The 144,179-nt window shown below is 41.8% G+C and overlaps 2 protein-coding genes across 13 annotated transcripts; one reads left to right on the top strand and one right to left on the bottom strand.

Moving 5' to 3' along the window:
* Positions 1-32,573: 32,573 nt before the first annotated feature.
* On the top strand, positions 32,574-92,909 carry RHOBTB3 (Rho related BTB domain containing 3). Of its 11 annotated transcripts, none has more exons than XR_014838383.1 (12): positions 32,574-32,939; positions 33,122-33,347; positions 38,218-38,404; positions 49,532-49,686; positions 52,867-52,978; positions 55,990-56,355; positions 65,247-65,359; positions 70,374-70,494; positions 77,836-78,009; positions 81,044-84,269; positions 84,416-86,034; positions 89,995-90,391. XR_014838383.1 is itself a non-coding variant. In XM_003354222.6 (12 exons), coding segments are annotated over exons 1-12 (1,836 nt in total). In that variant the 5' UTR covers positions 32,574-32,937; the 3' UTR covers positions 90,111-92,909. The 11 variants fall into 11 exon arrangements, 2 of the variants coding, with proteins under 2 accessions (XP_003354270.1, XP_084870223.1); XR_014838382.1 differs by lacking the exon at positions 89,995-90,391 and adding an exon at positions 86,646-87,327 and having other exon boundaries at positions 81,044-81,210; positions 85,938-86,361; XM_003354222.6 differs by having other exon boundaries at positions 81,044-81,210; positions 85,938-86,034; positions 89,995-92,909.
* A 30,442-nt stretch (positions 92,910-123,351) lies between these two features.
* Positions 123,352-135,117, bottom strand: GLRX (glutaredoxin). Of its 2 annotated transcripts, none has more exons than XM_005654989.4 (3): positions 134,849-135,117; positions 126,380-126,499; positions 123,352-124,638 (listed from the first exon to the last, which is right to left on the bottom strand). In XM_005654989.4, the coding sequence occupies exons 1-2, from the start codon at positions 135,053-135,055 to the stop codon at positions 126,386-126,388; spliced, it is 321 nt and encodes a 106-aa protein (XP_005655046.1). In that variant the 5' UTR covers positions 135,056-135,117; the 3' UTR covers positions 123,352-124,638; positions 126,380-126,385.
* Between the last annotated feature and the right edge of the window lie 9,062 nt (positions 135,118-144,179).

Genomic DNA, 144,179 nt, shown 5'->3' on the forward strand with positions numbered 1-144,179 from the left:
GTTCTGCTGGTCATGTTTCAATGAATGGGTAAGATGTATTTATGTTTAGGAGAATGGTATTTTCAGAGTAATTGGAGCCAGGCTAACCAGAGTTCACATCCTAGCTCTGCTACTTAAAAAATGTGACACAGGAGTTTCCCCTGTGGTGCAACAGGATCAGCTGCATCTTGGGAGCCCTGCGATGCAGGTTCGATCCCTGGTCCAGCACAGTGGGTTAAGGATCCAGCATTGCTGAAGCTGTGGCTTGGGTTGAAACTGAGGCTCAGATCTGATCCCTGGCCGGGGAGCTCCATATACCTCAGGGCGGCCAAAAATGAGGGGGGAAAAAAGTGAACTCAGTTTCTTCATCTATAAAATGAAGATAAGTAATGCCTACCTCAAAGGGGTGTAGTAAAGAGTAAACGAGATAGTATAGATACTATAACACAGTGGCTGGTACACAGTGAGCACTCAATAAATGGTAGCAGTGATTATAATAACCATGATCTTGGTGTAGTAACCAAAAATATTAGTTTAAAAAAGTTTACTAAGCATTAGCATGCGAGATAAATGGAAAGTGAATCAAGTTTAGCAGTTTCTGTTGTGGCTCAGCGGGTTAAGAATCTGACATAGTGTCCCTGAGGATACGGGTTCCATCCCTTGCCTCGCTCAGTGGATCAAGGATCTGGCATTGCAGGGGCTGTGTTGTAGTCTGGCAGCTGCAGCTCCAGTTTGACCCCTAGCCTGGGAACCTCCATATGTTGTAGGTGCAGCCACCCCCGCCCTGACCCTGGGCAAAAAAAAAAAAGGAAGAAAGAAAAAAGAAGTACCTGCTTAGATATAACATGGTAAATAAAGGAGAAGGAAGAGCCAAAAGCAGCTTAATTTTTTAAAGATTGGTTAGCTGGAAGAATAACAGAAATGGAAGAAAGACAGACATCGGCAGAATGAACAGGTTGGGTGGGTAATAAGATTGGTGGGAAGAAAATCTTAGTTTTGTTTTGTTACATTCAAATTTAGGTGACAGTGGGACTTTCAATTACAAATATAGTTACTTGGAAAGTTATTTATTTATTCATCTATTATTTCTTTTTTTTTCTTTTTTTTTTTTGTCTTTTTGCTATTTCTTTGGGCCGCTCCAGCGGCATATGGAGGCTCCCAGGCTGGGGGTCTAATCGGAGCTGTAGCCACTGGCCTATGCCAGAGCCACAGCAACGCGGGATCCCAGCCATGTCTGCAACCTACACCACAGCTCATGGCAACGCCGGATCGTCAACCCACTGAGCAAGGGCAGGGATCAAACCCGCAACCTCATGGTTCCTAGTCGGATTTGTTAACCACTGCACCACGACGGGAACTCCCATCTATTATTTCTTGAGAGCAAATTTGGTATCAGACACCATGCTAAGCTCTAGTGAGAACAACCTGGCAAAGAGTTGGAGTTTAAATGGAACAACTGGGCAAGAAAGAAAGATTTGAGGACCTTCATCATAAAGCTATTTCCTGAAACGATGAATATTAATCACTTTCCTAATAATAGTGAGTGTCAAGAAGAGACAATTTCTGGGTATAGTCACAGTTAAGGAGACACAAGAAAATAATCAAGCTCACGTGTTGTAGTTATTTTTATATTCTAACCATCTACAGTTTTACAAATATGACAAAAAAGAGCACTTTCATAAGAGCTGTTTATATTTCTAAAACTTTTTATTTTGGAAAAATCATAGATTCACAGGAATTACAAAAATAGTAGAGAGGTTACATTTACTCTTCATCCAGTTTCCCCTAAAAACTACATTTTATATAATGGTACAATATGAAAACCAGGAAGTTGGAGTTGGTATAATCCACTGCCTTTATTCAGATCTCACCAGGTTTATAGGCACTCGATTGTGTGTATGTATGTGTAGAATTCTATGCAAAGTTATCGTGGATGGCATGTACAGATTCATGTAATCTTCCATCAATTGTTAATTTTTTTTTCCTTTTTCTTCATTTCAGTTACTTATGTAACTTAATCCATACCACAGGAATTTTTTTTTAAAGAACGAGTTAAGTTTGTAATTTAGTGATGCTCTGTCATGTTCAAACAGCCAAATATAGAAAAGACCATAAAGATTTTAAAAAATATTTAATTAACAAGGAATTAACACACTGTTGAATATATTGAGCCAGACTCTTCTGAAACATTTAGCTAGTCATTCACTGCTTCCCAAGCTCTTTATCAATGAGTTGTGATTTCTTTTTTTTAATTTTTAAAAATTTTTAAATTTTTTTATTTTTTTGCTTTTTAAGAGCTGTACCTGTGGTATATGGAAGTTCTCAGGCCAGGGGTCAAATCAGAGCTGCAGCTGCCAGCCTACACCACAGTCACAGCAACGCAGGATCTTTAACCCACTGAGTGAGGCCAGGGATGGAATCCACATCCTCATGGATAATGGTCAGGTTCATTTTCGCTGAGCCACAACAGAAACTTCCTGAGTTGTGATTTCTAAAGTCCCTTTTAACTCTGCAGTTCTACACATTTTAGAATTCTAATCCTAGGCAACTTGGTCTCTTGATAAAAGGTAGAAACTTATGGTTACTGCATTGATTCATTTGAGTCAGGGTCCGTTTCGTAGTTTATTAGACAGGTGACCGGTGGGGCAGTTAATCACTGTCTTCTTGTAAATAACACCCTGTGAGCTTGAAAGCTTTTTTTTTTTTTTTTTTTTTTAAAGTCAACACACAAAATTCATATTTCTGTAACTACCAAAAGATAGCTGGAAATACAATAGCACCAAAATATGAAAAACATGATTTTTTTTTTTCTAGCTTTTTTTTTTTAAGTTTGAAAGATTTTAACATAGCTTCCACATGTCGTTGCTTCCTCAGAAGGGCTTTCACACATTGGTTCATGGGAGAATAAACTAATCACGGTCCTAAAAAAAAACTTGTATTTTTGAATGAAAATATTGTTTACTCCATTATTTTTAATAATAATCTAACTAAAACATCATGAACCATTTCCATTCTGACAATGGCAACATAGAGCATATTACCTTCGAGTTTCATTCCTTAATTAAATCAAAATGTGTGATACTCTGACCTGGGCTGGACAAGGGGAAGCTTCCTCTATTTAGGAAGACAACAGTGTTAGGCTAATTCCCAAAAAGATCTATAATTAATTTCATGAAAGTAGTAAAAGACTTTATGCTTGGACAAAAGAGTTAGTAAAAGAGTCATGTAAGCAAGCTCAGTGTTAAAGTAAATATTTGCAGGTTGAGTAAACACCACTCTATAAAAATCACCATGAGACTTTGCACAGTGGTCACATTAGAAAGCTTGATAGACTTCCTATGTTTTACATATTGATGGTAACAACACAACAAGAGTAAAATTAGATTTCTAATTCAGTAATATTCTAGGAAAAAAAAACAGAGTGAACTAGAGCACTTCATGATGTTGCTTTTACTGAACTAAAGTTAATGGAGTAATTTAAATAGTTAAAGAATTGTTCAGTAGTTTATTCCATTTAAAACTGTACTAGTAGTTCCATTTCATGATACCAAGATTCTTTCAAGCGAAAACTAAAGAATACAGACTATTTGCTTTTAAAAAGTCAACAGAGTTGGTAGAGAAAAAAACTTCTCTCCAAGAAGTACAAAACATAACACAGTAAAACCCAGGTGTTTCAAAATAATTACGGCAAAAACAAAACACTATGCATATACATTATATATGTTGTATGTGTGTGTGTGTGTGTGTGTGTGTGTGTGTGTGTGTGTGTGTGATCTTACATTTTTTGACAGAGAACCTGAGCCCAATTTGGGGCTCTAGATCTAGTCTATTCCCATACTTAAGACTAAGTATCCATTTTGGAAACTCCCATCAAGGAATGGAATGCCACAAACTCAGGGAGGGAGGCTTGAATATTCTCAAATTACAGATGTTCAGAGGCACTAAGTGATTTTTTTTTCCCCATCACACAGCTGCTGAGGGACAGAAATGAGATAACAACCAAGTCAGTCTGATGTAAACATTCACTGCTTTTGGGCATATTCTATGATAATATCTATAAATCATTTCTATATAGCTTTACTTAAATAAACAGCAAAATCTCTACTAAGGAGTATTCAGCATTTTGCTCCTATATATAGAATTTATTTATTTATTTAAAGGTCTCAATGAAGCACCATTTGTATTAAATCAGATATCTCATTCAATTCAATTAAACTGAATGTTATTTTCTATTTTTGGAAAAATAAAATTAAGTATAAATAGAGGAAAACAGCATTTGTAACATACATACCAAAGAACTAAAATCTTCAATTCACATAGAATTCACAAATAAATATATAAACATACCAAAGGAAAAAATACTGCAAAGACAATCACAAAGGAATCCTCCACTTATTTAACAGATGTTTTCCAAATGCTATCAACTGAAAAAAAAATGCATAACTTAAAAGCTGAAAGTTATGTTTTATTTGGCAGACATTTTTTAGGACCACAAACGCAGGAGACAGCATCTCAGATAACACTGGGAAAATTGTTCCTAGGAGATGAGGGGGCAGCCGGGATATTCAGGAGTTTTTGCAACAAAGGGCAGGTGCTCAGAAAGTCAACAGATTATTATTATTAAAAGAAAACTAGGAGTTCCCGTCATGGCTCAGTGGTTAACGAATCCGACTAGGAACCATGAGGTTGCGGGTTCGATCCCTGCCCTTGCTCAGTGGGTTAAGGATCCGGCGTTGCCATGAGCTGTGGTGTAGGTCGCAGACACGGCTCAGATTCTGCATTGCTGTGGCTCTGGTGTAGGCCGGCGGCTACAGCTCCGATTCGACCCCTAGCCTGGGAACTTCCACATGCCGTGGGAGCGGCCCAAGAAAATGGCAAAAAGACCAAAAAAAAAAAAAAAAAAAGAAAGGAAAAAAAAGAAAAGAAAACTAGATATCTCAAGTTAAGGAATTTAGTGCTTTTCTATGTGTGAGAAGATGTAAAAGTCTGGGCTCACTGAAATCATTCCTTGGATATGCACCACAGCTATCAGGGGCCAGTACCCTGTGTTTTCTGAGTTTCCTCAAGCAGTGCCCCTGTGGGTGGCTTCGGTCTGATGGCTGCGAGATGGCAGGCATTCCTTGTTTCCATCCTGAGTTCCCTCAGGGCTCTTCCTTGCCGGTGGCTATGATTGATGGCTAGATCCTTTATTTACTGATATGGCAGGTGATATTTTATTTCTCAATGCCTTTCACATACCCTGACCTGTGCTATGTGTTAGGGATAGAATAAGCAAGAATTTGACTTCATGTCCTATTGCTAAAAAACGGTTTATTTAGGATAATTCCATATTGCAAAATTGTATATGTACGTATACATAAAAAAACGGGAAGGATATATAAAAAGTGGTTATTAATGAGTATTTGATTTATTTGAAATATAAAATAATGAACATGCATTTCTTTTGTAATACATGTTTATAAAAATGTATAAAACTTACAGACATAAAATTATTCAATTATTTCACCTAACGTCTGGGAGGAGGGTGCTGGGGGGGTAAAAATACACCTCTCTTTTCTTATCCAATGGAAGATGGATAAGAAATCTTCCATCCAAGAATGGATGCCTTTCTTTCTTTTATACCACTATAATCTGCTTCCTGGCTCCTGCCCCAAAACTCAACAGATATATAAACGTTGACAGACAGACTTGCACATAGAGACACAAATACAGAGATACAAAACAGACTCCTACACAATAGACACGTGCACACACACACACACACACACACACACCACATCACACCACTCAGGAACATACACACAGATACACAGTCACAAAAAAACTTATTTTGGTGTAAATGAGTCTGGCAGATTCTGATGGTTTTAATCTTGTAAATAACTTTCATTATTCTCTAAATTTCTGGGGGTTTTTTCTTTTTCATTTGCAACCCCTGGATGCAATATTTTTTAGGATTGCATATTATAAAATGCATAAATTATTTATAGTGACAAGATAGCTCTCTGACTGATCCATTTTTGGGCTTTTGTTTTTGTGTCTAAATCATCTGTTCCATCAATTTGTTTTGAGTATTACATTATCTTAGGACATATGACGGATATATGGTTGTATCAACTGCTACCTTAAGGAGATGGCAAAAAGCTTTGGAGAAATTAAAAGAGATTAATATGGAATAGTTGATAGAAGATAGTAATTTTTTTCACCTAAGGACTTAGTCACAATGAAAAGTTTTTTAATTCTCAACTTTTTTTAGTTTTACAACTATGTACAGAGCTAGAGATTAAAATTTTCTTTAAAAAGTCCAACAAATGTCACCTGGTAATAATGTTTATGAAGTACATTTTGCTAATACAATTTTTTTTCCATTTTATTTTTGCTTTTTAGGGTCATACTCACAGCACATGGAAGTTCCCAGGCTAGGGGTCGAACAAGGCTGGGCCTACACACAGCCACAGCAACACCAGACCCAAGCCATGTCTGCAACTGACACCACAGCTCACGGCAACGCCAGAGCCCCGACCCACTGAGGGAGACCAGGGATCAAGCCTGTATCCTCATGAATATTAGTCAGATTTGTCTCCGCTGCACCACAACGGGAACTCCCCCAATACAACTTTGTAAATAAAGAAAATTAACCGAGTGTTTGTGGAGAACATGCTTTAAACCCAACACCATACCTTTATTTGAATGACTATACAGACTAGATTGAATTTTACTATAATCTAAATTACTCATTGTTTTACCTCACGTAAGAAGCCTTTTCATTTTAAATAATTTTAATTACAGCTAATAACTTAGGAAGCACGAGGACATTAACTGAAGTCTCGAACAACACGAGTTATTTAGTCAAAACCTAGCGCAAGGGTATTATATTTCTAGTACATGTCCATGGTTTCTACTCAAACATAAATAGTCAAGGAAAACGGTTCTTAGATTTTCCTTTTTGATATTCCAGAAGGATTCATCCATTTCCTTACTTTTCTATTTCTGTATAGAAAATAAGGGAGGCACAGAGTGAAAAAAGGGTGAAAGACAAAACATTTCCTGTGATGTTTGAGGAGGTTACCAATCCTGAAACACAGCCACTTGACCTTGGTCCACCCCCAGTGAAAAAATTCATCGCCCAGACCTTCTTTTAGATGGATGAGTACATGTTCTTTGATGACCCATTTGATTCCTTAAGACTAGGTACCTTCCAAGAGCAAGAGAGGACTCAGTCACTTTCTGGAGGAACTGCTCAACAACTCAGTCTCAGGTAGACCTCAGGCAGATCCTCTGCTTGACATCAGAAAGGTGTAAGTTGTTTCCTCCCTGCTCACTCCTTTAATCACTTAAATAAACTCTTAAAATCTAACGTTTCTTCCAGTAACTAGAAAAGAAAGAAATTTCTCCCCTCCTCAATCTTATCTAAACAGAAACTCTGAGTACATCATTCGAACCTTAAAAAAGATTTATTTTGTTTGATATATATATTTTAAAATATGTATCATTGGGAGTTCCCGTCGTGGTGCAGTGGTTAACGAATCCGACTAGGAACCATGAGGTTGCGGGTTCGGTCCCTGCCCTTGCTTGTGGGTTAATGATCCGGCGTTGCCATGAGCTGTGGTGTAGGTTGCAGACACGGCTTGGATCCCGCGTTGCTGTGGCTCTAGTGTAGGCCAGTGGCTACAGCTCTGATTAGACCTCTAGCCTGGAAACCTCCCATATGCCATGGGAGCGGCCCAAGAAATGTCAAAAAAAAAAAAAAAAAAGTATCATAAAAAATGTGTATGTAAAGTATGTCCTTATTCTTTTTTCCTTAATATTTTTGCTTTATATTAAAGAGACAGGGGTTCCTGTCGTGGCGAAGTGGAAACAAATCTGACTAGGAACCATGAGGTTGCGGGTTCGATCCCTGGCCTCGCTCAGTGGGTTAAGGATCTGGCGTTGCCGTGAGCTGTGGTGTAGGTTGCAGATGCAGCTTGGATCTGGCGTTGCTGTGGCTGTGGTGTAGGCCGGCAGCTGTAGCTCCAATTCGACCCCTAGCCTGGGAACCTCCATATGCCGCGGGTGCGGCCCTAAAAAAAAAAGTAGACACAATAAGCTCCTTGCTAGCAAGAACAACTCTTATCAAGTTACCTGTATGATATAATGGAGCAATGAAGGGTTTGGTCTTGCCATGTTGATCCTACTGTTTGTGAACTGAGGAAGTTTTGATATAAAAAAGCATTTAAAAAAATATTTAGTAAAATAGTTAGTACCAGAAACAAGCATTAATGAATCAGAATTCTATAGTCAGCTAAACTATTCAAAAATAAAAGTGAAATAATTTTTTTCAGAAAAAAATCAGAAGAATTTACCAAAGAAAGGCCCTGTTTCCTTTTATTCTTTTTGTTTGTTTTGCTTTTTAGGGTCGAATCTGTGATATATGGAGGTTCCCAGCTCAAATTGGAGCTGCAGCTGCCAGCTGCACTGCTGCCACAGCAATGGAGGATCCTCAGCTAGGACCTACACCACACCTTGTGGCAACATCCGACCCTTAACCCACTGAGCGTAGCCAGGGATTGAAGCCACATGATCATGGACAATAGCCAGGTTTGTAACCCACTGAGCCACAATGGGAACTCCCCCTTTTATTCTTGAATGATAACTTACCTGAAGAATTTTAGAAGAAAACGCTGAAGGAAGGGTGGATGTGAGAAAGAATATTAATAAAAGAAATCTATTAATACATGAAGAAATCAGAAACATTAATGAACAATTATATGTAAGTCGGGGGTGGGGTAAGGATATTATACTTTAAATTTACACATTAACTGATAAAGACTTGACATTCTCATGATGTTAAGTTCTATCCAAGAACATGTGTGGTGTATGCTAGATTACATTTCCAAAGATGCTGCAACAACATCTCCCAGACCACATGCTCTTCTACAATGTGGCCTTAGCACTCCTCTCACCAAGAAGTGGAATCTATGTCCTCTCCCTTTTAATCTGAGCAGTTTGTCACTCATTTGTAAGGAGAAGAATGCAGCTGAAGTGACACTGTGCGGATTCTAAGACTTGGTTATGAAAGGTGAAGCAGTTTCCTCCTTGTCAGTGAGATGCTGACTTCTGTATTCCTCAGCCACCATGCAAGAAATCCAACTATCCTAAGGTCTCTAAATTGTGAAGAAGCCACAGGTGAGGACACATGTGGGCCATCCTGTTGTCCCCCAGCTGAAGTCCCAGTCCCTGTAAGCATCAACTGCCAGAGATATAAGTGAAGGTGCCTCCAAATGATTCTAGCCCCAAGTCGCTGGGTCACTCAAAACAGGTGCATCACTGTAAGCCAACAGAGTCTACCCACCCGAGGCCCCAGACATCATGGAGCAGAGACAAGCCATCCCTCCTGTGTCCTGTCTAAATCTCTGACCCAGAGAATTGATATCAGGTGGCTGTTTTAAGCCCCTATTTTCAGGATAATTTTGTTATCCTAGAAATAGTAATCAGAGAAACAGGGAATGCCTTTTCATTGGTTCAGTTCTTTTGGTTTTCCTACTAATGTTTAGTTTTCTTCATATGAGTCTCATACATTTCTGTTAACTGCATTCCAAAAGATTATATCCTATTTGTTGCTACTATAAATAGAATATGATCTTCTACTATCTATCTAGATAGATAGATAGATAGATAGATAGATATTTTTTGTCTTTTTGTCTTTTCTAGGGCCGCACGCGTGGCATTTGGAGGTTCCCAGGCTAGGGGGTCTAATTGGAGCTGTAGCCACTGGCCTATACCACAGCCACAGCAACGCTGGATCCTTAACCCACTGAGCGAGGCCAGGGATCGAACCCAAAACCTCCTGGTTTCTAGTAGGATTCCTTAACCACTGAGCCACGATGGGAACTCCCCTGATCTTCTACTATATTTTGTAACTGCATGTTGCTTTTACATATGTGGGTATATTACATATATTCATTTGTTCCCAATCAACTTACTTGATTCTCTTATTACTTTATAATTTTCCTATTGATTCTCTTGGAATTCCCAGGCATTTGTAAATGATCATTTTATCCCTTTTTCCGATTTTTTATGTTTCTATATTATTTTTATTTTCTATTTGTCTTGGATAAATCATGTTTTATATATTCTGAGTTTACATAAATTTATTTTTAAGTGGTTAAAGTTATCAAACTTTGGGAGTTCCCATTGTGGCAGAGCAGAAATGAATCCAACTAGTAACCATGAGGTTGCGAGTTCGATTCCTGGCCTCTCGCTCAGTGGCTTAAGGATCCGGGGTTGCCGTGAGCTGTGGTGTAGGTTGCAGACATGGCTCAGATCCCGTGTTGCTGTGGCTGTGGCATAGGCCAGTGGCTACAGCTTAGATTAGACCCCTAGCCTGGGAACCTCCCTATGCCACGGGTGTGGCCCTAAAAAGACAAAAAAAAAAAAAAAAAAAAAAAAAAGAAAAGAGAAAAAAGTTATCCAACTTTTATGAGTAATTTTCCTGAAGAACTATCAAGTGAAGAAGGTGCCTAGGCAACTAGATACACAGGTCTGATGCTCACGAGAGAAATATGGGGTCTGAGAGTTTGAAATTTGAGAATTATCAATGTATAAACAATTGTAGAATCCACGAGAACAGATATAAGGGCTCCAGGAGGAAAAGCGTATAGTATGAGAAGAGAAAAGGTCTAGGACAAAACCCTAAGAGATGCCATTATGGAAGAGACTGGCCAAACAAGATAACCCTGAGAGTGACTACAGAGAGAGAGGAGAAAACAAAAAACCAAAAACCCAAGGAGAGCGCTTTGTAACATAAGGGGAAAGATGGCATTTCATAAGTGGGGGAAAGGTCTGCAAGGTCTTGAGAAATCTGAGGAGAGTCTTTTGGATTGGGCAATATGAAGGCCACAGGTGACCTTGGAAACAGTAGTCTGACTGGAGTGATGAGGATGAAAACTAGATTGGAGTAAGTTGAGAAATGAGTAGCATGTGAGGAAGAGAGACTCATGTAAACAACCCTTTGAAGAAGTTTGGTTTAATTATTAGAATTAATAATAGGATCTAGCAAAGTTGCTGAAGGCAAAAGTCAGTATAAAAATCCACTGTATTTTTATATACCAACAACAAGCAGGTAAAAGAGGAAACGGGAAAATTTCGTGTTATAATAATGTATAAAATATCAAGGACCTAAGAATAAACCTAAAAAAAGTCATAATACCTCTATGGAGAAAAGTATAAAACTAATTAAAAACATTAAAAACGATCTACGTCAATGAAATATACTATGTTAATAACTGGGAGACTAACTCCTAAAATGACTCTAGACTTAATGCAATCCCAATTAAAACCTCAAGCAATTTTTTTTTTTCATGGGGCTTGACAATTTGAAGATGCAAAAGATCAAGAACAGCAAGTTCTTGAAAAAGTAGAATTGGATGGAAGAGCTAGCTTAACATTAAAATAGTTAAGGCAGTATTGGCAGAATAGCCAAAGAGACCAATGGAAAGCACAGATCCATGCATTTATAGACATTTAGCATATGAAATATGTAGAACCGCACAGCAGCAGGCAAAGGATAGTCTTTCATTAAATGATGTTTGAACAACTGGATATTTATATGAAGGAAAAGAAAATTGTACATATACTTTGCATCATGTACAAAAGCATTTTCAAGGTCAATTAAAGACTTAACTTATGAGGGAGTTCCCTCAGTGGTCAGCAGTTAGCAAACCTGACTAAGATCCATGAGGATGCGGGTTTGATCCCTGGCCTTGCTCAGTGGGTAAAGGATCTGGCGTTGCCATGAACTGTGGTGTCGGTCCAGACTTGGCTCAGATCCTGAGTTGCTGTGACTGTGGCTGTGGCCGGCCTCTGATTTGACCCCTAGTGTGGGAACTTCCATATGTTGCAGGTGCGGCCCTAAAAGAAAAAAAAAGAAAAGAAAAGAAAGACTTATCTATGAAAGGTAAAATATATGAATTTTGAAATAATACAGATAAGAAAATTATGATCTCAGGTTAGGGAGGAAATACTGAGAGTTCCCTGGTGACTCGGGGGGTTAGGGATCTGGCATTGTCACTGCTGTGGGCAGGTCTGATCCCTGATCTGGGCACTTCTGTATGCCATGGGTGTGGCCAAACAATAATAAGTAAGAAAAATAAAAATAAATTTTAAAAAAGGAAGTTTATATCCTGACTCAGCAGTAATGAACTTGACTGGTATCCATGAGGATGCAGGGTCGATCCCTGAACTCGCTCAGTGGGTTAAGGATCCAGCATTGCCCTGAGCTGTGGTGTAGGTCGCAGACATGGCTCGGATCTGATGTTGCTGCGGCTGTGATGTAGGCTGAAAGCTGCAGCTCAGATTTGACCACTAGCCTGGGAACTTCCACATGCTGCAGGTGCAGCCCTAAAAAGACAAATAATAATAATAATAATAAGTAAAAAGGAAATCCTGGGAGTTCCCATTGTGGCTCAGCAGGTTAAGAACCCAATTAGTATCCATGAGGATGCAGGTTCTATCCCTGGCCTCTCTCAGTGGGTTAAAGGATCCAGCATTGCCATGAGCTGCAGTTTAAGTTGCAGATGTGGCTTAGATCTGGTGTTGCTGTGGCATGGGCTGGCGGCTACTGCTTCTATACACCCCTAGCCGGGAACTTCCATATGCTACAGGTGAGGCCCTAAAAAAAAAAAAAGAAAGAAAGAAAGAAAAAGGAAAAGGAAGTACTAATGAAAATGACTTCATTAAATTAAAGAAATTCAAAAAAATGAAGCAAGTGAAAAGATAAAAGAATGAGAAGGCATATTTGTAACAGATGGAGCCAATAAAGGACTATATAACCTAGAACACAGAAATTCAAATCAAGGAGAAAAGACCACCCAAGGTAAAAATGGACAAGATGTCAACAGATATCTCAGAAAAGAAATCCAAATGGCCAATAAAATCAACCTTACTGTTTGTCAGGGAAATGCAAGTTAATATCACAGTGACTGACTTCCCAATGGAACTGGCAAAAATTCAAAGGTCTGAAAATAACAAGATGATTATTTCAGTGAATATGTGGTGTAACAGACTCACTTAGGTAGCATAGTGTAAACTGAAGCTACCACATTGGAAAGTCCATTATTCACAAAATTAAATGCATACATATTTTATAGTGCAGTGATCTAAGTCCTGCATATATACTGTAGAAAACACAGTGCACATAGGTACATGTATAAGAATGCTCACAGAGTACCCCAAACTGGAAACCATACATATATTCATCAATACTAGAATGGACATATCAATCATCATACATTCATGTACTAGAATTCATACAGCAATGGAGATGACTGACCTATTTTTACACATATCAATATGAATGAAACTTCTGTAAATGACACTGAACCAGGGAAGGATGATTCAACAGAATACATAAACCATGAACCCATTTACATTAAGTTCAAAAGCAGGCAACTATATGCTCTAAGATTGCATACTTGGATATACTCTAGTCATTGGTATACTCAAACCAAGCGATTGAGGATTGTTTAATAAAAGGTGTGAAAAGGGTTGAGGAAAAGCTATAAGGAACGTTGCAGTGTTCTAGGGCTCATAACAGGAGAAGCCATATGGTCCACAGGCATGAAGAGGTGGACAGAGGGAGCTCAGGAGAGAGTTGCAAGAAAAGGTAAATCTCACAGGACATGTGGCCTTTGGTTGGTATGATGGTTAATTTTATGTGCCATCTTGGCTTGGCCATGGTGCCCCAGATATTTAGCCAAACTTCTTCCGGATAAGGTGGGTTTTTTTTTCCCCCCTTGAATTATGAAATTAACATTTTCTTTTCTTTTCTTTTTTTCCTTTTATGGCTGTACCTGTGGCATATGGAAGTTCCCTGGGCTAGGGGTCAAATCGGAGCTACAGCTGAAGCCTATGCCATAGCCACAGCAATACCAGATCTGGGCCACATCTGTGACCTGCACTGCAGCTTGTGGCAATGCCGGATCCTTAACCCACTAAGTGAGGCCAGGGATTGAACCCACATCCTCACAGACACTATGTCATGTTCTTAACCTGATGAGCCACAACAGGAACTCTGAAACTAGCATTTTAAATCAGTGGGTTTTGAATAAAGTAGATTACCCTCCATAATATTGGTGGGCCTCATCCAATGAGTTGAAGGCCTTAATGAAATAAGGACTGACCTCCTTATGAGTAAAGACAAAAGTCTGGTAGTTCCTATTGCGGCTCAGCAGTAACAAACCTGATTAGTATCCATGAGGATGCAGGTTTGATCCCTGGCCTTGCTCAGTGGGTTAAGGATCCAGCATCGCCATGAGATGTGGTGTAGGTCACAGACTTGGCTTGCATCTGGCATTGCTGTGACAACGATATAGACCAGCAGCTGCAGGTCTGATTTTGACCTGTAGCCTGGAAACTTCCATATGCTGCTGGTGTGGTCCTAAAAAGCAAAGCAAAAAAAAAAAAAAGAAAAAAAGAAAGAATGAAAAACAAAAAACACACTGCTGGCAGACTATCTTTGGACTTGATCTACACTCCTCCCCAAGTATCCTGGCTGCTTTCCTAACCTGCAGATTTTGGATTTACCAAGCCTCCACAATGACATGATCCAATTCGATAAAATAAATCTCTCTCTCTTATTTATATGTATATATAACAGTGTTTTTTATATGTACACACACACACACACACACACACACAAATACTTGCATGCTGGTTGTTTCTCTGGCTAACCCCAATGAATACAGTTGGTGACCAAACCAGCCCAGTTAGCACTTGGAGAGATGCCACAGGAGAGGAGCCAGGGAGAGAAATATCCTGTCTCATTCTGCTCCCTCTGATCTCTCCATTGACTAAATGCAACTAAAAGCCAGAAAGGAAAAGGTGCCTGTTGATGTAGTTCACACGAGCTAGTTTCCCAGTATATAAGTCAGAGTGGAGAAGAGCAGGCCTTGATGGGCAAAGAAAAAGTTAAATTCATAAAGAAAGGGTTGGAAATTATTACCATAAAGTTCAGAAAGGTGGTCACCTCCAGAAGGGTGAGAAGGTAATGATCCAGAAGGGACATGTGGACTGGGGGCATTTCCTTGATCAGAAATGCTAAATGAGCATTTGTCTTATGTTCATTAAACTATACATTTACGTCTTCTGCTTTCTGTATAGTTCATAATTTAAAAGTTTAAAGAAGAAAACAACATTCAATAATAAGGACTTGTATAATATGTGAATTTTAAAAGTCACACTCATTTTCCAGGAGAGCAAGTTTGTAGTACTTAAAACAAGTCTGTTTAAAACACTAGAAAATTTATTGTGGACAAGCATAGAGGTCCTGACAAGTGAAAGAACCAAACAACTCAGAACTCAAAACTTTTTTTAAAGTTGCTTCCAGTCACAGGAGGAAGAAAGGATAGTAGCTGGAAGTGCAGACATGTTTAAATGCTAATAGTAAAAAGCCCAGTAGAGAGGTTAATATTGAAGACATGGACAAAAAAAGGGGAAACGGATGGCACACAATCCTTCCAACATCAAAAGGGGCAGCATACATCACACCACCAAAGGGACTAGCTTTGAATAAGGTGAAGGATATGTATTAAATTGTGGCTGAAGGAAAATAAAAGGATGCATGCAGCTGCACATAATTGTGTCAGCTTAGCAGTGGGAGGCTGAGGAGCATTCCCCATGTGATGCATCCTTTTCCCCTGTGACAGAGAGCATAAGGAGGACAGGGAGGGAGAAGATGTCACACTCAGACATGGCAGACAGTGAGAAGGCTCAGACCACTTTGGAAAACAACAGCGTGAGCTAGGGTTGCTAGTCAGCATTGAATGCCTGATTGAAGATGGAGAGACTGTGAATTTGTAGCACCCTTTATCTGCAGAATTTTGTGCTTTTCTTCAGTAAACTTTAGCAACACAGATATAGTTATAGAAAAAATCAGTCACCTGGATTGATTCAGGGTTGTTGGAGTTTGGGACTGAAGGACAATAGAACAAGGCAAGTGAAATTAGAAACAAGAGATGTACCATAAAATCTCAAACGACCAGGGAAAGAAATGAAGACAGAAGAGGGCTAGCAGAGAGGGAGAAAGTGGAAGGGTCAAGAGTGTGGAGGTTCTCTGAGAGCATGAGCATCTGAGTGACAGAGGGATTTTCTGAATGTCCATGTTATAGACGATTGGAATGCATGGCTCAGTGGTGAAGCAGTTACAGGTGGTGATCTGACCATGGGAAAGGTGGGTTGAAGTGAAGTAGATGTAAAGGTCACAGAAGGTGAAGGGACTAAGATGCTGAAAGAATAATATGTGTGGACATTGACATCATGGAGGACTGTGGACTTATTGGAGTGGAGAGAAAAATAGTGAACAGTGTATGTGGAAGAGGGTGAGGGAGGGGGGTTGACTGGAAGGTTGCTAAAAGACAGCAATCGGAGAGAGGGGGGTGGTATAGTTTCTCTTGGATTTCAGAGGAACAGAAGTTCTTCAGAAGGATGGAGGAGTAGTGGTCTGATTCCCCTCCTTTACTCTAACTGGAACTCCAGAAGGTAAACTAGAAAGGTTTGGCAGAAAGCAAAGCGTAGGCAAACCTAGGTGATCAAGATAAGGTGTAGCTGGGCCTGTAATAAGGATATCAGGGAATGGGGCATGTTAGGTTACAGTGGCTACAGGGAGTTCTCCTCGTGGCGTAGCGGAAACAAATTCAACTAGGAACCATGAGGTTGCAGGTTTGATCCCTGGCCTTGCTCAGTGGGTTAAGGATCTGGCATTGCTGTGGCTGTGGCGTAGGTCGGCGGCTGTGGCTCTGATTGTACCCCTAGCCTGGGAATCTCCATATGCCGTGGATGCGGCCCTAAAAAGCCAAAAACAAATAAATAAAGTGGCTAGAAATGTTCAAGAATTTGCTCTAGAAATGCCCTGATATTGAGTAGTGGGTGATATTGGTGGCCTAGATGCCAGGTTGGCTCTGGAAGACAAGTGTTTAGGTCACTCCTTGATAAGAGAATCTACTAGTAAAAAACACATGTGCATTATACACAGTCGTTTGCATACTGGTTCAGCAGGTTATCAGAGCCCTTTGAAGTCTCAGTTAAGAACCCTATTTAGAGGGTGGCTTTTTGAATGTGGCTATTGGATGATCTTTGTGGCTAATTCCATCATGCGAACAGCTATTAGTCTCTTCTAAAAAGGCTGAACCTGCCAGTCAGAAGAGGAAGCTTTAGAAATCTGATCAAGGCATAAACTGGCTTAATGGAGTTTACTCTGTAAAATAATATCTCCATTAATACTAAAATCCTGCTGTAATTGTAAGTAAAATGTTTATATACCCCAAACATCCTTAAGATCAAAATGGCCTGCACCTTAGGTGCTTAATAAATGTCTGTTGAACTGAAAAGGTAATAAAGGGATTCCCATGCAGACTTTCCTAAGGGGAAAAGAAGGTGTTGGCCACATAGCCTAGATTTCTAGGCCCTTTGATAGCTAACCTTCTCATTATGAATGAACAAATTGGTATCCTAGTTTACACACTGGCCTCTTGTGCATTGGGTTAGCACAAGCCTCATCCCTTGAGTATGATCACCTCCGGGCACCTTGACAAAATAGTTTTTGGACTTGCAAAACCAAGGAATGAGCCCTGGAAAATGTGATTTGGCTGAGGCAATGTCATTCTGAGGCAAGCCTGAGCAGCCCAGCTGGCTTCTCCCTATGACATTTCTAGCATGGTTGTTTAGAACAGGGACTCTATTTAAATCAATTTGACTTCCTGCAATAAAAAATCTATGAGACCATGAAGGAGTCGTTAGCGAAACACTGTAATCATCGTTAATGCAAGAGGACTGAGTAATTTATTTGAAATCATAGTGAGTTAATAAAATACACTGGCTGAAAATGCCTCCTAATTCTAGAGTCTAGCATGGGGAGTTACTAATTGTGTACAACTTATGACTGTTCATGGGTAGCAACAGAGTAACAGACTGTTCCATTTTAAGCACAGAGCTAGTCTGTACTGAACTGCTTGTGACAAAACAAAGCAAAGGAAACTGGGGTTTTTTTTGTCTCTTTTGTATTTTTTGTATTATGTTATACTTCATTGCCTCTTGGATTATACCAGGTTGAACATTTCTGAGTGTCTCATTCTTTTTGTTCCTAGAATCATAGACCTTTCCCACAATTCTAAAGAGTTACACACAATGACCTGTAAAAACAAAAGATTTTTTTCCAACATAGTGAACACTCTAATAACAATTATTGATTATTCTTCTGTTTCACCCACAAAAAGATAGTTTTCAACTAACCAGTTCAACAAAATGTCCTTTCTTTCCAGATTTCACTAGAAGGAAAGAGTTTTCTCCCTCCTCAGAATCTCATAAATCCTTTTTAACACTTGCCAGTTTCCGTGGTAATAAACCACTGTATGTGAAAGAAAAGCCGCATTATAAACAAGGCTCATCCTTTAATGTTACCTCGTGTTGGTAATTAATTTAATTCTTATTTTTATACTAAATCAGCAACGATATATTATGGCTTATGGGAAAACCTTGAGAAGACCTAAAAAAATAAAATCCTGGGCTTGTGGTGTGGGCAACTTATACTGCTGTCAGGGTGGGAGGTTAGGGATGGGCTGTTAAGGGTTTTGCTCAAGTACCTCTCATTCTGGGGATATTCACTGGAAAGCTTGAGAGGCTCTGTTTGGGACTGGGATTAGTCCAGAAGGGCCTCTGCTTTTTGTTTTCCCTATTTATCAGTTCACTGAGAAAGATCTGAATGCTTTTTTTTTGTCTTTTGTCTTTTTTAGGGCCGTACCTGCAGCGTATGGAGGTTCCTAGGCTAAGGGTCCAATCAGAGCTGGCCTACACCACAGCCAGAGCAATGTGGGATCTGAGCTGCATCTTCAACCTACACCACAGCTCACCACAACACCGGATCTTCAACCCACTGAGGGAGGCCAGGGATCAAACCCACAACCTCATGGTTCCTAGTTGGATTCGTTTCCACTGCATCAGGATGGGAACTCCCAGAATGCTTTTTAATGTAGACTGAATTGCCTGGTCTCACCCTGGTCCTAACTCAGGAACTTGCAACACTAGAACATCTTGAGGAAGCTCATGGAATAAGCCCGTTCATTATCAGAAACCATATTGACCCTTAGGGCAGTTATTGGTTAGAAAGGGGGTAGGATCTGGCTATGGTGCTGAGGAGGGGAGGGGGAAGAAACTGGTAGTACATCTGGAGAGATGCGAATAGTCACACAAGTCCAGATGTTTTAATTTGAAGGTGAGAGGAGACAATAACCATCAAAAATAATTCTCGGGAGTTCCCATCGTGGCGCAGTGGTTGAGGAATCCGACTAAGAACCATGGGGTTGCGGGTTCGATCCCTGCCCTTGCTCAGTGGGTTAACGATCCAGCATTGCCGTGAGCTGTGGTGTAGGTCGCAGACGAGGCTCGGATCCCGAGTTGCTGTGGCTCTGGTGTAGGCTGGCAGCTACAGCTCCGATTAGACCCCTAGCCTGGGAACCTCCCATATGCCGCGGGAGCGGCCCAAGAAATGGCAAAAGACAAAAAAAAAAAAAAAAAAAAAAAAAAAAATTCTCAGGTCCCAGATTTAGATTTTTAAAATTGAACAGGCTCTAAAAAGGAGCTTGGAGAGCAACGTCATTAAAAATGTGCCCCAGGATGTCTCTAGAGAAAGTGAAAAGCAGGAAAAAAGGGAAAAAAAAGGAAGAGAAAACAACATCCTTCAGATGTGCTAGGTGATTTGTTAGAATGCCAGAAAGACCCTTCTCCAAAGGTACACGCTGCCAACTTAATATTTAATGGTATCAGTAGGACCTTCTTCAGAAGAAAAGACCATTAAGAAAATTTTAATTGCTATTCACTGTAAAAAGAGTTTAACTGCAAACAGGATTATAGACTCAGGAGTGAAAAGTAAAAGGCAAGTCTAGAAAAATAAGGATCATCAGTATTGTGTGAGGACAGAAGTCACATTAAGCAGCTTGTGATAGCTATTGAATGAAAAAGGAGAACATCTGAAAGCATGATTGTGAAATGCCCCAGTTGGGGTACTGCCCGATGGATGGCCATGGCAGAGTTGCATGCACCTGAACATGGCTGGTAAAAGGAGTACAAGAGATGGGGAAGATTTAACAGGGATTTACCACTGGAAATGGCATAACTTTTATTACAGTTAAAACTAGAGCCAAGGAGTTCCCTCTGTGGCACACTGGGTTAAGAACCTGATTCAAGAAGTTCCTGTTGTGGCTCAGTGGTTAACAAATCCGACTGGGAACCATGAGGTTTCATGTTCTATCCCTGTCCTTGCTCAGTGGGTTAAGGATCCAGCGTTGCTGTGAGCTGTGGTGTAGGTTGCAAATACGGCTCGGATCCCGCGTTGCTGTAGCTCTGGTGTAGGCTGGCAGCTACAGCTCTGATTAGACACCTAGCCTGGGAACCTCCATATGCCATGGGAAGCAGCCCTAGAAAAGGCAAAAGGACCAAAAAACCAAACAACAACAACAACAAAAACCAAAAAAGAACCTGATTCAAGTAGCGGCTTGGGTTACTGTGGAAGTAAGTTCGATACCCAGCCCAGAACAGTGGGTTAAAGGATCTAGCATTCCAAAAGCTGCTGCTCAGATTCAATCTCTGGCCTGGGAACTTCCATATACGTTCAGTGCAGACATTACAAAAATAATAAAAGAAAGAAACAAACAAACAAAACTAGAGCCAAATGATAGGAATATTGAAAATAATCTATTTTTTAATGTATTCTGAGTTCTTCAAAAAAGAGATCTATCAGTAAAGCATTACACAATTTAAATCTAATATTCTATATTTCTGTATGGCACAAATGAAAGACTTTACACAATATTATGCATAAATAAATGACACAATCAATAGTGCTTGATTATGATAACTTGTACAAATATTTTCCCAAGGCTAAATAACAGAGCAGGCATTTTAAAGGCCAAACAACCAGGTTTCTTTGAAGTTCAAACCTTTGAAACATACTGGTAAGAAACAGGCAATTCTGATTCCAAGGAAAATATGTTCTAAGCATTTTATTTTATTTTAAATTACAAAAAACTTTTCTTTTCTTTTTTTCTTTTTTTTTTTTTTTTTTTTTTTGTCTTTTCAGGGCTACACTCATGACATAGGAAAATTTCCAGCTAGGGGCTGAATCAGAGCTGCAGCTGTTGGCCTATGCCACAGCCACAGCCACGTAGGGATCCAAGCTACATCTGCAACCTATCCCGCAGCTTGGGGCAATGCCAGACTCTTAACCCACTGAGCATAGCCAGGAATTGTACCCAAATCCTCATGGATACTAATCAGGTTTTTAACCTCCTGAGCCACAACAGGTACACCCAAATCTTTTAATTTAAAAAAAAAAAATGTAGGCGTTCCCATCGTGGTGCAGTGGTTAACGAATCCGACTAGGAACCATGAGGTGGTGGGTTCGATCCCTGGCCCCGCTCAGTGGGTTGAGGATCCAGTGTTGCCGTGAGCTATGGTGTAGGTCGCAGACACGGCTCAGATCTGGCGCTGCTGTGACGTAGACTGGCAGACAGCTCCGACTAGACCCCTAGCCTAGGAACCTCCATATGCCGAGGGTGAGGCCATAGAACAGACAAAAAAGACAAAAATAAATAAATAAATAAAATTTTTGCAGTTCCTGTCGTGGCTCAGCAGAAATGAATCTGACTAGTATCCAGGAGGACACAGGTTCAATCCCTGGCCTTGATCAGTGGGTTAAGGAGCTGTGGTATTGGTCACAGATGTGGCTCAGATCCCGTGTTGCTGTGGCTGTGGTGTAGATTGGCAGACAGCTTCGATTTGACCCCTAGCCTAGGAATTTCCATATGCCGAGGGTGCAGCCCTAAAAAAAAGACAAAAAAATTAAAAATAAAAATAAAAATTTTAGGTTGTGCCTATGGCATACAAAAATTCCAGGGCCAGGGACTGAACCCGAGCCACAAAAGCGACTGGTGCAACTGCAGTGACAACACCAAATGTTTAACCCTCTGCAACACCAGGGGAACTCCTGTCCTGGCATTTTAAAGTTACAGTTTAACTGAAAAACAACAACTGTTTGAAAAATATGATTGGGCACAATGGTGGATGTGGGTGGTTAATATAAGTTCAAACAAAAGAACATTTTAGACCTTTTCTTTTTTTTTTTTTTTTTTTGTCTTTTGTTGTTGCTATTTCTTGGGCCGCTCCCGCGGCATATGGAGGTTCCCAGGCTAGGGGTCTAATCGGAGCTGCAGCCACCGGCCTACGCCAGAGCCACAGCAACGCAGGATCCGAGCCGCATCTGCAACCTACACCACAGCTCACGGCAACGCCGGATCGTTAACCCACTGAGCAAGGGCAGGGACCAAACCCGCAACCTCATGGTTCCTAGTCGGATTCGTTAACCACTGCGCCACGACGGGAACTCCTAGACCTTTTCTGAAAGAGTTTAGGGAAGTTGGATTTTGCACATAAATAACATTCTGAATTCTCACTTTAGCTTCTCCAAACAGAATCGATAATACTGCAGCCTTATTGTTTAGAAGAAATCCACAACTTAGAAGAGAACTGTTGGCCATTTCTCTGGGAAGAAGTATCCAGGTAATCAAATGAGTTAAGTCAATGTTTCTTAGGTCTGTGTGGTTACTGACCCTGGTACATGACTTTGCTTAGGTTACTCTATGTGAAGTACTGCAAACTCTCATTAAAAACAAAAAACTTGAATTTTGTGATTTTCACATAAATTTGCAAAGTTTATCTCTCATTAGATTAGTTAACACAATAGAAATACATTTTTCACTGGGCTGATTTCAAGGCCAGTAGGTCTGCCGTTTATCTGTGTTACCTTCTCCTATCTCCCCTTCACTTCCTTTCTCACAAACTCCCTCACAGCAGCAGCCAGCCCAATGCCCTGTTCTGCCTCTGGGTAGCCCAAGACTCAACTATGGAATCCTGAGCTTGCTTTCTGAGGCACAACTTTCGACACCAGACTAGTATTCTCCACATTCTTTGACTGAGCACCCTACTGGAAAGAATTCTGAGCGAACCCCCAATATCTTTTTATAAATGACATGCATATATTACTGTTAAATATTATGAATATAGTAAAACATAGTGAAACAGAACATTTTCAATAGGTGAGATAAAGATGAAATAAATCATTTTAAATAATTTAAAAATTAATTACTACTAATAATACAAAGTATATTTTTCTCTGAAATGTTATTGTTAGCAAAACCTTTTAGGCAGAACAATAATTGAATATGCCTCATTATTTTAAAAATCTTGGTTCAACATTCTGTGATATAGCAATGCAGATGTCTGCTTTTATGTTCAGTTTCTTTAAAGGCTCTCTGAAAAGGGTTCGCAAAGATATGGGTGTTGAAATGGAAGAACTGCTTCATTAGCTGGGTTACTAAATCATACTTAATTTCCAGTCTCATCACTCATTATGCAAAAATTTTGGTGAATCTGATGGATACATTTCCATTTTGCCTGTTACTCAAGGGGGTTAAAAAATCCTATAAGACATCAGAGTTTTTATAGGTTACATGCATTGTTTTCAATCACAAAAACTATGTAAAAAGGAAATATTTTCTTTCTTTCTTTTTTTTTTTTGGTCTATTTAGGGCCACACTCATGGTATATAGAAGTTCCCAGGCTAGGGGTTGAATCAGAGCTGCAGCTGTCAGCCTATACCACAGTCACAGCAACACGGGGTCTGATCTGTGTCTGTGACCTACACCGCAGCTCATGGCAATGCTGAATCCTTAACCCACTGAGTGAAGCCAGGGATCAAACCTGTGTCCTCAGAGATGTTAGATTCATTTCCACTGAGCCATGAGGTGAACTCCCACAAATATTTTCAAACATCAACACACCACAGTGGATAAGGGCACAGATCCTGAAGCCAACTGTCTAAGTTAGAATCCCAGCTCCTGGATTCTCACTACTTGTATAGCTGTGGGCAAGTTAGCCTCTTTATGCCACACTTTTTTCTCCTGTAAATTAGGATAGTAATAGAACCTACTCAATAGGATTGTTATGAGAATTAAACAAGCCAATATTTGTAAAGCCTTTAAGATAATACCTGGCATATGGTAAGTGTATATAAAAATGTTAAGGAATAAAGGGAGGATTCTTGCATCCTGCTGTTGGGAGTATAACACTTAAAACCACTTTAAAATCACTTGGGCATATCTACCAAAGTTGGACACACACATACCCTCTGACCTAGTATAACCACTAAGAAACTACATTTTATTTTATTTTATTTTATTTTATTTTATTTTAATTTTATTTTATTTTTTATCTTTTTGCCATTTCTTGGGCCCCTCCCTTGGCACATGGAGGCTCCCAGGCCAGGGGTCAAATCGGATCTGTAGCCACTGGCCTACGCCAGAGCCACAGCAACTTGGGATCTGAGCCACATCTGCAACCTACTCCACAGCTCACGGCAACGCCGGATCCCTAGCCCACTGAGCAAGGCCAGGGATCGAACCTGAAACCTCGTGGTTCCTAGTCAGATTCGTTAACCACTGTGCCACGACGGGATCTCCTAAGACACTACATTTTAAAACAAGAGTGGTCCTAGCAGCTTTGGTTGTAATAATCACAAACTAGAAATAACCCACGTGGCCATCTACAATGGTATGCATAAGTAAATGTTTATTTATCTATCCATTGGATGTTCTTCAGAAATAAAAAGGAATGAAAGGAACAAAGCACAGCTAAATCAACAAAAATGAATCTTACAAATGATGATGAGCACAAGAACCAAGACACAAAAGAGGTATTCAGTATGACCCCACTTACATAAAGTTCAAAGAAAAGGAAAAACAAAATATTAGTTTAGGAATGCACATATAGGTAGTAAAAACTAGAAGGAAAATAATCATTATGAAAGTCAGGCTCATGATTATCCTGAAGAAAAAGAAGACAGTAACTGAGGAGGGGCATCAGGTTGTTGGGGGCGGGGGAGGGGGGGCTGTCACCCTTGCATGCATGCTCTATGTCCTCTATTTTCTGGCCTGGAAGACTGCTTAGGAATGTTTATTTTATAATTATTTATTAACAATGTGCATAGGTATTATGCCCTTTTCCATAGGTGTGTTATATTTCTTCACCTAGAAAAGTGAAGAAAAATTTTAAAAACGGTTATACAATCTTGTTTTCACAAAATTAATCTCCATTTCTGGCTCCAGCTTCTTTGCTGGAATAACTGCCTACAAGATATAACTCAAATGGGAGTTCCCATCGTGGTGCAGTGGTTAACGAATCCGACTAGGAACCATGAGGTTGCGGGTTCGGTCCCTGCCCTTGCTCAGTGGGTTAACGATCCGGTGTTGCCGTGAGCTGTGGTGTAGGTTGCAGACGCGGCTCGGATCCTGTGTTGCTGTGCCTCTGGCGTAGGCCGGTGGCTACAGCTCCGATTCAACCCCTAGCCTGGGAACCTCCATTATGCCGCGGGAGCGGCCCAAGAAATAGCAACAACAACAAAAGACAAAAAGACAAAAGACAAAAAAAAAAAAAAAAGATATAACTCAAATGAATTTCATGTGGTTGCTCTCACTGTAACCTTAGCTTGGAATCCTTCCTTTCTTTAAAAAAAATTGTTTTCCCATCAGTTGTTACACAAAAAACATTGATTTTTTTTTTTTTTTTGGGGGGTCTTTTTAGGGCCACACCCTCGGCACTTGGAAGTTCCCAGGCTAGGGGTCAAATTGGAGCTGTAGCTGCCGGTCTATGCCATAGCCAAAGCAACGAAGGATCCAAGATGTGTGTTTGACCTACACAATAGCTGACGGCACGTGGGATCCCTTACCCAATGAGTGGAGCCAGGGATCGAACCTGCATCCTCATGGATATTAGTTGGGTTCTTTACTGCTGAGCCATGATGGGACTCCAACATAGATTTTTTTAAGTCAATTTTTGTTGAAAATTTAAAAGATGTAGTAGAGAAAGAATTTGAAAGATGTAGAAGAGAAAGAATATATTTTCAACTCTAGCTTTCCTTTAGTAGCTAACAGAATTGTCATTTTAAAATGTACTTCATTGTTGAAACCCAATCTAGTAAATACCACCCTGAAACAGAATCTATCAAATACCACAACATGAGACATATTAAAAACATCTGTACTTTCAGTTTAACATTATAGTAAACTCCCCGCATTGTGTAACATGTTCCAATATTTGTGTCTTTGGGTCTTGAGCAGTGTTTTATATGCATATTCTCAAGGTATTTGCTGTCAAAGGAATGCAGTTTTTTTTTTTTTTTTATTTGTGTTCCATGTGTTATTTCAAACATTTTTATTTTCACAAAAAGAAAACTATTTTCCCAGTGGTGTGTTACTTTTTTGACTTTTCATTGTTAAGGAAACTCAGAAAAGGTTTCATAGCATTTACAATTGGTGAGTTTTCTTTAAGGTATTAGCTTGAATTGTGCATTCCTTAAATATGCTGGAAATATTGTTGAGCTTTATCTTCGAGATTGGATGTCAAGTTTTTAAGTGGCTAGCTAATTGCGATCGGTTCAGAATATCATTATCTACTAAACAATACATATTTGGGTGAAGTTGATGTTAGCAAAAGACAATATAAATTCAAACAGTTTTTTAAATAATTTAAACTATTATTGCCAACTTCCTGTCAGATCTGATTAGTCATTAGTTTTTTTACCTTGCAGTTTGGGCTCCCAAAGGGTGCCAGAAACATCAGCTCAGCCCATTGTGTTTGCCTGTTCTTGCATCATTAACATTGTCTCCATTGAGCCTGCTACAATAGTTTACTTAAATATCAGGGATAAATCCATTCAGTTATATCAGAAATGGCAACATGTGACAATATGTTGAAAGTGAACAAAGGAGAGGGCCCTCCCCTCCCCCACAGTGTGCTGCTGTGCTCCCAGCCTCTCCTCTGGACAGGCTAGGTGCCTGTGCACTTATGGATCAAGTAGGTTGCCACTACCAAGCCTCACATTAAAAATTAGCAGACACACTGGGAACTACGTCTAGTCACTTACGATGGAGCATGATAATGTGAGAAAAAAGAATGTATACATGTATGGGTAACTGGGTCACCATGCTGTACAGTAGGAAAAAAAAATGTATTGGGGAAATAACTATAAAAATTTTTTTAAAAAATTAGTAGACAAAAATAAATAAATAAATAAAAATGAAAATTAGTAAGACTTTATTTCCTTTCCTCTTTTTTTTTTTTTCTTTCTTTTTTTGGCCATGCATGTGACATGCTGAAGTTCCCCAGCCACAGAGTGACAACCCCAGATCCTTAACTACTAGGCCTCCAGGGGACTCCAACTTTTCTTCTTTTTTGGTAAAAAATATACATGTTTGTAAAAAAAAAGTTCAAATACCTTTTCTGGAATTTCGGGGGTCCACTACTGCCTCTCACTTTGAAGACCCTGGTTCGAGATAAGTAGTCTTAATTTTTTGTTTTTAACATTAGAAACTCCCTCTTTTGAAGTTCCCATCGTAGCTCAATGGTAATGAATCTGACTAGTATCCATGAGGATGAGGGTTCAATCCCTGGCCTCTCAGTGGGTTAAGGATCCAACGTTGCCATGAGCTGTGGTGTAGGTCGCAGACACGGCTTAGACCCTGCGTTGCTCTGGCTGTGGTGTAGGCCAGCAGCTGTAGCTCTGATTGGACCCCTAGCCTGGGAACTTTCATATGGCTCAGGTGAGGCTGTGAAAGAAAGAAAGAAAGAAACTCCCTCATTTAATAAAAATAAACATGAACTGCTAATATTTTTCTTTTTAAAAAAATGCCAACAAGACCACCCTAACTTTGAGATGAGAGGAGACACTCAGACCTCCCTAGGCATCTTTCCCCCACCTCCTGAGGTGGACTTGAAGATCCTCTGTGGAAACCTAGTTTCCTTTGAACAGCTGGAAAATCTTAGGCCAAGCCTAGCTCTTCAGACCTGCCCTTACCAACACTTGCTTCCTCTTCAGTCATTAAGGAACTGGCATATTTTTCAAAGGCTAATAGATTAATAGTCATGATCTGGGGACCAGTAATACCTCACTGAGTTACCTCACACATACCTTATGATCACATGTGGCTACATTTTATCTGGGGATAAGAACATCTATCAGAATGAATATGAAATGGTGGCATTCCAGCCACAAAAATAGAAAAACATACTGTTTGTGCTGGAAGACCTTCCTTGTTTGTTCTGTAGTGACCTTGAGGTTGGAGGACATATGATAATCCACTTTGTACATGTACACCCTGGAAAAGTGAAAAGAAAAAGAAACCTTAATCCTACTCATGAGGGAAACTATAAAAATATATACCAAATAAAAACTGTAAATAAAAGTGAAATAATTATTTTAAAAGTAGTCTTGACAGGGAGTTCCCGTCGTGACGCAGTGGTTAACGAATCCGACTAGGAACCATGAGGTTGCGGGTTCGATCCCTGCCCTTGCTCAGTGGGTTAAGGATCTGGCGTTGCCGTGAGCTGTGGTGTAGGTTGCAGACGCGGCTCGGATCCCACGTTGCTGTGGCTCTGGTGAAGACCAGCGGCTACAGCTCCAATTCAACCCCTAGCCTGGGAACCTCCATATGCTGGGGGAGCAACCCAAGAAATGGCAAAAAGACAAAAAAAAAAAAAAAAAAAAAGTAGTCTTGACATAATTATGAAAAGAATCTTTAAGATACCAGGAGATGGACCACCTCTGATATTGTATTAACCAAGATAGTTAATACTAGTTGCTGTAATAATTGACCCCCAAATGTCTGGCTTAACTCGGTAAAGATCTGTTTACTCACTTACATTCACAGTACAATATATGCTGTGAGGAGACTCTGCTCTAACTAGTCATGCAGAGACTCAGGCTTTTTCCACACTGCGGATCAACAAATTCAAACACATGGATTCAAGGGTGACCTGGCTTCACTCAAGTACTGGATGGATGGAGAGATTAAAAAAAAAAGAAAGAAAGAGAAAAAGGTATACCTCTTAACTGTTCAGCAGGAATCATATTCTACAACTGAGAACTAGTCACATGGCCCTATTTACATGCAAAAACTTTGGGAAATGTAGTTTAGCCATGGGTCCTGGAAGAGAAAATGGGTTCCGTGAACATCTAGCCAGGCTTTGTCATAGTTACAGTGGTTGGTCTAGGGATTCCTAATCTATAACTTGAGTATCACAGATCTGACTTTGGAAATCTCTTGGCAAGCCTCTACTATTCTCTTTCCTGCCTGCTGTAATAAAGGAGTCAGAATAGCAGCCCAAATTTTAGCTTTTGCTGTTCCCTGAACCAGCCACAATCTTACACACCTCTCACTTCTGCATATGGTTCAAATGTCTCTCCATTCCTTCCAATACTTCTAATCTCCCCTTCTTCCAAATCTAGCAAACTCCTCCCCATCTTTTAAGACCTAAGACAATGGTTACTTTCTCTATGAACTATCTGATTACACAGAAGAAACAGATCGCCTCTTAATGTTCACTGAACTTTACCCTTGTATTTTGTTCCTACCCCTATTACTGAGTATACATATGCCTGTATTATAATGTTTAAGGAACCAGTATTTTTTTAAAGGATTGGATGCATTAATATTCACAATATAGGGGAGTTCCCGTCATGGCGCAGTGGTTAACGAATCCGACTAGGAACCATGAGGTTGTGGGTTCGATCCCTGCCCTTGCTCAGTGGGTTAACGATCTGGCATTGCCGTGAGCTGTGGTGTAGGTCGCAGACGTGGCTTGGATCCCGGGTTGCTGTGGCTCTGGCGTAGGCTGGTGGCTCCAGCTCCGATTAGACCCCTAGCCTGGGAACCTCCCATATGCCTCGGGAGCGGCCCAAGAAATGGCAAAAAGACAAAAAAAATAAAATAAAATAAATAAAATAAATAAATATTCACAATATAGGGACCATTAATAATAGATTTAGCTTCTCAAGGGTAAGGCCTGAGTCTTTTTTTTTTTTTTTTTCTTTTGGCTGTAGCTGCAACATACAGAAATTCCTGAGCCAGTGATGGAATCCGAGCCACAGCTGCAACCTACACCACAGCTGTGGTAACGCCAAATCCTTAACCCACTGTTCCACAGCGAGAACTCCCAAAGACTGAATCCCCCGCCTACTCAGCACAGGCCTACTCAGCACAGGCCTACTCACATACTAATAACTGATGAAAAAAATGAATGCTGTCTTCCTTTCTGCCACTTCCTAGCAACTCCAACTCTCTTTCTTCGGTAAAACAAAACAAAACAAAACACACACACACAAACATAAAACACAACATTTGGGAATTCCCTTCATGGCTCAGTGGAAACGAATCTGACTAGCATCCATGAGGACACAAGGTCTATCCCCAGCCTCGCTCAGTGGGTTAAGGATCTAGCGTTGCTGTGAGCTGTGATGTAAGTTGGAGACGAGGGTCAGATCTGGCGTTGCTGTGGCTGTGGCAGCCATCAGCTACAGCTCTGATTAGATCCCCAGCCTGGGAACCTCAATATGCCACAAGTGTGGCTCTAAAACAAACAAACAAAACATAAAATTTACCATCTTCATTTTAAATTATACATTACAGTAGTTTCAACTATATGCACCTTGTTTGCAACAGATCTGTGAAATTTTTCATCTTAAAAAACACAAACTCTGTACTCATTGAACTCTCTCTTTTCTTCTCCCCTCAAAACCACCATTCCATTTTCTAAGACTTAACTCCCTCAGACACCTCATGTAAGTGGAAGGATGTACTCTTTGTCTTTTTATGACTACCTTATTGCTCTTAAGATTCCTTCATGTTATATCATAGGACAGGATTTTCCTCTTTTTAAAGGCTGAATAATATTTCATTGTAGGTATATACCACACTTTCTTTATCCATTCACCCATTCCAGTGTCTTTGTTTTTAACTTGTGGTTATAGGAGGGGATTGATGACCCAAGAGAAAGTGATGTGATACTCTTCAATATTTCAGGTGATTTAGGAGTTCCCGTCGTGGCGCAGTGGTTAACGAATCCGACTAGGAACCATGAGGTTGCGGGTTCGGTCCCTGCCCTTGCTCAGTGGGTTAACGATCCGGCGTTGCCGTGAGCTGTGGTGTAGGTTGCAGACGCGGCTCGGATCCCACGTTGCTGTGGCTCTGGCGTAGGCCGGTGGCTACAGCTCCGACTCAACCCCTAGCCTGGGAACCTCCATATGCCGCGGGAGCGGCCCAAGAAATAGCAACAATAACAACAACAACAACAAAAAAAAGACAAAAGACAAAAAAAAAAAAAAAATATTTCAGGTGATTTAGGTTCTAAAGACTAAAAGAGAAATTACACTGAGTGAAACGGAAATGAGATTTTTAAAAAACCAGTGACTACATAAAGAACACCTCCTATTATACCCTATCTAAGCATGAGAACTATGAAAGTCCTTTCAACTGAGCAACTAGGGCCCATAATAAAACGCTGTTCACATTCCAAGGGCCTCTTACCCTTGTCTTTTCACTGCCCTACTCAGGACCTCCTGTTTCATACCCTCAAAATAGCCCTGTTGAGAAAAGACGCAGCAACATTTTAAAGTAGGGCTAAATAAATAAATGGATAAACAAGACCTCTTTCAACACGGAGCACTTGTAAGAATTTTCATGTTTATGTAGAAGCAGAGCCCCAGAGTAAACTCTGGCCCTGCTTGGAATTAGTGGATTCCAGGGTTCATTTGCATTGAGGTAGTTTGAGGCCCTTTGGGGACATTCACAACCTTTAGTTCAGGGCGTTATCATGAAAGAATCTGAAGTATCCTTGCACTAGCATGATTATTATTTTTCAGTTGGTCTGAGGAGCTATTTATTATTAAACACGTAGCCATAATGTGTATGAAAAAATCTCCATGTGCACTAGCATTTAGCTTGTAAACACGTTAAACACCCACACATAACTACTTTCTAAAACTATTACAATAAAGAACCTCAACAGAAAACGCATAAACAAAAACCCTTGCAATTTTTGGTAAAAGATGCCAAATATAGCTTGGAGTCGTAAATAATTCACCCCCCCACCCCGAAACGATATTAGCGAATTAATTGGTGTGTGAACAAAGAGCCCTTTCTGTACTAGCGTGAATGTTGGCTTTTATTTATTTTTTTCTCACCAGTATGATTCTAGAAAGCAGCTGTAGTACATGTTGACAAAAGACAAAGCGGCAGACGTGGTAAAACACTTCTGGTCAAGGCCAAGAGGGGGAAAAATTGGGCTGCTTGAGCGGCCAGCGGGCTGGAATCCCTCGCTTCCCTCACCTCTTTTTTCCCAGTGTTAAGGGAGCAGGGGCCTCACCGCCCCACCCCCCTTTCCCTGGCTCTGGTTACAGCCTTTCGAGTTGAACAAACTTGCTGCAGGCGGATTGGCGATCGGGAGCTCTCGGACTGGGGCGTTGTATTTATTAATTTATACTCTGCCGCGCCCCGCGCAGACCGCTCCTTTGTATCCGGCCGCGGCGGCCCTGGGCTCCCGGGCCTCAGCGGGGAGCACGGCCCCCGCGTCCGCCCGACCCTCAAGGCCGGCACGTGCTGCTCCCGCCCGCCCGGCCCGCCCGGCCCGCCGAGGGGGCGGAGGCCCAGCTTTTCTCCTCACCCGCTCCGGGCCAGGAGGAGGAGGAGCAGCAGCAGAAAGAGGCGACAGCTGCCCGGCTGAGAGCGCGCGGCGGAGCGTGGCTGCGGCGTCCGGCGACTCTCGGCAGTGGCGGCGGCACGGCCGCCCGGGATGTTCCCGGGCACTTCCTGACTGGCTGGCAGCGCTCACACCGCCCCACTCGCACGCCCCCGGCCCCCAGTCTCGCTGGCTGGCTGGCTGGCTCTCGCGGGCCCGCTCTGCCTCGGCCGCGCCGCGGTGGAGGCGAGCTACCGGAACGCGGCCCGGGATGAGCTGACTGCGGGAAAATACGCCGCCGACGGGCCCGGAGAGGCAGTGAGGACCCGCTTTTCTCTGAATCGCCGCCCTGCCCTTGAATTTGAGATCATGTACGTACGCATCGCGGTCCTGCTATTGTGTCCCCCGCAGCGCGTGCGGGGCGCCCCTGAGCGAGGGGCTCGTGCCCATCCTCGCCTCGCGCTGTCCCCCACACTTCCTGTTCTGATGAAAGCGATCCTCGCGCTGACCACGCGCCTCTGCTTCCCCCCTCATTCCTGTCTCTGTCCTCCAGGTCCATTCACATCGTGGCGCTGGGGAACGAGGGGGACGCCTTTCATCAGGACAATCGGCCGTCGGGGCTCATCCGCACTTACCTGGGGAGAAGCCCGCTGGTCTCAGGGGACGAAAGCAGCTTATTGCTGAACGCGACCAATACGGTCGCACGTCCTGTGTTCACCGAGTATCAGGCCAGCGCGTTTGGGAATGTCAAGCTAGTGGTCCACGACTGTCCCGTTTGGGTAAGGGGCTGCAACTGCTTTGTTCAGATGCTGATGGAGCTTTTCTTCCCCCCCTCCCCCCTTTTCCCCTTTCATGAGTATGGACCGTCGGCGTCACCTGGATGGTTTTTAAACATTTCGTGGCACATCTTTGGTCCTCCGTTTCATTGGGCAGGGGCCAGCCTAGTCAGAGAACACTCTCAGAAGGTAAAAAGCCCCAGTGGCAATGTGAAGTGCCACACTTATCGGCTGTGGGGGTTGTCCCTTGGTAGACAGCTGACAGTTGAATGTCCCAACCCCAAGGGACAGGGTCACTAAGTTTCACCAGCAGAGAGCAATGTTTTTTCATGCTACCCAGTGGGTGATATAGTAATATTAGTGTTCTAAAAATAAAGCTCTCTGAAAGCTCAGCACAGCAAAAATACCTTTCACTGGGGCAGCTCAGAAATAGGACCCCTGGAAAGCAGGGGGAAAGAGGGACTGGGAATTAATTTTAAATGACACATTTATAGCACTGTCCACCTTTGAAAAAAATTAGTGTTTTCAGTGTTAATAATGCAGCTATTCTTGTTATATCTAGCCATTTGTTCTGGTAACTCATAAATCAGAAATGTTACTAATACTGCTTTGGGATTTTAAAAAGCTTTGAAATTTGTGATAATTAAAAGAAGTTCTAATGAAGTTGATAATTCCTAGTCTAATTCTTGAGTGATAAACAGGGAAAGCAGTCTACTCCCCGACATGTGTAAATGTTTTCAGTACACACTAGCATTATATTTTGAATGTTTCCATATAATCTTTATTGAAAGTTTCTGTTTCTGTACTGATATTGAAGTTATATTGCAACTAAAGACTGTTTTATAACAGAAGAAAGTTTAATACCTGAGAAAGAAAATGTAAATTATCATCATGTGAGATCACATTTAAATAGCAATTTAAAAAACTCAATTAGAGGCCATAGGGTACTACACCTTTTAAAACAAATATACATAGAAACATTTCTTGTGCAAATTACCATATTACAGGAAGAAAAAGATCACTTGCCCAAATAAATTTTCGGCTAAAGTAAGTTTATGTTAATAGGCTAAAATAACTTAAAAACAGACTTTGTCAATAACAGGGATGCTGTTAAACTCTTAATTATAACAGTGATGATACTGATCATAAGAAGCATTGATAGGGAACTTGACTGCAATCCATGCAAGAAAATGAAGTGCTTCTTTTACTTGGGTCCTTTAATTGTGGAAGATGTTACAGTCTAAAAACTTATTGGTTCTACCCTCAGTTGAACAAATGTTGAGTGAATAGAGTAAATGAATGTAGGGAAAATAAAATAAGCTGAATTAAGCTGTTAGGATAACCTTTTCTGTTTTTTCTTTGAGCAATTAACTTTTTCCTGTTTTTTTATGTTGTTTCTTTAGCAAAAAAGCCACACTTGGGATCTTATGAATTGCAGTAAATGAAATCTTCCAAATGCATTAAAATTTGACTCCATGATCTTGATTTTTTTTTTTTTTTTTTTTGGTCTTATGCTGTTATGTGTTATTATGCTAATCACCTTTGGTTAGACTCTGGCCCTGCTTAAGGCTTTGAGTTTGTAACTAAGCACAGTTTTCTGGGTTATTATGATCTTCAGACATAGTAGAGCTACTCTTTATAAGGTGCTTTTCTTCTTTGATGGTAAGTAAAAGTCCATCAGAGATGTGAAAAATGATTGTATTCATCAGCTGATATTTGATATATACTGAATTGGAATATTAAGTACAACAGGGCAGATAGAGCACAAGTTTTAACATCAAAAGAACCTGACTTCAGATCCTCACCTTGCTACCTAGTGGCTGTGTTCCTGGGTAAAGTCACATATTTTCCCTGTGTGTAAAATAAATATCATAATCCCGCCTCCTAGAGCTGTGCCAAAGAGTAAATGGGGTAGTATATATAAAGGTCTAAGCATTTAGAACTATGTAGTAGGTACTCAATAAGTGGTAGCTATAATAATAATGTGTTTATCACAACTTTGCTGTAGCTGTTGTATTATGTATTATGGCCCCTACTCCTTAAAACTTAGTGCTGCAATATTTAAAAAATAAATGTTCAAGTTATTGGGTGAATAGTGGTATAAGAAAAACATCTTTATGTGCCTTAATACAATTGCTAAATATGAGTAAGTGGCTGTCTTCTCACATTCTGGTTAACTATTAATTATTACTTAAACCAGCAAAAGGAACGTTTTCCCACCCATCATTCAAGATTTACGCACAAATAGGAGAGCCCTGGGGGCTCAGTGGGATTTGGATCCAGCGTTATTACTGCCGTGGCTCAGACCACTGCTGTGGTGTGAGTTCAGTTCCTGGTGGAGGAATTTTTTTATACCACAGGTGCCATCAAAAAACACCCAGACAGAAAAACAAACAACCAAAAAAAAAAAAAAATAGAGAAGATTTACACATAAAGTACATTGAGGCAGCCATGTTGATACCTAGTGAATGCTGTATTGCAGCTACACAATCAAGTAGAATAAAGTTGTTGTTTTGCTATAAAAATTCAAATTATTTTCAAAAGATGAGTTCCATTCCCTAAATGTGGCTCCAAGCCTCATGTTGCATAACCTCCTAGAGGAAATCCTGGAACTGATTTACAAGGGGTGGGAGAATTCGATTTCCTTCATATTTCTAGAAACCAGTGGAGTATTTTCTCTTTGACATAGTTTGAGAAGAAATGTGGTATTGTTTTCTTGGAGTTGGAATGAGATAGCTGTGCTTCTCTATCCTAGTTTTCTTCTGTAAATCTGTAGCCCCACTCTGGATCTTTGCCATATGTATTTGGCACTTTTTAAGTAAATGTGCTTCCAATTCATTATATTTAGCTCATTATTTAGTATGTCTCTCTTAAACCCACCCTTTTTTGTTATATTATTATTTCATTTCTAGATCTTTTCCTGTTTACCAAAGATATTCCATAAAAAGCAATGAGGTAATAATATATGCAAATGTGACTTGTGCAGGGTTTGAAGCTCTGATTTGTATTAAAATTATTTATAGTTTTTATATCCTCAATACCACAGAGTTAATGATGCCAAAACCCATTTCCTCATGATGTTTTCCCTTAAATGATTTTTTTCTTCTACTCTCCTCCAGTAACTCTGAAACTTTGAACCATTTAGCATGCAAAGAGTGGTTAACTTTTGATTTGTTCTGAGTTAAATGGCTGCTCAATTTAGGTTTAGTTTATTCATCCCATTCATCTGACTTTGCCCTCTTTCTTTGTTGTACGTGTCCACCCTCTTATACTTGTATACTTTGACTACTGTAACAGATACAATTGGAACTGAATGGGTCTTGTGGTTTGGGATTTGGAAATCAGCGCAGAGCTCTGCTGGGAAGCTTTCACATTTTCTTAATCTGAGTCCCATTTTGCTTATCTCCTTTTTTATATCCTCCACTGAGTTCCAGGCTTTGCCTTTGCTGTTGACATCCCCGTAGTTTGCCCTTTGTGGTTTGTTTTTAAATCTTCCTCTAAGAAGGCTCTACCCATCTCACTTTCAGTAAGGTATTCATGTCTAAAAATTCTGCAATTCTTGTTGCTCAGAGTAAACTTGGAAAGAATGGGCAGGCTATGAGGCTGGAGGGAAATGGGAGAGGCTTTGCTGGGACTTGGGGGCGTGCTGGTGAGAAGAAGCTCTCTTCGAAAGGGCGTTATTGTAACACTTCTCCAGAATTTCCCAACATAGGGTAAAAACTCTGTCATGATTGATTCAAACCCTGTTTTGATCTCATATTCAAACTGTCGTAGCAAACTGTCATAGCCCAACACTTTTTGGACTTGTTAGACACCTAACTGTCTATTTTGTTAATCTACCTTTTTTATATCCTAGGAGTACATACCAGAGGCCACAAGAAAAGACAATAATTAATAGCTAACCAGAATGTGAGAAGACAGCCACTTACTCATATTTAGCAATTGTATTAAGGCACATAAAGATGTTTTTCTTATACCACTATTCACCCAATAACTTGAACATTTATTTTTTAAATATTGCAGCACTAAGTTTTAAGGAGTAGGGGCCATAATACATTACTATGGCCTCAATTCTAAATATAAATAGTATTAACTGTAGTCTAAAAGAAAAGATTTCTAAACTGAAAAGGTTTATCCTGAATTTTTACTTGATATGAGCAAAATGCATGCATTGCAAATATATTTCTTGCCATGTTAACACATTATAGTACATGTTGTCTTTTTATAGAGGCACCCCCACACACACCCCCTATGTTCCTCTCACATGTATACTATATATATGTGTACATACACACACACACATACACACACACACACATATATGCAGTGCTGTCCAAAGAATGGATAAAGTTGAAAAGTACATATAAATTTTGAGAATATGGATAATATAAATGGAACTCCATGGAATTTATTGTATTCCAATTCAAAACTCTAAACAATCCTGCATTATCTAACTGGGTCACAGAAAAGCCTTTAAAGCTTTCTTACACTGATGCTTTTGCATCTAATGCATAGTGTTACATTTTTGAAACTATTAGGTGATAAAGCTAAGGCATAATTTTAAAACAGAGTGCTTATTTTTAAGTACAAGTGTTGAAAGCGGTTCCTTACTTCATCAGATTCTTAGGAATTCTCAGATTCTATTTTACCACTACACAGTAATCTAGGCTAAATGAATAAAGATAAACTTTTTTGAAAAGTTGATAGACTTCAAACATTTTAAATTTCATGAGATTACTTCTTCAAAAATAAGTGAATTTTTAAAAATGAATCCCCTAAATTAAAATATAGCAACAATTAAACTAACGTGTTACAGCTTATTTCATGATTGTTTTGAAGTAGACTAAAGGTTGCTCTTTTCATTTTGGTTTAGGACATCTTTGACAGTGATTGGTACACCTCTCGAAATCTAATTGGAGGTGCTGACATCATCGTGATCAAATACAATGTAAATGACAAGTTTTCATTCCACGAAGTGAAGGATAATTATATTCCAGTGATAAAAAGAGCATTAAATTCAGTTCCAGTAATCATTGCTGCTGTTGGTACCAGACAAAATGGTAAGTGTTTAGTTTTTCTTTTATATGAGAGTGCAGGTATTGTATTAATTTTAAATAGAAATAAGTTAATTAATGATTAATACAGGGATTTTTTTCGGGAGGGTGGAAAGCAAAATGACTGTGGCTTCAAATGCCAGCTGTTAGCTCTTCATCAGTGAATATGATAATGAGACATCAAAGGGAAGTATCACAAACTACTGGGTATAGGTGATTCTGCAGGGGATAAATTTGTCTTTTAAACTGCTCCTCTGCAGAAGTGAAAGAAGTCAGTAATTGTGTTCTTTTCCGTAGAGGAGGAGAATTAAACTGATTCTGAGCCCTGGAAAACTCTTTGAAAACCTAAGGGTGTATCCGCTTGAGAAGGGTAGGTTGTCCACACAAGGATGTGGGATTGGGAGCAGAGTTTTTAGGTAGGCAGCAGTAGTACAGCACCACCCAAGAGACAGGATTGTTGACTCCAGAGCTGATGGATTAGTTCGGTTCAGTCAGTTTCAGCAGTTGCTACTGTGCATACTCTTGTCAGATATCTCAGGTCCAGCTCAGAATTCACTTTGATTTGGTGGAATCTTAGTGGTTATTTCCTCAGTATAGCTGTCTTTAAATTTTTATTTTTATCCTGTTTTTACCCATTTTTCCTTGTGATTGAAGTGTAGCAAGATAAAGGACATAGGTTTCACTCATTCGAGAGTAGAGTTTACATATGTGTATATCTGTGCAACCATCACGCAGACCAAGATATAGAATATTTGACTCACTCCAGAAGCTTCTTATGCCTCTTCCCAGCTAATAGTACCCTTTCCCAGAGATAATTACTATTCTGACTTCTAACAACATAGATTCGTTTTAACTATTCTTGACCGTCATACAAATGGAATTACACAGTATGTAGTGTCTTGTGTCTGACTAATTTCATTTAGTGTAATACTTTGGAGACATATGCATGCCGACTCTCTGTAATTTGTTCTTATTATTGCTGTGTATTATTCCATTTGTGACTGTGCCATGATTTATTTCTCCATTCTCCTTTGGGAGATGCTTAGGTTGTTTCCTAGGAGTAGGATCGTTGGGTCATAGGGTGGGTATGTGTTTGGCATTAGCAGATGTGAATAAAGCAGGCTTGACCCTTCTTTGACCCCACATCCTGTCTACTTCCCTAACTTTCTTTTTATTGCTGGTCATGATTCTTGAACGAGTTATCCACACTTCCTGAGTCCGCTTCCTGACTTCCCATTCATATTTCAGTCCACTACAGTCTGACTTTGACTTTCACAATTACACAGGATCTGCTTTCACTCAGGGCTGCCAATTATACATACCTACTGCCAAATTTAATTTGCATTTTAATAACAATTATCCCTTTGAAGTTATTCAAGCACACCTCTTCCTCTGCTTAGTAAAGTTACTCTTTCTTTCCTGGTTGCTCTAATTCTCCGTCTTCTTTCCTTGCCTTCTCAGCCCCCTTTATGCATATACACCAAATCAATACATCCTGTAGGTGTTGCCCAGAGTCCCATCCTTTGGCTTCGGGAAGCCCTCTTGCTGTTTCCTCTGACCCTGAACCTGCTAATCCATTGCCCAGGCTTCTCCTGTATAGGCATTGGTTATTGCCCAGACTACTTCTCTGGCTTCAGTCTCTCTCCTGACCCACATCCCCACAGACATCTTCCTCTTTCTGCTGAGTTCCCTGTCTTGGTGAATGATGCCAAGCCCATTCATTCACCCAAATTAGAATCATCCAAACTAACTTTCTCTCCCTTTCCCCACATCTAGTTAATGAAGAAGCTCCTTTGATTTTATATTTTAAATAAGCCGCAAACTTGCTTTCTCATCATCTCTCCTGGATTTCAGATTCTATCTATCTGAATTTAATCTAAATATCTATCATAGTGACTTCCTTTTTGGTCTAAGGAGACAGTTCCAGATTTTTGTCAGATCTGAAACTTATACAATTTTGGAGGTCCTTTATGAGAAAAAAAGAAGCTACAAAATTACAGACAGACACATATATACAAATAAATATTTATTTTGAATGTGAAAAGAAAGCACAATAGATTACAACTCTGAAAAGCTGTCAAAACCCACAAACATTAAAAAAAATTTCTACTTTTTAAAAATCTGACACTTCTTTAACTTTTATGCTTTTTAGACAGCTTAGTCTTATCAGTTCTTCATATAATAAACACTTTTTGAGATTTTTCTGTAGAGAGAAGAGAGTGAGAGTATTTCTTCCAACATTTTTCTTCACTCTCCACATCTTCGGGGTGCCGGGCACTCCAGTTTGTGTTGTATTCACTTGATGCTCTGGCTCTTTGTGTCATGACGCCAATTAGTCTGCACAGTGGGTGGAAGAAGCATTCCTGAAGGCCATTCGAGTACCAAGACAGCTTGAAAACATTTATAAGGAAGTGACTACAAGCCACAAATAATATCTGACTAAACCTAAATTTAAATTCTTCTTAGCAGGATCCCAAAAATGTCCATAGCCCTTCCAAAGCTGCCTGATGGAAGGTGAAGTGAGTTGGAGTGGACAGAGACAGTGGTCTTAACCACACATAGTAAGAATATCTTATTTTGCAGATTTTACAAAAGCATATGTCATGTGAAAGGATCTGATGCCCAGGTTTCTCCCAAGGCTTTGAAAAGGACCTGCAAGGAGCGACCTTGAAACCTAGGCTTCCTGGTAAATTGGCCTCTGGTCTCCTGCTCCTGCTTGGCCTCTTTCTGTTTTTTGTTTTGTTTTGTTTTTTGTCTTTTTGTCTTTTTAGGGCCACACCTGAGGCATATGGAGGTTCCCAGGCTAGGGGTCGAATTGGAGCTGTAGCTGCCGGCCCACGCTAGAGTCACAGCAATGCCAGATCCGAGCCGCGTCTTCAACCCACACAACAGCTCACCGCAATGCCAGATCCTCAACCCACTGAGTGAGGCCAGGGACCGAACCTGCATCCCCATGGATGCCAATCAGGTCCGTTAACCGCTGAGCCACAATGGAACTCCCTGCTTGGCCTCTGTCTGAAATAAATCCTCCCAGAATAATCATCCTAGAATATGTCAGATCATGGATACTCAATTCTTTAAATTTTTTAGAAACTTTCTTCTTTTTTTTCTTACTTATTTTCGAAATTTCAAACTTAAGGAACTTGACAAGAATAGGACAGTGAGCCCCCGAAATCACACACACACACACACACACACACACTTTTTTGTGTGTGAACCATTTGGGAGTAAATTGTAAACATGGGATTTCTTTAGTCCTAATTAATTAAGTGCATCTGATCTAAGAACAGAGCTGTTCTCCTATTAACCAGTGATGCAGTCGTCACTCAAGAATTATAACATGCCATATAACATACCTATTATACTATTATACTTTTTTTTTTTTTTTTTTTTTTTTGGTCTCTTGTCTTTTAGGGCTGCACCTGCAGCATATGAAGGTTCCCAGGCTAGGGGTCCAATTAGAGCTGTAGTCGCTGGCCTACACCACAGCCACAGCAATTTGGGATCTGAGCTGCGTCTGCAATCTACACCACAGCTCATGTCAATGCCAGATCCTTAACCCACTGAGTGAGGCCAGGGATCCAACCTGCGTCCTCATGGGTGCTAATCGGGTTCGCTAACCACTGAGCCACAACAGGAACTCCCTATACTGTTATTTAAAATATAACCCATATTCCCATTTTTCCACTTGTTCCAAAGTTGATTTTTTTTTTAAATTCAGGATGAAATTAAGGACTATGCATTTAGTCATCATGTCTCCTTAGTTCCTTTTGATCCAGAACAGTTCCTGGTTCCCCAGCCTTTTGTGGGTGGGGTTTGGGGGTGTCTTTTATGACATCGACATTTTTAAAGAATTGAAGCCCATTATTTTGGCATGATTCCTTCAGTTGTGATAACTGTGGTTGCAAAATCGTGATTTTCCTGTCATTTCTTCTGCACTTAGTTGTTGGGATTCTTCTGTAAATACAGCAGTCCCTTTTTTCTGCTCCCACATTTATCTTTTAAAGTCATTATGATTCATAAGTTTGTTTTCTTATAGTCAGTATTTTATAATCTGTTCTTATTCATTCTGATGCTCCAGTTACCCCACATTTGCCTTTATGCTCTTTCCAATTAAGTTTTGAATCATTCCTTATTTATTTATTTATTTATTATTTTTTGGTCTTTTTTTGCTATTTCTTGGGCCGCTCCCGTGGCATATGGAGGTTCCCAGGCTAGGGGTCAAATCGGAGCTGTAGCCGCTGGCCTACGCCAGAGCCACAGCAATGCGGGATCCGAGCCGTGTCTTCAGCCTACACCCCAGCTCACGGCAACACTGGATCCTTTAACCCACTGAGCAAGGCCAGGGACCGAACCCACAACCTCATGGTTCCTAGTCGGATTTGTTAACCACTGCGCCACGACGGGAATGCCCCTTCCTTATTTTCTGGCACAGATGTTCCAGGCTCACCGTAGACTTGGCCTGCCCCAGGACCTGTGGGCCTCGCTGCTTCCAGAGGGGTCCTCCAGCTAACCTTCACTCTGGCGCCCTTGGTGTCCTCCTTGCCCTCCCCCTTTTGTTAAGCAGTGAGCACTGAGATGTTGCTGCAGTGCCTGGGGGGTCCCACCTGTCCCTGAGCCTCGGCATCCCTCTTTGGTCCTATGTGTGCTGCCTGCATCCTCTCAGGCACACCTAATTTCTGGGCTGATGAATCTCTCCTCTAATTTGTGAGCGTTGCCATTTGTGTCTCCCTTTCTCCTCTGTCTTCCTACCTCCCCCCAACCCTCTCTTCCTTCCCTCCTTTCCCCTTTCCACCTCTTTCCTCTTGCTCTCTTTTTTTTCTCATGATTTCCGTGATTTGGTAGAGGGAAGATGGCAGTGTGGGCTTAGCTTGCCCTCTTGCAAGTGGAAGCGATGGGGTCCCTTTATTCTCACATTCAGGTCTCAGCATCTGCTATACCATATACTCTGGCTGAAGGGCCCCTCTGCATAGCTCCTATCATATCTGCACAAGGCATTTATCCTTACCCTTTTAAATCATCACCTCTTCTGTGAAGCCTTCCATAATCCCCCAGGCAGAGTTAGTTTTTCTCCTCTGTTCCTATGGTGATTGGGTTTTGTATACCTTTATTTTTGTACTTATGTTAAAATTGTCCACAGTCGGAGTTCCCATCATGGCTCAATAGAAAGAAATCCGATAGGTTTTGCATTCGGTCCCTGGCCTCGCTCTGTTGGTTAAGAATCCTGCATTGCTGTGAGCTGTGGTATAGGTCGCAAACATGGTTCGGATCCAGTGTTGCTGTGACTGTGGCATAGGCCAGCAGCTGTAGCTCCGATTTGACCTGTAGTCTGTGAACCTCCATATGCTGCAGGTGCAACCCTAAAAAAAAAAAAAGCAAAATAAATAAATAAATAAAAACATAAATAAATAAATAAAATTTAAAAAATTGTCCACAGCCATGTCTGTCTTGGCTTAGTTGACTATGAGTTTCATTTGTCTTTGTGTCTTTATAACCCTGCTACTTAGAGTGTGGTAAGTACCCAAAAAACATTTGTCCAGTGAGTGGATGAATGGTTTTATGAATAATATACATAAAGTGAAAAATCATTTTCACTAACAGGATGAAATTAATTTATCATGTGAGATGTGATTACACTGTAATTACAAAGCTAAATCTGGCTGTTCAACTCATGGACAGTTTTCCTCCCTCCCCCAGTCCCTTGCAATCCATGCAGCTATTCTGGTGTTCTGGTAACTTCTCTCCAGCTCCTTTAACAAGTTCAGCAAACACAATTAGTCTCATCTTTTCCCTTTGTTATACATGTTTTGACAGGCTTTACCGTGTCTGTGTGTGTCTTCATCATACTTGTGTCTGAATACGTTTTTGGCTTTTACTAAATATTGAATCTATCTTTAAAGTAGAAAATTTTTTCCAAAATTGACATGGGTGTATTCATAGTCTTATGCTCCTGAAAGCAGGCATCCTGTCTTTTTCTTTGTGAAGCTCTGACAGAGCCTGGTAAATTGCTAGGCTGGAATTCCTGAAAGGATTTCTAAGACTCTTAAGTACTGGCAACATTGTAAACACCACCCTATAGGTTCTCAAAGCCATTGCTTTGAAAGGGATGCCATTCACCTGAATTCCAGAGTTACATTGTGTTTTCTTTTAAAAACACATAGATGTGTTGTGATAACACCAGAAAAGATAATGTATAAGAAGAAAAAAAGACTACAGTGTTATCTAGATGTGTAATGCTGATTCCCAGTGTTCCAGGGACCCTGAGGTAGGCTCACAGGAATGAGTCCTAAAGAAGGCACCACAATTTAACATTATTTGGGTCTTATTGTCCCTGATGAAATGCTCTATGTAGGTATATTTAACCCATAAATGTTTTGCTAATTCTCCTACCTAACATGTAATGACTAGGCATTTTTTCTTCTTGGGTGCAAGTGAACTAAAAGAAACGTCTTCTGTGATATAGGAGAGATATAATGATTGGATATAAGGAGGCACTTTCTAGGTTAATAAGTTGCTTGTGGCTGCATACAATGGAAAACCCCATTCAGCTGTGTTAAATCTGACACTAGCTGGATTGTCCCTCAAATCAAGATTATTTCATAGCAATTATTTTACATTATGCAAGCTTAGTTTTTCACTCAAAACACTACTATTTTTGTCCAGAAATGAAGTTTAATGAGATGACCTGCCTACCCACTTCATTCCATCAACATAAGGGAGAGCTTTGTAGTGATAAGAAGATCTCTGTCTTGAGAAAATCAAAGGCACTATTTATGAAGGCTTTACGAAGAATGCAAAATACCAATGTGTTATTTTTCAAGATAGGCTAAAATGTGTATGAAAACTTTAGTTGCTCCGAACCTAAAATGATCTTAGAAAAAGTAAATGCAAGAACTCAGATTAGAAGTTACGGCCTAATTTAGAGAAACCAAACTTCATTTTTTTTTATTTTCAATTTTTTTTAATTTAAATTTTATTTTTATTATTTTTTGCTTTTGGGGGCCGCAGGTGCAGCATATGGAGGTTCCCAGGCTAAGGGTTGAATGAGAACTGCAAATGCTGGCCTACACCACAGCCACAGCAACGTGGGATCTACTGCATCTGTAATCTGCATCGCAGCTCATGGCAACACCAGATCCTTAACCTACGGAGCAAGGCCAGGGGTTCAACCTGCATCCTCATGGATACTGGTCAGGTTCATAGCCTGTTGAGCCACAGTGGGAACTCCCCCAAGCTTCATTTTTAAATCACCATATCAATTTCTGTTGTATGGCATAGTGACCCAATCATATACACAGTCCCTGTGCTGTACAGTAGGGCCCCATTGCTCATCCATTCCAAATATAACTGTTTGCATCCAAAATCCCCAAACTGTCTGTGCATCCCATTCCCTACCCACTCCCCCCAGAAACCACAAGTCTTCTTAGCCGTGATCTGCTTCTGTTTTGTAGATAGGATCATCTCTGCCATAGTTTAGATTCCACAAGTAAGTGATATCACATGGTATATGTCTTTTCCTTTCTCACTTATTATGAGAATCTCTAGTTCCATTCATGTTGCTGCAAATGGCATTAGTTTATCTTTTTATGACTGAGTAGTATTCCATTGTATATATATATGTACCACATCTTTTTTTTTTCTTTTTTTTTTTTAGGGCTGTACCCACAGCATATGGAGGTTCCCAGGTAGGGGTCCAGTCCCGGAGTTGTAGCCGCTGGCCTATGCCAGAGCCACAGCTACAGCCACAGCGTCTGCTACCTACACCACAGCTCATGGCAATGCTGGATCCATAACGCACTGAACGAAGCCAGGGATTGAACCCACATCCTCATGGATGCTAGTTGGGTTCGCTAACTGCTGAGCCACAACAGGAACTCCATGTACCACATCTTTTTAATCCACTCATCTGTCATTGGACATTTAGGTTGTTTCCATGTCTTGGCTATTGTTTATAATGCTGCAATGAACATTTAGGGGTGCACGTATCTTTTTGAATGAAAGTTTTGTGTCTAGATATATGCCCAAGAGTGTGATTGCTGAGTTATATGGTAGTTCTGTATTTAGTTTTCTGAGGAACCTCTATAGTGGTTGTACCAGTTTACATTCCCACCAACAGTGAAGGAAGGTAGCCTTTTCTCCACACCCTCTCCAGCATTTGTCACTTGTTGACTTGTTAATGATAGCCATTCTGACCTGTGTGATGTGGTACCTCATTGCAGTTTTGATTTGCATTTCTCTAATAATTACTGATGTTGAGCATTTTTTCATGTGCCTATTGGCCATCCATATATCTTCTTTGGAGAATTGTCTATTTAGGCCTTCTGCCCTTTTTTCTTTCTTTTTTTTAGGTCTTTTTAGGCCCACACCTGAAGCATTTGGAAGATGGAAGTTTCCAGGCTAGAGGTCTAATCAGAGCTGCAGCTTCTGGCCTAAGCCACAACCATAGCAGTGCAGGATCCAAGCTGCGTCTGTGACCTACACCACAGATCATGGCAATGTCAGATCCTCAATCCACTGAGCAAGGCCAGGGATCGAACCCACATCTTCATGGATACTAGTTGGCTCATTACTGCTGAGCCATGACAGGAACTCCCCCATTTCTCAGTTGGGTTGTTTGGTTTTTTTTGGTTGGGTTGTGTGCATATTTTGGAGATGAGACCCTTGTCTATTGTGTCGTTTGCACGGATTTTCTCCTATTCTGTGGGTTGTCTTTTTTTTTTTAATGATTTCCTTTGCTGTACAAAAGCTTTTGAGTTTAATTAGGTCCCATTGGTTTATTTGCATCTTTATTGTCATTACTGTAGGAGGTGGCTCAAACAAGATCTTACTGTGAATTTTGTCAGAGAGCATTCTGCCTATGTTTTCCTCTAGGAGTTTTATAGTATCTGGCCTTATATTTAAGTCTTTAATCCATTTTGAGTTTATTTTTGTGTATGGTGTTAGATACTGTTCTACTTTTATTCTTTTACATGTTGCTTTCCAGTTTTCCCAGCACATTTATTGAAGAGACTGTCTTTCTTCCACTGTATGTTCTTGCCTCCTTTGTCATAGATTAATTGACCATAGGTGCTCAGGTTTATTTCTGGGCTTTCTGTCCTGTTCTATTGATCTATATTTCTGTTTTTGTGCCAGTACCATATTGTTTTGGTAAGTGTAGCTTTGTAGTATTGTATGATTCCTCCATTTTCATTTTTCTTTTTCAATATTGCTTTGGCTTTTTGGGATCTTTCATGTTTCCATACAAATTTCAAAATATTTTTTTCTAGTTCTGTGAAGACTGTCCTTGGTAATTTGACAAGGATTGCATTGAATGTGTAGATTGCCTTGGTTAGCATAGTCATTTTGACAATATTGATTCTTCCAATCCAAGAGCATGGTATATCATTCCATTTGTTTGTGTCATCTTCGATTTCTTTCATCAGCATCTTACAGTTTTCAGAACATAGTCTTTTGTCTCTTTAGGTATGTGTATCCCTAGGTATTTTATTCTTTTTGATGTGGTGGTAAATGGGATAGTTTGTCTGATTTCTCTTTCTGATCTTTACTTTTGTTTCTCTGTCTCACAAGAGTCTTAGACAAGGTACTTAACCTCTCTGAGTCTCAGTTTTTTCCTAATCACAATGAGAATGTGAAAACATGGTTTCTGAGCTAAGTATGCTTTCAGTGAAGCTAAATTATCTAGTTGTGTGTGCATGCACATATGCAAGTTACATGTGCAGTATGCACATGCACTGAATATCCTTAATATATACACTATGTGTACACACATGTGCTCCATCTTTATGCAGTTCATCTCTATGCAGTAAATTCATTGTGTGTTCTGTGGGTAGTATCCAAATGCCCTTTCAGGGCCACTGTACTCCCTCAGTTACCAAGTTTGTTGGTCGCTGATGGCTCACAACTTATTCCCTTTCCAGACATTACCCTGTGCTCCTAGAAGCTGCCTGCCCAAGGTTTTGCTCCCTCTACAGGGCAGCCCTCCTTTAATTACTGGCTGATTCAGGGATACAAAGGCCCAGCTTTGCATGGGCAACCATTCTAAAAGGTCATCTGAGCTCCAGAGCTCCCCCTGTGGGATGGCTGAGGTCTCTGTTGCACAAACATTATAGTTCAAATTCTTCTGTCCAGTTCTCCTTCCCTCATCCCTGAGACAAGTTATTCCCAGGCTTACCCCCCAGTAAGCCTCCTTCACACCAGTTTCCATCTCACAGACTGCTTCTCAGGAAGCAAACACAACAACATGCTTTTTTAGAAGTGGATTTACCCCTTTTTGACTTGGCTGCCTTTGGAACAATGTCATATCTGATGGTGTAGCATGAAATGAAACAACCCTGGCTGATGGACATGGAGTTGAACATACATTTCTAGGGAGTGTTTTACAGGTAGTTTGACCTACCACCTTCCTAGCTATAGGTCTGTACGTGGGACAGCTGTGACTCTTGGGACCATTCACATTTCAATTGATTACTTTTTATTCCTTCACTTTTTAATTTTTTAATCTTGCAGCAAAAGATTAAAAGTGATTGTATTTGGTCTCCGCAGTTGAATGCTTTAGAGTTCAGTAATTGAAATGTCTGGATGAATAAGAATATACTTCATAGGAAATTTACAAAGACTGGCAACTTTGCAGCCTTGGAGATTGAGGTCAAATTGAGGATTCTATTAAAATAAAAGTATAAGATCGATTCAAACTTAGTGAATACATTTAAAGTTTATTACAAAAAAAATGCCAACCCATGTTTTCCATGGTTTCTATGGGCAATCAAGTTGTTAACTTTGTATTGCTATTCAGGATGTCAAGGTTGTATAAAAGGAAGCAGGCCTGACATTACTGGCCGATGGGCTGGATTCCTGTAATAGCTTTGGTAATATTCATTCACCTATTTAAAAATTCTAATATGTTCTAAGATGCTATTCATTCTTCTCACATTTATAAAGGTTATTTATTTTAGCGACCTTGCTAATATCATTGACACTTTTTATTCAGAGTCTAGTGGATAGTGGGTTTACTAAATGGCCTTGAATTGTGTTTCTGGCATGAGCTCTTAATTCGTTGTTTAGTGTTCAGATTGTGAATGTACATTTTTCCTGTCCAATTTCAAAGCTCTTTGTTACTCACATTCGTTTTCTCAGAAGAATTACCTTGTACGTGCCCACTGTGTACCTCAGACAGAGGGAGCTGTGTCAGTACAACCGAAGGGATCCAGCTTGCTAAAGAACTAGGAGCAACTTATCTGGAACTGCATAGCCTTGATGACTTCTACATAGGAAAATATTTTGGAGGAGTGGTAAGTGGAAATTCCAGTCACATAAATTAAAGTCGCCTGTCCGGTTGGCTCTGTAGCTGTTTTCCAGAGCCTCAGCTAGAACTTTAGTTTTAAAAGCAGGATTAGTTTTAACTTGGAGAAATGAAATGAGAGCAAGCAGAAAAAAGGTTTTGTCAGAGTGAAATTCTAGTTTTACTTCTCTCTCCAAGTGAAACATTTTCTATCGTCTCATAGGGTATTTTGGAATTTTCCATTTGATGACACTTTATACAAACCTGTGATGTCAGTTTAGTAACTGACATTTTGTCACTTTTAGTAAAAAGATTTAGTATTTACACAGCTTGATGAGCCTGGTAGCCTGAACCAACAGAACCTGAAAGTTCTCTTTCATTTCTATCTGCTATTTGAGAAGAATGATTTTTCTTCTCCATGTGGGCTTCAGCAGGATTTCATGTACCTTCTGATTTTGGTATAGCTCAAAAAATATCCAAAGGCACTCCTCATGCAGATGGCTTCTTGCTGGACAAGTGGGGATCCAGGGTGTGCTGCTCTATCGCAGTGACATGCATTGGGTCCCACGGGCATTCTGAAGCCCATCTTACACCCACAGCACTTACCCTGCAACATACCCTCCTCCAGAATACTGTGGAGTTGTATCATTCAAGTACTAACTGACTTTGGAACTATCTTTCCAACCTGCTAAGGAGTGACTCCTTTCAGCAAACAAATCGAGTAAACATTGACAGGAGGCTTAGACCCGTGTAAACCCCACATTAAGCGGGAGTCCTTTGGACTTGTCCATCAGTCCCTGAGCACCTCATCAAGTACTCTAGCCAGTGTATCAGAGTATTCATTGTATAGATTCATGCCGAAATGTTGAGGTTGCCACAGACCACAGAAGTTTGTTTCACTTACTCTGGAGTAACTCAAGTCCAAATAAGAACCAAAGGTAAAATAAGAACCCAGTGTAAGAATTCTTATTCCTGGAGTTCCTGTCATGACACAGCGGAAATGAATCTGACTAGGAACCATGAGGTTGAAGATTCAATCCCTGGCCTCGCTCAGTAAGTGAAGGATCCGGCATTGCCATGAGCTGTGGTGTAGGTCACAGATGCAGCTTGCATCCTGTGTTGCTGTGGCTGTGGCTGTGGTAGGCCAGCAGCTGTAGCTCCAATTAGACCCCTAGCCTGGGAACCTCCATATGCCGTGGGTGCAGCCCCAAAAAGCAAAAAATAAAATAAAAAATAATTCTGACTTCTATCACATATAAATGCCTAGTATTCACTTAGTAATGTAAAGAAACAATCATACAGCACTAAGGAAGATAGACTCACAGTATTGATGCCATCAGCGACTGGGAGAATCTCTTATTTGTTGATGGTGGTAAACAGTGGGTAGAAAGGGAGGGAGAGGTGCAATCTATGAAAATAAGATCTGAATGATCTCTTTTTAGACTCTTCGAATAGGAAAGAACAACTGGGATCTTGAGTTTAAGAAACACTAGTATTTGTAAGAATATGAATGGAGTGATGTGTCAGAAAGAAGGGAGCACTTTGTGATCTTGTGTTGAAGATTTGGGGAAGAAGAGCTGTGCAGTGTCACCCTGAGCCTGGACCAGGGCAGCACGTGCCCTCAAGCTTTAGAAAGCCTCAGCTGGCCCTCCCCCAGCTGCACCCCTCCCCCTGGGGCATACATTGATGGGACTACCGGCATGTGCCCACTACAGCTAGCACCTCCCTTCCTGCATCATCTGTGTGGTGACTACTACCCACATGTGGCTGTTTATATTTAAGTTAATGAAAGAATAATTCAGTTCCTCAGGTGTACTATCCACATTTCAGGTACTCAGTAACGACACGTAGCTGGTGGCTACTGTTCAGATGATTAGCACAGATGTTAAAGGACATTTCCATCAACACAGAGCAGAGGGTTCTGTGGAATAGAGCTGTGGCCATGCTCCCAAAACCAGGACCACTGAATTCTCTAACCAGCTGGCTCTTAAGTCTGTTTCCTGGACCTGTGCGTGCCTCCTTCCTGGGTCCATCCTCCTGAAGGTGGACCGTGTGCCTGGTGTGTGCACACCTAGCCCTGACAAGTGGCAGAGGGGTGACTGCGTTTGAGGATTGGGGGAGAGGAAAGTGGCTGGAGCTTGGTTGTATAGTACAGGTGTGAATGTGCGCCTGTGTGCACAGGCCTCCTCCACTGGTGAGGAAGTGTGGGGTGGAGCAGGGGGTGACACGAGGAGGGGTGGTCTTGGGTCCCAGGAGGTAGGGGCCTATTAGGAGCTCTCCCTGTGCTGCATGAAACTGCAGGGAGTCTGAGAAGTGAAATCTGAAGGTGGCCTTCCAGGCTTTAATGATGACATACTTGCCAAAGCAGGAGGATAGACTATCACTTATGTAACAGTTTGTTTTCTTGATTTATAACATTTAAATATTTAGGTATGTGGGACGTAGATGTCCATTTGTACTTTTGCCCCAGGCCTCACACTCCTGTGTAAGTGCACGTGGTTAAGATTTTTAATTTATAGGGAGTTCCCGTCTTGGCTCAGCAGAAATGAATCCGACTAATATCCATGAGGATGCAGGTTTGATCCCTGACTTAACTCAGAGGGTTAAGGTTGCAGACAAGGCTCGGATCCTGCATTGCTGTGGCTGTGGTGTAGGCTGGTGGCTACAGCTCTGATTCGACCCCTAGCCTGGGAACCTCTATATGCCATGGATGCAACCCTAAAAAAGACAAAATAAAAAATTTAATCTATAAAGTAAAGGATGTATTTCAAAGTAACTTTTTCAGGAAAAAAAAATTAGAGCATGTGTGAACTTTCCAAGTTGATACGAGTGTTTGTGACATAGAGCCAGGTCTGTTCTTGCCTTGACTTTCTCTAGTATTGATTGCTGTGCTTGCCCACAAGACAGTGATTGACAGTCACACAGTTGTACTGCTTGGCTTTCTTGATTATCCAAGAGGAAATACGGTTCCTTCTTGAATGCTAGTTTATTTATGTTTAGACAAGGCACAATCTGTTCTACTTGATAGATTTTTAAAAAATAAAAAAAACATTTAAAAGCATCTGCTAAAGCATTCATGTAGATGGTACTCACATTAAAAACACTTGGCAGTTGTGGTTTGGGGTATAAATCATCATGTCAGTTACATAATTTTGTTGGAGCTTTAATTAAACTTTGATTCATGTTTTAGTTGGAGTATTTTATGATTCAAGCCTTAAATCAGAAGACAAGTGACAAAATGAAGAAAAGGAAAATGAGCAACTCGTTTCATGGAATTAGACCACCTCAGCTTGAACAACCAGGTGCATTTATTAGCCAATGTCTAGACATTCAGTTGATATTTATTGTAGATGATTTCACAAGTCTTAGAGCAATAGTTCTCAAATTTGAGTATGTTCAGGACTCACCTGGCATTCTGACTCAGTCAGTCTGGGATGGAGCCTGAATGTGATTTTTAAATAAGCTTCCCAGATGATTCTGAAGCAGGTAGTACTTGGATCCCATTTTGAGGACTATTGTCTTAAAAACTTGAGCCTGTAGATTTTTAAAAATTGTGTGTGTGTGTGTGTGTGTGTGTGTGTGTGTGTGTGGTAGAGAGCTGTTTTATATAGTGTAATGAGAAATGTAATGTATGAACCTTGATTGGATACTGGTTCAATAAAAACATCCAAAAGAGGTTCTTGGGACAGTTGGGTAAAATTTCAATATGGATTGGAAATTAGATGATATTAGGAGTTACTGTTAATTTTCTTTTTTTTACCTCAGTGAATTTTATTATATTTTTATAGTTGTACAATGATCATCACAGTGTTAATTTTCTTGTGTATGAAAATAGTGTTGTGGTTAATAGAAGAATATCCTTATTCTTAGGAGATGAGTATGAAAGTATTAAAGCTAAAGTGTCCTGATGATTATAACTTACTTTTAAATGGTTCAGCAGGAGTTCCCATTGTGGCTCAGCAGTAACAAATCCAACTAGTATCCATGAGGATGTGGGTTTGATCCCTGACCTCGCTCAGTGGGTTATGGATCCGGCGTTGCCATGAGCTATGGTGTAAGCTGGGAGCTGCAGCTGGGATTCGACCCCTAGCCTGGGAACTTCCATATGCCACAAGTATGGGCCTTGGATTCAGCAGTAAGAGAGAGAGAGACCCGGAGGGAGAGAGAAAATCTAGAGATAAGGCAAAAAAATGATAAAATGTTAATAATTATAGAATTTAAGGGCAAGATATATGTGTGCTTATTATATCGTTCATTCAGCTTTTTTGAATGTTTGAAAATGTTCATGATATAATGTTAGAAGAAAATTTAAAGTTAAAAATAAAAAAAATTACACCAACTGTTATAGTACATAATTTTGGTAGAATAGTACTCTCTTCAGATCAATTAATTATGAATATTGTTTTAAAAAGTAGGCACTTGGTAAGTATTTGAATGAATGAATGTAAATAAAAAACCAGGAGAATATAAATTAGTATGGGGAGTCAATTCCAGGTTTTAAGAACTGCAGATTTATAGACCATAAAATTGGCTTGTAACTTGGTGGTGTGCACAGTGAAAGGGGAGGCACGGTCTGTTGTGTAGCAGACATTGGAGCCTTAAGTACTTCCTGGGTGAGAGGATGAGAGGGGAATATTGACAGAGAGTATCTTTTCTTTTTAATCAAGAGAGAAAACTTACCAGTTCCTCAGAGAAAGCAAAGCATTTCTTGTCACTTAGCACCAAGAGGAATTTCTCCTTCGGGTCTTCATTTAGGGGCCCTAGGTGAGCTAGTGGGCAGGCCTTCGGGAGTGCCCTGTCAGCAGTATAGTCTCAGCTCTCACAAAGCTGTCTCTAGTACCCTTTTGCTGGTTGGGGGGGGGGGGGGGCTGTGGGATCACACGAATCACAATCCAGCGTCCACACTGAACATAACCCAGTCTGGGGACATGTTTGTCCTGGTGCTGACTTGTTCTAAGGGCAGCTCCTGGGCTCTGGGCCACAAGGCTTCAGACTATTCTCAGACTTTTTAAGCATCTGTAAAGGTTCTTCTGGCTGTGGAAAAGAGGATAGGTGGGAGTACAGTGCAGAAAGATCCAGGCCTCTAACTTACCTGGTTATTGTCTATTTATGGACTGGAGTTTGGCTTATTTTAGGAGGTCCTGTCATAGCTCAGCAGTAATGAACCCGACTAATATCCATGAGAATGTGGCTTTGAAGCCTGGCCTCACTCAGTGGGTAAAGGATCTGGCTTGCCGTGAGCTGTGGTGTAGGTTGCAGACACGGCTCGGATCCTGTGTTGCCGTGGCTGTGGTGTAGGCTAGAGGCTACAGCTCCAATTTGACCCCCAGCCTGGGAACTTCCATATGCCGAAGGTGCAACCCTAAAAAAAAGCAGAAAAAAAAAGGCAATTTTTTTTTTTTTTTAATTTCTGAAGCAGTTTGTATTGTACTGGTTTAGGTGATTACAAGCAACCCTTCACAGACAACACTTTGCTCAGCACAGCTTTAGATAAAAGTTAGCGGACAGTTCACAATTAGGGTCTGCCATGAGGGCCTAGAGTGCGGTTCTCTGTGTGAATCTTCTGAATTGATTGAGGCTAGTCTATTTTTGTTAGCGATCAAACTAGGAAACTGAAAGTTACATCCCCTTTTGGAAATCAGAGAGTCTCGCCAGCAACCTCCCTGAGGTGTGCTGAGGGAAAGAGGCTGGTTCTGGGGAAGCATGGTGTTTTTACTAGGAAGAAAAGAAAATTTTTAGCATCAAAATGAAATGGTCAAGATGGTTTCAAACAATAGAATCCAAGACTCTGAACCCTGGCTTTGAAAGGCTGCAGTTTTAACAATTTACCCCTCTCCCTCCACTTCCCATCCCAAGGAGAAGCTAACTTCAGATGTGAGGTTGGGTTTTTTCAGAACTCATTCAGTAATGAATTTTCTTTGAATTTTCTTAATCAGATAAAAGTAAAGAATGATGATGACCAAACTACTAAAATTCAGTATTTGGAGAAATATTTTATTTGAGGACACACCTAGTGAGAATTGATGCTCTTTATGGCATTAATACATATTTCATTTGCCGTATAAAAAGTAAATGCGGTATTTCTGTGTATTTGTGTTATTCTTGGACAGTTAGTTTATATGTGTTTATAATTAGATTAAGTTATACGAAAGTGCATTTTTGTAGGTCAAAAATGGCCAAATATTGGCAACTTCATCTGGTTCAATTTAATGATATTCAAAAATATTGTTTTGTGTTTAAAATAAACCTGAAATGATGGAGGCCTATAGACCCGAAGAGTAGTTTACTTTTTTTATTTTCTTTTTTGAAACAGAAAAAATGCCTGTCTTGAAAGCTGAAGCATCACACTATAACGCCGATTTAAATAACTTGCTCTTCTGCTGCCAGTGCGTGGATGTGGTATTTTACAGCCCAGATTTGAAGGACGTGGCCGAGGCCCACAAGATCGTTCTCTGCGCCGTCAGCCATGTCTTCATGCTGCTCTTCAATGTGAAGAGTCCTGCCGACATTCAGGATTCCAGTATCATCCGAACGACCCAGGATCTCTTTGCTATAAACAGAGATCCTGCGTTTCCAGGTGCTAGCCAGGAGTCTCCAGGCAACCCACCCTTACGAGTCATTGTTAAAGATGCCGTCTTCTGTTCTTGTTTATCGGACATTCTGCGCTTCATCTATTCAGGTATCTTGTCATGTGGTTCTGGTAGAGTCTCCTAAGGTTTTGAAATGAAGTATGCCAGTGGTCCTCAAATGTCCTGGCTGGTTTTGCATTTTTCTTCTTCCCACCACCTGAGGTGAAGGTTATACATGAAATAATATTTTCTTTATCAACAGGAATTGGTCCAAGCTTTCCATTTCCTCACAGGTTTACTTGCCTCTGTTTTAAATCTGCTTGTAAAAGCAATAATCTCTTTTCCTATTGAGTGGGGATGTTAGCATTTGATTTTTTTTTTTTTTCTTCTTAGGGCCACACCTATAGCATATGGGAGTTCCCAGCTAGGGGCCGAATTGGAGCTGTAGCTGCTGGCCTACACCACAGCAGCAGTAACTCAGGATCTGAGCCGCCGCCTCTGCAACCCACACCACATCTCACAGCAACACTGGATCCTTAACCCACTGAGAAGGCCAGGGATCGAACCCACATCCTTATGGATCCTAGTCGGGTTCGTTAACCACTGAGACATGAAGGAAACTCCCAGCATTTTATTTTTTAAAAATGCCCCATGTATAAAAATACAAGAATGTGTTGTTTGGAATTCCTGTTGTTGCTCAATGGATTAAAAACCCAACATAGTGTCCATGAAGATGTGTGTTCGATCCCTGGCCTCACCCAATGGGTTAAGGATTCGGAGTTGGTGTGTGCTGTGGTGTGGGTCACAGATGTGGCTTGGATCTGGCATTGCTGTGGCTGTGGTGTAGGGCAGTAGCTGCAGCTACGATTCCATCCCTAGCCTTGGAACTTCCATGTGCCGTACCTGCACCTGTTTAAAAAAAAAAGAGGATTTATTGTTCAGTTTAAGTAAAAAAAAATTTAATATATATGAAAATAATTGTCTTTGGCTACTTATTTTGTTGTTGTTGTTTGACCTAGATTTTTGGAGAGAATTGAGAGAAGGTATCATGGTCATTGCATTCAGTCTAGCAACTGAAGATCTGATCGACTGAGATCAGACTAAGATCAGACTGAGATCTGACCAACTTTGGCTGGGACTGTTTTAGACTTTACTTCTTTTACTTACTGTGTCCTTATCTTTGTAAGAATCACCTTATCGATTATTCCTCTTCTTGTCCCTTTAAAAACTCAGTAGCATGTGTATTCTAAAGAGCAAACTTTTTTTTTTTTTTTTTGTCTTTTTATCTTTTTGCATCTGTGGCTTATGAAGGTTCCCAGGCTAGGGATCTAATCAGAGATACAGCTGCTGGCCACATCACAGCCACAGCAACGCCAGATCCGTGCTGCGTCTGCGACCTACACCACAACTCACGGCAATGCCAGATCCTTTAACCCTCTGAGCAAGGCTAGGGATCGAAGCCACAACTTCATGGTTCCTAGTTGGATTCGTTTCTGCTGCACCATGTTGGGAACTCCTAAAGAGTAAACTTTTTAATTTGAGTTATTTTAGCAAAAGAGTGTTTCACAGCTGTGTTGTATGTAAGAATGGAAAATAATGGATGTAAAGTGATTTTTATAGTGAGAATCTAAATATACATTTTCTGAAGATTTCTCTCCTTAATTTTCTTTTTCCACTTTGAATCATGTGCTGATGAGTTATTAGGTATAGGTTGTACCTTCTCTGGAATGTGTGTGAGGAAACATTTATAATCTGTTTTTAGATAGCAGAATTGGAAACTGATGAAAAGTTTATAAAAGTTTGCAAAGAAAGAACAAAGTATCATTTAACAACAGAGATTTGGGTAGCCTTCAGGTGAAATGATTGATGTTAAAGATAAGATTTTATGGAGTTCCTATTGTGGCTCAGCAGGTTAAGAATCCGACTAGTGTTCATGAGGATAGAGATTCGATCTCTGGCCTTGCTTAGTGGCTCGGGGATCTGGTGTTGCCACGAGCTGTGGTGTACATCACAGGCATGGCTGGGATTCCCTGCTTGGCTGTGGCTGTGGCTGTGGATTTGTTTCCGCTGTGCCACGATGGGAACTCCCAGATTTTTATGTTTAAACTGAGAGTCTCACAGTTCAGAATTTGACTAATTTTGAAAGACCAAAATGTTTACATGTTAAAAGAAAAAACTGTCTTTAATGATATGTCAGAGAACCATGAAGGAAGTGTTTGGCTTTTCTTTTCAATGAGTTTGCTGTTGAAGTTATGAATTATTCAGCAAGTTTCCCACAGAATCCATTAAATACTTTCAAAGGCACATGAACACACTGAGGTCAGTTCTGTCCTCTAATATGGTAGTAGTAAAATAGCTTGATCTGTCTATCTCTAGTGACAGAATCTGCTTGTCTTTCTCCTGAGGGATAATTTTTTTTATTGTAAAATTAATACATGCAGATGGAAAAAAAGGGGGAAGGAAAAGAAAAAGTTTTCTTCATCCCCCAGTCTCCTTCCCCAGAATCAGTTACCTATTATTAGCTTTTCATGTGTTCATGTTAATTTTTTTTTTTGCTTTTTAGGGCCGCACCCATGGCATATGGAGGTTCCCGGGCTAGGGGTTGAATCAGAGCTACAGCTGCTGGCCCACGCCACAGCCATAGTGATGCTGGATCCTTAACCCACTGAGCAAGGCCAGGGATGGAACCCACAACCTCCTGGTTCCTAGTTGGGTTCGTTTCCACTGTGCCACGACGGAAACTCCCATTTTAATGTTTTTCGAAAGAAATTAATATGTTAGGAAACTTGCATTAATGAAAATATTATCTTTGCTGATGACTGTTTTCTAAGAACCACAGGTAGTTTCCATGGGGAGCATAGAGTGGGAGGTGATAGTTGGAGGGAAATGAGGAAGCTGTTCTAGAATTTTATGTGTGATCAGACTGGGCTTTAGAAAGATCACCTCTGATGATGATGGGAAGATGGAATAGAGCAGGCAAGACAGGAGTACAATCAGGAGGCCCCATTATTCTGAATATCAGCCTTAAGAAGGCCAGCATTCTGACAGCAGGTGGTCCGTCATCTGTACCAGTGCTTTTCAAACCTTCAAGTGCATACAAGTCACCTGGTGATCTTGTTAATGTGCAGATTCTGATTCACTGTGCCTGGGGTGGGGCATGAGGTTCTGTAATTCCTACTGTCTCCAGGAGATGCTGATGCTGTGGACAACAGGTAGGTACAACACCTGCTTTTGGAAGAGCTGTGACCAGCCACAGCCCAGGGTCTGAGGGCCTGGAATTCAGACCAGGGGCCCAGGAGAGGAACCCAGTCTCAGGGCACAGGGTCAAAATGGAGTCAGCTGCAAGGCTGGCTGATGGAGAGCTCTCTGGAGCTCAGGCTGTCAGTGCCCTGTTGCAGCTCCTGCCTGAAGCTTAGGGGTTGAGTAGAAACTAGTAAGTGAGCCTGGGAATAGTGGTTAGAGGACAGAGGGGTGCCATGGCAGGAAGAGCTTGCTCAGCAACAAGCCTTTGACCAGTTCAGAGCGCCGGCTTCTTGGTCAGACGCTGAGCTGTTACATTTCTGCTCTAAACTCTCCTTGCACATGACCCAGTCAGGAGCTGGTGTGGGGTATGGGCAGGGCCATAGGCCATTGACCTGAGCTGCAAGGGAGACCTGGATGTGAGTTGACAAAAAGGGAAAATAAATGCTTCAACAGGTACCTATTAATGATTAATTATTTACAGAGTATAAGCTCAGACTCAAGCAAAAGTGATATTGTTTGTTGTTTAAAAAGATAATAAAGCTGTATTTGCCCAGTAAAGACAATCTTGAAAAATGCAGAGGATTTGTTTAGAGAAGAAAAAAATCAATGGATTTCTACTCTCAAATGCCTAAATTTTGGGGGGGGGGGTTGCCTTTTTTTTCGGTCTTTTCTCTTTTTAGGGCCGCACCCATGGCATATGGAGATTCCTAGGCTAGGGGTCTCATCATTGCTGTAGCCGCCAGCCTACGCCACAGCCACAGCAACGCCAGATCTGAGCCGCCTCTGCAGCCTACACCATAGCTCATGGCAAGGCCAGATCCTTAACTCACTAAACAAGGCCAGGGACCAAACCCAAAACCTCATGGTTCCTAGTCAGATTTGTTTTTGCTGCACCACAACGGGAACTCCTCAAATGTCTACATGTTAATTGATGTTTTGTTTTACCCTTTAGTTTTTATTAGTGAACAGGTTACTTTAAAAAAAAAAAAATTTTTTTTTTAATCCAAGCAAACTAAAGTGTTAAACCAATTTTTTTCTTAGAGACTTCAGTAAAGAGATCAGGCTTGTGTGTTGTTTGTTTGCTTGTTTTTCTTGTTGTTGAACATTGAAAAACTTTTGAACAGAGCACATGTCTTAAGCCGCAGTTATGCACTGGTTTCCTCCCAGAAGCCCAGGCCTGCCCACAGGTTATGGAGGAACTTGCAGGACTGGAGTAGGTTGGACTCAGTTTGGGCTGGGAAGCAGAGGTAGAACCCCATGACAGGACGTGCTTGGGAATATTTGCCCTGAGCAAAATGGGCTGAAAAGCCCTATTAAACCCATCTCCTGCTTTTTTTTCTTAATGAACCCAGTTGCAAAGAATGGCTTAATTCTGTTTAAGAAAAAAAAATTTTTTAAAAGCTTTAGAAATTTGAAATTTTGTATGTATTGTGTCACCATGGACATTTGGGTCCTGTATTTAAGAAGGGACCATTTAAGACTCTGGTTAACTCTTTCAATTATATTTAAGGCTTCTGTTTATTTTCCTATTCACATTTCTGAGCAAACAGACACAGTGAAAGCATGTATGCTTTGAATTTGTTGTTTTCTTTTGTATATCAGCTAACACAGGTTACTATCTGAGTACTTAATGACTAACACTAGAGGAGGAGTAATCTGAAAAGTGAGGCCAGCAGTTTCCTGGTTTTGAGAAGTAATCCTTAAATGTTGTACAATTGTAACATTCTTGCAATGCTCTATACAGTCTTTATGCTGGCAAATTCCTGAGTCACAGGATCTCAGATGGCTAGGAATTGAAATCTTTGTAAGAGCCTCAAGAATTTAGCTTTTGAGCTCTTCCTGACGCAGATGGCCCTTAGAACTTCACATAGCTTATTGAAATGCCGCCAGAATAAATGAAAAGGTGGAAATCAGCATAGGATTCTCCATCTCCTGAAGCTGTTCTGTGGTATGCACTTTTCTGCCCTGCATAAAAACACACCTGAGGAGTTTCTGCGGCTCAGAGATAAACAAACCTAACTAGCATCCATGAGGACTCTGGTTCAATCCCTGGCCTAGCTCAGTGGGTTAAGGATCCGATGTGGCCCTGAGCTGTGGTGTAGGTCACAGACTCCGCTTGGAGCCGACGCTTCTGTGGCTGTGGCATAGGCTGGTAGCTGTAGGTACCTCCAGTTTGACCCCTACCCTGGGAACTTCCATATGCCACGGGTGTCGCCTTAAAAAGCCAAAAAAAGAAAGAAAATCCCAGTCTGATTACTGCTTTATTGGGACCTAAACGTGTCAGAGATAGATGATTTGATTAGCATTTCTAATTTCTAATTATGGAAACAGCTCAGTCATTAGAGTGCCCTTATGAGCTAGTCTGACTTTGATTTCCATCATTGGAACTTTCTGTGTCTATTCTCAAACAGATCATTGGTCTGTAGGGATTTACCTGCTACTAATCCCATATATTTAGATTTGATTATTTTTCAGATACTTTTCTGAATGGAAACAATGTGTTCTTTAATTAGCATACTTTTAAGAGACAATATCTTTGGAAATTCCTGTTGTGGCTCAGCCGGTTAAAAACCCTGTATCCATGAGGATTCGGGTTCCATCCCTGGCCTTGCTCAGTGGTTTAAGGATCAGGCGTTGGCCTCCAGCTGAGGCTTAAGTCACAGATTTATTTCTGATCTGCTGTTGCTGTGACTGTGGCATAGGCCGGTGGCTATGGCTCGGATTCGACCTCTAGCCTGGGAACCTCCATAGTCTGTGGGAGCGGCCCTAAAAAGAAAAAACAAAACAAAACAAAAATAATATCTGTACTCTTCTTTAACATATATGAGTGTAGACAGTAAAAAATACCTGCATCTACTGTTTGCTGCATGCCACTGACCCTGGGTTTTGATAGTAGAGGAAATGCTTAAAGGAAGAGCAGTGGTCGTCAACACTCAGTTCACATTAGAATCACCTGGGAGGCTTTTAAAATTGCTATCTGGGCCCCAGCCCCAGAAATCTAATTCATTTGGGCTGAGGATGAGACCTTCTCCAAGGGCATTTTTAAAAAAGATCTCCAGAGAAATCTCATGCACAGCTAGAAGTGAGAATTGCTGGCATAGAGTGAAATTTCTTGATCTGGGCTCCCTTGGCTTCTAAGGATTTCTTCTACTCCTGACAAGTTTTTTTTTTTTAATGACCAATTCTATTAACTTTTTTTGTTTGTTTTGGCTGCAGCATTCATGAATTCCTGGGCCTGGGCCAGGAATCGAACTCATGCCACAGCTGTAATGAGAACCACAGCAGTGACAATGCTGGATCCTTAACCCACTGAGCCACTAGGAAACTCCCCAGTCTGGACATTTTTATACATTTTAATATCTAGGTGTGCATGGGAAATTTTCTGGTGTAGTGATCTAAAGAATTTATCAGATTGTGAAAAGAGAACATGACTTTTTATTTTTTTATTTTTTTAATTTTTTTTTGCTTTTTAGGGCCATACCCACAGCACATAGAGGTTCCCAGGCTAGGGATCAAATTGGAGCTGCTGCCACCGGCCTACACTACAGCCACAGCTACACCAGATCCTAGCCTCATCTGGGACCTGCACTACAGCTCACGTCAATGCCGGATCCTTAACCCACTGAGCAGGGATTGAACCTCATCCTCAGGGATCCTAGTTGGGTTTGTTAACCACTGAGCTGTGAAAGGAACTCCAAGAGTACATGACTTTAGTTAAAAATCATTAATTAAAGAAGAGGAAACAAGAAGCATAGACTTGTTCTAGACTGCCGACCTTGGAGAATCCAGGGAGGAAGGAGAGCTAACAGTGAAGTCCAAAAGAGAATAATCACACTGGAAACTATGTCTGGTCACTTGTGATGGAGCATGATAATGTGAGAAAAAAGAATGTATACATGTATGTGTGACTGGGTCACCTTGCTGTGCAGTAGAAAATTGACAGAACACTTTAAACCAGCTATAATGGAAAAAATAAAAATCATTATAAAAAACAAACAGAAAAGCAAAAGAGAGTGATCAAAGGTGGAACGACACGGTGATGTGCTGGAGGCTGCTGGCACCAGCTTGTGAGAACTGATGGTATTTATCTCTTCCCAAGCCCGTGTTCTGCATTGTCGTTATCAGTTGAGTTTACCCCACAGAAGAGCACATACCTTAAATCAAGGCTCTCTTCCCCCCTCCCTCCCCAAGGATACACTTTAGTATTCTTGAAGGGCAGGTAAGGAGAAGTTTAAAGATATGCAAGAGTGCCAAGAGCTGCAGGGCTCAGCTGTAATGAGGCCTGAGAACAACTGGACTGTCAGTCTGACTCCAGAGGAGCTTTGGATCTCCTTGTACAGCCTGGCTGCAATTGCCTCATCTCACTGGATCAGTAAATGTTTATTATGTGCCCTCTCCACTCCCCAGTGCCCATGAAGCCATCTGGCAGAGTTCTGGATACAGGAAGGGAAAGATCAGAAGAGATAGATTGGGAGCAGATGGAAAAGGATCTCCAGTTACCCAGAGAAGTCACGTGGCTTGCCTAAATTCACACCAGTCATTAATGGCAGAGAGAGAACTAAAACCTGGATCTCCCAACTGTGCCTGCCCCCTCTACACCTTATATCTTATATTTTTAGGAGTTAGATCTTTCTATAAGCCATAGGATGGATCAGGGTGGTCTCTCTCGAAATACACTTTGGGAAACTAATCAGTGCTCATAATGACATGCACTTGATGGAGAAAAGGCCTAGGGAGCAGGGGGGCTGGATAGGAGACTGCTGAAGGGCAAGGGAGAGGTGTGTTTGGAGAAAGAGGGAACTTTTGCTGATCCTGGAATAGGAGTTTTGTAAGACACAGAGGAAAAGAGGCTGACACAGTGAAGTGAGCCTAGGAAAAGATAGCTCAAAAGTGGGTTGGGGAGTTCCCGTTGTGGCTCAGTGGTTAATGAATCCCACTAGGAACCATGAGGTTGTGGGCTTGATCCCTGGCCTTGCTCAGTGGGTTAAGGATCTGGTGTTACCGTGAGCTGTGGTGTAGGTCGCAGACGTGGCTTGGATCCTGTGTTGCTGTGGCTGTGGCGTAGGCTGGCAGCTCCGATTAGACCCCTAGCCTGGGAACCTCCATATACAGTGGGTGTGGCCCTAAAAAGACAAAAAAAAAAAAAAAAGACAAAAGTGGGTTGGGATGAAAACAAGGGAAGGGGGAACCGGTAGGATGATTTTTTTCCTAATGCCACGGTTGTGTAGCTCATCAGAAAATTATCTAGCTCCCTTCTCTAGGGAAGAGTTCTCCCTTCTGTAGAGTTGGCTATGGAACATCCTAAAGTGACCCTGACAATGCACAAGACCTTCTGAATGCTTTCTGTTCCTCTGCCCGATAGCCACTACTCTCCATGGTGGCTAATATTTAATCCAGCCTTAGAAAGGACCACATCTGCCTCTTATTCAGGGCAAGTAAGTAATCTGGATGTTGGACCACTTGTAGTGATAACTCATGTTCTAGCCACTGCTGTTATCACTAGCTGATCACCTCTTACAAAGAGGTGGCAGCTGTTCAGGAAGAAAATACCAGGTTTTGAGAAATAATTTACGTGAAGGTAAACTTTTTTTAATGTGAGTTTAATTTTAGTGTAATTACAAGGATATACATTTGGTAAATAAAAATTGAAAAAAATCCTAAAAAAAAAAAAAAGGGAACATTGACACCTAGTAAAAGATTTGTCTTTCTTACATTCTGGTTTAACAGAAAAATCCAATAGATATTAATTTGTTTACAGGTGCCTTCCAGTGGGAAGAATTAGAAGACGATATCAGAAAGAAGTTGAAAGATTCAGGGGATGTTACAAATGTAATTGAGAAGGTTAAATGCATTTTAAAAACACCAGGAAAGGTAAATTAGTTTATTGTAAGTTAGTTTACTTTGACTTTCTCTGAATTATAACTAATGTACTATGATGAATATGCTATTGAGTCATGAGTCAATAATGTTTTCCTTAAGAATATTTTTTGAAGAGTTCCCGTCGTGGCGCAGTGGTTAACGAATCTGACTAGGAACCATGAGGTTGCGGGTTCGGTCCCTGCCCTTGCTCAGTGGGTTAACGATCCGGCGTTGCCGTGAGCTGTGGTGTAGGTTGCAGATGCAGCTCGGATCCAGAGTTGCTGTGGCTCTGGCATAGGCCAGTGGCTGCAGCTCTGATTCAACCACTAGCCTGGGAACCTCCATATGCCGCGGGAGCGGCCGAAGAAATAGCAAAACAAAAAAAAAAAGACAAAAAAAAGAATATTTTTTGAAAGGATATAATGAACTTCTTTGCAGAACAGACACTGACTCACAGACTGAAAAACTTATGGTTTCCAAAGGAGACAGGTTGGGAGATGGGGAGATGCACTGGGGGTTTGGGATGGAAATACTATGAAATTGGGTTGTGATGATTGATGTACGACTATAAATGTAGTAAATTCATTGAGTAATATATTAAAAATATATGTTAAAAAAGTTGCTGTAAATAAACTACAAGCCAAGAAAAAAAAAAAAAAGAATATTTTTTGCCATTTGGAGTTCCCTTCGTGGCTGAGCAGTTAATGAATTAGGATCCATGAAGATACAGGTTTGATTCCTGGCTTCACTCAGGTTAAGGATCTGGAATTGTCATGAACTGTGGTGTAGGTTGCAGACAAGGCTCGGATTCTGAATTGCTGTGGCATAGGCTGTAGCTCCAATTCGACGCCTAGTCTGGGAACCGCTGTATGCCAAGAGTGCGGCCTGAAAAGCAAAAAAAAAAAAAAAGTTTCCGTTTACATATTTTAAGCATAAGCGTGATTTCTCACTAGCTCTGATTTTAATTCATGTAAAAATTTAAGTACGTCTGAGTCATGTCTTCAAAATCTTGATTTGTGAACTCGGTCCTCTGAGATATTCCCCTGGGGCTCTAAGAATATGCTAAGAATATGCAGTCTATGTCAAGAATGAAGAGCTGTTGGATTGTCCAGTTACAGTGAAGCCTGTTGGAGGAAATGCTTTCTCACTGCCCACAATTTCAGTGCAGACAATTTTCAGGAGCAAGGTGGTTTCTGTGGATGCCTTTTTCAGGAGCTCCAAGAAATCTGTTTGACCAGGTGGACAGTTAAGGATTTGTTTCTCGTCGAGTATAGGTTCAAAATTATACACTAGGTTCGAAGATTGTAAAAATACACACTTTGTATTGGTTGTAAACTTGTGTACCTTAAAACTCTGGTAACTTGGATTGTGCTGATTCTGTAAGGGCCTTAAAAGTAAATTTCTTAAATTTTAAGATGACTAAATTATACAATTTAGCCAGTGTGTTCTTATTTCGGATTCTGTGATAAATAAATTGGCTACAGTAAATAAAAAGGTAAGTCATGTGCAAAACCTACCAGAATAGAGGCTTATATCAAGTGTAAGAAAAATGACTATTTCTTAAATTTTTTTATACAGATGACTACAATTTCTACAACTTAAGTTCATTAACAGTTTAAGTTAATATTTTTATTTTATTTATTGATTGATTGATTTTGCTTTTTAGGGCTGTACCCTCAGCATATGTAGGTTCCCAGGCTAGGGGTCCAGTCGGAACTACAGCTGCTGGCCTATGCAATTCGGGATCTGAGACCTGCACCACAGGTCATGGCAGTACCAGATCCTTAACCCACTGAGCGAGGCCAGGAATTGAACCCACAACCTCGTGGTTCCTAGTCTGATTCATTTCTGCTGCACCACGATGGGAACTCCTAAGTTAATTTTTTTTTTTTTTTTTTTTTGTCTTCTTGTCTTTTAGGGCCGCACAGGTAGCATATGGAGGTTCCCAGGCTAGGGATGGGATAGGAGCTGTAGGCGCCGGCCTATGCCAGAGCCACAGCAACTTGGGATCTGAGCTGCATTTGGGAACTCCCAAAGTTAATATTTTTAAACTGTACTAACTTTTATAAGGATTCTGGACTTTTTAAATTTAGGAAATGATCTCTCTCTCTCTTTTTTTAACAAAGTAACATTGATTTAAGGGGCAAGACGTTTCTTCTCTTGTTTTAATAACACATTGAAAGAGTTCCCGTTGTGGCTCAGCAGAAACAAACATGACTAGTATCCATGAGGATATGGGTTAGATCCCTGGCCCTGCTCAGTGGATTAAGGGATCCGGTGTTGTTGTGAGCTGTGGTATAGGTTGTAGACGCAGCTCAGATCTGGTGTTGTGTGGCTGTGTGTAGGCTGGCAGCTGCAGCTCCAATTTGATCCCTAATCTAGGAACTTTCATATGCTGCAGGTGCAGCCCTAAAAAGCAAAAGAAAAAAAATAATAATACATTGAAGCAGATATACAGAAGCTGTCCAATTGTACAGGTGTATGACAGAGTGATAGCTCTTACAATCTAATTCAACTAAATAATGCTTTTTGTGTGACTGGGTCACCTTGCTATGCAGTAGAAAATTGACAGAACACTGTAAACCAACTGTAATGGAAAAAATAAAAATCATTTAAAATAAAAAAAATGCTTTTGTAGAAATATGGACATGAACTTGGCATTCTGTTTTTAAAAATCTGTCCAGATTGGAGTTCCCGACATGGCGCAGTGGTTGACGAATCCAACTAGGAACCATGAGGTTGCGGATTTGATCCCTGCCCTTGCTCAGTGGGTTAAGGATCCGGCGTTGCCGTGAGCTGTGGTGTAGGTTGCAGGCATGGCTCGGATCCTGCGTTGCTGTGGTTCTGGAGTAGGCCAGCAGCTACAGGTCTGATTAGACCCCTAGCCTGGGAACCTCCATATGCCGCGGGAGTGGCCCAAGAAATGGCAAAAAGACAAAAAAAAAAAAAAAGTTGTCCAGATTAACTTGCTCACAGACCAGAGAAAATACGCATCTGTATTCTCTCCAAACTTCTGCCCTTCCATTTTTTTTTCAAGTTCAAGGTACAGATGTCAAGGAAATCTGTTATACAGAGTAATAGTCTTTATGTAGTCATACCTAAAATGCATCTATATCATGTTCATGATAAACAAATTCATAACCTTTATATAAATGGTTAGCATAGAACTATTGCCTTTTGTTCTAAACCTGAGCCTTTCCTTGGGTCGGATTTTAAACATAGTCATTCCTTTGAGTACCAAGAATAAAACAAATTATTGGGGAAAGGAAAGCTGGGGGCTTTATGATTCCATGAAATTGAACTAAATTCCCTCCTTTGCACAGGAGGACAGAGGAATTCTTCTGTGCTTTCGTCCTGTGCTTTCCTGGGATAAAGGTTTCTCTCCTTCATAGAGTATTGAGAGTCAGGAAATGTACATTTAAATTATGAGTCTGCCACTTATTACCTCTGACTTTGAGCAAGTCTTCTCGGGGCTTTCTATAAAATGAAGGATGAACTGGCTAATTTCTAAAGCCCCTTCTAGCTCTCAGGTTCTGGTGATGTTTTATGACTGTTCCCCTCCTTTCTGTGTGGCAGTCACCTAATCCTCTCCACCAGTTCCTTCGATGTGTATTGAGATATACTGTCTATAGGATTTGAGGGAACAGGATTTGTATGATGCTCTTTGGCTTGTCTGTTCTGCTCGTGAGTATCATTCCAGATTGTATGTTCTTCTTCCTTGGGAAGAAGAATAGTTTTTTTTTTTTTTTTCTTCTCACCAAAGATCTTAACTCCAACCATAGTAGATTAACCCAGAGTGGGGATTAGGTGCCGTTTATTCTTATTGCCAAAATTGTACACTTGATTATTTCTTAGGGATAAAGCTTTCTGGATTCCCTGCCTAGCCAAGTGGAGGGTCAGAGTTCTGACCTGGACTGAGGTTCTGAGAGCAAAGGAAATGGGTGAGTGTGAGGGAAAGGAGGCTGGCCCTAGGTTTCTAGGGTTGGCACAAAAGAATGTCTGAAGTGTTACGAGAAAGATAAACAAAGTACCACATCCTGAGTGGGGAGCAGAAGAAGGCTGGAGACACCCAGGTTAGCAGAGGTGCTCTTCCTGGAGGATGCCAGCTAGCAGTTGGGAGAAGACAGCTAGAGGTGGTCCTGGGAGAGCTTCTCCAGATCGAAGATCAAAGCAGCATTTGGTAGGTTCCAGTAGTTCCACTTGTGGGCAGGAAAGATATTTAGGATTAGAAGGTTGAGGTTAAGCTGGAGATGAAGAAATGAAGTAATCTGTCCCTCTTAGGTGTTTTTTTTTATTTATTTTTTTTTTTAGGGCTGCATCCACGGCATATACAAGTTCCCAGGCTACAGGTTGAATCAGAGCTGTAGCCACCAGTATGTGCCATAGCCACAGCAACTCTGAGCTGCGTCGGCGACCTATACCACAGCTCTTGGCAATGCCCAATCTTTAACTCACTGAATGAGGCCAGGGATCAAGCCTGCATCCTCATAGATGCTAGTCTTGTTGGTTAACTGCTGAGCCATGAGGGAACTCCCCTCTCAGGTGTGCTACCATGATCTGGTAAGCGGTAGCACATGGTGTGATAGGTGAAAAATAGGTATGTTTTCTTAATTACAAATTAAATTTTTGTGTCTGTATTTTATTGGTGAATAAACAAGCAGGTTGTATATGCAAATGTATATTACTAGGCATTCATGTGAGGTTGGACTGCTGTTGTCTGTTTCCCAGGTAACAAAGGCCTGTATGGATTCAGGACCTCACAGCTTCTCAGCTGTACAGTTGAGTTTTTGCATAGCCGGTTCCTTCACTGCTGTGAGTGCTGCGTAGTGCAGTGTTGCTCACTGACAGGTAGCAGATATTCTTCAGGGTTGAGTTTCCATGAAAACTGTGAGCAGAGATGGTAATCATTACTTCTTTAGACATTTAGCACAGTTTTCCAAATTCTCTAGCCAAATTATCAAAGCATAGTATATAATGTTTCTCTTTGTTTTTTTTTTGTTTTGTTTTGTTTTGTTTTCTCTTATAGTTTAATTGCCTGAGGAACTGCAAAACCTATCAAGCCAGAAAACCTCTGTGGTTTTATAACACTTCCCTCAAGTTTTTCCTTAATAAACCGATGCTTGCTGATGTTGTCTTTGAAATACAAGGTATAGTTCAGTTTTTACAAAATTCGTTATTCATTCACTTTTTTTCTTGTTTTCTTACCTAATTTTCCATTTTATCTTTGAATATTTGTAGGAAAGAAATGACTGTTCTCTATTGTAGGATGTAGATTAACACTGCTTGCATATCTACAAAAATTTTCTTGGGAAATGAAATATTAAAATAAATTATATTTTCATGAAAACTTAAAATTATAGTTGACTTCTAATATGCTAGTTTCTGTTGTACAACAAAGCGACTGAGTCATATGTTCTTTTTTATATTACTTTCCATCCTGGTCTATCCCAGGAGACTGGATATAGTTCCCCATGCTGTACAATAGGACCTTATTGTTTATGCATCCTAAAAGTAGTAGTTTGCATCTACTGACTCCAGACTCCCAGTCCATCCCACTCCCTCCTTCACAACCGCAAGTCTCTTCTCTATGTCTCTGAATCTGTTTCTGTTTTGTAGATAGATTCGTTTGTGCCATATTTTAGATTTTTACATATAAGTGATATCATATGCTGTTTGACTTTCTCTTTCTGACTTACTTCACCTAGTATGATAATCTCTAGTGTCATCCGTGTTGGTATTATTTTATTCTTTTTTATGGCTGAGTAGTAATCCATTGTTACATGTGCTACATCTTCTTGCTTTTTTTTTTTTTTTTTTAGCTTTTTAGGGCCATACCCACAGGGTATGGAAGTTCCCAGGCTAGGGGTTGAATCAGAGCTGTAGCTGCCAGCCTACGCCACAGCAACACGGGATCCAAGCTGCATCTGGGACCCACACCACAGCTCACAGCAATTCCAGATCCTTAACCCACTGAGCGAGGCCAGGGATCGAACCTGCAACCTCATGAATACTAGTCATATTCATTTCCCCTAAGGCACGACGGGAACTCCCTGTGCTACATCTTCTTAATCTGTTCATCTGTTAATGGATATTTAGGTTGTTTTTTCATACCTTGGTTATTGTAAACAGTGCTGCAGTTAACATAGAGGTGCATGTATCTTTTTTGTCCAGATATTTAACCAGGAGTAGGAATGCTGGATCTTATGTTAGATCTATTTTCAGTTTTCTAAGGAACTTCCATACTGTTTTCCATAGTTGTTACACCAATTTACGTTCCTACCAACAGTATAGGAGGGTTCCCTTTTCTCTACACCTTCTCCAGCCTTTATTATTTGTAAATTTATTAATCATGGCCATTCTGATCTGTGTGATCATACAGATCACTGTAGTTTTGATTTGCATTTTTTGTGGTAATTAGTGATATTCAGCATCTTTTCATTTGCCTACTAGCCATTTATATATCTTCTTTGGAGAAATGTCTATTTAGATCTTCTGCCCATTTTTTGATTGGGTTGTTTGTTTTTTTTGTTAAATTGTGTGAGTTGTTTGTATATTTTGGAGATTAAGCCCTTGTCGGTTGAGTCCTTTGCAACTATTTTCTCCCATTCTATAGGTTGTCTTTTTGTTTTTTTCCTTTGCTATGCAAAACCTTGTGAATTTGATTAGGTCCCATTTGTTTTTGTTTTTATTTCCATTGCCTTGGGAGACTGACCTAGTAAAACACTTATGTGTTTTATGTCAGAGAATGTTTTGCCTATGTTCTCTTTTAGGAATAAGAAATTCATGTTTTCCGAAGTTTTTTTTTTTTCTTTACTCAATGCTTCATTAACTTTTAGGGACCAGCAAGGGATGAGGGTGATATTACATTGTATGTTTATGTGTAAAATATGTATATGTATATACATATATTCATATAATTATATATTTAGTATATTAATATATTTAACATATTTATGTTTAATGTATTTATGTTTAATATAGAAATATTAAATATACATTGTATATTTTTGTGTATTTCTCTAAGATCCTAGCTTTTGAGTCATGTGAACTAGTCCTCTTAACATTATATTACCCCTAGTTTATATTTTCAACTCACTTCCTTTTTAACTGAGCAAAAAGAACTACTCTGGTTGAGGGTCATGCCTGGCTTACATCCGTAGATACTGCTGTGTTTACTCTTCACAGGACTCTTATTACCAGAGCAGCTGAGAGGTGCTTTTTATCTCTGTAAGAAAGTAATGCTGCATAATTTTCATAATGATGAGCTGTTTTATTGCCCATTATTGAATAGTCACTAGCAGATTGAAAACATAATCTTAAGAATGAATTGTGAAATACTTTCAGTAATGCAAGAAGTCTAAAAGGAGCTATTGCCAATGAATTAAGTGCAACTTCAGGTGGGCTATTACTAACAGGAAGATTTAATTTCATGGAAGACATGTATGGCAGCTAACAGTCATTTACTTTTTGAAAATTTTCCCCAGAAAGATTCATTTCACTTTTAACTTTGGTCACTTGCCAAGACTAAGAGTGAATTGGAAACTTTCCAAAGTGCCTTTGGATAAACTCCTCTGAGCAGCTGCAGTGAGAGTGTAGGCCACTGAGAATGGGATAGTAAGTGACCTTGAAATTATATAAAATACGATTTGGAGGAAAAAGCTAACAGGAGACCAAATTTGCTTGTAATCTGCATAGTAGGCACTGACATCAAACATTATGTTAGTGTAACCTACTGAAAAGATTTTCAAAGGGAATATGCAGTGCTTGAAAGTATATGTTATATTAAGAGAAAAGAAATAAGCAGCGATGTGGAGATTCCTTTCTCATATTGTCCATGATTCCACCTACCACCCCTTTGCGGGCACCTACTCGCCCCCCACCCCCCACCTTTGCAGAGGCTGGATCTGCAAGGGCTCCTTGTAATGTCTGTGCTGATGCTGCATAGCAGCTGCTCTGGTGCCCTTTATAGCCTCCTCAGCTCAATAATCAAAGCTTCCAAGGGAAACAGCAGAGAGAAGCAGGAATGGGTGGAAGCAGGGTCTAGTAATTGCTTCTCTGCCATCAGCTAGAAGGGAGGCAGGCTGAGCTCTGAGGAGTGTGGGAGGGCAATTTTGAGTTCCTAGAAGCAGCTGTGTTGTCTGCTTTGGAGGAGGGTCTAGAGCCCTAGCTCTAGCTTCTGCTTTGCATTCCAGACTGTGTGTCCTTGAGCAAGTCCATAGTATGTCTGGCCTTGAGTCTTCCCATTTGCAAAGTGAAGAAAGTGAACCATTTAGATTCTAAAAGGTCCTTTTGAGTGTTAAGCTTGATGAGATGGTAGTGACAGTTCTGGTTGGGGTCTTGCTTGGGTACGTGTTTACTATATAATAGATTTGACTGTGTTTATTTACATTTCTGGTCTTTTGTCTCCTCATCTATAAATTGGGGAAGCTAATTTCTACCTGGGAGAATGGTGAGCAGTCATGGGGATGGAGATGGCGCACATAAAGGAATATGGTGAGACCTGATGAGTAGACCTTACTACTCTTCCACTACAGTGGCAGCCAACACTGGTGGATTGCTACACTTTTTCATCCTGGACCCAAGGTTGCAGCACATCTTTAAAAAAATGTTTCCAAGAGTTCCTGTCATGGCTCTGCAGAAACGAATTTGACTAGCATCCATGAGGATGCAGGTTTGATCCCTGGCCTCACTCTTTGGGTTAGGGATGAGGCATTGCCGTGAGCTGTGGTGTAGGCCGGCGGCTACAGCTCCAATTCCACCCCTAGCCTGGGAACCTCCATATGCCACAGGATGCATCCCTAAAAAGACCAAAAATGAAATGTTTCTGGCATCACCCGCAACTGACTGAAGTTGACATGGGATATAAAACCTATTTACCACCCATAAAATAGTCATCAAATATACAGATAACACAAGTTTATATGTATACGTACTATCCCCAGTTTATTTGCATTTTCATCTTTTTCCATTAAATAATTTCTTAAAAATAGCAGTTCTAAAAATATTCATGATAACCTTTTAGATCTGATGTAGAAAGATATGTTTCCTTTTGATATTTGTGAAAAATACTTTTACAGAGTTACATTTAGTCTTGTTTACTTAGTACATATTCTAAATCTCTCTTGAGCTAGGCAAGTTTCCTGTTTTCAGAATAAAACAAAAAATGATTTAAACATTTCATTTTTGAAACTTGGCAAATAGTATGAAGAAAGTATGACAAATGTAGTGTTTTATTTTAGTGTATAATAAAAACCAAAAATCTTTGATAATCTATGCAGATACTAGAAAACATGGGCTTTTAAATTTTGTTTCACTCTTAAAACTCTTTCCTTAAAAAATTTAACAGCAAATTTAAAATAAAATTTAAAATTTCCTTTTAAAAATATAACAGCAATTAAATACTGCAGAGGAGAGTTACTTTTGGCCTTGATATTTTCAAAGGACATGTTTATCTTTTAACTAGAAAATTGATGTCCTTTCCCCCAGAATTTTCTTCAACTCTATCCTATTGCTGTTGAGTAAATAATCACTGTATTATTTTTATCCACCATTTATTTATTTTTGCCTTTTTAGGGCCACACCTGCAGCATATGGAGGTTCCCAGCCTAGGGGTCGAATCGGAGGTGCAGCTGTTGGCCTACACCACAGACACAGCAACATAGGATGCAAGCCGCATCTGCAACCTACACCACAGCTCATGGCAATGCTGGATCCTTAACCCACTGAACAAGGCCAGGGACTGAACCCACGTCTTCGTGGATACTAGTTGGGTTTATTAACTGCTGAGCCGTGATGGGAACTCCTATTCACCATGTTTTATACAACCCTTATACATTTATCAGTTTATATACAATGTTTTGCTGAGGTATTGTATTACCGTTTCACAATGGACCAGTTTATTGGTACCAAAACAGGAAACTCCAGAAATGGATGTTTTCTTGATTGGAAATACAGTAATTTTTCAAACTAAATCCAAGCTTTCCAATTTTCAGGCTAAATGGGTAAGGTACTGAGTGTTTTGGTGCTGGTTTTGTAACTCTGTTGTAACCATATTGTCAATGGACAATTTCTGTTACTATTTCAAGTTTACCTATCAGATTTCTTTTTCATCTGCTACTATCTTCTAAGTATTTGTGGCGAAAAATTCCTGTGCTCAGGAGTTCCAATCATGGCTCAATAGTTAACGAACCAGACTAGTAACCATGAGGTTGCGGGTCGATCCCTGGCCTTGCTCAGTAGGTTAAGGATCCAGCGTTGTCATGAGCTGTGGTGTAGGTCACAGACGCGGCTTGGATCCCGTGTTGCTGTGGCTGTGGTGTAGGCTGGCGGCTACAGCTCTGATTTGACCCCTAGCCTAGAAACCTCCATATGTCTTCGGTGCGGCCCTCAAAAGACAAAAAAAAAAAAAAAGAAAGAAAAAGAAATTCCTGTGCTTAACTCAAATGATGGGTTATCTAGTTTAAGCCATACTTCTTTCTTTTCTTTTTTTCATGGTTCCCTATTTCAGATTTTAGAACTTTAAAGTTACAAGTCAAATTGCATTATTTCTTTTAATTCTGTTTTCTGCCATATATATATAAATATATCCATTGTGCTCTAGGTATTGAAACTGGTCATCCCCCAGGCATGGACACTGTAATATTAAGGGCAAGTGACCTTAAGGCAAAGAGGGAGAGAGGGGATGAGGGGAGCGCCCCAGGGGGGGTTGCCTGCCAGTAGATGCGAGGACCTGGGAGGAGAGAGGAGGACTCCTGGGGCTTCTCCCTAAGCCTGTGGGAGGTGTGCCTGTGCAGACAACAGTGCCAAGCTATGAGTTTGCAGCTGGCACTGTCAGGCAATGCCTGTGGATCCTGAGGGATTATTGGCTTTGGAGAAAGTCACTGGGCTTATGTGGAACTTTTTTCTTCTTTGGTGAGCTAGAAGATGTTTTGTTTGGCATTAAAGAAGATGAAGAACCCCATAATTGTAAATATTTTAGAAAAGAATATATAGAAATATGAGATTTGTGGGGAGGTGGGGAGCTGCATGGGTGGGCAGAGCTGAGTGATCTGGCTCCTAGAGTTACTTTCTGGAGGGGGACAGTTTTTTGTTTTTGTTTTTGTCTTTTCGTCTTTTTAGGGCTGCATGCACAGCGTATGGAGATTCACAGACTAGGGGTCGAATCAGAGCTATAGCTGCTGACCTATGCCACAGCCACATCAGTGCTGGATCCGAGCCGCCTCTGCAACCTACACCACAGCTCAAGGCAAAGCTGCATCCTTAACCCCCCTGAGCGAGACCAGGGATCGAACTTGCATCTTCATGGATGCTGGTGAGATTCATTTCCACTGAGCCATGTGACAGGAACTCCTTGAATGGGACATTTTTGTCACTTAAATTGGCTGTCATGCCCTCCAGCAGACTAAAAGTTTAGCTAATGCAAACCAAGGTAGCCCAGTCTTTCTTTCTCTTCTTTGTACCTCCGATACCAGATGTGGTGACTGGCATGTGATGGGTGCTTGATGATGATCTATTGACCTGATCTAGACTAAACCGAAGGCTGGCTGTGGGTTTGTGGTTTCCTGAATTAGTGGGAGTGGTGAGAACTGCTTCTCTACCCATGAACCCCAGGCCACGTGTGTCCCCAGTGCTGTGAGTTTAATGAGCTTCAGTGAGGGGTAGAGGCTGAATGGCCTTTAAAATTTTCCACAAGCAGATATTGTTCATATAGGAGAGAGAGGGTCAGGGTTGGAGTTCCCATTGCAGCAGAGACAAATCCGACTAATATCCAAGATGATGTGGGTTAGATCTCTGGCCTCAATCAGTGGGTCGGGGATCTGGTGTTGCTGTGGCTGTGGTGTAGGCTGGCAGCTGTAGCTCCAATTCAAGTTGACATCTAGCTTGGGAACTTCCATATGTTGCTGGTGAGGCCCTAAAAAGAAAAAAGCAGGGGACAAGACCATCCCCTTCCTTCTAGGTGTTCCCCTTGTGACAAGAGATTTCCTTGCTGTTTCTGCTGGGATCTGTGGGCTGCTTAGGCTGAGGATGGTTTGTTTTCCTGTTTCTGTTAAGGGGAAGCTTGACTAGGACTGTACTGTGAGTTTGGCTAAGAAGAGCAATGGCTGTATTTCCTTGGGAGGCACTTGGACAGGGCTGGGGGTGGTATTTCAAGCCAATCGGAAAGAATCAATGTTTTGTTATAAAACCATAAAGCAAAATACTTCATTCCAGTGTTTCTATCTTCAGGAAATAAAAACTGAGTAACGTATAATGGGCTGATCTGCGAATTATTGGTTTCAAAGTCAGCTTTTGAACTCTCTTAATTTTTCAATTTATTTGAACACTACAGAGTCTCTGAATTAATGCTGGTTGTCATGCCCACATTTGGTTTCTGAATATCAGCTTAGCTGTGCTTAATGCCATACCATTCTAATTAGAGGGAAAATTGGTAGGAAAATAACTGTGCCAGTTTGTCTCACTTGGCTTTGTTTCCCTTTTGAACCTTACAGGTACGACAGTACCAGCCCACCGGGCCATCCTGGTGGCCCGTTGTGAAGTGATGGCTGCCATGTTTAATGGGAACTACATGGAAGCAAAGAGTGTTCTGATTCCAGTCTATGGTGTTTCCAAAGAGACTTTCTTGTCATTCTTAGAATACCTGTACACAGACTCCTGTTGCCCAGGTCAGCCGTTAGAAACATTATATAGTATCTCACAATTCTTTCTTTTCTGATACCCCATTTTGAGAAATTGCTTTCTATGAAATCTGTTTTCGTTTAAGATTTTTGAGAATTGGGATTGTGCTAATAACGAGGTGATGTTGGGACAACAATGAGTTTTCAGTCAGTTCAAGTGAAGGAGCAGTGATTGGGTAACTCTTATGGCTCTCAGACCCTGGGATAAGTTCACATGTTCCAGCCAGTACCAATAGCATGGTGATCACTGTAGGCGCCCTGGAATGGAGGTGTCCCCGTGGTACCCAGCGGCTGCTCCAATTCTACAGACTGGAGCAGAGAGCTCCTTGGGACACTGTTCCTTTCACGAGGAAAGAGGTGGGCATCTGCTTTTATGGCTCTGACTTTTCTGAATGAGGCACTTTTAAGGACGTTCCATTTTTTATTTTTTATTTATTTATTTATTTTTTTGCTTTTTAAGGCTGCACCTGTGGCATATGGACTTTCCCAGGCTAGGGGTCGAATTGGAGCTGCAGCTGCTAGATTGTGCCGCAGCCACAGCCACAGCAACATGGGATCTGAGTCACATCTACTACCTACACCATAGCTTATGGCAACACCGGATCCTTAACCCACTGAGCAAGGCCGGGGGTCAAACCTGCACCCTTATGGATACTAGTCAGGTTTGTAACCTGCTGAGACACAAGGGGAAATCCCAAGTAATTTCAATATTCTGAGATTCCTTTAATCATCTCTGGCCCAAAGGATGTGGGGTTTTTTAAGACCTTTTTCTGATTTCTGCCAGAGTCAGACTCTCCTAAAGCTGACTTATTCAAAAACTTTTCCTAAGTGGTTTAGAATACCCAGTGAACTATAGGATTTATTCCCGTGTTCACGACTATTGACTAGAAACTGTGTATGGCAGCTACAGGTGGGAACAGGTCTTGCAGGTTTCCTGCAGCTGAAGGCACATGGGAGAAATTACAGAATCCTTTCATCAGACCTGGCTGGAGTCTTGGATGCAGGAATGCAGCTCCTTTAATCAGTCTTTATCCTTTGGCCACCAGATGGCTCCCACCGCAAACATAACTGGAATAAGCCCTTAGTCCAGGAGCCTGAGACCTTGATTGTACAACCTGGCCAGGCAGCCTGGCAAATACAAAAAGCAAGCACACATTTCAGACCATACCTCTGTTCAGGTTTACTGCTTTAATTTTAGATTTTTAAAGACTTCCAGTGTTTGTTCTTAAAATCTCCTAAGTTTTAAACAAGTCCTGAGCCCTCTAGTGAAAAGCTTCAGATGTTCTAAATCAGAAAATTCTTCTTTTAATTGGACTAATTCTGGTCTTGCGACTAGCTGTAGAGTATTTTGAAGCCAGTTACAGTTGTTCCTTTCAGTGTTAAGCCTGGCTTATCATTTCTACTTAATGAAAGCTTTGATTGTCATCAGAATAGGTGTTATTATGTATTTGATTATTTCAGTATTGGCAAATTTGTATATTAAATTTAAAAATTTGATCAGATTTGAAATCATAAGGAAATTTGGTTTCTCAATAATCCTCTCACTAGAGTAATTGGAGCTTTAAGTTTTATCTTGCTAATGAGAAAAACATACTCAGAAAAGCAATAATAACTATAAGACAAAACACTTTAAAAATTAGTAAATGGTGGAGTTCCCGTCGTGGCGCAGTGGTTAACCAATCCGACTAGGAACCGTGAGGTTGCGGTTCGGTCCCTGCCCTTACTCAGTGGGTTAAGGATCCGGCCTTGCCGTGAGCTGTGGTGTAGGTTGCAGACGTGGCTCGGATCCCGCGTTGCTGTGGCTCTGGCGTAGGCTGGTGGCTACAGCTCCAATTCGACCCCTAGCCTGGGAACCTCCATATACCGCGGGAGCGGCCCAAGAAATAGCAACAACAACAAAAGACAAAAAAAAAAAAATTAGTAAATGGTGAACGTATAGGGGGACATGAGTCAAAATGAGTAATCAAAAAGTTAAGCTGGATACTAGAATATTTGCATTGGGAAAATTGGAAAAAGGAAAGTAATCTATTCATTATGATATCATTCATGCCATTCTTGGTTCCTAACTACAAAAAGATGTAAGGAATCTAAGGAGGGACCAGAAAAAAATTACATGAAAATATCAGACTTAGGGAAAAGTGTTAAACTAACAATCAGAGAAACCTGGGTGACCGGCAGGGTTGAGAGAAGAGGGAAATGGGGAGTTATTGCATAAAGGGTGCAGAGTTTCATTGGGGAAGAAGACAGTTTTGGAGAAGGTAGTGGTGATGGTTACACAACAATGTGAATGTACGTAATGCCACTGGATTTTACCCTTTAAAATGACCAGTGATAAATTGTGTTCATTTTACCATAATAAAAACAAACATGCCTGGGGACTAAAGCCAGAAGAGGAAAAATGGCAAGAATTTAGTATAGCTAGGAGTTTCCATTGTGGCTCAGCGGTTAATGAACCCAGATCGCATCCATGAGGACGTGGATTCCATCCCTGGCTTCGCTTAGTGGGTTAAGTATCTGACATTGCCATGAGCTGTGGTGTAGGTCATAGATGTGGCTTGGATCCCACAGTGCTGTGGCTGTGGTGTAGGCTGGCAGCTATAGCTCCCATTGGATCCCTGGCTGGGAACCTCCATATGCCACAGGTATGGCCCTGAAAAAAAGCAAAAAAAAAAAAAAAAAAAAAAAAAAAGAATTTAGTATAGCTAGCAGAAGGAAGTACCCATAGCCCTGGAGTGGATTATTAAGGGCAGTTGTGTAATCTCTTTCTTTGAAGAATTAAAAACAACAGCAGTGATGACAGACTGACTTCTGAGCGCGAAGGCTTGAATGAATTTGTTTTAAAATGGAGTAATAGTGTAGACTGCTGACTTACTCCTTCAAGGCTTTTTCTAGGTGTTCTATTCTACATTGGATCATGGAGTCAGCAATTTGGTTGGTTTTGGTTTTTGCTGTTGTTTTGTTTTTAGATGGTAAAAGAAATGGTTTTATTGTCCATTTTCTTTTATTTCTTTTCTTGCATCAGCTGGCATTTTCCAGGCAATGTGTCTCCTGATCTGTGCAGAGATGTACCAAGTATCCAGACTGCAGCACATCTGTGAGCTGTTCATCATTACACAGCTGCAAAGCATGCCAAGCAGGGAACTGGCATCGATGAACCTCGATATAGTTGATCTGCTCAAAAAAGCCAAGGTAATTGGCCCTATATCTGGTTGTTGGATTAAAAAAAAAAATTACAAAAATGATGTTACTGTAAAATTTTTTCTGTTTATTAAGAGATGTATTAGTGCTTGTCTTAGTTTAGAAATTTGACTAAATGAGGTAAATGTGCCCTCACAGCAATTTCTGCTGTTAGGTAATTTCGAAGCATGGGGTTTTGGGGCCATCCCTTTCTAAGGAGGTAGGATTTACCAATATGGAATTTTCTCAACTGAATGGTAGCTCTCATTAGAGTCAGTGCTGTATTGTTTCATATAGGCATTATAGGAAATAGAATTTACATTGAAATTCCCTCAGTTGTTTACCTCTTAAGGTTCCTGAAAGGAGAATAATGAGATTAGTCCATACATACTGATAGAGATGGTTAGGCTGAACTCATTTATCTGTTCATCCATACACTTATTTAGCCAACATGTTTTGAAGTTCTTCTGCTTGGTTGTAGGAGATATTGGTGTATTTCATCAGTTTTTTCAAACACCTTTTGTTGAAATGTCGCCTTGTATGAGGAGTTAGTCTATATTCCATTCCCTGCCCTAAGACAGTTTTAGGGCTTTGCAGTGGTCATAGCATTAAAGCTGAACCTTCTAAGTCTTTTTCACAGGAATATGTTTGATCCACCATTACAAACCATTAGGATTTTGTAAATTATTATCTGGCATACAACGTATTGGCTGTTCCTATAAGCTCTTGCATCCAGAAGAGGAAGATATGACAAATTTGCCTTTATCCACATTGCTAAAACAGAGCCATATAATGGGGCAGAGGACAGACTCTGACAGCTAAAAGCTTGCCTCCAGGCTGAGATGAATTCATTAATCAGTATATCTACTTCTGAGCATGGAAGGGAATTCATTTAAAGCATCCAGGTCTTCTTTTATGGTCTCCTAGCTTTTTTGGAGTTTATTTCTCTCATAATCAAGTCTACAGATCCTGTGTATTTAATATTAGGGGAAAAGCAAATTTAAAAAATTTGAGTAACTGATCTCTCTTTGTAATAAATTTACATTAAGCTTGGGATTAGTAGCTTTCCTCTAGATTTAGTTTAAAAATTTTTTAATTTTTTCCTAGCATTTTCACAACCTCAGTTCATTTTTGATGTATCATTTTCATACTTTCTTTTTTCTTTTTTTTTTGTGTGTGTGTCTTTTTGCCATTTCTTGGGCTGCTCCCGTGGCATATGGAGGTTCCCTGGCTAGGGGTCTAATCGGAGCTGTAGCTACCGGCCTACGCCAGAGCCACAGCAACGCAGGATCCGAGCCTCGTCTGCAACCTACACCACAGCTCACGGCAACACCGGATCCTTAACCCACTGAGCAAGGGCAGGGATCGAACCCGCAACCTCATGGTTCCTAGTTGGATTCATTAACTACTGCGCCATGACAGGAACTCCTCATTTTCATACTTTCTAACAAGTCTGTCATACTTTTAAAAAATGAGCACAAGTTTCTCTTTCTTTAGCTTATAGTATCCTTTTAAATATTTCATGCATAAGAGAACTCCCTGCATGGTTGCAATAATCTCTTGAACTGCCCCCCCCCAACACATACAGACACACCCAGCACCCCCACACCATTCCCCATCAGCATCATTTATAATTGTATTGTCAGAAATTCTTCCTGACTTGTTTTCCCTGAATCTGAAATGTGTGAGTATCCTTATTTTTTCCTTTAAATTTTAGAAGTCTAAGATACTACCTGTTCTTGAATTTTACTATTGGTTTCTGAAAACTTTTCTATTTGCTAAGATTCAGCCTACATTTATCAGTTTTCCTTTAGTCTATTCCTGATGGTCCCTACTTTGCAAATTATGAATCACAGAAACAGGATAATTTTCTTCCTATTTCTCTTCGAAGCTCTCAGGTTGAGGTTCCACTTCACCAGCCAGTTCATCTGTTTGTCGGACTTTAGTCAACCTTTCCTTCATTGCTTCTCTGACTTCTAGGAGGTGAAATTGCCTTTTGGCAGAATTAGACTTACAGTAGCCCTCTGAATAACTGAAATTTCCAATCACTCTATCATCTCTGCCAGCTTTGTATTGAGTATCAGGAAAGCATCATTGATACCTTTGATATAACTAAGTAGTTGAGGTATTCTCTCATTTCTGCTGGAACTTGCCCTAACTTCTCTCAATTCTTTATTGTGAGTCTACCTTCAGGTTTGTATATTTCCATCAAGTTGGAATCTTAGCATAAACAGAGGCCTTTTCCCCTTAAACAGATCAGTTCCTTACTCCCCTTTAAACCTTATCTTGGCAAACTTTGGTGATTCCTATGAAGTCCTGTTTACTCTAAATCATATTAAAATTTTAAGTTCAACTTCTTACTTAGAATCTGTGCATTAATATTTGGCTGCTTCAGGCCCCAAATTTGCTTCTGACCTTTTCCTTGTGAGTTTCTGGGTACTGTCTCCACGATTATTATTCTTCACAGAGCTGTTAGATGCTGCAGTATTTGGTTTAAAGCTTTTTTTAAATGTCTTTTTAAATTCTTTTGTTTATTTCAGCTTAAACCACTTTCTCAAGACAGTGAAAATTCTTCCAAAAATGTAATTTTTCCAGTGAAAGGCATTCCATCTCTTGCCAAGAGCCCACAGTTATGAAATCTTAAGTCTTGTTCAAAATAAAATTCTACATTTGATCTACTTTTTCGTAGCCAGCTATTCATTTCTGTGATCTCCTTCCTCTTTCAAAGTCACAGCCCTCAGGCAGTGTTGTGAACATCTTTTGGTAGGTTTTCTCCTCTGAGTTAGCCATCTAGTTCCTCTGGTGGCTTCTGTTAAAAATAGCTACATATTCCTGCTCTTGAGATCACTCAAACATTTGTCTGCTAAAACATAAAGTGAAAAAAGATTGTTAAAATGTGATATGCTGTTAGATGAACTCTTACAATTAAAATTATGATTTTGTATAATGAAAATCAGAGAGACCTATAAAATTTACATGTTAAAATATTCCCACAGTATAACTTTTTAAAAGAATAATCCTTGAGTTTTACAAATTTTTCTTCAAATTATCTGTATTTATTTGCTTCTATAGTATTTTTTTTTTTTTTGGTCTTTTGTCTTTTTTTTTTTGTTGTTGTTGTTGTTGCTATTTCTTGGGCCGCTCCCGCGGCATATGGAGGTTCCCAGGCTAGGGGTGGAATCAGAGCTGTAGCCACCAGCCTACGCCGCTTCTATAGTATTTTTAAGTGTCCTTAAAAGAGCTATATTTAGGAATTCCCATTGTGGCTCTGCGGGCTAAGAACCTGACTAGTATCCATGAGGGTGTGGATTCAATCCATTCCTGGCCCTTTTCAGTGGGTTAAGGATCCAGGGTTGCTCCAAGTTGGCATAGGTTGTGGATGCAGCTCAAATCTGGCGTTGCTATGGCTGTGGTATATACGCTAGCAGCTGCAGCTCCAGTTTGACCCCTAACCCGGGAATTTCCATGAGCTGCCAATGTGGCCCTTAAAAAGACACACACACACACAGGGGAAAAAAAGAGCTATATTTAGCCTGAAGGTGCAAACACCTAAATGCACATCAACAGATGAATGAATAAACCAAATGTGGTGTATAAGTACAATGCAATATTACTCAGCCTTAAAAAGAAATGAAATTTTAATGCATGCTGCAACATGGATGAACCTTGAGGGCGTTATGCTGAATCAAATAAACAAGTCAGAAAAAAAACAAATATAGTATAATTTAACTTATATAAGGTACCTGGAATAGTCAAGTTCATTGAGAGAACATAGAATAGTGGTTACCAGAGACTGAGGTTAGGAAGAAAGGGGGGTTTTGTTTAATGGGTATAGAGTTTTGGGTTGGGATGATAGAAAAGTTCTGGAAATAGGTAGTGGTTGATGGTCGCACAATGATGTGAATGCACTTAATGCCCCTGAACTATCCGCTTACAGATGGTTAAAATGCTAAATTTTATGTTATGTATCTTTTACTACAGCAGTAATAAAGAGAACTATACTCATGTTCCAAAGTTGCCTGCCAGCAAGTTACCGTAATCTGAATTAAGTGGTTAGGTGGATTAGTGAGTGTCCCTGGGCTGGCACCAAGGTCATGATGTCGTGGCCAAGTTTCTGAGTTTCCTTTCCATTAGCTGTCGGAACTCAGGGCAATAAATGTGCTAGAAACCTCACTCAGTGTAATAGTACATCCCAGTTAAAAGCAGCTGTTTAGGCATAACCTTCTCATGGAGATATTTACACATTGAAACCCACACCCTTTGGTTGATGATGTTTCCTTCTCAAACTATTCTTTGGTTTTCTCTATAGGTGAACGTGTTGAGATATGGCCAAGTGTATACCTTTGCTAACCATAATCTTTCTTTCACACAGATATAAGTGCACTTAGTGAAGGCCGTGACCGTAGATTAAAAGCTTAAACGAAATCCTCAAGAACCTCCAAGAGTCTGTTACCCACAGACACAGCCGTGCACCTGCTTAAAGACGTTCAGCCACTCTGGCAGCCATAGCTTGTTCTTCATTTGATTTGGTTTCTTCATTGATGTGATCTTATGATTATTTATTAATAATGCACCCTTTTCCTTTTTGTTCTCAGAGCAGGCTGAAGGCTATAATATATACAGATATATTAAACAAGGACTTGGGCCCTCTGTGAGTTTCTCTAGACCATTCTCTCCATCTAATCATCATATCAATGGTGGTTGTGTGCAATATTGTTCACCTTCCTTTTTTCTTGCAGTTTCACCATTCTGATTGCCTCTCCACCTGGCTGCTTCATTTCATCGCCACTAACTACCTCATCTTCAGTCAAAAGCCTGAATTTCAGGATCTTTCAGGTAGATTGCTAATAACTGTTTTGAAAACAAAACTTTATATTCTTTGCTCTTGGATTTGAGAAATGACTTGTAAGAATAGTAGTTTTAAAAAGTAAAAAGTCAATGTAATACATTCCTTTAAGTATGCAGTATGGTAATTGAGGATACTTTAACTTATATAATAACCTATGTTATGCAAGAAATTTTCTAATGATTGTTTTACAGTTCCCATCCATTTTAAAGTACATTTAAAAATTTTTCTAAAGTAGGAGTTCCTGTTGTGGCACAGTGGTTAATGACTCCGACTAGGAACCATGAGGTTGCGGGTTTGCTCCCTGGCCTTGCTCAGTGGGTTAAGGATCCAGTGTTGCCATGAGCTGTGGTGTAGGTTGCAGACAAGGCTTGGATCCCATGTTACTATGGCTCTGGCGTAGGCTGGCGGCTACAGCTCCCATTGGACCCCTAGCCTGGGAACCTCCATATGCCACGAGAGCGGCCCAAGAAATGGAAAAAGACCAAAAAAAAATTTTTTTTTCTGAAGTAGAGAGATAGGAGTTCCCGTTGTGGCTCAGTGGTTAACGAATCCGACTAGGAACCATGAGGTTGCGGGTTCGATCCCTGCCCTTGCTCAGTGGGTTAAGGATCCATCATTGCCATGAGCTGTGGTGTAGGTCGCAGACAAGGCTCGGAACTCGAGTTGCTGTGGCTCTGGTGTAGGCTGGTGGCTACAGCTCCGATTAGACCCCTAGCAGGGAACCTCCATATGCCACAGGAGTGGCCCTAGAAAAGGCAAAAAGATAAAAAAATAAAAATAAAAAATGAAAAATAAAAAAATAAAGTAGATAAAGTGGCCTCAGATGGTGGCATTGGTTGTGATAAATGGAATTTGGTTTTAACCACCTAAGTCAGAAACAACATTTAAATAGTACAGCTTTCTAAATTTTTTTCTTGTAAGGAAAAAAATATCCCTTATAGGTCTGTTTTGCTGATATCTCCTGTTTGTATAGGAGTCTATTACATTGCTTGGCAATAATGATTCTTTATTGATCAAAGATTGTTGCAAAGTTTACTGAGCAGAGAGTATACTTAATGTGATTTTTAAAAGATAAATTAGAAAGATTAAAAGCAATCAAAGGGTGAGTTTCTGTGTGCTGTATAAGATGAAAGAAAATGAAAATAGAATAGTCATCAGAGTAGGCTGTTTAGATATGAGGGTTTGCTTGTGTTATTGCGTAGAATAGACTCAAGGAATAATCGTGTTAAAAGGAGAAGGAAATTAACCATCTCCTAGTCAAGTAGTTTCAAACTCTAAAAGGTGAAAGGAATTTCTGTTGTAGCACAGTGGAAACGAATCCAACTAGAAGCCATGAGGTTCAATCCCTGGCCTTGCTCAGTGGGTTAGTGTTGCTGTGGCTGTGGCGTAGGCCAGCAGTTGTAGCTCCAATTAGACTCCTAGCCTGGGAACTTCCATATGCCATGCATGCAGCCCAAAAAAGACAAAAGACAAAAATAATAATAATAATAAAAGGTGAAACCTCCTTGGAGATGCCAGAAGGTCTTGTGGGGTGGGGGCAGAGAGTGAAGCGGGTGCAGGAAGGAGAGGCTGATGTGTGCAGTTCCTGAACTCCTCCCCCCAACCTTCATCCAGAATAGTTCCACTTGTATCTGCTTAAATCTTAGAATTCTACTTAAAATTTTGCTTGTAAAAGAGAATCTGCTGCTAAAAGATGTGTACATCTCTGGTTTCATTCAGCTACTTGTTGTGCAGTTAAGGAAACCAAGAAACCCATAGTCAGTTCTTGGCAGACGTATTGGGAGAGTATTTAGCCAGTCAACAAACATCATATGCCTATTGGGAGCCTCTCTACATAGAATTTAACTATTGGTGCAGAGGAGTACCATAGTAAATCAAAGCAGAGTAATAGATATTTAATAGCCATTTACTTTGTGCAAGAAACGAAGTCCATTCCTAAGCCTAATGTATATTTACACTGGGTGTTAACAGGGGCATTGTTACATAGTTATTCTTTAAGGAGTCAATTAAATATGAAATAAATGAACATTTTGGGAGTTCCAGTCCTGACTCAGTGGTAACAAACCAGACTGGTATTCACGAGGACTTGGGTTCAATCCCGGTCTCACTCAGTAGATTAAGGATCTGGTATTGCTGTGAGCTGTGGTGTAGGTCGCAGACATGGCTCAGATCCCTAGTTGCTCTGTCTGTGGTATAGGCCAGCAGCTTTAGCTCTGATTCGACCCCTAGTCTGGGAACTTCCATATGCTATGGGTGCAGCCCTTAAAAAAAAAAAAAAAAAAAAAGAATAGAAATGAACATTTTGATTTTAGGGCCACTTGCGTTATGCCACCTGAAGTCACCTTCAGTTGTAAAAGAAGAGTAAGATGATTTTCCACTCACTATTTTGTGTAGATGTATGATACACATAGAGTACTATTACAGCCTTGGGAGAAAGATGCTCTGGGAATCCTTTGAGTTATTCATTTTCATTTTATCATACTATTTATGGAATTGCCTATAAGTATGTTATGACCACCTGACATAGTGAGAGGCAGGACTCCAAGGTGTAATTTGAGAAGGCAGGATAAGAAAATGAGGCAGTGTTAGTGATTCCCTTTGATGAGAATTAGAACAGTATCATGAGTGCTCTGAGTCTGCGGTGCCTGTTCATGTCCAGGACCTGCTGTGCTTGGGCAGAGGAAAAAAGTCCCTGTTGGTAAGGGAGAATGCAATAGTCTATGTCAGCAGCTACAAACCCACAGTCTGGGGGTTGAATATAACTTGTCAAGGGGTTTTATTTGGACCACATGGATTATAATTTAAAAAAAATTTTTTTTTAAAATTTTTTGGGAGTTGCCATTGTGGCTCCATAGTTAATGAATCCGACTAGTATCCATGAGAATATGGGTTTGATCCCTGGCCTCACTCCATGGGTTAAGGATCTGGTGTTGCCATGAGCTGTGGTGTAGGTCGAAGAGGTGGCTCGGATCCTGAGTTGCTGTGGCTGTGGCTGTGGCTGGCAACTTTAGCTCTGATTCTACCCCTAGCCTGGGAACTTTCATATGCCGTGGGTGCAGTCCTAAAAAGACAAAAAAAAAAAAAGAAAAAAGAAATATTGGGGCAGAGGATGCTCATTAAGGGAGGTATTATAAAGGAAGCCTCCAGCCTTCCACCCATATCGACGTTCTAGAATTCTGACCGCCACCCTGACTACCACTTTGACTACATAAAATTGAACCATCCTTCCCTGACCTGAGAGAAAAAACTCTATAGGTGCAGTCACTTCGACATTCTGAGGGAAATTTTCAACCTAGGATTCGATATTCAGCCAAATCACTTATCGTGTGTAAGGATACATTAAAGATGTTTCATCACAAGCAAGGTCTCAAAAATACTTCTATGCACGCCCCTGGCCTTGCCAGGAAGCTAATGAAAGTTGTGCTTCACCAAAACTAGAGAAAACAGAGTGAAGGATCTGGAGGCCAGAGGTGGAGGGAATCCCCCAGGACAGCTGGCAGCAGAGTTAGAAGGAAGCGGGTACAGGCTCAGAAGAGAGGGGTTTCCAGCGTGGCAGCAGCAAGGACAGGAAGGGCTTGGTCCTCTGATTGCTGTGGCCCCATGGAAAATAGAATGGAGAGGACTTTAAAGAGTTCGGAAGGTTGAATTAGCTACTGAGAAAACTAAATGAAAAAAGACAAAAACATGTCCCCTGTCTCCAGGGAAAACAAATCTCATTTGGGAGCAAAAAAAAAAAAAATGTAATCAAATACTACTTGATGAAGCAGTGACAAGAAGTATATAATTGTAAATCACAGACTAACTTAAATCTGGATGACTGAGAGCAGGAGAGGGAGTATGCAGCAGAGTTTGGATCTCATCTGTTAAACAGGAAACCAAGAGTTAATATTGAAACTTGATTCCAAATTAAATATATGCAATTAATATTCTTTCTCTAAAAATTTTAGTGGAAGAACGCAGTTTTGTTGAAAAGCACAGATGGCCATCGAATATGTACTTGAAGCAGCTTGCCGAATACAGGAAGTATATACACTCCCGGAAATGTCGTTGCTTAGTAATGTAACCTGGAAATCTCGTATGCATACACTTTTTCCTTTTACTATGAAGAATCGGATACTTCTGGGTTCCAGTAAAAGTCTTGTGGCAGAAACCAATGTGGGAGTTAAAAAAAAAATATCACATAGAGCTTCATGTGTTCATTAATTCTCTTTGAAAAAGCTACTGTTATGATCTTAAAAGGGAACAGAGTATATACTGTAGGCTAAAATTAAGCCCTTGAAGATGCCCTGTTGCTTTAGTGATATTAATACCCCTCCCAGTTAAGAAATATTTAATTTAAAGAAATCAAGTGGAATTAATACAGAAATTTCATCATGTTTGATTAACTGCTCGGTTAAAATAAGGGCCAATTGAAGACCCAGTGTGACTATTTCTATCATAAGAAATCTAGGAGAAGACTGATCAAGCTGAGATTTTAGAAATATAAGTCTGCCTGGGATTTTGAAAGTGAAATGGCCACTTCGTTCTAATCAGTGACAGTGTTTGAACCATCATGAAAAAAAAAAATCTAGCTTTTATATGGGCAACCGGACTGAGCCACCGTGTCGATCCTCTGGAATTCTGATTAGGCAAGAAATCTATATAGGGCTGGATTTATGGCCATGTAACCTGTGTGGTCACACAGGCCCCTTGCTCAGAAGGGCCCCATGCTTGGTTCAGTGCTTTGCGAGCTTAAAATTCTTAATAATATTTGAAGAGGGGCCCTGCATTTTCACTTTGTACTGGGCACTCCTGCCAGTTAAGTATATCTTCTAGCAGGGTATGTTTTCTTGTGCAAGCAAATGTTATTCTGTGTGAAAGCAGAAAGGAGGTGCTGACAGTAAGCAAAGAGAAGAAGGCTTGCTGAAGGAAGAGATACAGACTTTCCCATCCTTGGTGAAGTCTGTGCTTCCCAGGGCCTCCCTCCTCTGCCACCCTGACTGGCAAGTGACAAGTGCGTCCTGTTGGCTTAGCTGTAAAACGCTCATAGTTCTGGCTTTATCACAGGTGAATAGTTTCTTGATCATTCTCTAAGACTAGGATATTGGCAAAAGTGACTCACCAGTGTGACTTTGATATTCATTTACATAATCGCTCCTAGGAAAAGAGGCTTCCTGGAGAATTTGCATTCAGAGGCCTAAGAGTTTTGTTTTTGTTTTTTTTTCTTTTAATGTGTTTAGTAAGATTAAGATGCTAGTGGCTTGAATTGTGTGAATTCTTTCTGAGGACCGAAAGGTTGTTTGATGAGGAATAGCATGAGTCTTGTCCTTCAAGATAATGTAGTAAGTTAAAAGAAAGGATATAAATCCAGACTTCGTACATGTAGAAAAAATGTAGGCACTAGGATAGAAGACAGATCGTTTCTCCTGTATCATATGCCAACAGAAGTAATTATATCAGAAGCTCACAAGCTGAGAGATGAAAAACTAGATTACCATGTATTGTTAGTATCATTTTCACCTGTAATTAATAATACATTGGGATATGTTTTTCTTTTAATTTCCAATGACTTTAGAATACACATAATTTTTCTAGGTGTTCAACAGTTTGATTAAGCAGTTTTATACTATAGTATAAACATAATACTCTACACTTAGTCCTTGAATGTAACCAGCACCATCAGAGTAAAACAGTAAAAATCCTCTACAAATATCATCCAAGAAACCTGATTTCAATTGGATTGTACTAATGGAGATTACTGGAATGCCTTTTATGATTTTTGTATTTTACTCAGTTGAGTTAATCAACTATTGGCAGATCCCATTCGACAAGGATTAGCATTGGAAAAAATAAATACTGCAGTAGATTTCAAGAAATTCATTTATGTTTTAGACCTTTTAAAATACGGTGATAGTCTTGTGCTTTTCACAAGGATATTCTTACACCCACATTATTTACAGCACTTAATATTCTAAGTCAGTTACTTGTAACCTAGAAAATTGAAAAATAAAAGTTCTAAAGCAAAATATTTTCTTGAAAATAGTATTTAACATTTCAGTAGATCATAAATAGTCTTTGGGTTCTTGGTCCCAAGTGGAAGTTGGGTTTGGGAGCTGGTGCTCTGTGGTATGGAGCATGTAGTTTTTATTATGAAGGCGAGTGCCTCAAACACACGGGTATCACAGCTCTCCTGGGCTAGTCAATGCAGTAATCAAATTAGTTTTTAAACCTAGATTCTTCAATACCGTTGAATTAACTTAGTTTAAAGTTAACAAGGACATTTTTTTAAAACCTTAAACACTATCTTGGAGAAATGAGTGTTCTTTTTGAGTTTTTCTAATTGAAAAATTATTTCTAGATGAATGTATGCTTTGTGCTGATCTCTGCTTCAGTATATTTACCACTCATTTTAATTAGAGTAATTACTGTATGGTAGAACTAAGGCCCTTTCTTTCTGGGCCAGGTTTTCACCTTATATAACCCTTTGTAGACTTCTGACTACTCTGTGTTTATACTGTAGGAGAGTAGGCTTATAATCTAGACGGTTCAGTAACATAGCTGAAATTCACCCTGTCTAAGCCAACATAGTGGCTTCATATTGGGCAGAAGAAGAAAAACTGAATTAGGTAAATTTGACTTCCCAGACAGCTGAACTTTTCAACTGTAATTCAAAAACTACACTACACTGATATAGTTATTTAGACACAAAAATGTCCTCAAGAGTATTTTATTTAATTTAAAGCATCTGTTGAATTCAATCTTTAATAATTTTGCAAAGATGGGTCTGTGTGTATTTTAATATAGCCTGACCTGAATTTATATGTTTTTAGTTTAGTATTTAACATTTTTGTAACAAATAAACTTTTTTTTTAAACAAGTTTAATACAGTGTCATGTAATTATTTTACCTTGGATGTTGAATTGCTGAAGTAAATTTCGGAAAACTGCCTTGTATTTCTAAAGCATGATTGTGTTTCATGGCAAATTTCTGTTATGTGTAAAATACTTAGGATGTTGCTGATATGATAAATGTGTGAGATGTGATAAAAAAATTGATAACTACCTTTAACTGCTGGTAGCAAAATTTCTCGTAACAAAACAACTGCAATTATTTAGAAAAATGCTTTGATAATTATGTAACACAGAAGTGAACCCCTATAGGCTGGAGTATTGGCTGGGGTCAAGACTTTTGAGAAGGAAAAGCAACTCTACATGATAGAGGGTTAAGAATTTGAACCTGGGGAGTTCCTATTGCGGCTTAGTGGTAACAAATCTAACTAGTGTCAGTGAAGATGGGGGTTTGATTTCTGGCCTCGCTCACTGAGTTAAGTGTCTGGCATTGCCATGAGCTGTGGTGTAGGTCACAGATGCCGCTCAGATCCCAAGTTGCTGTGGCTGTTCCAGTTGGACCCCTAGACTGGGAACTTCCATGTGCCACATGTGCAGCCCTAAAAAGCAAAAACAAACAAACAAAAAAAGAATTTGGATCTTTCCAATAAAATGAAAAGCAATCTACCAAATGGGAGAAAGTATTTGCAAGTCATATGTCTGAAAAGGGGTTACTATCCAAAATACATGAAGAATGCAATAGCAAACAACAACAACAACAACAACAAACCACCAACCCCACCCCCAAACAATCCAATTAAAAAATATCCAGAGGATCTGAATGGGCCTTTTTCCAAGGAAGACATGCAGATGGCCAACAGGTACCTGAAAAGATGCTCAAGATGACAAATTATCAGGGAAACGCAAATCAGAACCATGATGAGTTATCACCTTACACCTGTCAGAATGATTTCTCGTCTAAAAAACAAGAAATAATAAGTGTTGATGAGGATGTGGAGAAAAGGGAACATTTGTATACTGTTGGGTGGGAATGTAAATTAGTGCAGCCATTGTCAAAAACAGTATAGAGCTTTCTCAAAAATGTAAAAATAGAGCAACCATATGATCCAGCAATTTCACTTTTGGGTGTTTATCTGAAGAAAATGAAAACACTAACTCAAAAAGATAACCACTCCTACATTCACTGCAGCATTATTTACAATAGCCAAGAAAAGGAAACAAAATATCCATCAGTGGATGAATGGATAAGAAAAATATGCTTTATGTACCATGGAATATTATTTGGCCCTAGAGTAGAAAATCTTGCTGTTTGTGACAACATGGATGGATCCTGAGGGCGTTACACTGAGTGAAATAAGTCAGACAAATACCATATCATCTCACACCTTTGTGGAATCAAACCCCCCCCCCCCCAAAAAAAACCCAAGCTCATAGATTTAGAGCACATATTAGTGGTTGCCAGAGGCAGAGGATGGGGTATGTGTGAAATGGGTGAAGGGGGTCAAAAGGTATAAACTTGGCAGTTATAAAATAAGTCATGAGGATATAACATACAGCATGGTGACTACAGTTAATACTATTATTGTGTATTTTAAAGTTGCTAAGAGAATAGATCTTAAAATTTCTCCTCACAAGAAAATTTGTAACTGTGTGGTGATGGATGTTGACTAGACTTAATTGTGATCCTTTTGCAGTTTAGGCAAATATCAAATATGTTGTATATGTGAAACCAATATAATGTTATATGTCAGTTTCATCTTAATTTTTAAAACTTGGCACTTTGCAGGGCTACGGAGCCCAAATAGGAAGAGGAGAGAGACTAGGCAGTAATGTGCATTGTAATAATATGTAATATATAATAGTACTCCCTAGAAGATTCCCAGATAGCATTGTTTCCTAAACCCATAAAGACCTCCGCAGTTTCATTGGAATTATGTTCCTAACACAAATCTGACCTGGGAACACACTCTTCAAGAAGATGTCTATTGCCTATTAAAGAACCCCCACAGTCCTCGCTGCCTATAATAAGGCCTTTTATAACCTAGCCCCATCTTTTCTGCCTTGACAGGGAGAACGCTCCATCCAGATTGTCTATGTATTTGTACACCTCAAACTCTTCCCATGGCTTGGATTGGGTTCCCATTTCCTCATTACTTTGCAAACGCCAGCTTATCCTGTTAAGTCCCAATTAAATATCATACCTCTTTTACTTTCCATGACTCTGCCAGGAAGACTTAATTGCTTCTGCATGTATATTTCCTTATCTCTTTATCCCTACCTTTCTAATGGCACTTACTACATTTTAGGTGTTTATTGGTGGTCTCTGGCTATAACTTCAAGGCAGGACCCATGTCTTGATTTATCTTTGTGTCTTGGGTGGCTGGCTGGTGGGGGAGTTGATGAACCAATAGAATGGAAGAGTGATAAGTGGTAGATCCATGGAGAGGATACAGAACATGAGCAAAATGATCTTCGAGGACACCTCTCCCTGGGAGTCTCCATTGGAGGTTAGCATTGAGATGAGCTGTGGGGAACAGAAGAATTTCTGTGGTGCATAATGAAGGGGAAACAGCTCCAGTGTTACACAGAATGTTTGTATGCAAATGCTCCTTTAGCTGCATGCAAATAATTCCCTGGCATGTGCTGGCTATGTTCTCAAAATCTTAGCAGTCCTGGAGTTCCTATGGTGGCTCAGCAGAAACGAATCTGACTAGTATCCATGAGGACGCAGGTTTGATCCCTGGCCTTGCTCAGTGAGTTAAGGATCTGGCGTTGCCATGAGCTGTGTTACAGATGCAGCTCTGATCTGGCATCGCTGTGGCTGTGCCGTAGGCCAGTGGTACAGCTCAGATTAAACCCCTAGCCTGGGAACCTCCATATGCTGTGGGTGTGGCCTTAAAAAAAAAAAAATCTTAGCAGTCCTGCTCTGTTCTCATAGCTTAAAGTTCAGTAATGATCAGCGTTAGTGGGAGAGTGTCTTAGATTCTGTTATACGTTCAGAACAAAGAGCTCTCTTATTTACTCCTATTTAAGAAATTAGCGTGCAATTTAGTGGGTACAATATAGTACTTATTTTTTAAAATTAAGCAAAAAGAAGGTAGGATCTCAGCTCCTTTTCCTCTTTTGGAAACTTGGACTGGAAAGATCGGCAGGAGAATTCTAACTCTAACTAACCAAAACTAAAACAGAAACTTTTCCTTAAAGGCTGAGCTTTGTGCTTCATCCATGACTTAGTGCCTGTCTTTTTTTTCTTGCACACAAGCCAGCTGGGCCAACTTTTTATCTCATTTCTTCTTCCGCTAGTAACTAACTATATCACCGCTGAAATATTTTTCTTTTAATACTTGCTTTTTTTTTTTTTTTTTTTTTTTAAGGTTTGCACCCACAGCACATGGAAGTTCCAGGCTAGAGGTTGAATTGGAGCTGTAGCTGCCAGCCTACACCACAGCCACAGCAATGCCAGTTCCGAGCGGCATCTGTGACCTACACCACAGCTCACAGCAACACCAGATCCTTAATCCACTGAGCAAGCTCAGGGATCCACTGAGCAAGCCCTACATCCTCATGGATACTAGTCGAGTTCATTACCACTGAGCCATGGTGGAAACTCCTCTCTTAAGACTTGTAACTCGGAATTCCCGTCGTGGCGCAGTGGTTAACGAATCCGACTAGGAACCATGAGGTGGCGGGTTCGGTCCCTGCCCTTACTCAGTGGGTTAACGATCCGGCATTGCCGTGAGCTGTGGTGTAGGTTGCAGACGCGGCTCGGATCCCGCGTTGCTGTGGCTCTGGTGTAGGCCGGTGGCTACAGCTCCGATTGGACCCCTAGCCTGGGAACCTCCATATGCCGCGGGAGTGGCCCAAGAAATAGCAACAACAACAACAACAAAAAAGACTTGTAACTCTTATTATGTCTCCAGAGTTTCCAGTAATTTAGTCTCTGACATGTCATGTTCAATCAGAACAGCCAAACATTATTCAAAAGGTTTCTCATCTTTTGATTCTTTAGTTTTGACATTTTGAAATTGGCTGAAAGCTCAAAATACTATAAATGGTATACTTTGGGAAGAGAGTTCTTGCTCCCATTTCTCTCTCAACCCGATTTCCCACATTCCCCATAGGTAACCACCTTCATTTTTTTATGCATCATTGCGGTGTTTATTTATGTGAGGACAAGCAAATGAAAATGCATATTCCTATCTTCCTCCCTGGGGTAGACAGAATAGTGCCTTTCCCTCAACATCCACATCCTAATCCCCAGAACCTGTGAAGGTTACCTTTCATGGCAAAAGGGATTTTGCAGGTGTCATTAAAGTCAAGATCTGGTTAAGGGAAGATTATTCTGAGTTGGTCCATTGTAATCCCAAGGGCCCCTATAAAAGGGAGGCAGTAGAGTAAGAGTTAAGAGAGGAGGCAGCGTGGGGATGGGAGATTTTAAAGATGCTACTCTTTGAAGACAGAGGAAGAGGTCATGAGTCAAGGGAGAGGGGCAGCCTCTGAAGCTGGAAAAGGCAAGGAACCAGATTCTCCCCTCAGAGCCTGCAGAAGGAGCCAGCCCTGCTGACATCTTGACTTCAGCCCAGTCGGACTTCTGACCTCCAAAACTGTCAAACAATAAATGTGTATTGTTTTAAAGCCATGAGGTTTATGTTCATTTGTTACAGCAGCAAAAGAAAACAGATACACCCTCTTTCTTACACAAAGGTGACATGAATTATATCCTTTGTTCTCAATACCATTTAAGGGGGAGTGGGTGAAGTCTCAATACCTTGGACAGAATAATTCAATAAACCAGTTATTCTCACACTGTAGCAGTCATCAAATCACCTGAAGGACTTTTGAAAACAGAAAGCTACACCCCCAGCCCCAGAGTTCAGATTTTTGTTGATCTTGGTTGGGGCTTGAGAAATTGCATTTGAAACAAGTTCCCAAGTAATGCTTCTGCTGCTGGTCCAAAGAATAGGCTTTGAGAACCCCCACTAAACAATTCCTTGTTGCTTGGTCTGAAGCATCCATCTACTGCAGAGCTCCCCCTCCCCTCCTCCACCAGTTTAACTTTTGCCTTCTACACCCATGTCCCTCCCCTGTCTCCTTGACAGTTCTTCTAGCTCTTTTGCCCTCCTTTCATTTTGCTAAGACTGCTTCACAAGAGTTTGACCAAAAGACCAGGGTTTCTCCTGATGCCTGAGCCTGCAGAGCAGAACAGCAGAGCAGAGCTTCCCAGGATGATTTCTCTTGGCTGAGGAAGTGTTGACTGGGGGGTCAGGATATAGTAACAGTTGTACATGTTCTGTGTGTCTTTCCTTAGCTCTTTATTCATATCTTACTGCATTTTAGGTATTCACATATTGGTGGTTTCTATCTGGCTATAACTGGAGGACAGGGAACAGTGTCTTGATTTATCTTTGTGTCTTGGGTAGCTGGTTGTCTAGAGGAATTGATGAACAGATAGACTGGAAGAGTGATAAGTGGTAGATCATGAAGGGGATACAGGTCACACAGTAAGCCTCCCCTCACACTGCCATTGACCTCCCAGTCTCCTGTAGAGCTTGGGGTTTCTTTAGGCTTATATGGAGGGCTGGGCCTTTTACCCTGTTGCCCAGCAGATGATAAAGCACTGTGTATTCTCAATCAATCAATGTAAAATTAAATTCTGAAGCAAATTAGATACCGTCCTATATCCACTTTATTCATTTATTTTGCCTTTTTAGGGCCGCACCCGAGGCATATGGAGATTCCCAGGCTAGGGGTCAAATTGGAGCTGCAGCAGCTGGCCTATACCACAGCCACAGCAATGCAGGATCCAAGCTGCATCTGCAACCTACACCACAGCTCAGAGCAACACTGGATCCTTAACCCACTGAGTAAGGCCAGGGATGGAACCTACGTCCTCATGGATGCCAGTCAAATTCGTTAACCACTGAGCCATGACAGGAACTCCTCCTATATCTACTTTAAGCAGGAAATCTGAGTCCTTGAATCTTTTCTGTTTTTAATGACAGAATATACTTTTTTTTCCTGAAAATTATCTACCTTTAACTCCTAATTTAAAAAAAGATGTGTATTTTCAGCTTCTCTCTAGTAATCGGCAGCAGTATTGGAGCACAATCATGAATAAATAATCTTTTTTAAAACCTGAGGGCCTTTTAGGACAAAGTTTGGTTAAACCAGTTTTGTGAGCCCTGAGAGTTCTTTTTATGGGTCGCAGGTAACCACTGTGCCCTTCACACAGACTTGCTTCCAACTTCTGAGTGCTTTTTCCTTCCTCCTGATTGGAAGTATCCTGCTTTTGCCTGTACTTTAATAAAGTTTAAGGCTATACAACATTAACTACAACTGCCTCAGTTCCAGTTTTCATACAATTAAAATTTATGTAGACTTTATTTTCCCAGAAATCTCTTATCTCATTCTCTCTACCAGGGTTACCTGAGTAACAAGAGACATCATTGTTCTTGGGTCTTAAGTCCCTTTGGTAGGAAGAGAAGTAGGAATGGTTTTATGCATTTATAGGGACTTCCTCTGAGGAATGAATTGCCTCAGAGTAAATTAGGACATTTTGGTCTAGAATAACTATGTACTGAAATCCTTGGGAGGCTATGGATAAAACTCCTGGTCCTGGGTAGAAAGGCAGATTGCAATGCTGCATTGCCCTGGTGAGGTTCAAATGCTTTTCTTGACTAGATGGAAAGAAAAAATTAAGATAATCTTGGCAAGAGATCAAACTTAAAGATGATTGCTTTCAAAAATAAGTACTGTCAAGCATTGCTTGGGCATTTTTCTAAGCTGCACACCCACCACCACCACCAACAGCGATACTTTCTCTCTTATATTCCTCACTATTATTAATGGATATGATGAGAAAGGCTTATCATGTGTGGGACCTTATTATTAGTTGGCGTCTGTATCTTACTTCATGTATTCATGTCATTTAGCACCATTTCCAAAACATGTTAGTTGCTTCAGAAGTGTCTGTTGGGAGATCCCATCATGGCTCAGTGGTAACGAGCCCAGCTAATATCCATGAGGACTGTGGGTTCAATCTCTGGACTCGCTCAGTGGATTAAGGATCCAGTGTTGCCTTGAGCTGTGGTGTAGGTTGCAAACGCTGCTTAGATCCCGACTCGTGGCTGTGGTATAGGCTGCCCGCTACATCTCTGATTCGACCCCTAGCCTGGGAACTCCCATATGCCGCAGGTATGGTCCTTAAAAGACCAAAAAAAAAAAAAAAAAAAAAAAAAGGAAAAAAAAGAAATGTCTGTTGAATATAATGGAACACAGTTGATGGAGAACCCTGCAGAGTTACTGGCCTCCAAGGTGACAGTATTGACTCCTGTGGCCCAGGTGTCCCATTTCTGCTTAGGGACCAGGGAACTTGGCCAGAGATTTGGCCCCAGAGAGGGCCACAGGGGACACTCAAAACAGAAGCAGGGTGAGACACTACCCTTAAGAGACTTCAAGGTCAGGGTCTTTAGGTGTTGTGGAAACTTAGCCTCTGTCCACCAGTGCTGAGTAGAAACGTGGAGACAGAGTTTGGGGGGAAGAAGAAAAAAATAGCTTTACCTCTTTGCCAGCCAGAGGAGGCCACAGCAGGCTAATGCCCTAAAGGCTGTGCCCTCCCTTGGGAGAGATTAGGAGTTGGTTTTAGAGTTTTGGATTGGAAAATAGGGCCATAGATAAGGATCATGGTAGATGCAAGCTTTCATTCTTCTTCAAAGGTGGTGTTTAGTGACCCCAGGATGGTTCTGGTGGTCCTCCCTTAGGGTTTTCATTTGTTTGGGGTTTGGTTCTGCAGAAGAACCCAAAGACATTGTTATGTATATTCCTCAAAAAGGAACCAGGACCCTGCCCCAAGGCTGCACTATTGTTTCTTTACTGCTCCTCCCTGGTCTTTGCATCCCATCCTCCCCTGATTAGCAACCTGCCCTTTGGAACTCAGGAAAGGTCATGGAGGCTGAAGCTTATTCCTTAAAAACAAGAAATGGGGGGTGCAGAAAGGCTTGTGCCCAGGAGTGTCACAGGTTCCTGCTCAGTTTCACAGAGAGGGACCATTGTGGAAGGAGAGAAGACACCGGGGAACTTTGGGGCTTGAGTACTGCAGGCAGAGGTGTAATCAAGTGAGATTTTTGTTATTACTGTTTGTATGAACTCCATAGGCCATGAGACCTGGGGAAATTGAAGTATTAGTTATTATTTTAACATTACTGTTTATTGCCCTTTTACAAAATGTCAGGCATGTTGCATATGTTATTTCCTTTTAGTAGAGACAGTCTATAGCACCAAAATTAACCTGGTGAGGTGATTAAACACCGTGACAAAGCCAGGTTGCCCGGGTTGACTCAGATCCCAGCCCCACGTCTTACTCTGTGGGTGAAATGGCCTCTCTCTGGACTTTGCACATTTGTGAAATGGATGTAATGCAATCTCGTAGTTTCATTGGGAGGAATCAATGAGGGCATACACATAAAATGCTGAAACCAGTGTCTTGCACAGAGTTAGCACTCTGTAATTATTAGTATTATCAGATTGTCTCAGCAACCCAGTGAGCCAGAGGCTGTCAGTATCTCCGTTTTAGAATAAGCACAGTGAGTAATAGCCTAAGGCCACATAGTTAATAAGTGGCAGAGTTGGGCAGAACTCACACCTGACTGCAAAGCCCACATGCTCTACCAGCTAGCCAACAGCCTCCATAAGCAGTCCAAGAAAAATGTAAAATAGTCCAGCTAAGGCTAGAATTGCTGCTCCCTTTGAAGCAGTGTGGGAAAACAGATGGAGACTGGGCATGTTCCTGGCTCCAAGGTCAAGGAGTTGTCAAGATCATCACTCCTCCCTCACTTTCATCTCTGCCCTCCTTCCAGGAAGCTATTCCAAGGTCTCATTTCATCATGATTTTTCAAATGTTTTGACAGGTTAACACACCAGCCTTGTGGTTAATATTTGAAGTTAGTAACCCGAGATTGATGACTCAAAAACAAACAACGGGAGTTGCCGTCGTGGCTCAGTGGTTAACGAACCCAACTAGTATCCATGAGGACTCGGGTTTGCTCCCTGACCTTGCTCAGTGGCTTAAGGATCCAGCGTTGCCGTGAGCTGTGGTGTAGACTGACAGCTGCAGCTCTGATTCAACCCCTAGCCTGAGAACCTCCATATGTTGCAAGTGCGGCCCTGAAAAGACAAAAGACAAAATAAACCCCCCCAAACCCAGCATGTCCTGGTGTGAAGTGTCAGAGAAAGAGGTAACTGGTTGCGGGGCCCATTTAGCCCAGGGAGTGAGGCTTCTCTGTTAATCCTTTTACTTTTAATCAGTTTAAATTAATTAGATAATTTAGTTCATTTTAATTCCCATAGTAAGAACTGGAGCTGGAAAGTTTGCCTACACAGACTCATGGCTAGAGAATGGCCTAATCAGGATTTAGGCCTAACTAATCAGTCCATGTGGCTTCTACATCAAGAAAATTTATCCCTGGAGCAGCAAGTTTAGTTCTTGGGCCAGTTCCCATAGGAGCTGTGCAGCCTACATGAACGTTCACTTGTTGAATAGTACAGTCAAAATGGGTGAATTACGTAAGCTATAGGATATGCCTAAGTAAAAGTAGTTTAAAAAAGAAAGGAGGGAGGAGTTCCTGTCCTGGTGCAGCAGAAATGAATCCAACTAGGAACCATGAGGTTGCGGCTTTGATCCCTGCCCTTGCTCAGTGGGTTGAGGATCTGGCATTGCCATGAGTGAGCTGTGGTGCAGGTCACAGATGAGGCTCGGATCTGATGTTGCTGTGGCGTAGGCTGGCAACTCTAGCTCTGATTGGACGCCTAGCCTGGGAACCACCATATGCTTTGGGTGTGACCCTAAAAAAGCAAAACAAAAACAAAAACAAAGAGGGAGTTCCCATTGTGGTGCCACGGAAAGGAATCTGATTAATAACCATGAGGTTGCGGATTCAATCTCTGGCCTTGCTCAGTGGGTTAAGGATCCAGTATTGCCATGAGCTGTGGTGTAGGTCACACACACAGATTTGTGCTCAGATTTGGCATTGTTGTGGCTGTGGTGTAGTCCGGTGGCTACAGCTCCAATTCGACCCCTAGCCTAGGAAACTCCATATGCTGTGGGTGCGGTCTTAAAAAGCAAAAAATAAAAATAAAAGAAATACAGAGAGAAAGGAACAAAGGAATACAAGAAGGTGTGGGAGAGAGGGACAGATGGAAGAAGGAAAAACTTGAGTAACTGGAAAAATGTTTTCTAACTGGTTCAGTAAGTGCAGCAAACCAGTGACATGGGTTCAGTGAAGGCCAGCGGAATCCGATAAAAACTGAAAAACTTTGTTTCTGGATAAATGCTTTGTATACCCCCTTGTGAACGTCCTGTAAATCTATCCCCCTCCCCCATTGCTGCCACGTGTCACACCCACATGTGTGACATGTATGACATGTAAGGTCATAGTACAGCCTTGTGGACAGGAGAACTCTACATTCTGTGAAGAGCAAGTAAAACACCCTTTCATGCGTATATTGTTTTTGGCAATGGCGTGCTTGCTACAGTCAACAGAGTCCTAGGATCTGCAACCGTCTGGAAGAGTTCTGTCTTGAGGATGTTCTTTATACAGTTGTTGATGCTTAGGGCTGTTGTCTCCTAACATATCACAGGTGCTGGTCTAGTACATTGAGAGGGTTTAGAGTGAGACTGGGCTTAGGGCCTGGTTAGGCTCATGGGTTTGTGACTCTGTATGACCCATTCCTACATCATCCTTCAAGCTGGAGGTGCCCCTCAGGGAAGCCATCCATCCTTTGTTGTCCCTGCCATCCATCCTTTGTTGTCCTCATCCTGTATCTCAACAAAGGAAAGAGATGAAAGTTGGTATGTGCGGTGGTGGGGGGGGGGGTGAATTTAAGAGCATAGTTGTTATTGTTGGTATTAGTAGACTTTTTTTTTTTAGAGCAGTTTTAGCTTCACAGCAAAATTGAGTGGAAAATGTATAGATATTTCCCATATATCTCCTGCTTCCTTACATACCTGCCCTCCCCCATTATCGATATCCCCCTAGAGTAGTCCATTGGTTACAGTTGATGAACCTACACTGATGCATCCTAATCATCCAAAGTCCGTAGTTTACATTAGGATTCACTCTTGGTGTTGTACATTCTGTGGGTTTGGATAAATGTATAATGACATGTATCATACAGAATAATTTCACTGCCCCAAAAATCCTCTGTGCTCTGCCTGTTCATCCCTCCTACCCCTAACCTCTGGCAACCACTGATGTTTTGACTGTTTCCATAGTTTTGCTTTTTCTAGAATGCTATATCCTTGGAATCATGCAGTGTGTAGCCTTTTCAGGATTGGCTTCTCTTACTAAGTAATATGCTTTTAAAGTTCCTGTGTAACTTTTCATGACATAATAGCTCATTTCTTCCTTGTACTGAATAATATTCCATTGTCTAGATGTACCACAATTTATTTTTTACTACCTTCTACTGAAGGAAATCTTGGTTGCATCCAAGTTCTGGCAATTATGAATAAAATTGCAGGGTTTTGTGTGGACATCAGTTTTCAACTCCTTGTAAATACCAAGGAGTGCAATTGCTAAGTCATATGGTAAGACCATGTTTATTTTTATAAGAACCCACCAAACTGTCTTCCCAAAGTGGATGTACCATTTTGCATTCCCACCAGCAATGAATGAGTTCCTCTAGCTCCATATCCTCACCAGCATTTGATGTTGTCAGTGTTCTGGATTTTGGCCATTCTAATAGGTATGTAGTGATACCTCATTGCTATTTTAATTTTCATTTCAATCTTTTATCAGATATATCTTTTACAAACATTTTCTCCCGTCTGTGGCTTGTTTTTTTTTTTTTTTTCTCTTTACAGTGTTTTTGTGTGTGGCTGAGTCACACTGACTCTCCTGCGTCAGCTCCATCTTAAGCCCACAGTCCTACTGCCCTCCTGGCTGTAGGTCTGAGCTTTAGTTGGCTCACAAGGAATGCACCCAAGCCAGATAAGTTCCTTATCCATTTTTACCCTTGCCTTCATCTGATACGACACTTGGAAGAATGGCTTTTGCTGAACCAGATGGTCATGAGACCCCTGCGGGGAGGAAAAAACCCCTGGTTCCTGTCAGTGCGGATGTGATTTTCCCTGGTAGTCAGATTCTGTTTTAGCTTTGACGCCTGTGAATTCCCTGTGCCCCTTTAGGCAATGTGGAGTGCAGCTGCAAATGCCTCTGGATCATTATCCACCTGATCCTGTCTGTGTCAGTTACTCAACATAAACTGCATAATTGTCCCTTTAAGGAGTTGCTGCTTTGTTTTTTGGTCTCAAAATTCCTTCTCAGTTCAGAGTATATTAGTCAATATCTCTGACTTTCCATACTTTCACAGAACAAAACAATTTTTAAATTTTACTGAAGTGTAGCTTACCAGTTCTTCCTTTCATAGATCATGGCTTTGGTGTTATATCTTAAGACATCACCAGATATAAACCCAAGGTCTAGATTTTCTACTATGTTATTTTCTAGGATTTTAATAGTTTTGCTTTTTTTTTTTTTTTTTGTCTTTTGTCTTTTTTTTTTTGTTGTTGTTGTTGTTGCTATTTCTTGGGCCGCTCCCACGGCATTTGGAGGTTCCCAGGCTAGGGGTTGAATCGGAGCTATAGCCACCGGCCTACGCCAGAGCCACAGCAACTCGGGATCCGAGCCTCCTCTGCAACCTACACCACAGCTCACGGCAACGCCGGATCGTTAACCCACTGAGCAAGGGCAGGGATCGAACCCGCAACCTCATGGTTCCTAGTCGGGTTCGTTAACCACTGCGCCACGACGGGAACTCCTCTTATGTAAACTTTAGAATCAGTTTGTAAAATCCAAAAATAACTCAGTGGGATTTTGATTAGGATTGCATTGAATCTGTAGGTTAAGTTGAGAAGAATAACATCTTGACAATATTGAGTCTTCCTATCCATGAACAAGGAATATCACTTCAGTTATTTAGTTTTTTGACTTTTTTTTTTTAAATCAGAATTTTATAGTTTTCCTCATATATACTTTATACATATTAGGTTTATACCAAAGTATTTAGAGGGGTTCTTATATAAATTATATGGTGTTTTTAATTTCAAATTCCTCTTGTTCTTTTCTGGTATATTGGAAAGCGATTGACTTTCATATATTAACCTTGTATCTTGCAACTTTGCTATAATTGCCTAGTACTTCCAGGAGTTATTTTGTTGTGATTCTTTGGGGTTTTCTTCTTTCTTTTTTGTCTTTTTTTTTTTTTTTTTTTGCCTTTTCTAGGGCCACACTCACAGCATATGGAGGTTCCCAGGCTAGGGGTCCAATCAGAGCTGTAGCCACCAGCCTACACCACAGCCACAGCAACATGGGATCCGAGCTGCATCTGCGACCTACACCCCAGCTCACGGCAATACTGGATCCTTAACTCACTTAGCAAGGCCAGGAACTGAACCTGCAACCTCATGGTTTCTAGTCGGAGTCGTTAACCACTGAGCCACAATGGGAACTCCTCTTTGGGGTTTTCAACATAGAGAATCATGTCATCTATGAGTAAAGAAAGTTTTATTTCCTCCCTTCACAATCTGTATAACTTTTATTCCCTTTTCTATCTTATTGAATCAGCCAGAATTTCTACTATGATGTTGAAAAGAAGGGAATATTTTTGCCTTTTATCTGATCTTAGTGGAAAGCTTCAAATTTCTTGCCATTATATATGATGTCAGCCATGGATTTCCTATAGATCCTTGTTCAAGTTGATGATGTTCACCTCTATTGTTAGTGTAATGAGAGTCTTTATCATGAATGGGGGCTGTTTTTCTACATTTTTTGATATGATCATGAGTTTCTATTGTTTAGCCTGTTAATGTGATTGATTAATTGATTTTCAAGTGTTGAACCAGTCTTGCATACCTGGGGTAAATTTGCTTGATTGAAGTCTATAACTCTTTTTATGCTTTGCTGCATTAGATTTGCAAATATTTTATTGAAGAATTTTGTATCCATGTTCATGAAACATAAAGATCTTTCGTTTTCTTGTGTCCTTGTCTGGTTCTGGTATGCTGGCCTTATGTAATGATTTGGGAAATACTCTTTTTGTTTCTATTCTCTGAAAGAGATTGTAGAGAATTGGTATAATTTCTTCCTTAAATGTTTGATAGAATTTACCAGTGCACCCATCTGGACCTTGTGCTTTCTGCTTTGGAAGATTATTAATTATTGATTGCATTTTTTAATAGATAAAGTCTTATCTAAATTTTCTATTTCTTCTTTTGTGAGTTTTAACAAATTGTGTCTTTCAAGGAATTGGTCTATTTGATCTAGGTTAACATATTTGTGGGCATAGAGTTTGTAGTATTCCTTTATCATCCTTTTATTTCTTGATTTATTTTTCTTTTTAGGGCCATACCTGTGGCATATGGAAGTTCTCAGCCTAGGGGTCAAATCAGAGCTACAGCTGCCAGCGAGCACCACAGCCATAGCAATGCCAGTTCCAGGCTGCATCTGTGACCTACAGTGCAGCTCTCAGCAACTTGAGATCCTTAACCCACTGAGCGAATCCAGGGAACCTGCATCCTCACAGACACCATGTCAGGTTCTTAACCCACTGAGCCACAACAGGAACTCCCCTTTATTATCCTTTTAGTGTCCAAGGGATCTGTAGTGACGTAGACACATACCCTCATTCATTTCTTTCTTCTTCTTTTTTTTTTTTTTTTGCTTTTTAGGGCCCCACCTGAGGCATATGGAAGTTCCCTGGCTAGGGGTCAAATCAGAACTGCAGTTACTGTCCTGCGCCACAGCCACAGCAACGTGGGGATCTAAGCCTCATCTGCCACCTATACCACAGCTCACAGCAACACCAGATCCTTAACCCACGGAGAGAGACCAGGGTTCGAACCCATTCTCCTCATGGGTACTAGGCAGATTTGTTTCCACTGCGCCACAATGGGAACTACCCCTCTTTCATTTCTGCGATATTTGTAATTTGTCTTCTCTCTGTCTCCCTCTCTTTTTTAGATAACCCGACTAAAACCTTACCGATTTTACTGATCTTTTCAAAGAATCAGTTTTTGATTTTGTTGATTTTCTCTTTTGATTTCCTGATTTCAATTTCATTGATTTCTTCTCTCATTCTTATTTTTTTTCTTCTACTTAATTGGGGTTTGATTTTCTGTCATTGCTTTTTGTTTGTTTGTTTTAGTTTCCTAAAGTAGAAGCTGAGATAATTGATTTTAGATCTTTCTTCTTTTATTAATATATGAATTAAATGCTGCAAATTTCCCTCTAAGGACTGCTTTTGTTGCATCACACAAATTTTGATAAGTTGTTCTTTCATTTTCATTTAGGTCAAAAATATTTTAAATTTATCTTGAAATTTATTCTTAGACCATAGCTTATTTAGAAGTGTTTGCTTAATCCCCATGTATTTTAGGATTTTCCAGGTATCTGTATATGTTGATTTCTAGTTTAATTCCATTGTTGTCAAGAGCAGACATTATGCAATTTCTGTTCTTTAAAATTGGTTAAGGTGTGTTTTATGGCTAAGAGGGTGGTCTATCTTGGTGAATGTTCTATGAGAACTTAAGAATATAAGAGTTCCCATTGTGGCTCAGTGGAAATGAACCCAAGACTAGTATCCATGAAAATGTAGGTTCAATCCCAGGCCCTGATCAGTGGGTTAAGGATCCGGCTTTGCTGAGAGTTGTGGTCTATATCGTAGATGTGACTTGGATCTGGTGTTGCTGTAGCTATTGCGTAGGCTGGCAGCTGCAGCTCTGATTCGACCCCTAACCTGGAACCCCTAGCAGCTTAGGGCCACTGTGCAGCCCTAAAAAAGCAAAGAAAGAAAGAAAGCAAGAAGGATGTGTATTCTGCTATTGTTGGATGAGGTCTATAGCTGTTGGCTACATGAAGTTGATTGATGGTGTTGTTGAGTTTGACTATGTCTTTACTGATTTTCTGCCTGCTGGAACTGTTTATTTCTTACAGAGAAGTGAAGTCTTCAACTTTGATAGGTAATTCATCCATTGTTCCTTGCAATTCTATCAGTTTTTTTCCATGTATTTTGATGCGCTATTGTTAGACATATAGATGTTAAGAAGTATTATTTTTTCTGAGAGGTTTTCCCTTTATCTTTATGTAATGTCTTGCTTTGTCTTTGCTAGCTTCTCTTGCTTTGACGTCTGCTCTGCTTTCTTTCGATTAGTGTTAATATGGTATTTCTTTCTCTATTCATTTACGTTTTGTTTTATTTTGTTTTTTAGGGCTGCATTGAGCCAAAATGGGAACTCCTCTGTTCATTTAATTTTAACCTCTGTGTGTCTTTATTTTAAAGTGAGGTTCTTGTAGGCAACATCTTGTTGGGTCTTTTTTTTTAATTAAATTTAAAAAATTAAAGCATAGTTGATTGACAATGTTGTGTTGATTTCTATTGTATAATATTTTGATCCACTCTGACAACCTGTCTTTTAATTAGTGCATTTAAATCATTGACTTTGAAAGTGATAACTGATATACTTAGATTAATATCTACCATATTTGTTACAGCTTTCTATTTGTTGCCCATGTTCTTCGTTCCTTTATCTTTTTGGCCTCAACTGTGGCATGTGGACGTTCCAGAGCCAGGAAGTGAACCCACACCACAGTTGTGGCCTCTGCCACAGCTGCAGCAATTCCAGATCCTTAACCAGATGTGCCACACTGGAAATTCCCTTCATTCCTATTTTTGTCATCCATTGTTTTTCTGCCTTTTGTGGCTTTAATTGAGCATTTGTATGATTCCTTTTTTTTTCTCTTTCATAGCATATCAGTTATATGATATATACACATATCTAATATATGGAAGCGTGCATAATCAAATACATTATTGCTATTATTATTTTGAACAAACTGTTATCTGTTAGATCAACTATTAATAAGAAAAATAAACGTATTTTACTTTCACTTGGTCCTTCTTCAGTGTTATTCCTTTCTTTATGTACTCCCAAGTTTCTGACCTGTATCACTTTTCTTCTCTCTGAAGAACTCTTAACATTTCTTGCAAGGCAGGTATGCTGACAACAAATTCCTTCAACTGTTGTTTGCCCAATATCTCCTTCACTTTTGAAAGGTAATTTCCCAGAATACAGAATTATAGTTTGGTGGGGTTTTTTTCCCAACACTTTAAATATTTTACTGCACTCTCTTCTTGTTTGTATGGTTTCTGAGGAGAAGTCAGATGGAATATTTAATTTTGTCATTCTATATGTAAGGTTTTTTTTCCCCTGGCTTCTTTTAGGATTTTTTCCTTATCTTTTGTTTTCTGTAGTTTGAAAATGATGTGTCTAGTGCTATGGGGTTTGTGGCATTTTTTTCTGCTTGGTGTTCTATGAGCTTCCTGGATCTGCAATTTGGTGTCTGAGGTAATTTTCAGTCATTTAATTATTTCTTCTGTTCCTTTCTGTCTTTCTTCTCTTTCTGATATTCCTGTTATGCATATCTTACACCTTTTGTAGTTATACCATAGTTCTTAGATATCCTGTTCTGGGTTTTTCCGTCTCTTTCTTCTTTGCTTTTAAGTTTTGGAAGTTTCTTTTGAGATTTTCTCAAGCTTAGAGATTCTTTCCTCAGACTTAGTCTGTTTGGGGTGCTATGACAAAATACTACAGACTGGGTAGCTTATATGTAACAGAAATTTATTTCTCACAGTTCTGGAGTCTGGAAAATGCAAGATCAAAGTGTTGGCATGTTTGGATGGGGGTCCTCTTCCTGGTTCTTAGCCAGTGGCTCCTCACTGTGTCCTTACATGGTGGGAGGGAGTTCTGTAGGATCCCTCTCTCTTTTTTTTTTTTTGTCTTTTTGCCATTTCTTGGGCTGCTCCCACGGCATATGGAAGTTCCCAGGCTAGGGGTCGAATCGGAGCTGTAGCCGCTGGCCTACACCAGAGCCACAGCAACTCGGGATCCGAGCCGCATCTGCAACCTACACCACAGCTCATGGTAATGCCGGATCCTTAACCTGCTGAGCAAGGCCAGGGATTGAACCCGCAACCTCATGGTTCCTAGTCAGATTCGTTAACCACTGAGCCACGATGGGAACTCCCGTGGGATCTCTTTTATAAGAGCACTAATCCCACTCATGAGGGTTTCACTCTTATGACCTCAGGTCCTCCCAAAGGCCCCATTTTCTAACACCACACTGGGTGTGATGAATTGGTAGGGGGGACACAAACTTTCAGACCATAGCACATGTCAAATGAACTAATGAGCCCATCAAAGGCATTCTTTTTTTTTTTTTTTTTTTTTTTTTTGGTTTTTAGGGCTGTACCTGCAGCATATGGAGGTTCCCAGGGGCTAGGGGTCCAATCAGAGCTATAGCTGCTGGCCTAAGCCAGAGCCACAGCACCACAAGATCTGAGCCACATCTGTGACCTACACCACAGCTCATGGCAACCTGACATCCTTAACCCACTGAGTGAGGCCTGAGATCAAACCTGCTACCTCATGATTCCCAGTTAGATTCATTTCCTCTGTGCCACAAGGGGCACTCCAATGGCATTCCTCATTTCTGTTACAGTGGTTTTGGTTTCTAGCATTTCTTTTTGGTTCTTAGAATTTCTGTCTCTTTGTTTACACTGCCTCTTTGTCCTTTCATGCTGTTTACTTTATCCTTTAGAGCCTTTAGCACGTGCATCATAGCTGTTGTAGATTCTCAATCTGATCGCTTCACCATCCCTGTCTAATGCTAATCTGTCTCTTCCAACTGTGTCTTTTGCCTTTTAATATACCTTGTAATGTTTTCTTGATAGCTAGACACCATGAGCAGGGCAACTGCTGTAAATAGGCATTTGTTTATTTATTTTTTGCTTTCTAGGGCCGCACTTGCAGCATATGGAGGTTCCTAGGCTGGGGGGTCTAATCGGAGCTCTTGCTGCCAGCCTATGCCACAGCCACAGCAACACAGGATCCGAGCCACTTCTGCGACCTACGCCACAGCTCATGGCAACGCTGGATCCTTAACCCACTGAGCAAGGCCAGGGATCAAACCTGCAACGTCATGGTTCCTAGTCAGATTCGTTTTCACTGTGCCATGATGGGAACTCCATAAATAGGCATTTAGAATATGGTGGTAAGATGTGTGGAGGGAGGGAGCCTGTTATAGTCCTTTGATAAGTCGTGTCTTTTTCGTGAGCCTGTGCTCTGGACTGTGAGCTTCACATGTGCTTTTATTATGTACTTCCGGGGGTGGGATGCCCTAAGTAGAGTAGTGTGGCTGCAGTGGGCTTGGGTAGTTCCTGTTTCCCTTGTGGAAGGTCAGAGGAGGGTGGAGTTCGATTTTCCCTTCCCTTGGGCTCTGATAAAACCCCAGCACATTAGGCTCTAGTTAGTTATTCTTGAGAACAGACCTTGGTAGGGAAAACAGAATGCTGTGGTATATTTCTTTCCCCCGGCTTAAAGCATGAGGGCTTTTTTTCTCCAAAATTTGCTGAGAGAGGAGTTCCCGTCGTGGCTCAGTGGTTAATGAATCCGACTAGGAACCATGAGGTTGCAGGTTCAGTCCCTGCCCTTGCTCAGTGGGTTAAGGATCCGGCGTTGCCATAGGCTGTGGTGTAGGTTGCAGACGCAGCTCGGATCCCATGTTGCTGTGACTGTAGCGTAGGCCAGAGGCTACAGCTCTGATTAGACCCCTAGCCTGGGAATCTCCATATGCCTCAGGTGCGGCCCAAGAAATGGCAAAAAGACCAAAAAAAAAAAAAAAAAATTCCCTATGAGAACCTCGTTAGAACTCCAGGTGGTAAAACTCACAAAAGTGTGGGTCCCCTGACTACTGGTTCTCCTTGGAGTTCTTAGCTTGAAGTCTCCAACTGTTCATTGATTACAGCTCAGGTTTCCCTCCCCCAGTACTAATTCGCGTGTTAGTTGAGGTTTGCTGTATTTGCCTGCCAGTCTCTCCAGTTTGAGGGGCACTGGTTTGCCCTATAACCTCACTTTTCTTGATCTGAGACAAGTTATTGACTTTGCAGTTATTTAGCTTTTTATTTCTTCTTGGGACAGAAGTACTGTTCTTCTTGTACCATTATTAACGTGCCAGGGAACCAGTGTTGTGAAGAACCTACTCTGAGAACACTGAGCTAAAGGACAGTGCATACTGGAGATCAGATCATATCAGATCATTTCTGATTTTGTGGCTCAGTGCCCAGAGGTCTAGGGCGGCCCTTCTTCAGTCATTCTATTAAACCAGGAAACACTGTCCTCTTTTCAATGAAAGGCCTGGCAGAGTGGTGCTGAGTCTGTGCTCCTGGAAGCCTGCTGGGCTCACATCCTGGCTCTTCTGAGACCCTGGGCACCTTAACTTCTCTGTGCCTTAGCATTCCCATCTGTAGAATGGAAATGATGATGGTGGTAGTTGGCTTGTAGGGCTGCTGTGAAGATCACATGAGTAAAAACATATTCAAGACTTAGAAAGTGCTTGGCACGCAGTGAGTGCAGCTGGGTCTTTCTAAGCTTCCTTCACTGTACCATGCAGACTGTTTCAACCAATGGGGGTGCTATATAGCCTCTTTATAATGCCTAGGAAACAGGATAAGACTAATACCTTGACTTTGGTCTGTTACCCATTGTTTGATACTAACTTTACACTGCAACTATTGTCTAGGTTTTGATCTGTATAACTAGGAAGACGAGAACCACCAGCGTTAGCCCTCTCTTTGGTACATTTCCAAGCTCATAGGCCTCCTCCCCGTTTTTGTTTTGTTTTGTTTTGTTTTGTTTTTTTGCCATCCTGTGGCATATGGGGTTCCTGGGCCAGGGATCAGATCTGAACCACCATTGCAACCTATGTCACAGCTGCAGCAACACCAGATCATTAACCTTTTGTGCTAGGTCAGAGATGGAATCCGCATCCCAGGGCTGCAGAGATGCCGCCAATCCCGATGTGCCACAGTGGGAAGGAACTACTCCGCCTTCTTTTTTTTCTTTTCAGTATTAAAAGGTGGAGCAGGAGTTCCCTTTGTGGCTCAGCAGAAACGAATCTGACTAGCATCCATGAGGACGCAGGTTCCATCCTTGGCCTCGTCAGTGGGTTAAGGATCCGGCATTGCCATGAGCTGTGGTGTATATCGCCGATGCGGCTTAAATCTGGTGTTGATGTGGCTGTGGCGTAGGCTGGCTGCTACAGCTCTGATTTGACCCCTGGCCCGGAAAACTTTGTATGCCACGTGAGTGCCACCCTAAAAAGACAAAAAAAAAAAAAAAAAAAGGAGAAAAATGGAGCAGACCACAGCCTCTCCACATGTAGTCACTGTGCTTTAGCCATCGACTGAGACAACAATAATAATCAAAAGCTATTGCGAATGTTGGGATGCTTTTTAAAAAAGTAAATATTTTGACTAGATAATATGTACATGCAGTGATCCTCTAAATGAATTTATGTTTTATTCCCTGCCGCTGCTATGTAAGAAAATAACTGAGAAAACCTTTTAAGTAGGTAAATCAATTGTTCACCTTTATTCAAATATTAGAAAATATAGATGCAGTGAAAGATACATATGATGACACCTTTTTTTTTTTTTTTTTTGCTTTTTAGGACTGTACCCTCAGCATATAGAGGTTCCGAGGCTAGAGGAGGTCTCATCGGAGCTACAGCTGCAGGCCTTCACCACAGCCACAGCAACACCAGAACCGAGCCGCATCTGTGACCTACTCAACAGCTCATGGCAATGCTGAATTCTCAACCCACTGAGCGAGGCCAGGGATCGCACCCACAACCTCATAGTTCCTAGTTGGAGTTGTTTCCACTGCGCCACAATGGGAACTCCTGATGCTACCTCTTAGCATAGAACTGTGAAAATCAGAATATTTGCGTATCATATCTGACCATCTCAGTAACCCTAATACACTACCCCCACCACCTCAGGTTTTGCAGATTACAGGGCCCACTCTCTGTAGTCAAGAATAGTCAGTGGAAGACCAAAAAAAAAAAAAAAAAAAGAGTTCCTGTTGTGGCTCAGTGGTTAACGAATCCGACTAGGAATCTTGAGGTGGCGGGTTCAATCCCTGGCTTTGTTCAGTGGGTTAAGGATCCAGCATTGCCGTGAGCTGTGGTGTAGGTTGCAGACACGGCTCGGATCCTGCATTGTTGTGTCTTTGGCGTAGGCCCGCAGCTACAGCTCCAGTTTGACCCCTTAGCCTGGGAACCTCCATATGCTGAGGGTGCGGCATAGAAAAGGCAAAAAGACAAAAAAAATTAATAATCTGTGGAGAAAAGTCTTCAGAAGTGGGAAACACTTGGCCTTCACTCTTCAAATTCTTATAAAGGGGGCAGGTTGCTTCTCCTGCCAGCTCAGGGGTGGGTAAGGGAGCACTTTGTACCCATGGATCCAGCCCTCATTTGGACAAGCAGAGTTTCTTAAAGACAGTCTATCCTTATTGGTCATTGGGCTGCACCTAAATGCTAGGGCTATGGGATGGATTGGCCTCAAACGTGGCCTAAAGCCTCACTGTATCCCCAGTAGTGCTGCCTGCCACAGGCTTCCCAGATGGGGAGAACCAGGGTTCCTCACTGATTAACCTGTGGCTTATCTGGGGCCACGAGGCAGCCTGAACCCCATTCTGTCCTTCCCTCACACTCCAGCACTCTCCAATCATCAGGCAGTTGTGTTTGTGACTGGGGTCTTCTGAGTAGCAGGCCAAGGGCACTTCAAGTCCACTTTACACACCTGCTCTTTCCAGGCAAGGGGAGGTTGCATTCTAAGTGTTGGGGGCCAGCCCGGGGGGACCACAGGTCCCAGCCAAGTTCTCTAATTTGGCCTTCCTGGGAGTTGTCAGTCCTCCATGTCTAGAGTGGGTCCTCTGGTCCCTGTCACTGAACCAGAATCAGAACCCAGGACAGATTAGATTAAGGATCATCCGTCCTCAATCCTCAGGATGACTTGGAAGGATAATAAGGAAAGGCAGTGCAAAACTCCACCTCTCAACTTTGAGAACAACTTGTAATTTGATGTCCAAATGATCCCAAGTTTCACAAGGCACAGGAAACGAATCCGACTAGGAACCATGAGGTTGCAGGTTCGATCCCTGGCCCTGCTCAGTGGATGGAGGATCTGGCGTTGCCGTGAGCTGTGGTGTAGGTTGCAGATGCAGCTTGGATCTGGCGTTGCTGTAGCTGTGGCTGAAGGCCCGCAGCTGTAGCTCCGATTGGACCCCTAGCTTGGGAACCTCCATATGCCATGGGTATGGCCCTAAAAGGCAAAACAAAACAAAACAAAACAAAACAAAAACAACAAGGCACAGGAGAGAAAAGGAAGAAGGCAGTTGCTCTGCTCTCCTGAGAATGCTCAGCTGTAGGTGTGCAGAGGCTCCAGCCCTTCAAAGTGAGAGGAAGAATCCCAGTGAGCAGGAGGAGCCTCTAGGAATAAAAACCCAGCTGCTCTAGGTCCAACCCTGGAGAAGTCACACCAAGTTCTGCACTTTCACTGGCTCTCCTCCCCTCTTCAGTGCTGCACAGCTTGCCAGAAAAGTCACCTGGGAACAGGAAATATAAATCAAGGGTAAATATAGACCTGTGTTTTAAATATCACTTATGCTTAAAGGGACCAGGACAGAATTTTCTTGCACTAATTAGTAAGATTAAATTCTGCCCCTTCAAGCATCCAGTGTATTTACTGAAAAAAGATCACTATTAATAGGACAAAGGGATTTTAATTGAAATATCTCAGGAGCCCACTTCCTTCAGATATCTCCCAGGACCCATTAAAAATTGTTTGATCTAGTGAATTAGGGAGCATGGTGTTCTTTTAGAACCAGATGTCAAGATAATGGCCTAATTTGAGTTCCCATCATGGCTCAGCGGAAACAAATCTGACTAGCATCCATGAGGATGAAGGTTCAATCCCAGGCCTCTCTCAGTGGGTTAAGGATCCGGCATTGCCCTGAGCTGTGGTGTAGTTCAAAGACTCAGCTCAGATCTGGCATTGCTGTGGCTGTGGTTTAGGCCAGCAGCTACAGCTCTGATTTGACCCCTAGCATAGGAACATCCATATGATGTAGGTACGGCCCTAAAAGACAAAAAAAAAAAAAAAAAAAAAAAAAAAAAGATAATGGCCTAATTATACTCACTGGGGAAATAAATAGCATGGTGTGGGCTACACTGTTCACCCCTGATTATTGTTTCCCCCGAAGGGCCATCTGTGGACCATCTTGAATTGGAGAGTGACTATCAGGCATCTCACTCCAGGGCCCAGGCTGGAAGGGGCAGCCTGCAGGCAGTTAGTAAAATGAGGCACATGCAGGAGATTGAATCACTTGTTTTGTAAAATAAGCAGAAGGAATAGAGCTTTGGCTATGAGTTTGTTGCTGGGTTATTGTAGTTTCCCTCTGCCAAGCCCTTGTGCCAACATCTTGATGCTCTTTTAGTCCTTCCTATCCCTACGTATCATACAGAGTTCCTCATCAAGGAGCTGACAGAAAATAGGAGATTACACGACAGTCAGCAAAGTGACCAGGGCTGCCAGATCCCTTTCCCCTGCTTGGCAGCCAGAACCTGGCAGCAAGGCCCAACATCTAACTGTAAAACTGGCGAAAGTGAACAGTTCAAAAGAACGTCCAGGAGGTAACAGTTGGGTGCTCTACATCTAATCATTCACTCATTCATTTATTCAAACACCTAACAGACATTTATCAAGGGCCAACTATGTGCAAACAATATTCTTGATGCTGCAGATAGAGCAGTAAAAATGTAGATACAAATTCCTGCTCTAAGAGACATACATTTTAGTGGTGGAGACAGACAGTATATGAAATAAATAAGTTCCCATTGTGGCTTGGCGGTAACAAACCCTACCAGTCACCAGAGGACGTGGGTTTGATTCTTGGGCTCAATCAGTGGGTTAAGGATCAGATGTTGCTGTGAACTGTGGCGTAGGTCGCAGATGCAGCTCGGATCCCACGTAGATGTGCTGTGGTGTAGGCTGGCAGCTGGAGCTCCGCTTGACCCCTAGCCTGGGAATTTTCATATGCCGCAAGTGCAGTCCTAAAAAAGCAAAATAAATAAGTCAATAAATAAGCTAATTATACAACATATTAGGTAATAAATGCTATAGGGAAAAATAAAGCAAGGAAGAGGGGTAGAGAATGCCAAGTGAAATTTTAAGTAGGGCGAAGTGGGAGTACTTGCTGAGAGGGTGACATTTGAACAAAGACTGTGTGGTATAGCCCACTGGATGACAAGCCCAAATCACATACACAAATCTCCAACCAGTTTTTGGTGCCTCATTCTTAAATATTTACAGACAGGAGTCCCTATTGTGGCTCAGCAGGTTACGAACCTGACTGGTATCCATGAGGATGTGGGTTCAATCCCTGGCCTTGCTCAGTGGGTTAAGGGTCTGCGAAGCATTGCCGTGAGCTGTGGTGTAGGTCAAAGATGCTGCTCGGATCTGGCATTGCCGTGCCTGTGGCATACACTGGCAGCTGCAGCTCCAATTTGACCCCTGGCCTGGAAACTTCCATATGCCACAGGTTTGGCCCTAAAAAGAAAAAAAAATTAAATATATACAGCTAGCCAGACTGCAAATGTTCAGTGCAGAACATTGACAGTTTTCAAATGGTAAGCAGAAACAGAACATATGAAGTCAGAGATAATGGAGTCAGAAGACCACTTTTTAAAATGCCCTAACTATAATTAATATCCTTTTTGAAAGAGTGAAAAGAGTACCTCCATAAAACAAGAACAAGAAAAAAATTCAAAAAGGAACAATTGAGAACAAGGGGAAAAAAAGGAAACAAATTGAGAACAAGAAAAAAAATCATAGTTGAAAAAAATTCAGTAAAAAAGTTTTTAAAAAACTCAGTAGTCTCAGCGAAATAAGGTCCTGCCTACATGAAACAAAAACAATTCTAGAAAAGAAGGAATTTTCAAATACTATTGAAGAGCTATTGAACATTAAAAACATCAGAAATCAAAAACTTGGTGGAAAAATAAGAAAGTAAAGATAAGTAAATCCCTGGAAAAAAAAAAAAAAAGAGGAATAGAAAATAGGAGAGAAGATACAGCAAAAATTACAGGACAACTTCAGGAAAGCCAGTATCTGATTAGTAGGAGTTCCAGAAAAAGAATACAAAGAAAATGGAGGAGAGGAAAGTATCCATAAAATAATCCAAAAAAATTTCCAATAGGCCCTCCAAACCTTCTTGTGGCCCCCAAAATGTATGAAAACAGACCCTCCCATAGGGCACATCACTGTGATATTTCAGAGCACAGGCCTCAAAGGGAAGATATGGTAAATTCCCAGAGTATAAAACAAACAAGAAAACAAAACAGGTCACCCCCAAAGGAGCAAGAATCAGAATTGCTTTGGGGAGGGGGAGGGAGTAGGATGGACTGGGAATTTGGGGTTAATAGATGCAAACTATTGCCTTTGGAGTGGGTAAGCAATGAGATGCTGCTATACAGCACTGGGACTATATCTAGTCACGTATGATGGAGCATGATAGTGTGAGAAAAAAGAATGCATACATGTATGTGTAACTGGATCACCATGCTGTACAGTAGAAAATTGACAGAACCCTGTAAACCAGCTGTAATGGAAAAAAAAAATCATTATAAAAAAATTAATAAAATAAAATTAAAAAAAAAATTAGAATTGTTAACTGCTGAGCCACAAGAGCTCCGGGAAAATATTTAGCTCTATCCAGATGGACTATCAAGTATGAGGGTAAAATAAAAATATTTTTCCAGAGCTCCCGTTGTGGCTCAGCAGTTAACCAACCCAACTAGCATCCATGAGGATGCAGGTTCCATCCCTGGCCTCACTCAGTGGGTTAAGGATCCAGCTTTGCCCTGAGCTGTGGTGTAGGTTGCAGATGGCTCAGATCCTGCATTGCTGTGGCTCTGGTATAGGCTCCAGCTCTGATTTGACCCCTAGCTTGGGAACCACCATATGCTGTGGGTGCAACCCTAGAAAGACCAAAAAAAAAAAAAATTTCCCAATCGAGGCTTCAAAAAGTTTACTTGCCATTCTTTCTTAAAACCCAAGAAGTATATGTGGTCCTCCAAATTGAAAAGACTGAAAAAAAGAGACAATCTGCTCATTTTCTTTTGATATCTATTCCCCCTTCTTTCCTTTTTTTTTAAACTTATTTATTTAAATCAAATAACTTTTTATTGAAGCGTAGTTGATTTATAATATTTACAGTATTACAATACAATATTAATTTCAGGTATATAGTAGAGTGACTCAGTTATATATATATATATTCTTCATAAATATTCTTTATAAATATATCCTTCATATCTATTCAGATGTATATATATAATCCTTTTTCAGATACTTTTCCATTCCAGGTTATTGTAAGTCACTGAATATAGTTCCTTGTGCTGTACAGTAGGTCCTTGTTGTTTATGTATTTTGTATTATGTATGTATTATGTACGTATTTGTTAATCCCAAACTCCGAATTTTTTTTCAGTGTAGACCTCCCTGAGTTTTAGCTCAGTGAGGGGCTTCCCAGCAGGGACGTGATTGCCTATAGCATTACCTGCAGCTAAGTGGGGCCAAAGACTAAATTCTGGCGGATGGTAATAAGCGGCAGTGATGTATACAACCCCTGGGTTGAATGTGACTTCAGAGTGCAAAACCACCTGCCTGCCTCTAACCTCTTATGAGAAAAATAAACTTCTGTCATTATTATGTCTTTGTTACAGCAGTTTAGCTGTATATATGACAAATACATGTGGAGTGTGGGAAACAGGAGATCCAACGCAGGACAGAGGGAAATGGATTCCCCAGGATGACAGTGAAGGGAGAGCCCAGGAAGAGAGCTGTGCTTAGACATGGCAGCCAGTCCATGTTGGAGCAGGGAAATTCCCCTGTTGTGACCTCTCCTGTTGTGTCTTTTTTTTTTTTTTTTTTAAGCAGAATGCTTAAATGAGAAGCAGATCCTTATCTGTCCTTAGTTTGCCTTGTGCTGATGACTTTTGTTTTCCATGCCACACCCGTGGCTCGCTGAGGGGGTGTGGGCTTGCCACACTCCTGCAGAAAGATGGAGTGTGTGAGTGTGCTTTGACCTACTCCTGAAAGCTGGAGGTGGGCCAGAGAAGCCCACTTCCATGACTGTATTTCTGGGGGATGCCCAGTGTTTCCAAGGACTCATCAGGGACCACCCCTCTGGCAAACTCCCAGGGAAAGGGAAGCCAGTCTGTGTCTCAGAGCTTCTGCTGAGCTTATCTTCTCCTGAGGCCCTTCATCTGATGGTGAGATATTGCCCTTTCCTTACATGGGTAGGTTGGTGTTTGCTGTTGCTTTCCAAAACTAAATGTATTGGCTCAGCTGTGGTGTAGGTCACAGATGTGGCTCGGATCCCTTGTTGCCATGGCTTATGGCATAGGCCAGCTCCAATTTGACCCCTAGCCTGAGAACCTCCATATGCTGCAGATTTGGCCCTAAAAAGGCAAGACAAAACAAAACAAAACAAAAAACTATGCATTTTATGTCTTCTTATATGTGTTTAGTACATCTTACAGTATTTTTTTTTTTTTTTTTTTTTTTTGCTTTTTAGGGCCACACCCACAGCACATGGAGGTTCCCAGGCTAGGGGTCTAATTGGAGCTACAGCTGCTGGCCTACACCACAGCCACAGCAATGCCAGATCTGAGCCATGTCTTCGACCTACACCATAGCTCATGGCCACACCAGATCCCCAACCCACTGAGCGAGGTCAGGGATCGAACCTACAACCTCATAGTTCCTAGTTGGATTCGTTTCTGCTGCGCCACCACGGGAACTCCTGAAGTATTTTTTAAAAAGCTTAAATACCTATGAGACTGATAAATATGTGGCTGGGTATGGGGTTTGGGAGGGACAGAGTAGGAAAGACTTTTGGTGTTGCTTGACATCTTTAACCACACACGTGTGTTGCTTTGATAAAACAGAACCTCTGTGGTAGAGACTTGGCATATGGCAATTTTTAAATCAAGGCTCTTGCCTTTGAGTATTTCTGAACCTGGCAAGAGGTTCCAGGCTAGGGGTCAGATCGGGGTTGTAGCTGCCAGCCTATATCACAGCCACAGCAACTCAGGATCCGAGCAGATAACTAACTGCAGTTCAACCTGAGAGTTGTAATGTAGCTATAAGCAGTCTTTTAGGATTACAGAAGAGAGAGCAATTTGTCAAAATTGAGAGGGTAGGTACAGGGGAGAGATTCTGTACCTCAGGCCTTGAAGGCAGGGTTTGAAAGAACAAAGAAAGGGTGTCTCAGGAAGAAAGGCTACAGTAAGGACACAGAAATGTATAAGAGCAGCCAAGTGGTCAGGGCCTGTGCAGTCTGCACACAGCACAGCCTCCCGGGAGCATTCTTAGTGTTGTCCAGTGTGTAACCTGCAGTCATGCACAGCTTTCTGGTTAGAGGGAACAGTTAGGGTCTGTAAGGGGAGGGAGAGGAAGCCAAAAGTATACCAAAGTGTAATATAAAAAACACTACTGTTGGAGTTCCCATTGTGGTGCAGTGCAGTTCCCGTCACACGTCATGGCACAGTGGAAACAAATTCATGACTAGTAACTATGAGATTGTGGGTTCAATCCCTGGCCTCACTCAGTGGGTTAAGGATCCGGCGTTGCCATGAGCTGTGGTGTAAGTTGCGGATTTGACTTGGATCCTGAGTTGCTGTGGCTGTGATATAGGCTGGCACCTACAGCCCCAATCTGACCCCTAGCCTGGGAACCTCAATATGCTGCAGGGGTGGCCCCAAAGACAAAACAAAAACCACTACTATTGAATCCTAAACATTACTCAGCATGCCAGTGTTGACATACACAAATTATGAGATTTAAAAAGTTAAGGAGTGGTGCTGCGGTGGTTGACGAATCCGACTAGAAACCATGGGGTTGTGGGTTCGATCCCTGCCCTTGCTCAGTGGGTTAACGATCCAGCGTTGCTGTGAGCTGTGGTGTAGGTCGGATCCTGGCAGCTACAGCTCCAATTAGACCCCTAGCCTGGGAACCTCTATATGCCGCCGGAGCAGCCCAAGAAACGGCAAAAAGACAAAAAAAATAAATAAAAAGTTAAAACCATTTGTGCTCAGTGAAGGACAGTAGCATATAGCTTTGATTATAGTGGCAAGGGGCAAACATGAAAAAGCTTCAGATTGGTATATTTTGCATTAATAAACATTCCTTAGGCGTTCCTGTCATGGCTCAAAGGAAACAAATCTGACTAGGAACCATGAGGTTGTGGGTTTGATCCTTGGCCTCAGTGGGTTAAGGATCAGGCATTGCCTGAGCTGTGGTGTACATCAGAGGCGGCTCGTGTTGCTGAGGCTGTTCTGTAGGCCGGTGGCTGCAGCTCTGATTGGACCCCTAGCCTGGGAACCTTCATGTGCCGTGGGTGCGGCCCTAAAAAAAAGACAAAATACCGAGGGAAAAAAAAAAAGAAAGAAAGAAAGGAAGAAACAAAAAATATTCCTTAAGATCTTGAGAACATAGAAAAGAACAAAGATCACTGCAATGACCTGTGGGTACTTCTTTATTAGGAAAGAAATTAACCATTTTCAGACTAGAGACTGCAGAAGGGAACTAACTTGATCCTGCAGTTCTAGAACAAACTGCATAAGGGATTCTTGGAGTTTTCCCGGAGTGGGCGGGGGAGGAGAGAAAATTACTTAAACAGTGATCTCCAGATTTGGCTACTTTCACAAACATATGCTTGGGGGAGGGGGTTACAAGTTTTCCACGGTAACATTTAAATCTAAACCAATTAATACACTTAATGGCCCGACAACTATCTTATATAGCAGGTTACCACATGACCGCAGCACCTGCTCTTGTACCTCTGACCCCGTAGCACCAAGTAAAGACCAGCAGTGCTTCACTTTTCGTGTGGCATCTCTCACATTGGGTGCTCAGACCCTTCACACCATTGCTGAACATTTTCTATGAGACCTCTGAGTTGTCCGGGTTCAGGACACTGGGTCATAGCAGTGATTCTCAAAGTGGGGGTAGTGTGGTGTGTGAATGGTGGCCAGGGAGACACATGAAGTGTGAAAAGACACATTCAAACTACCTATTGACTTTATCATACAAAAGTCGGTAACAAACTTGACAAAATAACTTTTGGGCAGTAGCAGAAACTCAACTAGAGATTCACCCAAGGGGGCCTGGGATTTTGACTGAGAAACACTGGCATAGAGGTAGAGGAGTCCCAGCACATGGAGAACAGTTTAGTTAAGAACATGTGCCAAGAGTTCCCATTGTGGCTCAGGGGAAACAAACCCGACTCGTATCCCTGGTCTTGCTCAGTGGGTTAAGGATCAGGCCTTGCTGTCGTTGTGGCATAGACTGGCAGCTAGCTGCAGCTCCAATTCTATGCCTAGCCTGGGAACTTCTGTGTCTCAGGCACGGCCCTAAAAAGCAAAAAACAAAACACATAATACAAAAACATTTGCCAAATGTGTGTGTAAGGAACATCTTTGGGGAATGAGTGAATCCTAAGACATAACTTATCATGGTCTTTTGGACCCAAAGGGCCAATCCACAAGAAACCCAAGACATCCAGCAAACTTCTCAGACCTGTTTGGGGCAAGTTGATCCACTTTTAATACAGAGTCAGAAGAAAAATCTGGTTTTGTCCCCCAAAACCCACTCCCCCCAATTATTTGGGTTAACACATTTCAGAATTTTAAGTAAACAGTAGTTGCAGCTGAGTGAAGGTAGCCCGGCATCCATCCACCAGGAAGCGCTGTCATTATCTGCACTGCCATCCAGCTCTCAAGGGAGCTATCAGCTTGGGTCTGCTCTGCTAAGAAAAAAAAATGCAAAGAATTGGATTTTCTTGGACAGATCAATTTCCCTCTTGTTACCAGAACACTTAAGTTTTTGGGTTTTTTTTTTTTTTTTTTTTTTGGCTTTTTAGGGCCATACCCATAGCATATGGAGGTTCCCAGGCTAAGGTCCATGTTGGACCTGGACCATAACCCTTGTCCTCATGGATACTAGTTGGGTTCATTATCCCAACTAGTATGAGCCATGATGGGAACTCCCAGAACACTTACTCTTGCTATTTGAGTACAGTAGGTTGCAGATGGTCTTGAGAAGCAAATTGCCAGTATAACACTGAGCGTGTAGTGCAAAGGACAATGCAGATAGAGACCCCCTGACCATGGAGGACGCTAATGCCCATCCCAACAGGGAGGTAGCTGGGGAAGTGGTGTTCCTCACCTTCCCAGGAAAGTGCTTCTCTCATTCTTAATCTAAGCCTAAATTGCTAAAGTGTTCCAGAATAGGAAACATTTGGCACCAGTGAGCTGGGTTTTGAGTGCTTTGAGGCCAGAAAGCTAACCTAAACATAGCGTGTACTTGCTGTGATGTTGGAGAATTGTAATTAAAGGTTTATAGTATTTACTATTGAGGGGTTCAGATGCATTTTTCAGACCTTGTTTTATTTCTACTTGTTGCGATTCTGAGTAACTATCACAAATCGTTATATACTCATTGCTCAAGGGTTAGTTATTAATTAGTGGGCAATAAATACCCTTCTAAGAACATTTTAATTTAAGCACTTTAAGTTTCTTCTTTGGGTAAAAAACCAAACAGTCTTTCCACATATGAGTCAGAGGAATGGGTCTGGTTGGAAGCTAGCTTGCACTAATAAGACTTGGGGAGAAGGAAACCCATCAAACCTCAAAAGATTCTTGGTTCCTTTCTGAAGAGTTCATTACCTATGGTTTGCCATTTAGCCTAAGATCTCCTTTAGGTTCCAGTTTGAGACAACTTGGTTTTGTCATTTGGGAAGCAAGCTAGATTGAATTGATCTGCAGTGTGTACACAGGTAAAGCAAAAATTACCTTGACTTCACACTGCTCTTAGAATCATTCAAGTTGCTTACCATGGCCTGTGTGCTCTGTCTGGCCCCTGCCCTCATTTGCTACTTTTCCTCCTACTACACCTCACTCAGTCTCCTCTTGCTTGCTTTCAGTTCCTTGAATATCACATGCTCATCACCCCAGGGCCTTTGCACTTGCTCTTCCTTCTGCCTTTTGTAAAGCTCTTCTGCTTGTCTTTACATGGCTGCCTTCTTCTTGTCAATCAGGTCTCAGCTCCACCAGCCCCTCTGCGGAAGGCCCTCCCTCATCACATTAGCTCAGTTTGCTCCCCATCCCCCTGCCATGTTCTATCAAATTATTCATTTGTTTCAGGAATTATCTAATTACTTGTTTTTGATCTGTCTATCTCTCTAGAATATAAGCTCCATGTTTTCTTTTTGTTCATCTCTGTATTCCCAGAGCCTAATACAGTGTCTGGCACATAGTCATAAGTAAATATCTGTTAAATGAAGATTGAGTGAAAAGATTTCCTCCCATGGACACAATTAATCTGTTGGTAAAATGGGAAACTCATTCATGAGGTCACAGTTTCTCCAATCACCCCAAATCATTCTTTTGCTAACCAGAGTACCTTTCTAGATTATGATAAAACATTGTAGAATTCGTTCCACACTCTCCCAGTGTTCCTGGCCCAGCATCCCACCTGTCACTCACCTGTAATTATTTCAGAGCTCCAATTTGCTGCAGGCGGGTCAAGAGCTCCCCTCTCTTGTGCATACTTTCTAGATCAGTGCATCCACCTATACACTCTTTACCGATAAAGACCCGAGGTACCTAAAAAAGACAAGCCAAGATGTTTAAGGATCTTCATTATGAGGTGAGAAAGAATGATTTTTTCCTCATTCTAAGCATTTTTCATGATCCAAAGCTTCTCAAGTCACTTTACAACCTCCTCTTGTATATTCTTTTAGACCAGAACTTTCTTGTAAGTATGAAGTTACTCCTTCGAGGAGAAATGTTTTTAATCCAAGAATCTTTTCAGATTGAGTGCATGAGACATTTAACCTGTCCAAGTGATTTAAATTTTCACTCTAGAGAAACACCTTTCAGCAAAAGAATTTGGGTTGGCTGCAGCTAGACCACCCTGGTTGAATCCTGGGACCACACCTGAACCCTTAAACTGAGCCATAGCAAACTGAGCTGTGGCAACCAGGAAGGAGTTTGTTTCTAAATACAGCTGGAAAAAGTATTTTCACTAGTTCACATACAGTTTATTAGACTCACAGTTTATTAGAGTCGTCTCTCTTTTGTGAGCTGTCCTTAGCTGGGGAAGGGATGGTGGTGTCTGAATTTCCATTAATACCTGGCCCATCATTAGCTGTTTAAATGCTGCTGCTCTGGGAGCAAGGACATGCTTCCGTTTTGGGTTCACACCTGGCATGGGTGGGTCACCCAGGGCCATCTGGGGTGACATAGTCATCCTACCTACTGAATAACTTTTATCTTGAGTTATACTCAGGCTCCCTCCCTACTCCTAGGTAAGGCGCATTCCAAAGTCCTCTCACTGTGGCTCAAATTCCAGGCCAAGGATGCTACAGAAAGGCTGGCAGTGAAGAAATGAGCACAATACAGACTGTTCAGGAGCAAACAGATCCTCTTCCAGAACAGAAGGCATAAAAAAATTCAAATGAATTTTTTTTTGAGGTATAGTTGGTGTACAGTATAAGTTTCCAGTGTACAATGTAGTGACTTACAATTTTTAAAGATTACATTCCATTTACGGTTATTATAAAATATTGGCTATATTCCCTGTGTTGTATATTATATCTTTTTAGCTTTTTGGGGGAGGGTACGTTTTGATATTTTCTTTTACTTTTTTTCCTGAGAGGTCCTCTGCCATATTTATTTATTTTTCTTTCTTTTTAGGCCCTCACCTGCAGCATGTGGAAGTTTCCAGGCTAGGAGTCAAATCAAAGCTGCAGCTGCCAGCCTACACCACAGCAACTCAGGATCTGAGCTGTGTCTGCGACCTACACCACAGCTCATGGCAATGCTATACCATTAACTGAGTGGGTGAGGCCAGGGATCAAACCCATATCCTTACAGGTGCTAGCTGAGTTCTTAACCACAGAGCCACAGCAGGAACTCCTCTTTGTAGCTTATTTTATACATAATAGTTTGTACCTTTTAGTCCCCTACCCTGTACCGCCCCTCCCCCTTCCCACTCCCCACTGTTAACTACTAGTGTGTTCTCTATATTTTTGAGACTGTTTCTTTTATTCACTAATTTGTTTTTTTTTTAGATTCCACATAAGTGATATCACACAGTATTTGTATTTCTCTTGCTGCTATGCACATTGAGGTGCATGCCCAAATGAACTTTTCAAAAAGTGAGACCTAAGGAAAGGGGCTAAATTATTTCAGATTAAGTCTTTCCCCAGTTTATATTAAGAAATGAGTCTGGGGAGTTCCCATTGTGGCTCAGTGATGAACAAACCTGACTAGTATCCATGAGGGTTCAGGTTTGATTCCTGGCCTTGCTCAGTGGGTTAAAGATCCGGTCTTGCTGTGAGCTGTGGTGTAGGTTGGCAGCTACAGCCCCGATTCAACCCCTAGTTCCCACGCTGCAACCCATGCCGTGGGTGCAGCCCTAAAGACAAAAAAAGACCAAAAAGAAAAAAGAAAAAAGAAACGGGTCTGGGTAAAAGTCAGCTTTAAAATTAAGGAATACTACTCAGCCATAAAAAAGAACAAAATAATGCCATTGCAACAAGATGGATTCAACTAGAAATTTTCATACTAAGTGAAGTGATTCAGAAAGAGCACAAATATCATATCACTTATATGTGCAATGTAAAATATGGCACAGGAGTTCCCATTGTGGCTCAGTGGTTAACGAATCCAACTAAGAACTATGAAATTTCCGGTTCAATCCCTGGCCTTGCTCAGTGGGTTAAGACATGTGGCGTTGCCATGAGCTGTGGTGTAGGTTGCAGACGAGGCTCAGATCCCGCATTGCTGTGGCTGTGGTGGAGGCTGGCATCTACAGCTCCAATTAGACCCCTAGCCTGGGAACCTCCATATGCTGCAGGAGAGGCCCTAGAAAAGGCAAAAAGACAAAAAAAAATTAAAAAATAAAATATGGTACAAATGAACCTATCTACAGAACAGAAACAGACTCAGACGTAGAGAACAGACCTGAGGTTGCCAAGGGGAAGAGGGGCGTGGGGTGGACTGGGAGTTTGGAGTGAGTAGATGCAAACCGTTACATTTACAATGGATAAGCAATGAGATCCTACTGCATAGCACAGGGAACTATATCCAATCTTTTGGGATAGACCATAATGGAAGATAATACAAGAAAAGGAATGTATATATTTGTGTATGACCAGGTCACTTTGCTGTACGGCAGAAATTGGCACAACACTGTAAATTAACTATACTTTAATTTTTTTTTTTTTTTTTTTTGTCTTTTTGTCTTTTGTTGTTGTTGTTGTTGTTGCTATTTCGTGGGCCGCTCTCGCGGCACATGGAGGTTCCCAGGCTAGGGGTTGAATCGGAGCTGTAGCCACCAGCCTACGCCAGAGCCACAGCAACGCGGGATCCGAGCCGCGTCTGCAACCTACACCACAGCTCACGGCAACGCCGGATCGTTAACCCACTGAGCAAGGGCAGGGACCGAACCCGCAACCTCATGGTTCCTAGTCGGATTCGTTAACCACTGCGCCACGACGGGAACTCCTAATTTTTATTTTTTTTAATTTCTAAATTTTTTTGCTCTTTATGGCCGCAACCACAGCGTATGGAATTCCCAGGCTAGGTGTCAAATCAGGGCTGTATCTGTGATCTACACCACAGCTCACGGCAAAGCTGGGTTCTTAACCCGCTGAGCAAGGTCAGGGATCGAACCTGCGTCCTTCCTCATGGATCCTAGTCGGGTTCGTTAACCGCTGAGCCACGAAGGGAACTCCTCCTTTAATTTTTAAAAATTAAAAAAAAAATTAAGTCCCTAAATTAAAACAATCCTGCACACTGCCACAACCACATTGCCACAGCTCTTTCCTTTGTCCTGAGAGTGGAGAAGAGTACATGGAACTTGTATTCCAGCAAGAAAGCCTCATAATGTCCTCAGTCAAAGAAGGTACCATCTGCCCCACCTTCCGTGCATGCCTGTGTGGGGGCTTTGCAAGTGGAGGCACCATCACAGCAACATTTATTTTTATTTTTGCTTTTTAGGACCGCATCTGTGGCATGTGGAACTTCCCAGACTAGGGGTCCAATTGGCATACACCACAGCAACAACAACAGCAACATGGGATCCAAGCCTCATCTGCAATCTACACCACAGCGCCAGGGACAAGCCAGATCCCTTACCCACTGAGATTCAACCTGCATCCTCATGAATCCTAGTAGGGTTCATTAACCCCTGAGCCACAAAGGGAACTCCAAGGCAACTTTTTTTTTTTTTTTAAATCAGCTGAAAGCACCTGCAGAAAGATGAGGTCAGAAATCTGAGTTTTTCTCCTGCCTCCTGGCCATTATTTTAGAGAAAATAAAGCACCTTGCAAATTGTTGTGGGGGAGAGGGGTGGTGTCTCTTGGCTTCTCCTGTCTCCCCAGGGAGAGTTAGCTGTGGTCGGTTGCAATGGTCAATAGAATTTGCATTTCTGACAAGTTCCCAGGTGGTGGTGACTCCCAGGGATCCCTCTCTCAAGCTGTTGTTTGGCACTGATAGCTGTTTATGCTTCCCAGGGTTACTGAGGCTTTGGAAACCCACAGCTCTGCAAGCAGCAGCTACCGCTGCCCTGAAACATGACCTGGCCGGGCTGTCTCCAGGGTGGGATTTTGGGCACATGAGATGCCTGCCTGAGGGCTGAAAGGCTCCACTGGCCTCTCACCCACCCTCAAAGTCTAGGCAACAGCAAAACCACCTTAAAGCACTCCAGTTCCCGGCTCCCCCCAAGGAGCCGAACTGCACTGGATGGGCGTGGGAGGCTGTGGTGACAGAACAGGAAGCTGCTGATACAAATGAGGAAGGAGGACAAGAGTTGTCCTCAGTGTCCTCCCCTCCCGGCCCATCCCCCTCTTCAGAGTAACTTGAGTCTGTTACTGGCAAGAAGCAGAGAACTGCTGCCATCAAAGAAAGCTTGGGAATTCTGGGCCCTTCCTCTCCCAGCCCCAGCCAGGTGGTATTTTATGCACTCTAGGCAGACTTAGAGGCTGCTACTCAGCTGCCTCCCGACATGCTCCAGCACCTTGTCTGCTCCCTGAAACAAGCCACCGTCATTTCTCATCTGAATTACTGCTAGAGTCTCCAAAAGTCTCCCAGCTTCAGCCCTCACCCATGGCCTTTCTGTCATCCCTGGAGGGACCCTTTCAAAAGTCAGACAGGCTTCGTCCCTTGCTCAGAACCTTCAGTTGCATCTCATTTCCCGTCACAAGCAGAGCCCTTGTAATGGCTTGAAAGGCCTTGTCAGCCTGTACCCCATGATCTCTCAAACCACATCTCCTCCTGCTAACTCACTACCCTCCACCCACACAGGCCTCCTTGGCGGCTTCTACCCACAGGACCTTAGCGCTTGCTGTTCCTACTGCCAGGAATGCCCTCCCCCTAAACTTCTGCATGGCTTGTTCCTCCACTTCCTTTAAAGATCCTCTAAAATCAGAAAGGCCTGATGACTCCATTTAAAACTGTACCTTGCTGCCTACAGCCTTCCTCCCCTTCCTACCTGGTGTTTCTGCATAGCACAAATCACCACTTCCCAACATATTTTTATTGTGTTTATTAGAATAGAAGTTCCACAAAGTCAATAATTTTTGTTCACTCTGGTCATGGCCGTATTTCCAGTATCCAGAAAGATGCCCCGTAGAGTAGATGCTTAAACATATTTGTTGTACCCAGCAAAATTATCCTTCAAAAGTGAAGGAGAAAAAGACTTTCTCATACAAACAAAAAAATAAGGGAATTTGTTCTATGATCTGCCTTGTGGGGAATGTTCAAAAACATTCTTTAGAAAGAAAAATGGTACAGGTTAGGAGCTTGGATTTACATAAAGAAGGAAAGGAAGTGAAGGCACCCGTCTAGGAGCTATGGCTATAGTGAAACCAAAGCAAGTTTCCCTAAGCACAGGGCCTGATTGAAGTCCTACTGTCTGTAATCAATCCAGCCCTGATAAGCTCTTACTGCTTGTACAGTGCAACTGTCATTACAGGATAAGCAACCGCTCCTAACGGGTTCAGTTTCTTCGAATAGAAACCTTTCCTTGTTGGGGATCATGAGGTATGCAACTTTAAAGTATTTGATCTTCTCCTTGGAAGAATGCGTTCTGGGAGTTCCCATTATGCCTCTGACTAGTATCCATGAGGATGTGGATTCGATCCCTGGCCTTGCTCAGTGGGTTAATATCTGGCATTGCCATGAGCTGTGTGGTGTAGGTCGCAGACGAGGCTCGGATCCTAAGTTGCTGTGGCTGTGGAGTAGGCCAGCAGCACAGCTCTGATTTGACCTGTAGCCCAGGAACTTCCATATACCGCACATGTGGCCCTAGGAGGCAAAAAGGAAAAAAATAAAAAAGAATGCATTCAGGACTCAATAACCTGTGAAAAATATTTTGAAAAATTCAAAAACAAACTTAGAGTTCCCGCTGTGGCCCAGCAGAAACAAACCTATTATCTATGAGGATGTGGGCTTGATCCCTGGCCCTGCTTAGTGGATTAAGGATCTGGCATTGCCATGAGCTGTGGTGTAGGCCAGCAGTGCACACTGATTCTCCTCCTAGCTTGAGAACTTTCATATACTGCTCCTGGGGCCCTAAACAAAACAAAACAAAAAAACCTTAAAGGATCGCTAAAACAAAGTGTTGCTTTATAAAGAAATAAAAAGGAGTTCCCATTGTGGCACAGTGGAAACGAATCCGACTAATAACCATGAGGTTGTGGGTTTGATCCCTGGCCTTGCCTAGTGGGTTAAGGATCTGGCATTGTCGTGAGCTGTGGTATAGGTTGCTGGCAGCTGTAACTCTGATTCGACCCCTAGCCTGGGGACTTACATATGCCGTGGGTGTGGCCCTAAAAAGCAAAAAAAAAAAAAAAGAAAAACGAAAAAAAAAATTGTTGAATATATTAAGGGGATTGCTTAATTTTTCCTCCTAGAGAATTTGATACTGCTGGCCTGAAAGACATAGCTTTGAAACTTTGTTGCAAATTACCCGGGGATTTTTGTTTTGATAGGAAATTAAACTATTTTCACTTCCAGATTTACTGAGGTATAATTGACAGGTAAATTTGTATATTTAAGGTGTATACTGTCTTAGTTTGATGTCCACATACATTATTCTGAAATGATTACCGCCATCCAGTTAATTAACACACCCATCACCTAACAGCTACCATCTGTATATGTGCATGGTGAGAACACTTAGGATCTAATCTGGTAACAAACTGCAAACATGCAATACACTATCACCACTCAGAGCCACCATGCTGGACATTGCACCCTAGAACTTAGTTGTCTTCTAACTTAGTGTTTATATCCATGACCTAGGGATCTTTAAAATGCTGAATGAAGCCTGGATGCTACCTCCCGTATTATGATTTAATTGGCTTGGGGTATAACTTGAGCATTAAAAAAAAGCTCCTCAGGAGTTCCCGTCATGGCACAGAGGAAATGAATCCGACTAGGAACCATGAGGTTTCTGGTTGAATCCCTGGCCTCGCTCAGTGGGTTAAGGATCTGGTGAGCTGTGGTGTAAGTCATAGTCGCAGCTTAGATCTGGAGTGGCTGGGGCTGGGGCATAGGCTGGCAGCTGTAGCTGATTTGACCCCTAGACTGGGAACCTCCATATACCTTGGGTGCAGACCTAAAAAAGCAAAGTAAATTAAAAAAAATTTTTAAAGCCCCTCAGGTGATTCTAATGTGCAGCAAAATTTAGGAACCACTGGCCGAGAGACCATCAGAGCTGGGCCATGGCAGTACTTGCCCTGCCCTTTCCCCCTCAGGACCGGGGCAACCTACACAGCTGGTGGTCCAGCCAAGCAGCAAGAGGCTTTCTGGCCATGGTGTCCTGTTCCAGGGCCTTCCAGAGACCAGGGTCCTCAGACCCCAGCCAGGGCCCTGGAAACAATAGGGTAACATGTATGGCCTCCCTCCCTCTCTGCACCAGAAAGCTGACTTCTGACTGGAGAGGTAGGAGAGAAACAGCCTCCCCTTCTTTACCCTAAGAACCCAGAGAAAACCCTGCAAGTCAAACTAAACCTGAGCTAGGATACATGCTTCTGTGCACACCATGTGGTAGAATGTGCACCCTGAAAGGGAGCTTGGCTGAGCTGGTGGGACATCCCTCACCAACCCCAGTCCCCAGCACCTGAACTGCTACTGGTGACCTGGCTGGCTGGCTGAGGAAGAGGAAGCCTTTTCAGAAAGGGAGCGGCTCCTAGGGTCTCACTGTCTGTCCACAGCAAACAGGAAGTAGAGGTGGCCTACTCCAGCGTGGCGCTGCAGCCAGGAGGTCGCTGGCAGTCACAGAGGAGGTGACTTGCCAGGATCAACCAGCAAGCCATTGTGAGAGCCATCCGGACTCTGGCCTCCCTCCCTACTCTTGACAGGTTCTGGAAATATCCCGTCATTTAGAATGAGGTTCTTCCCTGGGAGGAGTTAGATAGGATATGGAAAAATGAGCAAATTAGGTTAAGTTTAAAGAGATCCTGGAGGTAAGACTGAAGGGCAGCAAATCCTCCTTGGCCATGTGAACCCAGAGGAAAAAGTGCCGGCGGTTCTAACTCAACAACAGAAATGTACAGCTCACACTTGGCTCCTCCACCCCTCCTCCCACTTCAGCCCTCAAACTGTCACTTCTCGGCAGTGCTTAAGACAAAGACTCCAGATAGCTCCTCAGTGACTCCAGGACAGCTGCTGGGCCCATGACCCTGACGCACAGCACGGTCAGCTGTGCTCTGTCCTCTGATCCGAGAGCACCTTTGGCTGAAGTCCAGCCACCCTTTCAAGGAAGCAGTGTCTTCTCTCCGGCACCCTCCCCCTCCCCACACAGCCCTCCCGCTGCCTGGAGTGACGGAGCCCTAGCGGTGTCCTAGAGGAAGGCAAAGGCATCCCCTGTTCACACCCCAGGCAAGAAAAAGGAATCCGGGAGCCTTTTATCCAACCTTCCGAATGAAACCCCCGGCTCACCGTTCTGGCTCCTGTGAGCTGTTGCAGATAATCTTGAATCTCGTTGGTGTCACTGGTGGCTGTAATATCGACAAATTCCAGAAGCCCTTCTTTAAAGGGCAATTGGCTGAGGAGCTCCTGTGTCTTTCTGCAGAAGGGGCAGGTGGGCTTGATGAAAACTACCACCTTCCCAGGCTGGATTTTGCTGTTCACAAATGCTTGAGCCATGCTGACAGGCGGCTGCCTCCCCAGAGGAAACCTCAACAGAAGGTATTGCTCGGGTGTAAAACGGAGGCCCCAGCCAGCGGGCTTTCATTTAAAGGAACCTCCCTGGAGGAGGAGTTTGCCTGGTAGCGTGCTCAACTTTTAAAGGGCCAGCCCCGAAGTCATTTCAGTTGGAGTGATTCACCAGCTAGACCTCTGGAGGAAGGCGCGCTTGCATGCTTGCATGTCATCATCAACGGCTGTGCCCAGGGCATCACTGACCTCAGCTCTTTTAGGAATGCCCATCCTTGGAAAAAGAGCAGAGTCACCTTACTCTCTGAGGAAGCATTAAGTGTACAGACCAGTCCCAGAGCGGGGTGGGCTGAGCAGGCAGGGTCTTCTTAGAGTTAAATCTTTGTTGTCTCTCTCAGAGTCACGGTTCCTAAAGACACATGCAAACAGAATCATTCAAGAAACAGAACGAACGCGCCAAAATATCTTTAGAGGAAGTGAAATTGAAATGGTGGCTTTGCGTCCTGTCTTGCTTGGCTAGCACTGTTTGCTGTTGTGACTGTTTAATGGAATTTCCAACATTTAAACATCTGGGGATTTCACAGAAGAACCTAGACTTGGCACCTCTATGAAAAGTCAGTTCACCCTCATGTGTGGCAGTAGCTGGGGCTGAGATGCTCAGGTCTGCCCACAGGCATGGGGGTTGGGGAGTGCTGGCTCCTACCTTCTGGACACCTGCCACTCATTCCTTAGCATTTGAGTTTGTGACCCTTGACAGCAGTTTCGCAAGGCAGCAAATTCTAACACAAACCCTAATTTCAAAGTGCCAATTCCATGTGGGGCCTTTTCTCTCTTTGATCCTTTGTTTATGACCCTTTGTTTTCACTGTTGTTGAGTCGAGGACGTGGTGTAATAACTCACTTATCACATTCATCACATTTACCTGCTCTTTCCCTGGTGCCCACATGCTCAGGGGGTGGTGAGTGAGGTCTGTTGTTCCAGGACTGACTATGACCCCTCTGCGTGCAGGGTGTTAAATAAAGAAATCAGGGAATACTACCTCCTTTAAAAATGAACTCTCCTTTTCCCCAGGAAGTTTTACACTGAAATCAGGACCCCCGCCAGAGCTGCCCACCTTCACTGATGGTCCCTTCAGAAGCCGGAGCCTAATGTCATCCAGAGAAGGGAAGAAAGTTGATTCCCAGAAGCAGCTCTAATTATTACTAAAGCTAAATGGCAAAGCAAGAAACCCAGATGCTAAGACACAAAGAAGGACTGATAGTTAAGATCTCTGTCAGCAAATGGAACATGTTGCGGGGGAAGGCCTGAGGTGACTGGGCCTCCTCAGGGCTTGGGACTTCTCAGCCCTCAGCTTTCCTGAATAAGCTCCTGGCAGAGTCCTTGTCACCTCTCTTTGTCTCTTTCCTTTAGCTCAGACTCCTGCAGCCCAGGCTCTCTTCAGGGCCACCCTTGGCTCACTGGCCCAAGGTTCCTCAGCCCACCTTGTGCCTGGCGATCCCCTCAGAACGGCTCTCTTCTCAGTGTCTGGGGTTAGCCTCTCCCTCTCCGCTGGCTCTTTGTCTTCGGCATGTGACTCTGGTCACATCTGTCCCTTGTTACAAACACCACCCCCACCTTCCATCGCTTTTGATCCTGCTTCCTTGCCTCTGTCCTTCCCTACCAGCCAATCTCATGGAACTTGCTGCTTTGTTTGCCATCTGTACTGACTCACCTCCGCCGCCCGTCCCCACCTCAATGCAATCTGACTTCCTTATCTGCTGAAATTCCTCTGGCCAGCATCACTCAGACCTCCACATTGCTAAGTCACCTTGTAGCCAAGTGTCCTGACTGAGACTCACTCAGATTTATGGGTGTGGAGTTGTTGTTAAACTGGTGGAGTGGACCTCCCAAAGCACCTGTTTGCGTTGGATCTCCTGAGGGGTTTGGGTACCTAGGCAGAGACTTGGCTGCAGAAGGGGGCGCTATTGTCTGGCCTACAGCTCAGGCCCTGGGGACTGGTGTCTGGAGCCTTAGGACAGATGGCCACAGGACACAACTGCAGATTTCAAGGCTTTTTTATGAGTCATGGAACACAGATAGCAAAGAAGGGGAGACTTCTCTATTGCTCAGAAATGCTGTGGCTTTAGCTCAGTGACGAATTCAGAGGAGTTCCTGTCGTGGCCAAGCAGAAATGACTCGTATTCTTGAGGATGTGGGTTCAACCTCTGGGACCTACTCAGTGGGTTAAGGATCCGGCATTGCTGTGAGCTGTGTTGTAGGTTACAGATGCAGCTTGGATCTGGTGTTGCTGTGCCTGTGGTGTAGACTAGCAGCTGCAGCTCCAATTCAACCCCTAGCCTGGGAACCTCTATATGCCACAGGTTCAGCCCTAAAAAAAAAAGAATTCAGGAGTTCCCGTCGTGGCGCAGTGGTTAACGAATCCGACTAGGAACCATGAGGTTGCGGGTTCGGTCCCTGCCCTTGCTCAGTGGGTTAACGATCCAGCGTTGCCGTGAGCTGTGGTGTAGGTTGCAGACGTGGCTCGGATCCCGCGTTGCTGTGGCTCTGGCGTAGGCCAGTGGCTACAGCTCCGATTCAACCCCTAGCCTGGGAACCTCCACATGCTGCAGGAGCGGCCCAAGAAATAGCAACAACAACAACAACAACAACAACAACAACAAGACAAAAGACAAAAAAAAAAGAAGGGGGAGAAAATACACTAACCCCTTTCTTTAAAAAAGAATTCAGATGTTTCTCCATTGTAAAGTTACTCTTTTAAAATGGTACAGTGGGATAACCTCTGAAGGCAATAAAGGGGCTTAAAGTCAAATAAAAAAAGAACACAGATGTACTGTGAAAAAATAAATAAATAAAATAAAATGGTTAATAACTTTAAAAAAAAAAAGAATTCAGAGTGTAGAACACTCTGTTGCGTTGACATCATGAAAGTTTGTAGTTTTGGCACATTAGGAGGTGAAACCCATGGATCTTGGGGGCACCCTGAGGTCTGTGGTCCTTGAGTGCTATGGACATCAAGAGGGAGTGTGTATGGAGGAGCATGTGAGCTTGTGCTTGACACCCCAGGCACTCCCAGAAATAGTTACTGGGAAGCAAGAGCTTTTTTCAAGGGAGTGGAGGTCCTGCTATACAGATAGCTGGCAACAAGCTAGTGATACATTTGAAATATGGGCTATGAAGTTCCCGTCGTGGCACAGCAGAAACGAATCCGACTAGGAACCATGAGGCTGTGGGTTCGATCCCTGGCCTTGCTCAGTGGGTTAAGGATCTCGTGTTGCTGTGACTGTGGTGTAGGTCGCAGATGTGGCTCAGATCCCACATTGCTGTAGCTGTGGTGTAGGCCAGCAGCTGTAGCTCCAGTTCAATCCCTAGCCTGGGAACCTTCATATGCTGCAGACACGGCCCTAAAAAGCAAAAAAAAAAAAAAAAAGAAGAAGAAGAAAAGGAAAAAAGAAAAGAAAAATGGGCTTTGACTTGTGTGTGTGTGTGTGTGTGTGTTTGTGTGTGTGTGTGTGTGGTTGGTTTCCACTGCACCGCTACGGGAGCTCCCGAGCTCTGACTATTACCGTGATCTCATTTGTATCCGAGGGCTGAAGAGGGTTGGGACATTTTGAATACCAATGACCATTTCTCAGGTTCTTTCTTTACTTGCTCACTTTGCAGACTTTGAGCCTATAGGTCACTGTCCCTCCCCATCTTGAGGTTGTCTTCGTCCCAGGGTCATCTGCAGCTTGATCTTTTTCTTCTGCCTGTGTCTCTGGGTATTCTATCTCAGTCTCTTCCTCAGGAATTTTGCCTACACATGTGGTATATCCTGGGGCTTCCCCTCCTTGAAAGATTTTATCTGTACATGTGGCTCTAGCTATCACCTTTTTCTTGATGAGTTCCGTATTTTTTTTTCTCATCCAAAACTCTTTCCCAAGCCTCGGGAATTGATAGTTGATTGCCTACTGAGAAGACCTGCCTGGGGTTCCTCAGGCATCTCAGCCTCAGTGTGATCAACATGGAAGCCACACCCCTGTCTCTTCCTTACCTTCTCATCCTCCCCTCGCCTGAGTACTGGCATCTCCCTGTTGGCCAGGGCAGAAGCCTGGGAGGGATTTTTTTTTTTTTTTAATTTTTGGGAGGCATCTTTACGGCTACTTCCTCCCCTGCTCTCTGCTTTTTATTTATGCTGAATGGCCAAACTCTAACAATTTTGCCTCCTAAGTTCCTCCCCAATCTGACTGTGTCTGCCTTGGTCCAGCCTTTATCAGTCCTTTGCTAGATCTTGTTAGAATTTCTGCCTTTTGCAACAGAAGAAAGGGTGGGGGAAAAAACTGTAACTGCAATGTATACATCTAAGGATAACCTGACCCCCTTGCTGTACATTGGGAAAATTAAAAAAAAAAAAAAAAAAAAGAATTTCTGCCTTGACCTCATTGCCTGGCCTTACACTGCTGCTGGGGTGACCTTTATATATGTACACCATATCATGTTCTCTCATTCTCTTAGGATAAATTCCAGATTCCCTATGGGAAGGTGGCCCTGTGTGGTTGGTCCTTGGCTACCTCTTTAGCCGTGCCATTGCCTTTCCTCAGGTCCCTCCAGCCATTGCCACATTGCCACATGTTGCTTGCATCTTCATTGCTTTGGACCTGCTCCTTTTTTTTTTTTCTTCTTTTTAGGGCTGCACCCATGGCATATGGAGGTTCCCAGGCTAGGGGTCCAGTCAGAGCTACAGCTGCAGGCCTATACCACAGCCACAGCAATGCCAGATATGAGCCCCATCTGTGACCTACCCTGCAGCTCATGATAACACCGGATCCATGACCCACTGAGTGAGGCAAGGGATCGAACCCTCGTCCTCATGGATACTTGTCGGATTTGTTACCACTGAGCCACAATGGGAACTCCTGGACTTGTTCCTCTCTGTCCAGGGTGGCCCTACTCCCGTGTCTGTGTGGCCAGCTCATGCTGGTCCAAGCCCATCCAGAACATGTGTTGACTCCTCTAGGAAGTACCTCTGAATGCAAACCTCTTTTCCCACTGGATTGGATGCCCTCAGCTGAGCTCGCACAACATGCTATGCCCTAACTCATCCCGTTTCATCGTCCTTGTTTTTCCCTCTTTTGTCATCTCCAGTGAACTCCTTTATGATGGGAAAGGGCTCTCATCTGAGAGTCACCAGAGCCCAGATGCACACTGGGCCACACATGCATCCATCCACTCTGCAAACATTTATTAATCAACCACTAATCACCGAACTCTGGGCCAGACCCAAAGTTCACATGCAGCCCCAGCCCTTCAAACTTTATAGTCTAATGGGGGATAGAGACGTAGAAAATGAACACAGTGTTATAAAGCATTCTAGGTGCTATAATAGAAGCTGTATGGGCACTAGGGTAACCAAGGGAGAGTGGTCATTCTTGCCTGGAGGGTGCTTTGAGAAAGGTTGACAAAAGTGAGCCAGGCTGACTCTCCAGAGATGAGATGTTTTTGAGTCTACACGGTAGGGAAGTGCACTTGAGGCAGAGGGAGCAGGAAACATAGAAGGCACTTGGCATTGAGTGATTGTGTGTGGATAGAGCATTACAGGTTTGAAGTGGGGAGAAGGGAGAGAAACAGATGGAGAGTGGGAGAATCCTGGCTGTCTTTTACCAGGCTAAGCGTAAGGGCTTTATATACAGGCAGTGATGAGCTGTAATAGGTATATTTTAAGCATGAGTAGATTAGCAGTTCAGTGTTTGACGAATTCAGCACATTGTGACTACTCCCAGGTAACACATGAGTGGCTAAATTCGGATGGAGTGGTAGGGATGCTTTGAAGCAGGCAAACCTTTAGGGTTCTTCAAGTCTTACCTTGGTCCTGACTTCCACAAGGCTTGAAGTTTGCAAGGGCCAGCCCACTGGGTGATGGGCTGCGGGTGTTCGAGCTGCCTTTAAGACTTCTGGAGGAGTTCCCGTCGTGGCTCAGTGGTTAACGAATCCCACTAGGAACCATGAGGGTGTGGGTTCAGTCCCTGGCCTTGCTCAGGGGGCTAAGGATCCGGCGTTACTGTGGTATAGGTCGCAGATGCGGCTCGGATCTGGTGTTGCTGTGGCTCTGGTGTAGGCCAGAAGCTGTAGCTCCGATTAGACCCCTAGCCTGGGAACCTCCATATGCCCTGGAAGCGACCCTAGAAAAGGCAGAAAAACCAAAAAAAAAAAAAAAAAAAGAAGACTTCTGGAGTCAGAATTCCCTTCATGGCTCAGCGGAAATGAATCTGACCAGTATCCATGAGGACGCAGGTTCGATTCCTGGCTTTGCCCAGTGGGTTAAGGATCTGGTGTTGCCATGAGCTGTGGTGTGGGTCGCAGACGTGGCTTCGATCCTGTGTTGCTATGGCTGTGGTGTAGGCTGGCAGCTGCAGCTCCGATTTGGCCCCTAACATATGAACCTCCATACAACGTGGGTGCGGCCCTAAAAAAAAAGTCATCTTGGCTGCCGTTGGCCCTTTCAATGTGCGGCTGTGGGGGGTTCAGGTGAAAGAGCCACATTGCAAGTAGCCCTTTCTACCTTCAGACGCATAAAGATTCTGGTTTGTGGCTGTGCCCATTTTCAAAGTCTGATCTTGTTTGCAACACTCTCTGTATCTGGATCTGTCTAGATTTGACCACAGAGGACACTGACTCTGACTCTAACAGTGGTCCCCCTTACCCTCCACCTCTAGGGGTGCTGCTCGGCACTGAAATTGGAAACACTACAGTTCCCATTCCCTGTGGACCTACTACTGTATGTCAGGCTCAGTGCTAGGAGCTCTACATAGATCATCTCTAATCCTCACAGCAACTTTGAAAAGTAGATACTTTTGATCTGCCAAAGGAGAGGGTCCCTGACTTGGGGACTTGAACTTCAACCAAGAGGTTCCAACAACAGGCTCCCCTGTATGTTTGGAAAGTTGCTCCAAAAGTTGCCACCGTTTCTAAGATCCAGGCTCATGTTGGGTATAGCATGTCACCTCCTAATACTGATGCCCCAAGAGTCCCTGGGTCCCACTGAGGTTTCTTACTGTCCTTTAAGCTCAAGACTATATCTTCAACCTTTCCAAGGGTTTCACAATGTGCAGCTCTTACTCTTTTATTGGCTTCATGGCAGGGCTTTCTCTCTTCTCCTTAATTGAATCATGTTAGACAAACCAAACTGAGCCCTCTATTAGGGGCAGCAAGAAGGAGGTGGTATTATGTTTCTCTCTTTTCCCGGCTCTTGGTGCCAAGGTCACACCTCTCACAATGCATCAGACCTGTGTCCATTGGGATGATTATGGTTTAGGAAAGATGTAGGGTTAAGGATTCCCTTGGGCTGTGACTTGGATTCCTGCTAAGGGGGTCTAGGGTATACTAAGAGGAAGCACATAGATTTAGACTTCAGAGCATCATCTAATCTAGCAGGATCTAATGCTCCAGCTTTTATAGCCCCAGCCTCTTAACTGGGTTTAGTGTGGATATTTTATTTTTTATCTTTATTTTTTGCTTTTTAGGGCTACTCCCATGGCATATGGAAGTTCCCAGGCTAGGGGTCGAATCGGAGCTACAGCTGACAACCTACACCACAGCCACAGCAACACGGGATCCAAGCCATGTTTGTGGCCCACACCACAAAGCTCATGGCAATGCCAGATCCTTAACACACTTAGTGAGGCCAGGCATTGAACCTGCATCCTCATGGTTCCTAGTTGGACTCATTTCCACTGCACCACAATGGGAACTCCTAGTTTGTGTTATTTTAGATAGAAAGTAACAACATACCCAATTTTAGCTGGTTTTCATTAGAGGGGTTTGGTTTTCCTGGTTGTCAGGAAGTCAGAGGAAGGAAGTTGGCTCAGAAGCTCAGGGAAGTAGGCCTCTGGGTGGGTGACTCTGAGATTCTCCTGATCCTCCTCTCTTGATTGCAGGTTGGCCAAGCCCACGTCCTCACACAACAGAGTTCAGCAGTAGGAGGCAGAGGGTGGCACAGACAGAGGATGTACAGGCAGGACAGTCCTTCTGCAGACTCGGCTCTTTCCACACGTGCCAAATAGAAGCACGGAGACAGAGTTTGGGGGGAAGAAGAAAAAAAATAGCTTTACTGCTTTGCCAGGCAAAGGAGGCCACAGCAGGCAAATGCCCTTAAGACTGTGCCCTCCCTCGGGAGAGATTAGGAAGTGGTTTTCTAGTTTGGGGGTAGAAAATAGGGCCTCAGATAAAGCTCACGGTGGATGCAAGCTTTCATTCTTCTTCAAAGGTGGTGTTTAGTGGCCCCAGGACTGGTTTTGTTGGCCTTCCTCTCTGGTTTTCATTTGTTGGGGGTTTTAGTTCTGCAGAAGAACCCAAAGACATTGTTATGTGTATTCCTCGAAGAGGTACCAGGAGGACCCCGCCCCAAGGCTACACTATTGTTTCTTTACTGCTCCTCCCTGGTCTCTGCATCCCACCGTCCCCTGATTAGCAAACTGCCTTTTGGAACTCAGGGAAGGTCATGGAGGCTAAAGCTTATTCCCTAAAAACAAGAAATGGGGAATGCAGAAAGGCTTGTGCCAGGAGTTCCTGTCGTGGCGCAGTGGTTAACGAATCCGACTAGGAACCATGAGGTTGCGGGTTCGGTCCCTGCCCTTGCTCAGTGGGTTAACGATCCAGCGTTGCCGTGAGCTGTGGTGTAGGTTGCAGACAAGGCTCGGATCCCGCGTTGCTGTGGCTCTGGCGTAGGCTGGTGGCTACAGCTCCGATTCAACCCCTAGCCTGAGAACCTCCATATGCCGTGGGAGCGGCCCAAGAAATAGCAACAATAAAAACAACAACAACAACAACAACAACAAAAGACAAAAGACAGAAAAAAAAAAAAGAAAGGCTTGTGCCCAGGAGCCCTACTTCCCCCCAGCACACGTCCCTCATATCTCCTGCGTTCTCTGGGCCAGCACAAAGAGACAGCACAACTGTTGGATAATGGATCTTCCTTACTCTGCCACTTGTGGCACCCTGATTCTGTGGTCTGCTACCCCCTTTCACCATCAAGAGCTGGGTTGGTCTTTTTTTCACTGGTGCCTCCTTCCTGAGGTAGCTCCATCAGAGGTGAAGGGGCTAGGATGCCTTTGGCTGTAAGGAACAGGAGCTTCAGCTCCAG

Source organism: Sus scrofa, chromosome 2 (assembly GCF_054392235.1).
Source record: "Sus scrofa isolate SSC_HxYL_T2T_F1_AM1 chromosome 2, Sscrofa_HxYL_maternal_Yorkshire_Landrace_v2.0, whole genome shotgun sequence".
NCBI classification, from domain to species: domain Eukaryota; kingdom Metazoa; phylum Chordata; class Mammalia; order Artiodactyla; family Suidae; genus Sus; species Sus scrofa.

What these genes read in the sequence shown, in the direction of transcription:
- RHOBTB3 (XM_003354222.6), top strand. An exon ending in TCCACGACTGTCCCGTTTGG is followed by an intron (nt 33,348 to 38,217) that starts GTAAGGGGCTGC and finishes ATTTTGGTTTAG; the next exon opens with GACATCTTTGACAGTGATTG. An exon ending in TCTGCGCTTCATCTATTCAG is followed by an intron (nt 56,356 to 65,246) that starts GTATCTTGTCAT and finishes ATTTGTTTACAG; the next exon opens with GTGCCTTCCAGTGGGAAGAA.
- GLRX (XM_005654989.4), bottom strand. Translation starts at nt 135,055, where the DNA reads ATGGCTCAAGCATTTGTGAACAGCAAAATCCAGCCTGGGAAGGTGGTA. An exon ending in AGCTCACAGGAGCCAGAACG is followed by an intron (nt 126,500 to 134,848) that starts GTGAGCCGGGGG and finishes TGTCTTTTTTAG; the next exon opens with GTACCTCGGGTCTTTATCGG.